A 144,179-nucleotide genomic window follows, 5' to 3' on the forward strand; every position below is an offset into this window, starting at 1 on the left:
GTATCGGTTATGAACATCCGACCAGGTCACGGCCGGGTACTCGATTAGGTTCTGTTTTAGCTGTTTCGAAGCCACCGAGCTTCGTTCGTTCAGACCTTGAGTGAAGGCCTGTACCGCCCAGTCATCGGAGACCGGTGGTAGTTCCATTTGTTCCATTTGAAAGCAAGATACGAACTCTCGCAGCATCTCATTATCCCTCTGCTTAATCTTGAAAATGTCGGATTTCCTTGTTGCTACCTTGATGGCACCAGCGTGTGCCTTTATGAAAGAATCCGCCAACATGGAAAATGAATCTATCGAGTTTGGGGCCAGGTTGTGATACCACACCATTGCCCCTTTAGAAAGTGTTTCCCCGAACTTCTTCAGCAGGACGGACTCGATCTCATCGTCCCTTAGGTCGTTGCCCTTTACTGCACAGGTGTAAGCGGTAACGTGCTCATTGGGATCCAAGGTACCGTTATATTTTGGAAGATCTGGTATTCTGAACTTCTTTGGAATGGGTTTCGGGGCCGCTTCCTATGGGAACGGCTTCTGTATGAACTTCTTTGAGTCCATACCTTTCAAGACCGGGGGCGCTCCTGGAATTTGGTCGACCCTGAAGTTGTAAGTCTCGGCCTTCTTATCATTGGCTTCTATCATTTTCTCGCCCGATTCGATCCTTCTGGTGAGGTCCTCGAGCATCTTTACGATGACGGGATCGGCTATCAACCTGTTATTGCTCGATCTCTCCGGTACCTGCTCGGCCAGGGGAGCTGTCCCCGGTGCTACTGTGCTAGGAGTTTTCTGGTGACTTTGCAGCTGAGCAATAGCCAGCTGTTGTGCCTGCAACATTTCAAAAATAACATGAAGGCTAACCTCCCATTCTTCCAGAGCTGGGGTTCTCTGGTCTTCTTGTTGGTCGCCTTGGTGTATGCTCCTGTTGGTGTGGGAGCTTATTTCGACGTGTTGAGCGCGCGTGAAGCCGTGTCCACGGGAATCAGTTTCGGTGCGTTCTCAGGGTTTCGTGGTGGTACACCAACACCTGGGACGTCAGCACCATTTTCTCCATGGTCTTCAAGGTTGATGTTTTCAAGTGCGTTTACTGAGTTAGACATTTGACCTGAAATCAAAGATCTTGGAAAAGAAAAAGTGTGAAAGATAACTTGCGGTCACGTGGTTAAACCAACAAGAAAATAATCACTATTATTTTTAGCCCTACAGTGGGCGCCAAACTGTTTATCGTGAAAATGATAATAATAATTAAATTTGATTATGGGACTCTAAAAATACGTGATATATTTTTATGTTGGTTGTTAAGCAGTTGATGCTATGTGAAAGATTTAGAAACGAGATAAGAGTTAGGAATAAGGTGATAACCAAACTGATAGGCTAACAATCGGGGCGTTGATCAACCTGAATCGCTGTCGATTGGGGTCTCGAGCCTGCCTATTCGAGGGCCTCGGGGTCGAGTCTGAAGCTCGAATGGGAGCTATAGAGGGTGGTCGATGGGGAATAACAGTTACAAAAAATCAATGGCGGCTCTTTATGACCAATAATAAGCAATAACTGATGAACAATGAATAGAACATAATAAATATTAGCAATAAATGAGATAACGAGACGAAGAGAAAGTGTTAGAGAGCAGAGAGAATGTTCTAGTATATTTAGTATGGAGTCACCAAACCTCTACAAAATGACAGGGATCCCCTTTATATAGTAGGGAAAAATCTCAACGTAGTACAAATATATTAATTATAAAGATATGGAGATGGGACAGCTAGTTACTGCCATGATGTGGGCTCAGAATAGCCTGACAGACTTTGTTGGCCCTAGATACACGCCTTGGGAACTCCTCACTTTCTCCCCGTAACCGTCGGTCCGTACTGCTCCGAGGTCGAGCGTTGATGGCCCTCGAGGGGTGAAACTCGACCGTGGTTTTGAGCTTTTGAGCTTTTGAGATGTCGTAACAATGGAAAATTGGACCCTCCGATTTTACCGTATACACTCACGGCCATAGGATTGAAGATTGTCGATGATAAGGGAAGAAGTAGCTCGATTATTCAAAAATGGGCACCTTCGAGAATTCATAACCAAAAGGGCCAAAAATCACTTCAGAAATAGGGACGTTAACAAACAGGTCAAACAAGAGGAGCCCCAGCACGTGACCAACATGACCATTGGGAGAGTGGATGCCCCCCAAGGTACAATGGTAAAACGTACCAAAATTTTTATCATGAGGGAAAAATGCACTCGGGCTTATGTCCCGGAAGGGGCCATCTCGTTCAGCGACGAAGACGTCGAGGGCATCATCCAGCCTCATAATGATGCACTAGTAATAGTCGTACTTGTCAAAAAGTTTTGGGTTAAACATATGTTAACTGATCTAGGTAGCTCAGCCAACATCATCCGATGGAGGGTCGTAGAACAACTCGGATTGTTGGATTAAATCGTACCGGCGGCCCCGGTATTGAACGGATTTAACATGGCGTGTGAGGAAACGAAGGGTGAGATAACTTTACCGGTAAACATTACTGGGACCACCCAGTAAACAAAGTTCTACGTGATCGAGAGGGATATGAGGTATAACGACTTATTCGGAAGGCCACGGGTTCATAGTATGCGAGTGGTGCCTTCAACCTTACATCAGGCGCTAAAATTTCCCACTCTAGGAGGAGTCAAAAAAATCTACGGGGAACAGCCGGAAATAAAGAAAATGTTCGTTGTCGATGAAGTAATCCTGGTGCCTGCGGTTTCGATATAAAAAATTAGGAAACTGGCCGAAGAAAAAGGAAACCAAATAGCAATCAATGATCCCGACCTCAATCGGGGCGGAAAAACAAGAGGAGCGTGTAGCGGACGAAGAAGATGATTACGACGTCCCGAGATCTTTTATAGCGACCGATGACATCAATGCCACTAAGTCGACAATCGAGGAATTGGAGCAGGTTATAATGATCGAGCACCTACCTAATCAAAAGGTATACCTGGACACGGGACTAACTCCCAAGATCAGGGAAAAACTTATTGATTTTCTTAAAGCTAATGACGATTGTTTCGCCTGGTCCCATCTGGACATGACAGGGATCCCACCGAAGATAACAACTCACAAATTGAACCTGGATCCAAAGTTCCATCCGGTCAAACAGAAGAGAAGGCCACAGTCCGAGATAAAACACGCGTTCATGAAGGACGAGGTATTTAAACTTTTGAAAATAGGTTCCATCCGGGAAGTTAAATACCTGATTGGTTAGCTAACATAGTAGTCATACCTAAAAAAGGAAACAATCTTAGGATGTGTGTAGATTATAAGGATCTAAACAAGGCGTGTCCGAAGGATTCTTTCCCTTTGCCTAACATCGATTGAATGATCGACGCGATGGTTGGACATGAGATACTGAGTTTTCTCGACGCTTATTCCAGGTACAACCAAAATCGGCACCTACTGTTATAACATGATGCCGTTTGGGCTAAAGAACGCTGGTGCCATGTAGCAATGCCTAGTTAACAGGATGTTCGAAGAACAAATAGGGAAATCAATGGAGGTTTATATTGACGACATGTTGGTTAAGTCCCTTTGAGTAAAAGACCATTGAAATATTTGGAGGAAACCTTTGACATATTGAGGAAATACAACATGAAGCTAAACCCAGAGAAGTGTGCATTTGGGGTAAGCTCGGGTAAGTTCCTCAGGTTCATGGTATCTAACCGGGGAATAGAGATCAACCCATACAAAATGAAAGCTATAGAAGATATCACTATAGTTGACAACGTTAAGGCAGTACAAAAACTGACCCGACGGATAGCTGCGTTAGGCCGGTTTATTTCGAGGTTGTCGGATAAGAGCCGTCTATTTTTCTCATTATTGAAAAAGAAGAACGACTTCTCTTGGACCCCAGAGCTCCAACAAGCTTTAGAAGAACTCAAATGATATCCGTTGATCCCTCCCTTGCTGCACACTCCGAAGGTGGACGAACAACTATACCTCTACTTGGTGGTTTTCGAGGTGGCGGTAAGTGGTTTCCCGATCTGAGAAGAAGAGGGTATGTAATTTCCTATTTATTATGTTAGTGGGACCCTAGGTGATGCCAAAACAAGGTATCCACACTCTAGAAAAATTATCGCTCGCCTTATTAAGCGCTTCTAGGAAATTAAAATTGTACTTTCAATGCTACCCCATATGTGTCGTGACCTCGTACCCGCCGAGAAATGTCATGCATAAGCCCTAGCTCTCGGTCTTGTTGGCCAAATGGGCCGTAGAAATTAGCGGGTACGATATTGAGTACAAACCCTGGACCGCCATAAAATCTTAGATTTTGGCGGACTTCGTGGCCGATTTTACGCTGGCCTTGATCCCTAAGGTTGAGAAGGAATTACTGCTCACATCAAGGACTTGCTCGGGGATTTAGACCCTATTCATGGATGGTGCTTCCAATGCGAAGAGTCTGGGCCGAGCATCGTATTAAAACTCCCTACGGGTAATGTACTTAGGCAGTCTATTAGAACTGTAAAATTGACTAACAACGAAGCCGGAGCTATGATTGCAGATCTAGAACTGGCTAAGAGCTTGGGGGCCAAATGTGACTCCCTCCTTGTCATGAACCAAGTCAACGGGACGTTTGAAGGAAAATATGAGCGGATGCGGAGATACTTGGATAAGTTGCAGGTGACCTTACACCCATTCAAGGAATGGACTCTATATCACGTACCTTAGGATCAAAATAACGAGGCCGATGCATTGGCCAATTTGGGGTTGTCCGTCGACTCCGATGAATTCGACTCCGGAGCAATGGTACAATTAATGAACTCGATGGTAGAAGAAGGTCATACCGAGGTGAACCCAACAAGCTTGACTTGGGACTGGAGAAACAAATACATAGACTACCTGAAGAAAGGAAAATTGCCATTGGATCCCAAGGAGTCAAGAGCCCTATGTGCTAAAGCTGCCAGGTTCAGCTTGGTCGAGGGGAAATTGTTTAGACGATCATTTTTCGGGACACTAGCTAGGTGCTTCGGTCCGGGGAGACCGACCACGCCATGAGAGAAGTACACGAGGGCACTTGTGGAAAACACTTGGGAGTAGAATCCCTGGTTCAAAAATTGATCAGAGCAGGTTACTACTGGAACGAGATGGAGAAGGATGTGAAAGATTTCGTACGAAAATGTAACGAGTGCCAAAGACACTCCCTGATGATTTATTAACACACAGAAATGCTTCACCCGGTCTTATCGTCGTGGCCATTTATGAAATGGGGAATGGACATCATCGGTCCTCTGCCATGGGCGCCCCGTAAAGCTCAATATATACTACTCATGACCGATTATATCTCCAAGTGGGTCGAAGCTCAGGAGTTTGATAAGGTTCATGAGAAAGAGGTCATTGACTTCATCTGGGATCATATAATATGCCAATTCGGGATACCAGCCGAGATTATTTGCGACAACGGGAAGCATTTCGTCGGCAGCAAGGTAAGTAAGTTTCTCGAAGACCACAAAATTAAAAAGTTCTTATCAACACCTTACCTTTCTAGTGGGAACAGACAAGAGGAGTCAACAAACAAAACTATAATCCTAAACGTAAGGAAGATATTGACTGGTTTGAAGGGAAATTGGAAAGAAATATTTCCCGAAATCTTATGGTCATATCGAACGACTTCGAAATCAAGTATTTGTGCGACCCCGTTCTCTTTAGTCTATGGCGTGGAAGTTTTAATCCCTGTCGAGGTGGGGGAACCGGGCGTAAGGTTCCATTATTCTACTGAGACGTCAAACGGCAAGGCCATGGCCACGAAAGTTAGACTTAATGGACGAAAGGCGAGAAGCCGCCCTAGTCCGATTAGTTGCCCAAAAGCAGCGAATCGGGAGGTAATACTACTGAAGGGCTAACCTTCGATATTTCCAAGTCAGGGACTTGGTATTAAGGAAAGTTACGCTACACACCAAGAACACAAACGACGGAAAACTAGGCCCGAACTTGGAAGGTTCGTATAGAGTTGCCAAAATAATCGGGACAGGTTCATATAAGCTCGGGTCAGAGAACGGTGTGCAACTACCAAACAGCTGGAACGTGGCACATCTAAAGTGGTACTACTGCTAAGGTACGAACACAATTATCTTTGAAATTTGTTATGCTTTGGACTATCTTATGCTGGTACTCGGTCGAGGGTAAATTTGATAATTAGGTCTGAAAGCACGTGTTCTACTCTTTTTCCCTCTGACTGGTTTTTCTCGAAGTGGGGTTTATGGCAAGGTTTTTAACAATTGTAAAACGTGCTGCCCTAGTTTCGAAGACCGACCTGAGGCCGGAATTGCTGACCATCCGTACTGGACCGACAGTACTCGAGCCCTCATAAGTTCAGTCTCAAATACTGGGGGGGGGGGCATTATGCTCTAAGTTAGGATCCTTAGAAGGTTTTCTTATTTGATATTAAAAGCCATGGCTCGAACATTAGAATTCATTGTAAGGGGCAAATAGTCAAATGAACTGTACCCGTGTAGCTCATTCTTGCCACGGAAGGAAGTTTATGCGCCTCCGATTATGTACTCTGCATGCAAAGTAATGAAAGATATTTGCCCTCTATATTTTATCATGTCGCATTTGTGCCATAGATATATTCGTTGAGTTACTTAGAACAAATAACAGATCCTAAATCCTAGAGCCTACGGGCCTCCCCAAGTCAGGGACTATTGTCCGATAATAAGATGGAACAGCTCGGACTATCGAATCCCGGAAGCACCGAGCCTATTAGGCAGAGCCTGAACATGAAAGGCTACGTCCAACTCAAAACGGCTCGGAGACATCCAAGTTCGTACTTAGAAAGTAAGGTCCTTAAATATTATCAAAACCTATTAAAAGGTCGCCTTTGGCAAAACACCATCGTTTACGATTGAAACATTCAAGTATCTTAAAGTCTTTATTTTTTTATCAGGTATTTCGAAGCCTAAGCAACTCAGAGTTGTTATCGAAACTAGGCATCATTCGGGCTTCGGGGAAATGAGCACTCTAGATTATGTCCAATTTTAAGCTAAAAAATTAATGTCATTCTTCATATAAAGAGTTGCAAATGGATACTGAAAAGTAAAAGACACATTATGGCCGAAGGGAAATTTTTATATATATTCCAAAATATTTACAAAGGCATGATAAAACGGCCTTAAAATAAATAAATAAAAATATACAAAAGAAAACAGAAAATAAACTAAGGCATCTCCGCCGATTCTTCACCAGAGCCTGATTCATAACCGGAACAATTGGGCTCATATATCTCTTTAGCTTAGGCCTCGAACCTCTTGGCCTCTTCAATCTCGGTCGATAGATCAAACCCCTGGGCGTGAATCTCTTCGAGGGTCTTCCTCCGGGATAGCCACTTTATGTACTTGACCTTTGTTATCAAGCGGGCCTCGGCTATTTCCACGTTGTTTTTGTATTGGACCAGCATCTCCTCGACCTCGGAGGAATCGGTCGAAGTTGCCTCTAACTTGGACTTCAATGTGGTATATTCCCAGTCGAGGTCGTCCCGTTCTGAAACGGCCGAACCTAGTTGTGCTCGGAGCTCATCGTTTAGCCGAGACCACTTGTCGGCCTTATCCTTCATCACCCTGAGTTGGTCCTTGACCGATGCCACCTTGCTTTGGTATCTTGTTCATCTCGGCCCAGAGCCGATCAATCAGGTCTATCATCTCTTGGACTTGTGAGGTTTCATCATTAGCTACTACACTTAGCCTCTCGTTTTTAATCTCAAATATCCTTACCTTCTCGACCAATACGGCATGTTGTCTTTCACCGACAAAGCCTCCTTTTGAGCTTTTTCCAGCTCAACTTGAAGAATGGGAAGGTCCTTGAGGGCCTCAGAGTAGGAAACTACTTCACCAGCTTCGGGCTTGAGCTCAACCTGCTTGCTTCTGTCAGCACGTCTTTTTTTCAGGATCTCCAGTTGACCTAACCCAGAGTAATCCTCCAATGTGTCGATGTCAACGCCCTCCAAGAATAGGTTGAGGGCCTCGTCTGTGGCCCACGATGTCTCATTTCATTTTTTATGGCCTGAGCCTCGTCGAATAAATACTCTGTGTGGGATGGCGATCCCGTGATATCAATGACACCTGTGGCTTCCCTCAGAGCAGGAGTAGCTTCTCGGGAGGCCGTAGCCACTGGTTTTCCTTCGGGATCCCGAGCCAAAGTGGGGTCGACCTCTCGGTCACCTTCCCCGGTCGTTGCCCACTCCTCTTCATCAACGGCCAGCCCATGGGAAACGAACTCCAGCTTGTCATCTTCAGGATAGTCCCTGAGCCGGTAAAAGGATTCTGGGTTTGGTACCCTAGCCCAGGTACTCTTCTTGTTACTCTTTCAGGCCCGGACCGCTACCCACTTTTTCTTGGCCTCGGTGTTCGGGAAACCCTAAGACTTCCTCTTTCTTCTCTATTTCTCCTCCTTCTTCGCAGCAGCCTCAGGCTGTCCCAAAGCGAAGGGTTTATCGCGTGATTTGAATCATATAATATCGGTATCATAAGTCTTGAAGTCAAATGAGTTATGAAAAAAGGTCGACAAAAGTTGTCGCAACTTAGGTTCATAATTTTACTTAAACATTAAGTCAAATGTTATTAATCTTTTCTCCCAATTTACAAAGAATAACGGGGTGATCTACCCACCAAATTAAAGATCTATGAGTCTAGTTTCTAACACATTAAACCGTTTATCGGTACGACATCAGAACAGAGAGATATATGCATTTTTGTGAGACTGCACAAGCTGCTAGGTGACAAGTAGGTGTGTCACCTACTTGGTTAAATGATAGCCCAAAAATAAGAAATTTCGGGTCGGCCAAAGAGCCCATTTAAAGGGTTATCTCCTGCAATATAACCCTCATTATATATCACAAATAACCAGACCTAAATTCCTGCAAACTTCCTCCCAATAATTATCCACAAACCCTAATCGATTTTCCCTCTGTTTCAAGTTCTAATTGGGGGTAAAACCTAGAGTTTGAAGAACCAAGGAAAGGGATGAGTTATCCAACAAGTAAGGTGAGTTTACTGCTCTCTTTCATACATTTTTTCTGCTGTGAAGTCATGGTAATTCGTTCTATACATGTAAGAACTCACGGGACGGTGATCGGAAGCCGTGAGTTCGAGTTATTCACTTGTAGCGGACTGTTTTGTGGACTGTTTTTGTTGATGTTGGGATGCGTGTTTTGCTACTGTTTTGTGGAGTTTTGGAGGAGGAAGTGTGTGTAGAAACACCATATATATGTATGGTTGTGGGCTGGTAGTTCTTCGTAACATTTCCGGGTCGTTTGACACGACTACGGTGGCCGTCGTATGTATGAAGTGATTAGGTTGTGCGTGGACTGTTTTGGGAGGCTCAATATGATTATTATTGATGTTGTTTGGGCTGTTTGGTGATTTCTTGGAATTGTGTGAAGTCATATATATAGGGGAGGTGTTGTCCGTTTCATCGTAAAATAGGTTGTGGTCGATACATAATAGTTATGACGCTTGAATGATAACTATAGTATCGTTTCTCTTATTGTAGACTAAGGAGTCGTGAAAATTGCATAGCTTGAGATTGGGCCAGTATATACAAGGTATGTGAAGCTATCCCTTTCCTTCTTTTGCACGACTCCAATTGTACATAATGTAATGAATGATCTTCCAAAGATACTCTACTCTTAGAAGCTAGCAGTACTTACATTGTTTCCCCTCTTATGGAACGATTGATGTTGATGTTGCTTCTCTTATTCTTACGTTATCAATGTTATTGGGACTTCCTGATTCTTATAAGGTTCATGGTGAAGAGTTAGTCCTAATAACGTGTACATAGGATACCGAGCTTACGTCACTCTGAAAGGTTTAGAGCGTGAGTCCATGAGTTGAGCATGCATTATATATATATGTATCTATTTTAATCTACCGAGCCGCGCTATAGTCGGCCGGGTACGGAACCTATTGTGCAACCACTGATCAATTGGGTTTTACCGAGCTCCACGTGGCCGGGTACGATTCTACCGAGCCTTATGATGGCCGGGTACATTTTTACCGAGCCTATTACGGTTGGGTAAGATATGATGATGATGATGCCCACATAGGCGTATGTTTTAAAATTTTATGTATATATACATATGTATTACGCATTTCATGTCAGTAGTACCCAGATGTTATAGGTTGTATATTCCCTATCCCTGCTTACATTACTATTCGTACTTATGGTTCCCTGCCTTACATACTCAGTACTTTATTCGTACTGACGTTCTTTTATTTGTGGACGCTGCATGTCGTGCTACAGGCCCTGATAGACAGGCAGGCACAGCTCCCCCACCATAGTAGGTTGTCCAGTTCAGCGGTGATTGGCGAGATCCCTTCTTCGAACTTGCCGTGGTCTTGGTATGCATTTTTGTTATAGACATTATGGGTATGTCGGGGCCCTGTTCCGGCAATGTTGCAGCACTTATGTTTCTATATAGGTTCATAGACAGGTTTCGACTCATGTATAGTTTGGTATGCCTTGTCGACGGGTTTTTATTGTATAGTCTTTCATGGTAGCGTGGCAGCTCGTACCTTATATATAGTTTCTTGATTGTCTGGTCATCCCATGTTATGTATGTTCACGCCATCATCTTTTATTGTTGGTTGTCCATGATCCATGTCTACCATTTATATTGATCTTGTCGGCCCTAAAAGATAATAAAGAAGGTTAGATAAAATGTACGTTGGTGCTCGGCAAGTATGGACGGGTGCTAGTCATGGCCCTCCAGTTTGGGTCGTGACACCACTTGCCCTTTGAGAGTTTGCGCCATTCACGCTCAAAATACGACAGCTGTGTGCAGATCCCCTCGACCCACTCTTTGAAGCAGGGAACTGCGTTGGGGACTCGAGCAACCGCTGCATGATGGTAGAACTAGGTAATGAAAAAGAAGAACAAAAATCCAAAAGAAATTCTAAATACTCAAAAAGGAGAGGAACTTACGAGCTAGGTTCCACTTTTCAAGGAACGACAGGAACTCGAAGGGAATTAGATCCTGGGTTTTCACTCGAACGAATATCCCCTGTCAGCCTCGATCCCTATCTTCGCCAATGCTCAAGAATGGAGCTTTCTTTGGCCGACGAACGAGCTTGATTAATCCCCCTCGGAAGATTCGGGGACTGTAGAGATGAAGCAGATTGTCGATGGTGAATCGGGGAGCCTCAATGTTATTAACAAAGTGGCGGAGAAGGATCACGATCCTCCGAAAAGATGGGTGAATTTCGCAAAAGTCGAGGACTATGGGATCCACCGGGGCAAGTGTGAAAGGGTATGTGTAAATACTTAGATACTCCTCCACATGTGTGGTGATGTCCTCATCAAGACCGGGGACGACCACTTCTTTGCCCTTTCGTTTGCAGTCCTCCCGAACCGTAGGGACCGTGTCCTCGGTGATAGCTCATATGTACCTCCATACCTCCTCGCCTCAATCCCCTTGACTGGAAGCTTTTTCGACCTTGAAGTCATTTTCTATAGAGCAGCTTTCAGGGATGAAGTTCTTCAAAGGAGGTTCCAGGGCCACTTCAGGTACGATCACTTCAGCATCTGTGACCGGGTTAGAAGTTGAAGGGACGGTCTGTTGAGGCACAGATTTCGAAGTCTTCGCCATCGAGTTCTGGGGAATACGAATGTATAAAGGCGAGTATGAAGATTTGAAGATGATGATGAAGATTTGAAGGTCAAACTTAAAGGTTCAAAGATGAAGTATGAAGATTTGAAGATGGAAAGATGAAGATATGAAGAACAATGTATGAAGATTTGAAGAGATTAAGAGCAAGTGAAAAGTTCAAGGGTAAATTGAGGAGTTCTGTAATCGGAAAGTAAAAAAGTGAAAAAAGGACTAAAGCTTTTACAGAGAAGAGGTAATTAATGTGTGACGTTTCGCATTCGAGGACGGTCAATCGGAAGCTGACACGTGTCCGAAGTCAGAACGACGCAACTGATGGGATATTTCACTGACCCGTCGATCTAGTTATAGCGTACGGAAGAAGGAATCGGGGTCAATTAATCACTTCTCGCGCGCTTCATAAATCTGCTTTTCTAAAAGTGAGGGTCCCTCGTGGCATAGCTCGGGAGGGATGAAAGATGCATCTGGGATCGGGCACGGCTAAACAACGGATCCGGATCGAGTAAAGTTTTGAGACCCCAAGAAAAAGTTGAACGGTTGAGCATGACAAGTAGGGAGCCATAATATTCGCCCTCAATTGGATATTACGGCGCAAATCTCGTCCAATATTAACTACGGATCGACATTTACCGGAAAAAGAAGATTTTTACTTTATTTAAACTTGTACTAGGATTGAATTTCCCCTACTATATAAAGGGAAGAATTTTTTCATTTTAACACACTGTTGACACACATATCAACGCAATAAAAGTTCATTTCTGTCTTCTAGCTATTATTCAAAGTCTTCTTCAGTTACTCTCTTCTTTAATTGCAACCGAGCCCATATCAAGGGTTCGATTGAGGCCGGATTTCAGTGTTCAACTTAAGACCAGGCTTGATCTTTCCACTACGATTGGTTTGATTGTTCATTCTCTATTTAATTTAATTATTTGTTGTTCTTAGATCATTCGTATTGAATTAAACCACGTATCCTTTAAACTGCGTATAAATTTAATTGTTACTCATTTTTAAGGGTAAACAAAGAGCGTCTTTAGATATCTGAGTAGGGGCTTGCAAACAAACGGGTCGGGTCGGGTCGAATATAAGCGTGGCGAAAACGAGTAATACAAAAAGCGAATAAATTATCCGAATCTCATATTTAATACGAATAAAGAAAAAGGGTTAACCGGAAGATAATATGGATATCTATATTACCCATGACTACTTGAATATGATCACTTTTGGAAGAATTCCAAGTCTCTCAAACTTGAGGAACCCCCAATTTGAGACTTCACAAATATAAAAGTTAATCCATTAGTTATCCATTTCTAAGTGGGTGATATGGTTTTTATCCATATTTGACCCATTTTTTAAAAGTTCAGTATCCAACCCATTTTTAATATATGAGTGGATAAATATTTTCTTTTAACCATTTTGCCACCATATCTAAGTAATCCCTCTCTGGATTGCTATCGTTATGACATTATCCTAGATCAATCGCACGTAAAATGTTGATAAATAAATCGAATTATATTGATGACTGCTTATGGTCACAAGACCGTGTCACATTGTTTGAAGTTTGCTAGCATATTTTATCTTATCCTTACTAGACTATCCCGAGTATATTTTTCCAATGAGCCGAGTCATGAAATAACACATTATGAAATGTTAGTGTCGAGGAAACCTTGTCGAGAAAAGATGAACGTAAAATTATGATGTTATGGCTTGAGCGAGCAAAGTTGGCATATGCTAAAGGCCTAAGGCACAATCATGTTTTGAAATGAATTATTTTTAATGCATGAATGTACTCCTAAATCCTACTCCTAATGAATTTGTTAATGCGATTTCACATTGCAAACATGTGTACGTTATGAGGGATGTATGTTACTCTTTATATATAAATGAAATTGCAAGATAATTCAGTAATGAGTGATAATTCCAAATTAATATTCAGTAATTAAATATATTGCATCATACAGTCAAAATCGATGATGCCATATTTAGAATCTCTTATTATATATATATATATATATATATATATATATATATATATACACCTTAAGTAGTTGAAAATTCAAATAAATTTCTAATTTTCACTTCTTATTTTGATCTTTTGTATTTTATTTAGAAAAGTTTTTCCCCTTAAAGAAAAATAGTTTTGAAATTGATTCACAAATGAGAAAATTGATACAGTAGTACAATCGTTAGATGCCCACTTCCATAGTTATAGTCTGTTTGGCCAATATTTTTTTTTTGGGCAAAGTGTTTCCTTTTTTTTTTCCAAAAATTGAGGTGTTTGGGCAAGCTTTTAGAAGGAAAAAGGTGCTTTTGGGGAAAATCAAGAACAATTTTTGAAAAGCAGAAAAAAAATAGATTCTCTCCAAAAGAACTTTTCCGAGAAACACAAATACACTTAAAAGCTTGGCCAAACACTAATTACTGCTCAAAAGTGCTTTTCAAATTAATTAGCCAAACACAAACTGTTTATCACCAAAAATATTTTTTTAAAAAGTACTTTTGAAAAAAATATTTTTAAAAATAAGCTGATTTTAGTAACTGGCCAAACAAGCTATTAGTCTAAGATATGCCAATTGAAGGAGGCAATTTAACAACACTCCAAATTCATAGGTATGCAAATTGTTGGCCTGAAACACACGTCATTCATGACTATGCATAAATAAAATAAAAAACATATTAATATGCTTATATTGTCTAGCTCTTATTTTCCCTCTACTTTTCGACTCTAATATATAAGCAACAATAACTTTATGAAATATCATCTTAATTATGTCACCAAAACTAACTTATGGTATAGTACTAGTATCTTCACCATCTTCATTGCAAATCCGCTATTTCCTCTTCACCTGTAATAGAAATAGCTTCTATTTCACAACCCTTGAATTCATCAACCCTACGATTTGCAAAAATAAATATATAGAAGTACAAGTTAGTTCTTATATTCATCAACCCAAGGATTACTCATATTACATGATGCAAAAATTAAATAAAAAGGGTTAATAAACATGGATATTGGATTTTCCTCAAATAAAATTTTCCAGAATTTGCTTAAAAGTATTTTGATCAAAATCAAGATTGTCCACTATTATACAAATGAAAAGAACTGAACCCCTCTTTTGGCCATAGATTTTGCCAAGTTTTTTCCAAATTTTTTTTGGCAAAACATATTTGTTTATAGATTTTATCCATATTTTGGCAGATTTTGAAAATAAAATTTTCAAATCCCAAAACTAGGTCTAGACATGTTTTTGGCCCAAAATATTACTGTTGAATTTTTTAACAATTTCAAAAATTATCCCAAACTTTTAAATTTTATAAAAAAAACTCACTATCTATTATGACCCAACTAATTACTAACATTTTTTTGGATTGATGGATCTTATAATATTATTGCAATTTGGCGAATTATAGTGGCTAGTAATTATTTTATTAGCAGTTGATATTAAAATATCATGTTATAGTTTTAAGATAGTGTATTATGTAGTTCATCATAAAAATGATAATTTTTTGCCAAACTTATTTATGTTCAGGACTATGGTTTGTGATAATGATAATGAATGGCATCGATGAAGGTTCTGCATATATAGGATTAACAACTTTGTTTGTTTGGTATTGTTGGGTATTTTTGATAGTTTTTTGAACTTATGGTTATAAGTAGCTTTTTTTTCAAAAAAAAAAAAAAAAAAAAGCGAAACCTGTTTTGGAAAATTATGTCCAAACAGATTGTCATCTTCAAACCAAACTTCACCCAACTCACATTTTCTAAAATAAATTTGAGAATTTATGGTCAAACGCTAGCTTAGAAACTATGACTTCACCTGGCGCTTTCCGGTTCTACAAAAGCAGGATGATCAAAATCTGCATCTTGAATGGCAATACACTCAACATTTGCAACTTCATCCAAATTAGTCGAGTCATACTTGTATCCATAAAAGTTTTTAGTATCACTCATAAAAATTGCTTCATTTTTCTATTGATCTCAAACAAAAAATAATGAAACAAGTTAATTATCACTTATATCCAAAAAAAAAAAAAAATTAAATTGTTAGAAATGAAATATATACCTTGTCATGGTAAGGAACATCAAATGGAGAAACCAAAGCCAAGGAAGATTGATCAAGCTGCTCTTCTAATTGTTGTCTTTGCATTTGCAATGTGGCCATTTCTTTACAAAAAGAAATTTGTTTTCGTACCATTTCAAGCTCCTTTTCATATGCTTCAATTTCTACTCTCAGTTTTCTTTCAATGCCAAGACAACCATACACAGGATTTTCCTTCCAAACCTTAGCCTCTAAAATTAGGGTTTCAGCAGTTTTTTCCTTTTGATCATCAGCAACAGAATTAAGCAATTTTATGGTGTTATTTACTCCGAAAAGTCGATAAACATTTTGAAAATCTTCACTTCTATTAGAAGGAAAATAAGGAGCTAATTGGCAATTTTCGTCACATTTTTTCCTTTGGTGTTTACATGCTGCACATGCACCAACAAACATGAGCATATCTGCATTCATTGGCAAAGCTTTCTTTTTCTTCTGAACATGAAAATGGAGAAGAATTGCGAGTTAGACATAAGTCAATGTACAAAATATATAGGAATATATCGATTTATCACTTTTATTACAGAATCAGGTAACACTGGAGATAATAGGATTTGAGTATGTAAATTTAATAGGCCTAGATTTGATTCTTTAAAAATGATAGATATGTTTTAGTCTTTTATAGTAGGCAAATCCTTCATGCTACTAAATATGTTCATATTTGGTTACATGTGGTTCATGGCAACTTTATTACAGTTCAAGCTAAGTTTTTAAAAAACTCAATAAATTCCCTTCTGTGGTTGCATTAGAGTTAATAATTGAGTTATTGTACAATCAAACCTCTCTATAACAACTTCGTTTGTTCCGATATTTTTTGGCTGATATAGTGAAGTGATGTTATAGAGAACGTTACTGTAACATAATGTTAAAATCGGTTCCAAAAAAAAAAAATTTAACTTTTATAATGAATGGTTGTTATATAGGGATATTGTTATAGAGAGGCGTGACTTGTATACGAATACGGTTTTAGAGAGTCCTGACTCTAAATATATAGAGTGTGTATTTTAGAAAGAAGAATGACGTAATTAATATTTGGTAAAAGAAATTGGACGCTAGTTTTTTTATTTTATTTAGTTGGAAAAGAAAAGGTTCAATCCACATGTGTATTTAAGCTAACGGTAGAAGTATTAATGAAGCTACACGGTACAAGTAATTAAGCTACATTGCAAACAATAATATATTTATGTGATAACGAAAAATGTTGCATTCATACCATATTAATTAATTGGACATTTCAGAAACGCAATTTATAAGTTGCATTCAAAAATGAAATTTATAAGTTGGCATTAAAAAAGTACGTAGATTTGAGATATGTGAGGTGAGCATGGACATAACATCTATAGGACTTCGTATTTCCTTTTTTGTTGTAAAAATTGCACGGAACGTCCTATTTGGTCGCCCCATATATATTAACCTGTACCCACTTTTTAAAAAAGTTTTAACCTGTACATATTTTTTAAACAACTTCAGGCATCTTTCTCCTCCTCCTCCTCCTCCTCCTCCTTCTTCTTCTTCTTCGGGTTACAATAATTTTATATGATGATTGTGGATATTTTAATGTAGTTTATGATGTTTTACAATGGTAAACTGTTACGACATTTTATTTTTTACTATTGCTTAGGGTTTTTTCTTCTTGTTTTTCTTAATTGCAAAATGAGTTCATTAGATTTATTGTTGTTTTGACAAATTGATGATTGGAGTTTGTTCCTGATGATATTTGGAGGCTATGTTTCAAATTTGAGCTCATTTGGAGTAGATTTAGATATTAAATCATATATTGGATTGTTATAGTTCGAAGAACAAATTTTCGTTTCTGGGCAATTTTCACGTCAGACTTATTGGCCTTAAGTGAATGAAAACGACTTTTTGGCCTTAAGTTCATCTGAAGTGAAAATTTTCACTTCAAACTTATTGGCCTGAAGTGCAATTTTTCACTTCAGACTTATTGGCCTTAAGTGCATGAAACTATTGGTTACACTTCAGACCAATTTGGCCTTAAGTGCAGCTGAAGTGCAAATTTTTACTTCAGACTTATTGGCCTTAAGTGAATGAAAACGTTTGTTGCACTTCAGACTTTTTGGTCTTAAGTGCATCTGAAGTGCAATTTTTCACTTCAAACTTATTGGCCTTAAGTGCATCTGAAGTGCAATTTTTCACTTCAGACCTATTTGGCCTTAAGTGCATTTGAAGTGCAATTTTTTCAATTCAAGTAGTTTTTTATAACTTCAGACCCATAAGTCTAAAGTAGATCGTAAAGTGGGTACGCTTGCAAACTTTTTTGCAAAATGGGTATAGGTTCAATTGTGACCCCAAAATCGAGTATAGATGCAAAAGTCCCCTTTTTGTTCCCTTTTCCCCGACTTTGATGGGTCGTCATAGCTAGAGGCGGAACCATAATTTTAAATTTATGAATTGTAAATTTTAAATGATAACTTGCTAGATTCAAGATAGATTATTTATATATATTAATTAATTTTTTTAAACACAAATGCATAATCTCAATAAAAGTTACTTAGTTTTGCCAAAATTGTAATTTTTACTCTAGCTCCGCCCCATGTCCCTAACATTTCTTCCATCTCTATTTGAGACCTCAAGGTGATGCACAATGAACTCATAATGCACTGAGGAGTCGTTTGGTTGAAAACAAGTTATCTCAGAATTAGTTATTTCACTCTCCTATAGAAATAATTAGTTATATGTAATTTTATCCCAATTAATATAAATTTAAATTTAATTTCAGGATTAATTATCCCTTATCCCTCGTAAGTGGTACCTTGACAGGGAAAGGGGAGGGGCCGTTAGTTTCCTAACGATAGTTTACTCAAGGACGGAACTTGCTCACTTTTGGAAACGTGAAAGGATGTTTTCTGTTCATATAATAAATACTGTAAGGATGTAATTAAGCTATTTATAAACTTCAAGGATGTTTTTTGGCCAAAACGCTAATACGTACCTCGTATAAAAAATATACGAGGTGCGAGTTAACCAAATCCCTCTTTTCACTTCACAACTCAATTCTCAGAAACGCTACGCACTGAAGTTGAGCTCGATCTGTAATGGCGGAGAAGCCTCAACCTGTTCAAGTCTTATACTGTGGAGTCTGCGGGTTACCCGCTGAGTTCTGTGAGTTCGGACCCGACTTCGAGAAATGCAAACCCTGGTTGATTCAAAACGCACCCGATACCTACCCGGATCTCCTCAAAGGTGGTTATTACCCTAAAAAACTTCCTGTTTTATAATATAGAGTCTGTTTTCCTTAATTCTTATGCTTTTGTTTATTCATTTTTTTTTTTGCAGAATCAAATGGAAAAGAAGCTGATAAAGTCTCTGATAAGCTTCAGTCCACTTCAATCTCAGAAGGTGAAAGCCTTTTTGCTGTTTCGTTTGAACACACTTGCAATTTTTCAAAGTGTTTAATTGCTGATAGACTAGTCATATTCTTGTCAAACTCTGTTTTATGTGGATATATATCAATGAAATGAAATAATTTAGGTACCTTATGTGTATTGTTGTCTAGTTTAATTGGCTTCTCCAGAAATAATGATTCTAAGATGCTAACAAGGAAAGGGGTGAAAGAAGTAATATTTTTTGGTCGATGAAACTGGGAATGAGACCATGGTTGGAATCCCAGCAGAAATAGCAAAGCTAGGTGATATATTCTTATGAGCTGAAGCTTTGGCAGACAAAGTTATCAAGTACTTATACTGGTGGACTGGTGTGAGGACATGAGTAGCCGGTAAAATAGTGGAGGTGCGCACGAGCTTGCTGGATATCACTGTTATGAAAAAAAACTGTAATTATCTTGGGGTTAGTACAATATTCTGTTCGGTACTTTGTGGTGGCTTAATAAGCTGACACTGCAATTGTAGGTTGTAGAGGGGAATTCCGTCTGAAGTTTAATTCAATCTTTCTGATCAGTGATCCCTCACCTTATTCAAGATATCAAAGCCGATCATTGGTGTGATGCCTATAAATGCCAGGAAAATATCTGTGCTGTATAAAGTTGAGAAAGACCAAGGACATAAATTCTCATAAGGTTGCTACAGATATCCTGTAATCAACATGCCATGAGGAAGAAGAATTGTGTATACAGGCTTGAAAGATCTTTTGGAGCTGCTTACAAAAAAATTTCCTGATTTATGGTATCTAGTCTAAGTTTGACAATCAGTTAGGGTATGTCATTGAGTCATTATTGGTTGTATTCCCTTAGTTTCAGAAGTTCTTTTCGTATCTCTTTTCTGATTATCAACCTAAATGGTTTTCCCTCTTCCAAAGTTGAGCGACGCGTTTCTTTTTATAATGTCCTCTGTGCTGATCCATATACTTCTCCTCATGTTATTGGGTACTCCCAGATCACTTTGGCGGATGGCCTTTTGCTATTTCTTTCATTAGTCATTTTATTGCAAAAAGATGCCTAGTCTACAGGAGGCATACACAGAAATCATAGAAAATAGTTTCTTTCTACAAACTCTACCCAATCATCCTTACAGATAAGGGTATTTTGTGAACTCCATGAATAAAAAGCAGCATACTCCTATGCTATTATAGATTGATTCTCTTTGCCTTCACTCGAGGAGGGCTGCTCCATGTTGTCCACATAACTTCTTGTGGAGTGATAATCCAAGCTCTTTTAGTGGTGCAAGGCATTCTCTTATTTAGTTTGGTCACAAAGGTGTAAGTTTTTTGTGTATCTCTTAGTCTGGAAGGTCGCATTCAATGTCAAAACTTCTACTTGATTACATTTGTTAAGTCATAACATGAAGGCTCTCCATAGTTTCTCAATGTGTACCTAGCACAGTGACACCTGCTTCTACATTACCCTTCTGCACGGGGCATTTGGGTGTGTAGGGGAATTAGTTTGATTCTCTGCAATCTGCATAGGATTTGATTATAAGTTACTGCTTCAAATAATGTTATGACTTATGAGGGTTAGGCTAAAAAGGGAAGAGAATGTTACATTTGATTACTTGGCACAGATTTGTTATGTCTTCTTGAAATCCAAGAATTTTTCGTACTAGAAGCTGGGTTTATAGCACTGAAAAGTACTAGAGCTTATTGGTTGTTGACTTTTCTGTTGCCTCTTATAGAATATTTGATCACAATAAGTCGTTTTTTGTATATGTTATTGGCGTGTAGTTTCTGAGGCATGTTGCTGCTCTGAAGTCTCTAAGCTCTACGTAATTTGGAAAATGCTTTACTTATGAATCTTTGTGAATACTGAAGATCCTAGGTCTTAAGCTATGTAACTGAAAACAGACACATTTTGTTTGAAACAGGAAAAACTATCTAAAGTAAAAATCTAAAGTACCTCTCTACACATATTTGAAGAGCAAACTGGCAAAGTATAAATCTAGAGTACCTTTCTGTTACTTATGTTTCAGCTCATTACAAGCATGAACAATTATTACAGAAGGGATTATGTTCTAATGAATAATGCCCCTTTTCACCTTAGAAGAAAATATTTAGCGTAATGTATGTTAAATGTGCACAAAAGCTTATAATCGAAACTAGAGCCAAATGAACTGGAAGTAGTAGAAAGAAGGAGTTAGAAACTTGGAGGGGTCTAACTCGCCCACAACTATTCCAATTCTTTGATCGAAAAAATATTGCTACCAAGTTCTAGTGCTTTGCTGGAGAAACTTCAAAGGGGTCTAACCACCCATAACCATTCCAAATCTTTAATTGAAAATGAATTATGGTCATTTCTACCAAGTTGAAGTGTTTGCTTGAGAAGTCAGAACAGGAGCCAATGGAGTTGAGGTTGTGAGTTGTGGTTAGAAATAAGTGATGCCCCTGAATTAGGGTGCATGTATGTGAGAGAGAGAGAGAGGGCCAAGAAAAGAGTGATTGAAGATGAAGATGAAGGAGGAGGAGATTGATGATGAGATCAAAGGGTTTTGTTTGGTGATCCAAATATTGTTGGGTGGTGTTTGTTACGTCCTGAACTATGGTAAATCCTGTGTTCTATGTTACCTGCAAAATATGGAAAAACACGTTGGGGCCCTTTCTATGCTGATTCCATAATTTTAGAGTTTTTTCCCAGAAATTCTCCTCCTTTTAGTCACCAAACAAGTTTTCCCTCTTTGTTCCCTTCCTCCGAAAATTGAGACAAAAATAGAACAATCTTGTCAACCAAGCACTACCTAAGTATTAAGAGCTTCAGATATGAGTAGCTTTTTTTAAGCAGGCTGGAAATTTCTGTAAAGCACTGGAGCTTGTAGATAACTTTAAACATATTCCCTAGATCATAGGTGATAAAGGGGAAGGAAGAGGGATTGATGCAGAGGATCGTAAAGAGATGTTGGTTTCCTTTTTTCACATTAACATTATGTCTACTGTTTTGAGTTGAAAATTGTATGTTCTCGTTATTGAGCCGTGCCTGCTGGTTTATAAGTTACTATGTTCCATTTTCTTCTTGTTGTCTCTCCTGTTTCTTTACCCTTTATGATATCTACTTAGAAAGCCCTCTTGAACAGAGAACTCTACGTTTGACATTGGTATTTTGTTTAATCTGCCTTCTGAATTTGCATTTTCAAATTGTTCTTATCCTCTTTCTTCCCTTTGTTGGATCAGGTTCTTCAGAATCTAAACCAGAAGAAGTCAAACGCCTTCCTGGTGGAAAGATAAAAAAGAAAGTAAGAACTTTCAAGGACTTTCCTTTTTACCTGAAGCATGCAAATCTCTCTTTTAAAGTTTCTATTGCCCTCGTCCCAATGATAGTACAAGCCACGATACAAATTTTGTGTGTTTACTTTCTTGGAATTCCTCCTGTTAATTCCTTTTCGTGTAAAATTTTGTATTACATCCCTGTCAGCTTCCTTCCTAGGTTAGGCTAAATATCTTCCTTCTTATTTGTTATACTTTTACCGACATATTGTGAATGTGGACGATGTTAATTAAAAGGTTAAGCACTTTTTCATCATGAAAAATTAAGTAGTGATCAACTGTTTATTCTTCATTATGTCATTTTCCTTGGATACTATTTTGCCTGGTTGAACTTACTGGCTGGAGCTATTGTGTTTTGTGAAGGACTTTTTCCTTGTCAATGTGAAGAAAGAAAGCTTTGCCTGTGAGGTCCATGTCATGATCAACCTTTCTTGTCTGAAGGCTGTGTATAAGGACTAAATAAAGTGCTAAACTAACGGGAAGCAATAGAGCTTATAAAAATCACTTTTACCCACAAAAATCCCTGCGAACTAGTACTCAGAAGCTGCCAAAGACACTCTTTAGGCTAGCTCATTAAAATTCCTGTTAACTAGTTTCCCTGTGAGCGAACTCTTTAGGCTAGTGTTTCTCTTTGCATAAGCAATGTTTGCTGTTATAGGCATTAGGCTAGACTTTCATTTCATGGATGAAAATTATTAGTACCAGATAAGTGAGCTGAAATTGTTTGACTTAATGTCTCGATCTTTTTTGGTCCTCTAAATCGAGCATTTGCTTATTTCAGCATTAGTTGTAAAACCTGTCAGAGAACCCGGAATGGAAGTGGTTGTCAAGGGTCCTCTGTTCTGGGACCCTCGGTGTAAAGATAAAAAACATATGATCTTGAGGCTTTAGAGGAAATAAAGGTGTCACGTGGATAGAAGCAAATGGCTGCTCCTTTTGGGTTTCTTTTCTTTCTATGTTCCTTTTCTTTTTGTTAATTGAGAATTTGAAATAGATATGTGGATATCCTAATGGGATAGAGTAGGTTTACTAAGAGTTCTTATCTCAGATGCTTGAATTGATTTGGGCAGCTAACTTAAGCAATGCAAAAGTCAGCTAATAAATTCAGGTATGATTTCATGAGTGATAGTATGACTGAAAATCATTTGGCATGATGTAGTTTGCTATACAAAAAGGGTAGAAACAGCCAGTGACATATCTACAAGTGATACACAATGTTTCTAACTTCCTACAATCAGCTTTTAACTATGCCCAGGACCAGAGCTCCTAAACTAATCTACGATTGATGATAAGTTGTTGAATTATTTTGTAGGACAAGCAAGAAATTATTATTGAAAAGGTGACACGGAACAAGCGGAAAAGTATCACTACCATCAAAGGCCTCGAACTCTTTGGTGAGCAAATACCTATATTTTAATCTGTATTATGTTGCATAATGTGTGCTCTTCTTTCTTTAGGTCCTTTTCAACTTCCAAGTTGCTGCAGTTCTTAGCTTGGCTAATTTTTTTACATTTAAGGTGTTAAACTAAGCGATGCTTCCAAAAAGCTTGGTAAAAAGTTTGCTACTGGAGCTTCCGTGGTGAAGGTGTGTTGAGTTATGGGTTTTATTTTCTCTGGCACAATTTTGTTGTATGCCTGACCTGCATTCACCCTTCAGGGCCCAACTGAGAAGGAGCAGATTGACGTTCAAGGAGACATATTTTACGACATTGTGGACTTTATTACAGAAACCTGGCGCGATGTAATGTTAATTTCTCTCTTATACTCAATTTTTTGTCTTTAAATGTGTAGCTGGTTCTTTAATACTATTACAGAAAATTATGGCTGATTTTATAGCTGTATTTTTATAATTACCAGAGAGTCAAATTTCTCTCTTTACCTAAGAAAGGAACTGCAATTGACAGAGATCAGGTCCCCCTATATGTGGTCAAAATACAAAATTTTGATCTACTTGAGCCAAACCATGGACTTCTGAAGTTTAAATTATGCTTTAGAATTTGTCCTTTTATCTAAAACAGTTTGTAAACTTCTTTCTTGTTGCTACTATATGTTGTCAAAGACTAGTGAGTTATAAAAAAAGGGCAGCCTGGTGCACTAAGCTTCCGCTATGCTCGGGGTCCGGGGAAGGGCCGGACCATTTTGAAATTTATTTTCCATTTCTTGTGTCCCCTCTAGAGTCTAATAAGGGCTTGATCAGATCTGGAATTTATTCTATATTTGAGGTTTTGGTCCATGTCTGTGCCTTTTAATACTGGGTATGTTGTTGTTTGTTTTTCCATGTCTGTACCTACATTATAGTAGCCTCAGGACTTCACATGTTTTGTATTGCTCTCAGCGTCCCCTCAAATGTTCGATAAGAACTTCACCAGATTGAGATGAAATAACTAAGAGGCTAACCGGAACTTCCTCTTTCCTGCTATTTCTATTTTTGGAGCCAGTGGCTACTTTCTTTCAGAAGTATACTTTCTTTCATTGAACATCTACATTAAATGGATACCGAATTGTGCGTGGGAATATAGTGTTATTTAGGTAGTTTGACCCGGTCATTGTTGATCACTTTACTATCTTGTTGTTTTTATTCTGCTTTTATATGGCTTTTTGGTGTTGTCCGTTCTTGTCTATATTTTCTTTAATGTTGTGCTTATGCTTTCCTGATCCGAGGGTCTATTGGAAACAACCTGTCTATCTTCACAAGGTAGGGGTAAGGTCTTGCGTACACACTACCCTCATACTGGGTATGTTGAAAAGGTTAAAAATGTTATATTAGTAATTACCCTTGTCTTATCCAATTTGTTAAGATGTTTGCTGAAGCTATTTTTCTTTGCGGTTCGCAGGTTCCAGAATCTGCAATATTCTTCATAGAAGATGGGAAAAAGGTTCCCGCCGCATAAGCTTGAGAGACTGGTTAGTCTTGTTTTCAGCAAGGTGTTTTATTTATTCTATGCTCATAGCAAATCGACTAAATTTTGGGGTGAAATTTGTTTGGAGCTATTGAGGCTCCTAACCCGTCCAACCCTTTTCCCTACAGCAGCTAAGGAAACCCAAAAAGAATGGGATTTTGCAGTTGAGATATGGTTTGGTTTGCAGCATATCTGCTTGTACAGTTGCTGCAATACTATTTTGTTTCTGAATTTGGACAAAGTGAAATTTTGTATTACACTGTAATTAGTGGTAGTTTCTCTCTTATTATTGAATGGCGTTGGTATTTCTTTTTATATCAATATTTGTGGATTCAATTCTAAGTTGGTTATCAGTGAGAAAAATAAATCTATAGCAATTGGAATAGAGTAATGGATCTCCCAAATTTATAATATGAAGCAGCTTATTGCATCATCAATAAATTTCATACTTCTATATAAAAGAAGTTCCTATTTTTGGAAGACTCTTCTCCAAATTTTTGAAATTAGCCCAACCTCTCTCTGTCTTCTTCACTCTCCACCTCGTCGTGACCTCCTTTCTAGAATAGTACATGTAAAATTGTACCAGACTTGATCGATTGATACAAGTGAAATAGAGCTGGTCTTTACACATTCCAGTTGACAGTTGTTCCAAAAAGACACTTCATTAGAAGATAAGTGTCTTCGCATTGTAATGTTCTACGAACTTTAGCTAGTACATTTTATAGATGAATATTGTACAAGTGAATGCTTAAAATGACTTAACACTTTTTTCATGAGGCACACCTTTGCACTAGGCTAGCGTTAAAATAGCACGGGTTAGCCAGTTTTCGGATTGGTCATTCAAAAATAGCCAGCGTTTGCAAAGCCATTGAAAAATAGCCACTGTTTTGCTGCAACAGGGGCCGGGCATAACATATTGGGGATCGGTGCACCTGTGTATGAACTTCCAGCATATTATGCTGGAACTCCAACACGCGGAAAGTTCCAGCATAATATATTGGAGATTGGAGCACATGTGTATGAATTTCCAACATATTATACTGGATCGGTATATTATATTGGAACTCTAGTATATTATGCTGGAGTTCCAGTATATTATGCTGGAGTATTTTCCAGATTTTGAACAGTGTTTTCGTTTAGATTTATCTTTACATGAAAAGTGGCTAAATTTCTATTACTTTTAAAACTATGGCTATTTTTGTATGACCACTTGTAAATCTGGCTATTTCTTAATTTCTCCCATAGGTAGCCTGAGATAACATTTCTTCTGTAAACAATGGTTACTATTTTAATTTCCTTAATGGACGGGTGAGCTCTTGGTACTGTTATAGCTACAACTTTGGAATCGAACGACTGTTAAATGTGCTTTAACTACAAAACTGCGTTCAAATAATCGACTTCAGTACATAATGTGAAGATGGTGAAAGGCAGTAGAAACAAAACCCTAGCAGTATTATGGGTAGAAACTTCTTATAATATTTATAATTTGCCTTGATACTATATCCTAGGGGTGACAAAATGGTTAAAAAAACAGTTAACCACCCATATTATCCACTAAAAAATGGGTTGGATAATGAACTTTTTAAAAACGGGTCAAATATAGATAAGAACCATATTATCCATTTAGAAAATGGATAACCAATGGATAACTAATGAGTTTAACTTTTACATTTATAAAGCATCAAATTGGGGGTTCCTCAATTTGGGGGACTAAGAATTCTCCAAAAATTGATTATATTTAAAAAGTCATTACCCATATTATCTGTCGGTTAACCCTTTTTATGTATTAAATATGGGTCGGGTCGGATGATTTATCTGTTTTTTCATTACCTCTCGTGACACGTACCATATTCGACCCGACCTGTCCGTTTGCCACCCTACTATATCCTATTAGTGGCGGAGCTATATTGACAAAAGGGATCCCAATAAGAACCCCAAATAAGTCATGTCATTTGAGGTAAAATTAACATGCTAAGACTAAATAGTTTTCAAAAGATAGTTGTATCATATCGTTTCTCGTCATCTTCTCTCCAAGAAACGAGGGGACTATCTGTATACGGTCAAATTCGGGCTTGCCCTTTTTGTATGACTGATCGAGACTGGAGCGAGATAAGCCAAGGTTCAGTCTCGTATTATATCGAACTATAATGCAAAGTTAGGTTGCCGAGCTCGTGGCCCTGAGACCGATTGAGATCGAGATCGACCAAGATCGGGACCAAACAAGATAGAGATTGAGGGAATCTTACCGAGTCGAATAACAGAGAGACGAAATATCCGCAATCGGGCGAGGATCACAGCGCGAATCCCGGCACGTATCAAGAGGCTGATTAATTAGCCAATCATGAAATTTCTTACCTCGTATAGAATTGTACTTAGAGTAGGACTCCCCTACTATATAAAAGGGAGTCTGATCATTTGTAAAAATTATCATATTCACGCATACAAAGTAATATACTGTCATTTTCTAGTTTTCATTATCTTGTTATTCTGTTCATAAGCAAGTTGGAACATATTTGGTACAAGGGTGACCAAACTCGAGGGCCAAAGGCTGTTCAATTCGTGTGGTTTGCATTATTTCTTTCTTCGTTAATATCAACACTAGTTTATTCTTATTAATTTGTACCAAGTTATATCACATGTCCTTAAAACCACGTATAAACTCAATTGTTATCCAATTTTAGGATAAATAGTTTGGCGCCCACCGTGGGGCTAGGGACAATAGTGATTACCTCGTACAAACTTTCGTGACACACACTATTTTACACTTGTTCTATGAAGTATCTTTGATTACAGGATTAAAAATGTCAAACTCTCAGTCAACACCTTAACATATTGACAATGATCTCAGCCACCACGGCGAAAATGAGAACATTACACCAGGAAACGTTGTACCCCCTGTTCGCCTCGATGGAATTCCCGTTGTAGATCCAATCGACGTCAGTTCACATGTAGCGATCAATGGAAATCTGGCCGTCGATCCCGAAAGCAGCGACCGCGGGGATGCCCGATCAGCTACTCAGAGAGCACGTGGCAGTGAGAATGGCAGGATCAACCTGCGGGTGATCTTCAAAATGTTGCAGGCTCAGCAGGCAGCAATAGCCCAGCTCCAAAACTAGAACCACACACGGGGCAGGGTGGAACTCGAGCCATCCTAGGAAATCGTACACAGGGTCGAATCGGTTTCGAGGAAATCGAACGAGAAGGAATCAGAGACATATCCTGCTATCATAAAGATGCTCGAAGAACTGATGAAGTGAATCGAGACAGGGGAAAAGAAGATCGAGGAAAACGACAAGAAGGTGGAAACCTATAACTCCAGGGTCGACCAAATCTCGAGGGAACCACCAATATTGAAAGGACTGGATTCCAAAAAGTTCTACAAAACCTTTCCCCCGAGTGCGGCTCCGAAGACAATCCCCAAGAAGTTCAGCATGCCCGTTATTCCTAAGTATAATGGGACGACTGATCCAAACAAACACGTCACCTCCTACACGTGTGCTATCAAAGGAAATGACTTGTAAGATGCCGAGATCGAATCCGTCTTGCTGAAGAAATTCGGGGAGACTCTATATAAGGGAGCTATGATATGGTACCATAATTTACCACCTAATTCTATTGACTCATTTGCTATGCTTGCAGATTCTTTTGTAAAGGCACATGCCGGGGCCATCAAGGTGGAAACCAGAAAGTCGGACCTTTTCAAAGGCAGAAGGAGAACGAAATACTCATGGAGTTCGTGTCTCTATTCCAAATGGAATGGATGGACTTGCCGCTGGTCGCTGATGATTGGGATGTTCAAGCTTTCACTCAAGGGATCAACATTCGAAGCTCAGTGGCTTCACAATAATTGAAGCAGAACTTGATAGAATATCCGGCCGTTACTTGGGCTGATGTGCATAATCGGTATCAGTCAAAATTCAGGTTGAGGACAATCAACTTGGGGCTTCTTCAGGGTCCGTTTCAGACCGTCGATAGAATCAAGAAGGATATAGACCGAGAACTAAGGTCGAACAGGGATCGATATCAGCCTTATAATAGAGAGCGTTGAAGCAGCGGATCTGGGCGAAATTCTGCACGAAATGAGAGGAGAAATGATCGAGGTCAAAGTTCTCGGGGACTCATGAGTAAAAACAGCTTCGATAGATCTATCGGCCCCAAAGAACCACCACGATTGTCGGAGCAGAACTTTAACGTGGACGCAACTGCCATCGTATCGGCCATTGGACGCATCAAAGATACCAAGTGGCCTCGACCTTTGCAAACTAATCCAGCACAAAGGGATCCCAACCAAATATGCAAATATCATGGCACACATGGCCACATGATGGAGGATTGTCGACAATTGAGGCAAAAAGTAGCCCGTTTGTTCAACGACGGTCATCTTTGAGAATTTTTGAGTGACCGAGCTAAGAATCACTTTAGAAACAGGGATTCCAAAAAACAAAACGGATAAGACAAACCCCAGCACGTCATCCATATGATCATCGGAGGGGTCGATGTTCCTCAAGGTCCGATGATGAAACGCACCAAAGTGTCAATCACAAGAGAAAAACGAACTCGGGATTACTTACCAGAAGGGAATCTATCTTTCAACGACGAGGATGCAGAAGGAATCATGCAACCTCATAATGATGCACTGGTAATCTCTGTACTGATGAATAAAACTAGAACTAAACGTGTGCTAATTGATCCAGGTAGCTCGGCCAACATCATTCGATCGAGGGTCGTAGAACAACTCGGCCTGCAAGACGAGATCGTACCTGCGGCCCGAGTGCTAAATGGATTCAACATGGCTTGCGAAACTACTAAGGGAGAAATAATGTTACCGGTAAACATTGCCGGTACCACCCAGGAAACCAAGTTCTATGTAATCTAGGGGGACATGAGATAACACGCCCTATTCGGGAGACCATGGATCCACAACATGAGGTCTGTACCTTTGACCCTTCACCGGGTATTAAAATTCCCAACACCAGAGGGGATAAAGGCGGTTTACGGGGAATAACCCGCCGCGAAGGAGATGTTTGCCGTCGATGAATTAATTCCGATATCAACATACTCATCAACAAAGGACTCAGGTTCGAAAGCAAAACAGGAAGCTAAATAGCAATCATCGATGCCAGCTTCGACCCGATTGGACAAGCAAGGGATTGACGAAGATGATGACTTCGGGGTTCCTCGATATTTTATCGCCCCCAATGATTCCGACGCTACCAAGTCAACAATCGAAGAACAGGAGCGGGTCGTGCTGATCGAACAACTTCCCGATCGGAAGGTATACCTGGGCACGGGGTTAACTCCCGAGCTCAGGAAAAAAGTCATTCAATTTATTATAGCTAATATGGATTTTTTTGCTTGGTCCCATCTCGATATGACAGGGATACCACCGGATATCACTACTCACAAACTGAGCTTGGACCCGATGTTCCGCCCGGTATAATAAAAAAGGAGACCCCAGTCCGAGATCAAACATGCCTTCATCAAGGACGAGGTAACCGAGCTCCTTAAAATAGGATCCATCTGGGAGGTCAAATACCCGGAATGGTTAGCAAATGTACTCGTGGTTCCTTAGAAACGAAACAAATTTAGAATGTGTGTAGATTATAAAGACATAAATAAAGCACGCCCCAAATATTCTTTCCCTTTGCATAATATCGATCGCATGATCGACGCCACGGCCGACCACGAGACTCTATGTTTTCTCGATGCCTATTCTGGGTACAACCAAATACAGATGAACCCGAGAGACCAAGAAAAAACCTCTTTCATCACTAAATATGGCACATACTACTATAAAGTAATGCCATTCGGATTAAAAAATATCGGTGCCACTTACCAACGACTAGTAAACCGAATGTTTGAAGAACAAATAGGAAAAACCATGGAAGTTTATATTGACGATATGCTAGTTAAGTCCCTGCGAGCAGAGGACCATTTAAAGCATTTGCAGGAAACCTTCAGTATATTGAAGAAGTACAACATGAAGCTGAATCCAAAAAAATGTGCATTCAAGGTCGGGTCCGGCAAGTTTCTCGGATTCATGGTATCCAATCGAAGAATCGAGATCAACCCCGATAAGATGCTATCGAGGATATCACAGTAATGGATAATGTGAAGGCTGTACAAAGGCTAAATGGGTGCATTGCAGCCCTGGGGCGATTCATCTCGAGGTCGTCCGATAAAAGTCATCGATTTTTCTCGTTGCTGAAAAAGAAAAACAACTTCACATGGACCCCAGAATGTCAACGAGCTTTAGAGGAACTTAAGCGATACTTGTCGAGCCCACCATTTCTTCACACGCCGAGGGCAGACGAACGACTGTACTTGTACCTAGCGGTATCGAAAATAGCGGTAAGTGGAGTACTAGTCCGAGAAGAACAAGGTACGCAATTTCCAATTTATTATGTCGGTAGGACCTTAGGTGAGGCCGAAACAAGATACCCTCACCTAGAAAAATTGGCACTCGCCTTGCTAAGTGCCTATAGGAAACTGAAACCGTATTTTCAGTGCCATCCTATATGTGTTGTGACAACCTACCCTTTACGAAATATAATGCATAAACCCAAACTCTCGGGACGGCTGGCCAAATGGGCTATAGACATCAGCGGGTACGATATCGAATATCAACCCCGAACAACTATCAAATCTCAAATTTTGGCAGATTTTTTGGCCGACTTTACCCCGGCCCTAATACCCGAAGTCGAAAGAGAGTTGTTGATAAACTCGAGAACATCTTCGAGAATCTGGACCCTCTTTGCGGACGGTGCCTTGAATGTAAAATGGTCCGGACTTGGCATCGTACTGAAGCCACCCACAGGTAATATAGTTAGACAATCTATTAGAACTTTAAAATTGACTAACAACGAGGCCGAATATGAGGCCATGATTGCAGAGCTCGAACTGGCCAAAGGCTTAGGGGAGGGGGTGATTGAAGCTAAGTGTGACTCCCTCCTTGTAGTGAACCAAGTTAACGGAACGTTCGAAGCAAGATATGAGCGAGTGTAAAGATACCCAAGCAAGCTACAGGTAACATTACATCGGTTCAAAGAGTGGACTTTGTAGCATGTGCCTCGAGATCAAAACAGTGAGGCCGATGTCCTCGCGAACTTGGGATCATCGGTCGAGGTCGACGATCTCAACTCGGGGGAGGTCGTACAGCTTATGAGGTCAGTAGTAGAAGAAGATCACGCCGAAATAAACTCCACAAGCTTGACTTGGGATTGGTGAAATAAATACATAGAGTATTTGAAGATCGGAAAACTTCCCTCAGATCTAAAGGAATCGAGGGCCCTCTGCACAAAGGCAACCCGATTTAACTTGTCCGAAGATGGAACCTTACTGAGGAGAACGTTCGACGGCCATCTAGCAATATGTCTGGGACCGGAAGATACTGAGTACATTTTGAGGGAAGTCCACGAAAGCACATGCGGGAACCACTCAAGCGCGGAATCATTGGTTCGAAAGGTAATCAAAGCCGACTATTACTGAGTTGATATGGAAAAAGATGCGATGGAGTTTGTGCAAAAATATGATAAATGTCAAAGACATGCTCCGATGATTCATCAACCCGGTGAGCTTCTGCATTCGGTTTTATCGCCCCGGCTGTTCATGAAGTGGGGGATGGACATCGTCGGCCCTCTTCCATCAGCACCAGGTAAGGCTCAATTTTTTTTGTTTATGACTGACTATTTCTCTTAGTGGGTTGAAGCACAGGCATACCAGAAGATTAGGGAGAAGGAAGTCATCGACTTCTTTTGGGACCACATCGTATGTCGATTCGGAATACCATCCGAAATTGCATGTGACAAGGGAAAACAGTTTATCGGCAGCAAGGTGATCAAATTTCTCGAAGACCATAATATCAAAAGGATCTTATCAACACCTTATCACCCTAATGGGAATGGACAAGCCGAATTGACCAACAAAACCATATTCCAAAACCTCAAGAAAAGGTTGACTGACCCCAAGGGAAAATGGAGAGAGATATTGCCCGAAGTTCTCTAGGCGTATCGCACAACTTTGAAGTCCAGTACCCGGGCCACCCCGTTCTCATTGGTTTACGGCACCGAAGCTTTAATACCGGTCGAAGTCAGGGAGCCGAGCATCAGATTCCGACCTGCGACGAAGGAATCAAATGACGAGGCCATGAATACAAGCCTGGAGTTATTGGATGAACGACGTGAAGCCGCCCTTGTTCGATTGGCTGCCCAAAAGCAACGGATCGAAAGGTATTACAATCGAAGGGCCAACCTTCGATATTTTAATGTCGGAGACTTATGCTGAGGACTGTCACATTAAACATCCAAAATCTAAATGAAGGGAAATTGGGTCCGATTTAGGAAGAGCCATACCAGATTCTCGAGATCACAGGGAAAGGGTCCTATAAGCTAGGAATGATGGACGGAGAACAACTATCGAACACTTGGAACATAACTCATCTTAAACGATATTACTGCTAAGGTACGACCCCATTTCAATTCTTTCTATTTTTTGACTAACACTTGCAGGTTATCGACAAGGAGCGGCACGAAGCCTTTAGGTCTGAAAGCACGCGTTGCACTCTTTTTCCCTTGAACCCTTTTTGTCCCAATTGGGTTTTTCGGCAAGGTTTTTAACGAGGAAACAATGGATCGTACTAACTTAGAGTCGAAGGCCGATCACTAATCGGTTCAAAAATAGCACTAACAGTATCCGAGGTTCCTCTATAATCAACCTCGAATACTGGAGGCATTGCCCTTGGATGTCAACTTTTTTTGCGAGGAAATTACTTCATAATAACGGGGCCTCGATAGGTGAGATTTGTTGTAAGGTACAAACGGTCAAACGAACCATGCCCACATAGGTTTCTCAAGCCCTGGCACAAAACATGTACGCATGTGTAATCAATTTTCACAAGAATAAAGAGAAGTATTTTTCCTTGTAATTATCTCATGCCTTAGAATTTTTTTATTTCTACTTTACAATTCCGTACTTTCGATCTATTATGGAAACGATCTCAAGGGACGATTATAACTAGAGTTCGGGTGATCCCCCCCCCCCCCCACTCGGGGACTGCCATCCGAAAAATAAACTCGAACAGATCGAACTATTGAGCGTCGGGGGCATAAGACCTCTTAGGTGACCCCCAAATTTTTAAGGCCGCAACCATACCCACTCGGGGACTGTTATCTTAGGTAAGCCTGGGTAACTCGGGAAAGCAATCTCACCGGGCTACGGCCGAACAAAAAGGCTACCACCAATTTAACACGGTTCGAAGACATCCGAAATTCGTAACAAAAATAGGCATTCGAAAAAGAAAAAATAAAATTCTTCCAACACCGGTTCTAAAGGCTACCCTCGGCAGAATCTTAAACTTAAGATATTTTCGGGAGAAAACTTTGGGAACATCGAACCCCGATAATGCCTTAACCCAGAAAGGCAATAAAGACAAGGTTTGTTCGAACCCTCGAACACAACCTTATTGTTTCATGCTAAGGCATTCCAACCTTTGTGAATACAAATGATAAAGCAAAGGAAAAAAAATTAAGAGCCGAAAGGGAAAGAAAAGCCTTATGTTTATATACAATAGTTTTTAACAAAGGCCAAATCGGCCTAATACAAAATCTACAACGGCGAAATGGCCTCAAAAGGATGCAAAAGAAAAACAAAAAACCTAAAGGCCTAAGTGGCCTAGTCTTCATCAGAGGTAGTATCTCCATCCTCGAGATCTTCCCCGCCTTCAAACTCACTTAAACTATCTGAGTCTTCATCGGGAAGGGAGAGCTTTCGAGCCCTAGCTTCCTCTGCTTTGGCGTTCTCGAGTGCAGCCTGTATATCGAAGCCCTGAGCATGGACTTCCTCGAGGGCTTCCCTTTGAGCTTGACACTTTGCATGATCCACCATGCTTTTGGCCTGCGCCTGGATGGCCCCAACATCGACCTTATACTGGGTCGCAGCAGCATTGGCTTTAGTGTTGGCCGCGGCCACCTCATATTTGGCCGCCTCGAGCTCATTAGCCAAGTTAGCTAACTCGGACTAAAGCTCCTCGATTTTCTTTGCTTGCATCGTGATTCTCTCTCTTGTAACCCGGAGCTGGGACTCGGCCGACTCCAACTCTGCTTGGACGGCCTCCTTTTTCGAGGCTAAGATATCCATATTCTTCTTGAACTTTTCAGCCTCGGCTCGAATTGCATCTATTTATTTCTGAAGATCCCTGATCTGTTCGAGCCTCTGCCGGATCTACATTATTGAATCGTTAGTCGTTATCTCAAATTAGTCTTCACTATCGTGAAGCACTCGGAATACCTGTTCGGCTATCTTAGCATGCTCATCCCGAGCCGTCACTATATTTGCCTGAAGCTTCTCATTGAGAAACTTGTAAGTGTCATTTTTCTCAGTAAGGTCCCGAACCTCAGCCTCGCGCTCCTCCCGGATTTGAAGGAAAGTCTCGTGATGCAACACCGAAGCCTACAAGCAAGGAAAAAAAATGTTAGAATTACCTATGACTCCAAGTTTAAAAGAGATAATGGAATGACCCTCGAAGTTACCCAATTCAAAGCATGCTGGGCCTTGTTGAATAGGCAAGCAGCTCCCACCGCATTCATCACAGCTTGGTCTTCCTCGGTCACCTAGCACCTCAGATAGCTGGCAATCCCCACGGGGGGAGCGAAGACCCGGGCATCCTCCGATACAGAAAACACTATATTCCGCCTATGGTCGGGGTTAAAACTTAGGGCAAGGAATTGGTCCACCAGGTTTGGGCTCGACGAAAACCCAGTAGCGCTTTGGGACGATGTTTTCTTCGGCACTGGTAAGTCACCAAACCCGGTGACATCTCCCAAGGAATCAAACTCAACCCCATCCAAGAAGCCATGGATATCGACTGTTTCCCTGAGGACCCTCGCAAGGGCGACCTTCCAAAATATTAGCCTCACGGATCGTGGCGTCCGAAATCTTAGGGGACCCAGAAATATCGATCACACCAAGCTCGTCCCTTGGAACATCTTCCGCCACTCGGGAAGCCTCACCCCTGGTCTCTCTCTCGACCATCTCAGCCTGGGATGGAGTGGCCTCAACTCTTTCTGGTTCGGGAGCCTTAGCCGAAGCTCCCTCGTTAACCTGCTCCAGTACGGAGGGCTTTTGTATCGAAGCACCAACCCACACACAGGCTACCAGATTTGATTCCACTTCTTCTTCGTCTTCGGATTCGTCCCTTAGCCGACGGAATGACTCCAAAGATAGAGCGATGGTGCTCCCCTTGGGTTTACGGGCTTGCCTTTTCTTTTGCTTTTGCTTTTTCGAGTTCAGGGAACTCGCAGCCCTTTTTCTCTTCTTCTCTTTGGCCTGCTTCGGAGCAGGTGGTTGGGAAAGGATTTCTTCTTCATATGGGGGCCTCATTTCCACATCCCCAAGGCCTGCAAAGGAAAAAAGACGAGTAAGCTCGAGAAGTAGCCCGAATGATAACCGTTCTAAGAAAGAAGCTTACCATGATTGCGGGCCTCTCATCGACCCATTGACAGTTCCATCCAAGCACACTCGGAGTAAGGTCTCTGCGATACTAAGCTCTCGACCCATTGCTTGAGATCGGGGATTACCTCCGGCGCCTGGGTCACAACTGCAACACCAAAAAATACAGATGAGGAAAGAAGATAAGAGGTAAAATAGCAAAATTAGAGAGACAAAGTACTACTCACGATTCATGTTCCATTTCTCCAGAAACGGCATGTCTTCAGCAGGGATCAGGTCCGAAGTCCTTATTCGGACAAATCGGCCCATCCAACCTCGATCGCGAGACTCATCTATGCTCGAGAACGGGGCCTTGACGGCCCGACGAGCAAGCTTAATCAGCCCTCCTTGATAGAGTCGGGGACTGTAAAGGCGCATAAGGTGGTCGAGGGTGAAAGGACATCCCTCAATTTTGCTCACGAAGAATCGAAGGAGAATCACTATTCTCCAGAAGGTAGGATGGATCTAACCGAGGGTCACGTCATACCTCTTGCAGAAGGAGGCGATGATAGGGTCCAAGGGACTCAACGTGGAAGGATAAGTGTAAACACTTAGGGACCCTCCATATAGGTAGTGATCGACTCCTCGGGCGAAGGTACCACGACATGTTTATCGACCCAATGGAACTCCTCTTTAACTTTGTCAAGGAGATCATCGGTTATGGTACATATATACCTCGAGACTGGTTCACATCGACCAGGTACTGAGTAGGTTTTTTCGATTCTAAAATCGGCCAAAGTAGGGCACCCTCCCGGAACAAAATCCTCAAAAAGAGGTTCGGCCGTAGCTCCGTCACCGGCGGGCTGTGAAGAAGAGGCGGTCTTCTTTTGCGGTACAGTTTTAGAAGTTTTTGCCATTGTAAAGTAGAAGAGAAGGGAATTAGGATGATATGCGATTTGCTTAAGATTCAAGAGGTTTAGGAGCGAGAGCTGCAAAACAAAGAGATTTCTGAAGAGAAGCAACAATGAGGGAAATTTTGAGCGTAAAGTTTAGGTGGAAGAATGTGGCGGTACTTATAACTTGTTGGTGGCGATTCAGATCCGATGGTTTCCGACTAGCAACTGACAGGCATTTAATGCCTCGATAACCGAACCGATGGGACGTTTCAGTACCCACTTGTTGCTGATGTCATAATCGGGCTCGTCGGTTACGTCATGGCCTATCGAGGTGGGATTGGAAAAATTCATATCGTTTCTCGTCATCTTCTCTCCAAGAAACGAGGGGACTATCTGTATACGGTCAAATTCAGGCTTTCCCTTTTTGTATGAATGATCGAGACTGGAGCGCGATAAGCCAAGGTTCAGCATCGTATTATATCGAACTATGATGTAAAGTTAGGTTTCCGAGCTCGTGGCCCTGAGGCCGATTAAGACTGAGACCGATTGAGATCCAGATCGACCAAGATCAAGATTGAACAAGATAGAGATCGAGGGAAGCTTACCGAGTCGAATAACGGAAAGACGAAATATCTGCAATCGGACGAGGATCACGGCACGAATCCCGGCACGTATCAGAAGAGGCCGATTAATTAGCCAATCATGGGATTTCTTACCTCATATAGGATTGTACTTAGAGTAGGACTCCCCTACTATATAAAGGGGAGTCTGATCATTTGTAAAGATCATCATATTCACGCAATACAAAGCAATATACTACTATTTTCTAGTTTTTATTATCTTGTTATTCTGTTCATAAGCAAGTTGGAACATATTTGGTTCAAGGGTGACCGAACTCAAGGGCCAATGGCTGTTGAATTCGTGTGGTTTGCATTATTTCTTTCATCGTTAATATCAATACTAGTTTAGTCTTATTAATTTGTACCAAGTTATATCACGTATCCTTAAAACTACGTATAAATTCAATTGTTATCCAATTTTAGGGTAAACAGTCATTTTTTTTAATATAATTAAAAAGAGATGTGTGGCACGTAATCAATGAGTACTAATGACTAAGCGAGAAAGTTTAATTTAAGAGTGAAACTGAAACAATCCAAAAGAAAGCAAAAAAGAACCACATGTATATTTTGGGGTCAGTTTTCACAATGGGACAACTTAGTTATTGTGACGGAGAATGATTGTGTTGGTGGCCGCTCCGTACCTTACCCCCACGAAAAAAAAAAAAGAATCATAGGCAATCTTTCAAAACCAACTACGATAGTACTCTTGAGACGAAACAAGATTTAAAATTTGTGGGTTCTAAATTACCTCACCGCTCACATAATTATTGTGTTTCTAACTAAATATTTATACGTTCTAATGAATTTTTTAATATAAGTGTGTAGGGTTGAAGCAAAATTAAGCTATTAAATTAATTTAAACCCGTAACTAATACGCTACCTCCGCGATCCTCCGCATCTGCCGACAAGTTGTGTGAAATGAAAGCCTGTTTCTTAACACACATCCAAATTTGGCTTCTTTTTCAGCCATATTTCAGCCTTTTGGGATAGCCTACTTTTGTAATACACATTATTCAAGATCTCTTATGTTCTTCAAATTTTAGGGAAGTCGCTCGAAATTCTTCAATTTATTCAAAATAACTAATTAATATGTTCGATTATATTACTAATAATGTTACCAAATGCAAGAAGTCATAGTTTAAAATTGAAAGTGGAGATTGATTTTTCATATAAAGTTGGAGAAGAAGAATAATACATTCACTTTACCAAGTCTCCTTTACTTTTCCTTTTTCTTGAATTGCTATTATAAGCACGTGTCTTAAAGAGAATATCTAGGACATCGGCATGACATATGAATATGAATAATGATGGTACAACGATAATATTCTGGAGGTATCTGATTGTATTTGTTTGGTGCATTAAAGTTCTCACTCAGCATATGGAGTGCTTTTAGTTGGTCGACTACAATCAACGTTCAGTACAATAAATTAAGAAAAGATATCTTTCAATCATAGTAATGGAGTTTAATAAGGGAAGCATCGGCGTAACTGCTAAAGTTGTTGCCATGTGACCAGGAGGTCACGGGTTCGAGCTGTGAAAACAGCCTCTTTGTATACGGCCGAAATCGGAGAGCTCGATTTCGAGGTCTGAATGGAACCCCGGGCTCGAGTTTGGGGTAGCACGAAGTAAAAGACTAGATCTGACTGGAAAATGCATACCTCGGGGGAGCAAATCGAAGACCCGCCATGATTTGCCTCGGGGGAAACGGGAATTTCTCAAGGATATGTGGAACATGGTATAAATTAAGGGATAAGGTTTGTACGAAATGATACAAGTCTGTACTAGGTTGTTATACAGCTGTACCAATAGAATTCTTTGTCATAATTGGAAATGTACTATATTAGGGTTTTCCCCTTCTATATAGAGGGGAACTCAGTCTTTGTAAAGATCATATTATTCACTTTAATAGAATACTCTCTGCTTTTCTCGTTTACCATGCTCCACGATTTTCTTCAGCTTTATTGTCTTTACTTTATTGTTCATACTTTATTTGCTCTTAACTCACCTCGAGGCCCCCAAGAAAATCGAGCTCGAGGTCCCCGTTGCTCTAACAACACTGGTTTGGTTCATCAATTCTCCCTACTTTAACTCAATATAACTTGTATATTCACTAGTATTATTATATATCACATATCTTTAAAACCACAAATCATCTTTAATTGTTACTCACATTTTTCGAGGTAAACAGTTTGGCGCCCACCGTGGGGCTAAAGATAATAGTGGTTATTTTAGTGCTAGTTTTCTGATAACACACGTTATTCTTCACACTCTTTCTTGTCAAAGATTCTTTGATTTCAGGCTAAGATATGTCTAACTCAGCAAACGCACCCGTGCATGGAAACGACGGTCTCGGATCTCATGGAGAAAATAATGACACATCTGCAGGGACCGGTGTGCCACCATTAAACCCTGAGGTAGCACCAGCACCAAACCCCGTCGATGTTGGTTCACACATTGCCGTAAACGTCGATTTGGACGCCGATGTCGAAGGAAGTGTACGCGGAGGGATCAACCTGACGCTCAAAGGACACAGGCTCAAGGAGAAAGAGAAGTTAGTCTACAAGCGAGTTTTGAGATGTTGCAAGCGCAACAAGTTGCTATAGCTCAGTTGCAAAGTCAGCAAATGACTCCGAGCGTGGCTGGGCCAGAAACCGCTCATGCATGTTGAGCCAACCCCGGAAAGATCAAGCAACGACGACTCGGGAATTGACCCCACCGTCATGAAAATGCTCGAGGAACTCACGAAGAGGATCGAGTTAGGAGAAAAAAGGATTGAGGACAACGACAAAAAGGTGGAAACGTACAACTCGAGGGTCGACCAAATACCGGGAGCACCTCCGATTTTGAAAGGACTGGACTCAAAGAAGTTCGTGCAAAAACCATTCCCCCAAAGTGCGGCTCCGAAGCCCATCCTGAAGAAGTTTCAGATGCCAGACATCCCAAAATACAACGGGAACACAGATCCCAACGAGCACATCACCACGTATACTTGTGGCATCAAAGAAAATGATTTGGAAGACGATGAGATTGAGTCCGTTTTGCTAAAAAAGTTTGGGAAAACTCTATCTAAGGGTGCCATGATTTGGTACCATAACTTACCCCTAAACTCTATTGATTCGTTTGCCATGTTGGCAGACTCATTTGTAAAGGCACATGCTGGTGCCATAAAAGTCGCAACGAGAAAGTCCGATGTATTCAAAGTAAAGCAAAGGGAGAACGAAATGCTGAGGGAATTTGTTTCTCGCTTCCAGTCAGAGCAGATGGAATTACCGCCAGTCTCCGATGACTGGGCCGTACAAGCTTTCACTCAGGGACTAGATGAACGAAGTTCGATGGCTTTCGAAGCATCTAAAGCAGAACTTGATCGAGTATCCCGCCGTGACCTGGGCGGATGTGCATTACAGGTACCAATCAAAAATTAGGGTCGAGGATGACCAGTTGGGAGCCCCCTCGAGCTCAGTTTACCCAAGCAGGTTACTAGCAAAGGGGTCAGGAAACGCAGACAGGGGTTCAAGGCCGTATAAGGAAAGATATCAACCCTACGTCGAGGAAACATCTCAAGGCCTGACATACCTCGGAACGATCAAATGGAAGATCGAGGTCAGAGTTCCCGGGGACTCATGAGCAAATACGGGTTTGATAGGCACTCAGGACCGGCAGAAGTATTGGAGTACAACTTCAACGTCGATGCCTCGGGTATCGTCTCAGCCATTGGCAAAATTAGAGATACTAGATGGCCCAAGCCTATACAGACGGATCCTTCTCAGACGAACCCCAACTTGATGTGCAAGTATCATGGTACTCATGGGCATAAGACCGAGGATTGCAGGCAGCTCAGAGAAGAGGTAGCTCAGTTGTTCAATGAGGGGCATCTTCGTGAATTTCTCAGCGACCGGGCCAAGAATCATTTCTGAGAGAGAGATGCAAACAGGAGGAATGAACCTAAATAACCTCAGCATGTCATTCACATGATCATTGGTAGAGTCGACGTCCCACAGGGACCTATATTCAAACGTACCAAAGTATCCATCACAAGGGAGAAACGGACTCGGTATTACATGCCCGAAGATGCCCTCACATTCAGCGAAGAAGACATCGAGACCTTATCTTAGCCTCACAACAATGCTCTGGTAATTTCTATCCTTTTAAATAAATTTCAAGTTAAATGTGTTCTCGTGGATCCAGGTAGTTCGACAAATATAATCAGGTCAAAGGTCGTGGAGCAGCTCAGGTTTCTCGATCAAATCATACCAGCATCTCGAGTCTTGAATGACTTCAACATGGCAAGTGAAACGACGAAGGGGGAAATCATTCTCCCAGTCAACGTGGCCAGAACCATAATGTGAGGTATAATGCTCTGCTTGGAAGGCCGTGGATCCTTAGCATGAGGGCGGTGCCATCAACCCTTCATCAAATGATGAAAGTTCCCAACAAAGGATGGCGTGAAAACAGTATATGGAGAGCAGCATGCAGCTAAGGAGATGTTTGCAGTACACGACATGGCACCAATATCGATACCATCCACCTCAGAAAAGTTAAAGGACAAATAGGTGGCCAAATAGAAATCACAGCACATGCCCTCGGTTGAGCCCGAGGGACAGATGATCGACGAACAGGTGGTCGAGGACGAAGAAGAAGATTTTCTCAACCCTTGAGCCTTCGCTGCCCCCGAGGAATCGGATGCAACGAATTCCACAGTCAAAGAACTCGAGGAGGCCGTATTGATCGAGCATCTTCCAGAACAAAAGGTATACCTGGGGACGGGGTTAACCCCCAAACTCAAGAAAAAACTTATTCAATTTCTTATCAATAACATTGATTGCTTCGCCTGGTCCCACTTAGATATGACAGGGATCACACCGGAGATAACTACCCATCGACTAAGTGTCGACCCCAGGTTCAAATCGGTGAAGCAAAAGAGGAGACCATAGTCCGAGGTAAAGCATGCATTCATCAAAGAAGAGGTAACCAAACTTCTAAAGATAGGATCCATTAGGGAAGTACAATATCCTGAATGGCTAGCTAACGTAGTGGTACTCCCTAAAAAGGGAAATAAACTTAGAATGTGTGTAGACTACAAAGATTTGAACAAATCATGCCCTAAAGATTCTTTCCCATTGCCCAACATCGATCGTTTGATCGATGCTACGACCGGCCATAAGATCCTTACTTTTTTCGATACCTACTCCGGGTACAATCAAATTCAAATGAACCCGGAGGACCAGAAAAAAACTTTGTTCATCACGAAGTATGGTACATATTGTTATAATGTAATGCCCTTCGGGCTGAAAAATGCAGAAGCCACGTATCAACGCCTAGTTAATAAGATGTTCGAACATCAAATAGGCAAATCCATGGAAGTTTATATTGATGACATGCTAGTTAAGTCCCTGCGCGCAGAGGACCATTTAACCCATTTGCAGGTGACGTTCGATATCCTAAGAAAGTACAACATGAAGCTTAACCCCGAGAAATGCGCTTTTGGAGTTGGCTCGGGCAAGTTCTTAGGATTCGTGGTGTCGAACAGGGGTATCAATATCATCCCCGATAAAATAAAAGCCATCGAGGAAATCACCATAGTGAACAATGTGAAAGTCGTACAACGGCTGACCAGACGGATAGCTGCCCTAGGCCGATTTATCTCAAGGTCATCGGATCAGAGCCATCATTTCTTTTCCCTACTCAAGAAGAAGAACAATTTTTCATGGACTCCGGAGTGCCAACAAGCCTTGGAAGAATTAAAATAGTATCTCTCGAGCCCACCCCTGCTCCATACTCCGAAGGAGGATGAAACACTCTACTTGTATTTAGCCGTGTCCGAGGTGGCGGTAAGTGGCGTGTTGGTTCGAAAAGAACAAGGTATGCAATTTCTTGTCTATTATGTGAGTCGGACCCTAGGCGATGCTGAAACCTGGTACCCACATTTGGAAAAGTTAGCTCTTGCATAAATAAGTGCATCTAGGAAATTAAAACCATATTTTCAATGCCATACTATATATGTATTGACTACGTAGCCACTTCGAAGTGTCTTGCTTAAGCCCGAATTATCGGGAAGATTGGGCAAATGGGCCATCGAACTTAGAGGGTATGATATCGAATACCAGCCTCGAACGGATATCAAGTCTCAAATTTTGGCAGACTTCGTGGCCGATTTTGCACCTACCCTCGTACCTGAAGTAGAAAAAGAACTCTTGCTAAAAACGGGTACGTCTCGGTATGGAACCTTTTCACAGACGGTGCCTCGAATGTGAAAGGGTCCGGACTTGGTATCATTTTAGAACCGCCTACGGGCAGTGTCATTAGGAAATCTATCAAAACTTATAAATTGACTAACAATGAGGCCGAATATGAGGCCATGATTGCAGGGCTCGAACTAGCCAAGGGACTTGGAGCAGAAGTCATCGAGGCAAAGTGTGACTCCCTTTTGGTGGTAAATCAAGTAAACGAGAGCTTCGAGGTTCGAGACGATCGAATGCAGAGGTACTTAGACAAACTTCAAGTGACACTGGACCGCATCAAGAAATGGACATTGGACCATGTACCTCGAGAACAGAATTGCGAGGCCGATGCACTAGCAAACTTGGGGTCATCAGTTGAAGAGGATGATATCGTCCCGGGGATTGCGTCCAACTATCAAGGTCAGTGGTCGAAGAAGGCCATGCAAAAATTAATTCAAAAAGTTTAACGTGGGATTGAAGGAATAAGTACATCGACTATCTGAAGCATGGGAAGCTCCCCACGGACTCAAAAGAGTCAAGGGCACTTCGAGCCAAAGCAGCTCGATTCTCACTCGATGAAAATGGAACGTTGTATAGAAGAACCTTCGATGGACCACTGGCGGAGTGTTTGGGACCCGGGGACACCGATTATGTATTACAAGAAATCCATGAGGGCATTTGTGGGAACCATTCTGGTGCCGACTCTTTGGTTCGGAAGGTGATCAGAGTGGGGTATTATTGGGATAGCATGGAAAAGGACACCATAGAGTTTGTTCGAAGATGTGATAAATGCCAGAGATTTGCACCGATGATCCATCAACCCGGTGAACAACTCCACTTGGTCCTACCCTCGTGGCCATTCATGAAATGGGGGATGGATATCGTCGGCCCCCTACCAATGGCTCCAGGTAAAGCTAAATTTATTTCGTTTATGACTGACTACTTCTCAAAATGGGTAGAAGCGCAGGACTTCGAGATAATAAGAGAAAAGGAAGTCATCGACTTCATATGGGACCACATCATATGTCGGTTCGGGATTCCTGTCGAGATAGCATGTGACAATGGGAAACAATTCATCGGCAGCAAAGTAACAAAATTCCTCGAGGATCATAAAATCAAAAGGATCCTATCATCGCCTTACCACCCAAGTGCAAATGGTCAGGCCGAGTCCACGAACAAAACCACCATTCGAAACTTAAAGAAAAGGTTAGATGATGCAAAAGGGAAATGGAGAGAAGTATTTCCCAAGGTGCTATGGGCATATCAAACGATGTCAAAGTCGAGCACGGGGGAGACACCATTTTCTTTGGCGTACGAGTCCGAAGCATTGATCCAGTCGAAGTCGGGGAACCTAGTGTCAGGTTTCAGCATGACACCGAAGACTCAAATCACGAAGCTATGAACACTTTTCTTGAATTACTAGATGAAAAACGTGAAGCTGCATTAATTTGAATAGCCGCACAAAAACAAAGGATCGAAAGGTATTACAACAGAAGGACAAACCTTTGACATTTCGGAGTCGGGGACTTAGTCTTGAGAAAAGTCACTCTCAACACTCGAGATCCAAACAAAGGGAAACTAGGCCCCAATTAGGAAGGACCGTACCGTCTCCTCGGAGCCGTAGGGAAAGGATCCTACAAACTTAGCACAATGGAAGGCGAGCAACTACCAAACAATTGGAATGTATCGTCGCTCAAACGCTATTACTGCTGAGGCATTCAGTTGGAAACATCGAGGCACCTTTCAGCTCGAAGACCTTGGGTTTTAAAGCATGCGTTGCACTATTTTCCCTTAGATCGGGTTTTATCCCAAATGGGTTTTACCGGCAAGATTTTTAACGAGGCAACACCTATATGCTACCTAATGAATATTAAACAAGTATTCAAGGTTTCTTTTCAATCAACCTCGAACACTAGGGGAATCACCCTCGTAGGACGCATTCTCGAAGAAAGCAATTCAAATCACCCTCGGAGGACACATTTTCGAAGAAAGCAATTCATGCAAAGGGATGCCTCGATAGGGGAATGTTGTAATGGGCCAAACAATCAAATGAACCGTGTCCATATAGAATAGTCGAGACCCCAGTGGCAAAACATGTACGCATGTATCAAGTATTTAAAAATATATCAAAACACTATGTGCCTCAAAGAATTCTACTGTTTTCACATTTAACGGCTCAAGGGCCATAACCCCGAATGCACCCGAATACTCGGAGACTGTTATCGATAATAGACACATCGAGTCATCAAACACTCGAACATATAAGACCTCAAAGAGGCACACTCGAACTTATAAGACCTCAAAGAGTCACATTCGAGCTCACAAGAGCTCAAAGAGGCATCTCCTCGATATTAAGGCTAAGGCCATCACACTCGCGGACTCAAAGCTACGGCCACATAAAAGACTACGGTCATATAAAAGGCTACGGCCGAAATAATGCGGCCTCGGAGACGTTCGACTTCCGCCATAAAAAAGGCCTTCATATACTTCGAAAAAAATGGTTAAATCAGGCTACCCTCGGCAAAAGCAAATCATAAGGGGCTTCGATATATTCAGCCCTCGAATAACACGAAGGATTCGATAACATCAGCCTTTGAAAAAACCTCAAGAGGTATTCGATTAATGTTGCATATAAACATACAAACAAGGTTCCAATCAAATCAAACCTTCGAAAAATCCAAACGGGTACAAAAAACACATGCTAAGGCATACAAAATTTTCACTAAGTCTTTTAGCCGAAAAGAGGGAAAAATTTATAGCCATTTTAGAGGCCGAGTTGGACCCACCTAAATAGCCTAAGGGCCAACCTAAAAGAGCCTAAGGTTCAATATTTAAAGAGCCTAAGGGCCAACCTAAGGGAGCCTAAGGGCCAATATTTAAAGAGCTTTAAGGCCGAAGCACACCATGCTCAAAGACCTTACCCAGTTCGGACTCAAAAGTCCCAAGCTAAAACTTAACTCGGAGATCGAACTTTAAGTGGTAACTTATTATTGATTGTTGATAAAAATACAAAATTTGAGGGTCTACTCTACCCCGAATTTGATTCAATGCTTAGAGGATAGAACATCAAAAATTAAACAAACGCTGAAGAAAAATTGAAGGCAAACGATCAAAGAAACTCCTTTTTATATATGCAAAAATATATTATATGGGAGTCCTACAGAATAAAAAATTACAAAAAGATAGAAAAAATTCTACCTAGTCCAGAAGGGGCATTCCCCCTGGACCTGTCGCTTCCTGGGACTAGCCTCTTCTCCGGGGGTAACTTCTTCAGCATCCCCCTCCTCTTCATCATCTTCGACGTCATCATCATTATCGGAGGAAAGGACAAATTTGGCATCGACCTCATCTGACTTAGCTTGCTTTATCTCCTCGGAAAGATCAAAGCCCTTAGAGTGAAACTCTTCGAGGGTCTCCCTTCGGGATCGGTGCCATACATAGTCATTGCTTCTTCTCTCTCGATCAGAAGCCTCCCTCAACTCCATCTGAGCATCGGTAGCATCCTTCAAATAGATGGCCACCGTCCTATCGGCCTTGGCTTGTATTATGCTCGCCTCGTCCCTGACTTCCACGACTTCGGCCTTGGCCTTCGCAAAACCAGCCTCGAGCTCGGCTATTTTGCTAGCTTGAACCAAGTTTCTCCCTTGAGCATTTCGAAGTTGAACCGCGAGGGTTGATACATTCACCAGTGCATCATTTTTTGCCGCAACGAGGGCGTCCATCTTCGCCTTCCATTCATTGCACTCGGCTCGGACTTGATCGACCTCACCCCGGAGCTGCCCAATCATGTCTAGCTTTTGTTGCAACTGAGACATTGAAGTATTAGCCTCTGAAGACGGGAGAGGTAGCCCGTATTTTTTCAGAACAGAGGTTACCTGCTTTTCTAACTCGCTCTCATATTAGCGAGCTTTGGCCAACTCCGATCAAAGATGCTTCAGTTCTTCCTCCTTTTTGTCAAGGAGAAGCTTAAGGGTTTTCTCCTCATTTGAAGCCCTACGTAATTCAACTTCACAGTGATGCAATTCGGTCTTCAATTTGTCGAAGGCCTACACAAAGGAAAAGAATGATCAATTAGACAAAGTAAGAAAAGTATGGCATTGGAGAAATATCAATGCCACTAAAAACTTACAATTAAGCAAAGACGCTGAGTTTCCTCGAAGATTGAGCTCGCATCCACAGAGTCGGCCTCATCAACCTCGGCAAAGTAAGCTTGGAAGGGGTCGTTTTCACTCGGGACTCCGTCGAGCTCGGACGCCTTCACATTCTGAGCATCCCTGATGGTACCCTCGAAAAAGACCAGAAACGACAAAGGCAGACCTGCTGTCATGGCCTCGGGGAGATCACCCGAGGCGCTCTGTTCAGGCAGAGGAGCTTCGAAGCTCGCTCCCTTTGGAGCATTTCCAGAAGTTTGAGAAGCAGTTGCCACGTCAGATGATGCGGGGCCTTCATCCCCTTTTCTTTTAAAGTTCCTTCTTCGAGGCTAGGGGCCCCGATCTCAGCAGGCTTGACAGCCTCGGAAGATTTCCCGGTTCGAGTCACCAGTGTCGAGCCCTCCATCTCGTCACCGTCATCGTTCGTGAATTGGTAGGCCGAGTCAACATCCACATTGATAACAACGCTTTTCTTACGCCTCTGAGCGGGCTCTACTTGGATTTTAGTGTCCTCTCTCTTCGAGGACCTTTTTCTCTTGTTATCCTCCCGAAGGCCCTACTTCCTCCCCGAAAGGGGGCGGCCTCATTTGGAAGAACTCACAAATACCTGCGATAAAGGAATCAGGTCACATGAAGAAAGACATTCTTAATAAAGAAAGAAACATTATGACACGTACCGTGGTGTTTCGCTTCCCACTTGCCCTTCGACAAGTCCCGTTATTTGTGTTTGTTGTATGGCAGTAGCAACTGGTTTGCGAACCCAGTCCTCAAGGTCGAGGATCGCATTAGGCATCCACGGAACCGCTGCAAAGGAGGGAAAGGAGTAAGTACGCAAAGTTTAGCAAAAATATATGAAAAAGAACTAAAAAAATTCCACTCACATTCGAAATTCTATTCCTCGGGGAACGGCAGGAACTCCTCGGGAATACTATCGACGGTCCTCACCCAGATGAACCGGCTCATCCAACCTCGATCCTTGCCTTCGTCGTTACTGGTGAAGAAGGACTTGGTCTATCGGCGTTGAAGTTTGATTAAACCTTGGAAATGTTGAGGCCGATATAATCGAATGAGGTGGCTGATGGTGAACTCGAGCCCGACTTTTTCGGCGAAGAAACTCATCATTATTACGATGCGCCAAAAGGACGGATGAATCTGGCCCAGGGTCACTTGATATCTTTGCCAAAATTCAAGCACGAGCGGGTCGAGGGGACCCAACGTAAAGGGGTATGTATACACACTCAGGAACCCCTCTACGTAAGTCGTGATGTCCTCCCCACGAGAAGGTATTTGCAGAACGACCTTATCTTCCCAATTACACTCTCTCCTTACGGCATTGAGGTGTCCTTCCTCAATTGACCTTATGTAACTCGATGCATGCTCTCGACGGCCGGGGACGTCAGGAGGGTTCTCGATTATAACTAGGTTGTTATACAGCTGTACCAATAGAATTCTTTGTCATATTGGAAATGTACTATATTAGGGTTTTCCCCTTCTATATAAAGGGGACCCCATTCTTTGTAAAGATCATATTATTCACTGCAATAGAATATTTCACTCTGCTTTTCTCGTTTATCGTGCTCCACGATTGTTCTTCGGCTTTATTGTCTTTACTTTATTGTTCATACTTTATTTGCTCTTAACTCACCTCGAGGCCCCCGAGACAATCGAGCTCGAGGTCCCCGTTGCTCTAACAACGCTGGTTTGGTTCATCAATTCTCTCTACTTTAACTCAATATAACTTGTATATTCACTAGTATTAGAATAAATCACATATCTTTAAAATCACAAATCATCTTTAATTGTTACTCACGTTTTTCGAGGTAAACAATCTTGCAGAAATGCAGGGTAAGACTGCGTACGATAGCCCTTATGGTCCGTCCTTCCCCGGACCCCGCGCATAGCGAGAGGTTAGTGCACCGGGCTGCCCTTTATAGTAATGGAGTTTAAAAGACAAAAAAAATTAAGAAAATTATGGTTTAAAATAAGTTTTAAACATTTGTCTGGCTATATATATATCGTCTCGTTAAGGGTAAACGAAAAATTTTAAGTTAAATTATTTCTAAATATAAGAAAATTATTTTTTTGGGTAGAGTAAAAAGAAAAGTGTGCCTCCTATAATGGGACAGAGGATGTAATTCCTATAATATTTGTATATTCTATTCTTAAGAAGAGAAAACCCTTTTTCCCCTTCAACTTAGTTTTTAACAGTCAATTTTTTTTTTTTTTTTAACTTTGAACTATGGACATTTTCACAATTTCTGCCCTAGACATTGTCTATGTTGTCCTTATATATTACCAACCCCATATAAATTTTTTGTTGTTATAAATAGAGATATTGAGTTGATTCAATGTATAAATAGAAAATTCCTATTATAATAAATTTTGGTATAAAATCTTATACTACTATACTGCATATGAATTGTTATTTTTAACATTATAAATTAAGTATTTGAGTTGCAACCTCTCTTTTAGAATTCTCATGCAAAACCTACGGATGACCATTAATTATTTACCAGTAGAAGAATCAGGATTTGCGAAATATAGTTTGTAGTTCACTTGAGAAAAATGAAATGTGTGTTAATTTAACTCTTGGTAGTCTAGGTGGGGTAATTCGCAACAACTCGGGAGATTGGGTTGTTGTTTTCTATAATTACACACATGCAGCAACACCTTTCCGGGCAGAATTAATGGCTCTGAAACATGGCTTCCAACTCGCATGGAATCTCTAATTGAAACCCTTGGAAATCGAAACAGACTCAACTAATGTGCTACATTGCCTTGATCATGGTTATCCAACGTATAATACTATTGTTTGTGATTGCAGGTGGTTGATGCTCCAACTGAAGAAGGTAACAGTCAGGCATAATTTCAAGGAAGCAAACCAAGTGTCGCACCTTTTAGCAAAGGAAGCTTCCAAGCAGTCTCACCTAAACCAAGTCAAGAATTTTGCTCTTCTTCCTCCCTTTGTTGAAACTCAGTTTTTGGCGGATAGAGGTGGAACTTCCTTTGCCAGACTACTTTCGCATAATATATGTACTAAGTTGGCTGAACTTGACAATCATAATGCCGTAAGTGGCATCTCTATAGCATGTAATGTGACTAGTTCTTAGTATTAATAATAAGTATCCTAATTTCTCAAAAAAAAAAAAAAAAAAAGCTCTCTATTCTTTTTGGGGTGAATGACACAGTTACCCACAAAAATAAAACTATTTACCCTTACCTACCCATTTGTTTTTCTACCCATCAAGCTAATTACATTTCCTACCCATAGTAGTGTTTATGGGGAATTTTCTCTTTTTTCTCAAATTCTTTTTTATTTCTATGCTTCTTTTCTTTTTTCCTTTTTTTCTCCTTTCTTTTTCTCATTTTCTTCTTCTTTTTTTCGTTTTTCTCTTTTCCGATTCATTTATTTTTGCCCAAATTGTATTATTGTTATTTTTACCATAACTTATTTCACACTCAATTTTGACTCCTTTATTTTTTATTTTCTTTATTTCTTGTTCCTTTTCTAATTCCATTTAACTCCTTTTTTCTTTTATTTTCTTTATTTCTTGTTTCTTTTCTAATTTCATTTAACTTCTTTCTTTAATATTCTTTTTTTCTCTTCATAATCTAATTTCATTTTCTGTTTTCACTATTTTTTATTATTCTTTTTTTTTATACAATAAGAAAAAATAACTGATATAGTAAATATTTGTTCACCTTTTTTAATATAACTAGTATAATATACCTTCTTTTTTTTCCTCATATTTTAAATTCAATTATNCAATTATTAAACTCAAATAATATCAGTTGTCACTTGATCTAATTCACTGAATATCACACTGACTACTGCTAAGCACCATAAATTACATAATTAGATTCTAAGAATCAACATGTGATATCCATGCAAACCTTATCTCCTTCCCAAAAATATGAGTACACACTCTACCATTAGCAGTAATACAACTAGTTATGGAACAAGAAAACACAATCTACAACCACCAAATCTCCATATATACTAGTTAGAATAGAAATGATAATAAAATACAAAAAATGCAATTAAAGTATAAGTAACAAAAAAGACTTCTAGTACCATATGATACCAATATGGTATACATGTATACCAACAGAGTATATGATTGCTCTAGAATATTGTTACAACAATATGCGACTATATTAATGTACCAAAACATTAAAGGATGCAATAAAAGTATGAGAAAATTACATGCTCGCATTGCAAGCTAAAATTCGCAAAGCAACTTACTCTATATTAACAGGGTATGTAGTTGTATCGGGTCGCTCCATCGGTACAAAAAAATTCCAACACTGCAAATCATATTCATATAAATAACTCCAGAACAGAATTCACTTAAAAATACAGCTAAAACAACCAAAAAAATGTTTAAACTGTCATATGATACCAATATGGCATATTACTATACCAACATGGTATACAGTTTTACTGGTTAATTTTCGGCAACTATATGACTATACTTCTATTACATAACACACATGCATAAAGAGAAAAATAACAAAATAGTGTACCACATATCAATATAATAAAGTATTTCAAGATATTGTACTATATTACCATTATTAAAAGAAAATCAAATAGTGTACCAATTAAATGCAGCTAATAAAATCAAAAAAGGATTCAACTAACATATGATACCAATATAGTATATAGCTATACTAATAGGGTATATAGTTGTACGGGATCATTTCAACAACTGCATATAACTATAAAAATCATTACATAATACACAAAATCTATGTCCATAGGTGCAAGAAAATTCAACACAACAAAATATGATCATATAAATCATTTCAAAATAGTATTCACTTGAAAATGTAGCTAAACAACCAAAAAATATTCCAACTACTATATGATACCAATATGACATATAATTATACCAATAGGGTATACAGTTCTACTAATTAATTCCACACAACTATATATGACTATACTACTATTACATAATACACATGCATAAAGAGAAAAATAAAAAAATAGCGTACCACATATTAATATTAATATATTTCAAGATATTGTACTATAATACTATTATATAAAACAAACGCATAAAGAAAAAATCAAAATGACTACATAATACATATGCATAAATTAAAATTAGAAAAATCCAAAATATTGTACTATGCTACTATTACTAAAGAAAAATCAAACAGTGTACCAATTAAACGTAGCTAATACAATCAAAAAAGGTTCCAACTAACATATGATACTAGTATAATATATAAATATACCAACAGGGTATACAATTGTATGCAAAGAGTTTAATTTTTTTTAATTCAATTATTAAACTGAAATAATATCAGTTGTCACATAATCTAATTAACTCAATTTTGTACGTCATCGATTATACTAAATTTTAGACATGTTATAATAATATACTATATACCGATATTGAAATGGAGAATAAATTAATAAAAAATATTCAATGGACAAGTACATCCTATTATGAAATGAGAAAGATAGAAGAAAAATGTTTATTTATATTTGAGAAGACAATAAAAGAGAAAATAAGTTGGGGCAACTAATGGGATTTCACGTCATCCGGGATAAAAAAGGAAAGGATTTTGAAAAGAGATAGTTGGGTAAATACTTTAGATTGCATAGGTACACATTGTAAGAGAAATTAGAATGGATAGTAACGGATAATTAAAATTGCCTGAATAGGCATTTAGAGTAGATTTCCCTTCTTTTTGCGGCTGGCCCTCAACAGTTTGACGGTTCGGATAGGCAGATGGATATATGTCCATCCTCAAATCATATGGATTACTACGTTAATTAATTAATGAAAGCAATTTTTAATGGAATTTTTATTTGTTTATGCTATTTTTGAAACTTATTTATCTTCGATATTAAAATTTTAACTTAATTACAAATTGATATAAGCTTTATCAATTATATAAAAAAAAATAATGAATTTGAATCTAATTTTCTCAATTTTTCTCCCTCCTCTTCCTCCCTCATTCCACCCAACTCATTTCCACATACGTAGAGATATGCGAGAGTAAAAAATATTGTATTGAAAAGAAAAGAACACTTGAAAATTATACTACGTCGGTCCAGTGCACAGAACTACAAGTCCATTAGTCTGCGAAAATAGAAATCATAAATCCATACATGATTTTCACTGACTAATCAAGTTCATTTTAATATTTTGCAAATTAAGATTTTCTGATTTTCTTTAAATAGTCACTTTATTTTAAAAATGAAGAACATTGTTGAAGGTGAGAGTGAAAGCTTTGAATTCGAAAATCAAATTTTGCGAAATTATTATTTGTTTGGATTGGGTGTTATTGAAATGATTGGGAACATTGTTTTGAGAGGCGGGGATGTAAGGCGGGGCATTTACTTGATATAGGGCGAGATGTAAGCCTCAAGACGTGGGACGTAAGCCCAACGGATCTTTAAAAATTTAATTTATAAACTACTAATAATATAGCATAATAACAAAACAAAAAAAATATAAAACACATTAAAGTTCAAGAAAATTATTTTTTTTAAAGAAAATCATACAAAATAAAATATCGAGCATGTTTTTACAAGTATAAACAATGAAATTGTGTTAAAGTTACTATGAAATATAAATTAACTATAACGCCTAAATTTTCAAACAATTACAAATTATAATTTCTTAAAAAGTATTATCAAACAGAACTACACATTTTACCTTCCTAAAACTAGTTTCTTAATAAATTTTATTAATATTGTATTTAAAATATTACTCCCTAATGAGTAAATATAAAATTGCTTTTAAATAGCAGCATAATAAAAGTCTATTAATCTTGAGAGAATAGAACTAAGCAATGAAGATCTAGCAAGTAAAGATATAAATTTGACTATCTATTTTCAAAATAAATGTTCAAATGATATTCACCTACACGATGTTCTCTATTTAAATATGCAATATCATGGTTTTATTAGAGTTATTCACCATCTTCATATTCCTATAGATGAATAAAATTTTAATCGCTCATTCGTCAAAGAATTTTGAGAGTCAACAATACTAATTAGTGAATTCAACATATGATTTACATAGGAACTGTTGGGCGAGCCCCAAACATAGAGTGTTAGGCGTGTTTAGGGCTAACAGTCGGGCGCTTGGGGGCGTAAGCTTCACAAAACTAAGCCCCACACGTGAGCCTCAGGCATTTTGGTAGTGTCCCACCCTGGGGCGAGCCCCGAAGCGAGTCCTAGAGAAGCCTTTTAAAACACTGATTGGGAATATCCTTTAGAATTTATATCTCAATGTTGAGAGAATTTGGTGAAGATTCGAGGTGGTTTTGGTTAGAATTTCAGATTGAAACTCCAAAAAGAAGATCTAAACAAATTGTATAAATTTTGTATGTCAGGTGTAGAAGCGACCCCACATACAAAAATATATATAACTAACATAATTGTATACAATATAAATTGTACTCCATGTGAATTGAAGTTTTTGACCGGATTCTGTATACAAAATTTATATTTAAGTTATAGATAAATTGTAATTTTTACCGAATTTTGTATGTAGTTTGTAAAAAAAATTTAGTTACTTTCTATAAATAGAAAAGCTTAAATAAATCGGATAAACAAGTTTAAAATTTTGTATACACACAAAAAAATCCCATTTTCAATTATATACTTTTAATTTGCAGGGGTCCTGTTACCTCCCTAGACTATTTTAAAATAGAGAGAATATACCCATGGATGATGAGATGACACCGAGAGTTCAAATTTTGCAAAGTAAGACTTTGAAAACTAGCGAGGTTAGACATATCATAATATTTGTGAGTATAAAAACTTGTCATTAATAGCAAAATAAAATATTTTTAAATTTAGAAAGTTTGTCATTCTTTTAAAACAATACAACAATAACTAAACAATAACTATGCATGTCTTAGTCCCAACAATGTCGGGTTAGTGATATGAAAGTGTTAGGAGTCTTGAAAGATTACTCTGGCAGGCAAAAGGCTACTGGTGGTGGCATAAAGTAGTCCAAGGTAAAGTAGAAGCGAAGATGGCGGCGTACATGAAGTTAGTAGGGAGCACATGGGAGGAAAAGAGGAGAGCGAATAGAGAGAGATATAAGGCAACTAGGAAGGAAGCGAAGCTGGTGGTCACGGAGGCTAAGACTGACTTTTGGTCGTCTGTACAAGGAGCTAGGGGACAAAGGCGAAGAAAAGAAATTGTTTCGGCTGTCCAAGGCGAGTGAGAGAAAGGCCCAGGATCTGGACCAAATGAGGTGCATCAAAGATGAGGACCGTAGATTATTGATAGGAGAGGCCCAGATTAAGCGGAGATGTCAGACTTACTTTCATAAACTTTTGAATGAAGAAGGGGATCGGGATATTATGTTAGGCGAGTTGGGGTATTTCGAGAATCACCGTGACTTTGGGTACTATAGGTGTATGAAGGTTGAGGAGGTCGTGGGGGTTATGCGTAAGATGAGCAGGGGCAGAGCTACCAGGCCTCACGAGATTCCGGTGGAATTTTGGAGGCGTGTGTGTAGAGCAGATTTGGAGTGGATGATTGGGCTGTTTAATGTTATTTTTAGGACGAAGAGGATGACGGATGAATGGAGGTGGAGTACGGTGATTTCGTTGTACAAGAACAAAGGGGATATTCAGAGTTGTAACAGTTATAGGGGTACTATATTATTGAGTTATACCATGAAAGTTTGGGAGATGGTGGTAGAAGCAAGGGTGCGGAGGACGGTGTCTATATCTGACAACCAGTTCGGGTTCATGTCGGGTCGTTCTACAATAGAAGCTATCCAGCTTATTAGGAGGTTGATGGAACAATATAGGGATAGGAAGAAGGATCTGCACATGGTGTTTATTGATCTGGAGAAAGCATATGATAAGGTTCCTAGAGAGGTTCTTTGGAGATGACTAGTGGCTAAAGGTGTGCGGGTTGCTTACATTAGGCGATTAAGGACAAGTATGATGGAGTTAAGACTCGGGTTATGACAATGGGAGGCGACCCTGAGCATCGGTTGTTATGGGGTTACACCAAGGATATGCGCTCAGCCTATTCTTATTTGCCTTGGTGATGGACGCACTAACATAACATATTCAAGGGGGGGTGCCATGGTATATGTTATTCGCTGACAACATAGTTCTGATAGACGATACGCAAAGCGGCGTTAATGAGAGGCTGTATATTTGCAGACAGGTCCTTGAGTCTAAGGGTTTCAAGTTGAGCAGGACTTAAATGGAATATCTTGAGTGTAAGTTCAGTGCCGAGCCGAGGGAAGCAGGCATGGATGTGCATCTTGGATCGCAGGTCATTCCCAAGAAAGGTCGCTTCAAGTACCTTGGGTTGGTTATCCAGGGGGACGGGAAGATTGACGAGGATGTCACACACCGTATAGGGGTAGGGTGGATGAAATGGAGGTTAGCATCTGGAGTCCTGTGTGACAAGAAAGTGCCACCACTACTCAAAGGTAAGTTTTATAGAGCGGTGGTTAGACCGAATATGTTGTATGGGGCTGAGTGTTGACCAGTTAACAACTCACGTATCCAGAAAATGAAAGTAGCAGAAATGAGAATGTTGAGGTGATGTGCAGGCATACTAGGATGGATAAGATTAGAAATGGAGATATTCGAGAGAAGGTGGGCGTGGCTCCCATGGATGACAAGATGCGGGAAACGAGGCATGTACAGAGGAGAAGCCTAGATGCCCCGTTAAGGAAGTGCGAGCGGTTTGCGTTGGTGCGTACGGGGAGAGATAGATGGCGGCCTAAAAAGTATTGGGGAGAGGTGATCAGCCGCGATATGGTGAGGCTTCAGATCTCCGAGGACATGACCCTCGATAGGAAGCGGCCCTCGATAGGAAGCTGTGGAGGTCGAGCATTAAGGTTGTAGGTTAGGAGGTAGTTGAGCATATTTCTTACTCGTACCAGTATGAGGCTAGTCTGATAGGATTTTGTCTTTAACTACTAGTGATCAATGTTATGTTCACACTACTCTTCTGTTTGCATAGTGTCGGGCCTTATTTACTGGTTATTGTTTTCTTTCCATCTATTTACTAGTTTTTGTGTTGTTAGTATATCTATGGTTTTTGTTGATGGTCCTGATTTATTGTCTCTTTTCGTCTTCTTGAGCCGAAGGTCTATCGGAAACAACCTCGGGGTAGAGATAAGGTATGCGTACACACTACCTTCCCCACACTCCACCTGTGGAACTTTACTGGATCGTCATCATCGTTGTTGTTGTTGTATTTTTTCAAAAATGGACTAAAAATAAATATTGCCGTATTACTCTCAGTTAAGTAGCCAAATACAGATTCTTCTACTGTTCATCATCCAAAGATATTTACAGGGCAGTTAAGATTGTACCAAACAGAACAGTTATTTCCATATATGGTGTGTTATGTACTTAATTGTGATTGTGATATTATTCATTCCTTAAGTAGTATAACATACAAAAGTTTAACTTCAGACCAGTGGCGGAGCCATCTTATAGGAAGGGGTGTCAAATGACACCCCTTTACAGGAAAAAAAACACTGTCTAGGTAGGTAATAAAAATAAATTATATGTATATATGTTATGTATTGACTCCCCTTAATTTTGTGGTATATTTACTTTTATATATTTTGACCAGAGGCGGAGCCAGAATTTGAAGCTTGTGGGTTCGGAATTCTAGTTTGTTTATGTTACTGGGTTCTAAATTAGCAATTTATACATATTCAATGAATTTTTTAATACAAATACAGGTTTTGGACCAAAGTTACTGGGTTCGGTCGAACCCGCAAGTGATATGCTAGCTCCGCCCCTGATTTTGACACCCCTTAACGAAAATTCTGGCTCCGCCACTGCTTCAGACCTTTTCCATCTACTACTATTATGATCAAGATCCACTATTATTATAGCCGCCAAACTTCTAAAATCAGCTTACTTTGAGAATTGCTTTTTTCAAAAGTACTTTTGGTGATAAACAGTTGAATTTGACTACTTAATATGAAATACAGTTTTGAACAATAATTAGTATTTGGCCAAACTTATAAAAACTTCTTATTGGTGTATTTTTCTCAAAAATGTGCTTTTGGAGATAAGCAATTTTTTCTGCTTCTCAAAAGCTTCTAATTTTTTTTCCTTCTAAAAAACTTGGGCAAATATCTCAATCTTTCGGAAAAAATCACTTTTGCAAAACCTAACGTGCTTTTGTCTTGTCTGACTAACTATTATTACGCATACACACACACAGCCGAGAAGAAAAAATTTTTCAAAGAAAAAAGCAAACAAAAAAACTAAAACAGTGGGTGGCCTTTGAGAATAATCTTGTGGACGAGAAGGTGAAATTTTGATCTCATCTCCATCGATAGGGAAGTAATGATATTTTGTGAACATAAAGTTCAAAAATATCAGAAAATTGACGATTGAAAATTTCTCCCTCGTCAAAAATTCCCTGATTTGCCAATCGTGTACTGCTACTACATCCGTTCCAAATTAGTTGTCATGTTTCGCTTCTTAAGAGTCAATTTAATTGTTCTTCAGAGTTAAATTAGATTACATCAACTCAATTTTAAAGCTACAATTTAATATTCAAAAACTTATATAAAAAGTACTATATATGTAATTTTCCTCATATCAATTAATCAATATGATAAAAAATAGTATATTTTAAAAAGTTGATAAAATATCATAGAACTTGACTTTCAAGAAACAAAATATACTTTTTTTTTTGGTCAAAAAACAAACTATACTTAATTTGGGATGGAGGAGTACATTCCTCGTTTTCCTAAAAAATATTTCCTACTCAATCCGGTTCATAATAAGTAATTTTTTGGCTCTTTTTTGGTGGTCTAAAATATCTAATTTTTTCAAATTTTAAGATTGAATTAATTATATTTTTCTTACATTGCCTTTGGAGTAAATAGTGTTGGAGTAGTGTTATGAGTGTTTATGTGAAGAGATAGTAAAAGGTAATATGGTCAATTTAATTGCTAATTAATATTAAAAGGTAAATTTTTTAATCTGTATGAAAACAACTAAAATTAGCACACACACACACACACACACACACACACACACACACACACACATATATATATATATATATATATATATATATATCCTAGCTAGCTTCACAACCACCAACTTATTATTGTTCTCTTTCTTCCTCTTTAATTCTCCTTTTTTTTCTCCTTCTCTTATAGTCTAATCTATTTATATATAATAGGAGAGGCAAATGAAGGTTATGATGACAAGTGACATTATATTAAACTGGCACATGTAAATTTTTTGGACAATTCTCCAACTTTGTTGGAATTTGAATTTTTTTTATAAAAAAAGTTAAAACTTTTAATGATGGCAGTTATGTCGATTTTTTTTAAAAGAAGTTAAAAACTTCAAACTGGCAGTTAATATTTATGGTAAAAATCTTTAAACCACGTTTCCTTCCGCTGATTACAAAAGTTTTATTTTGAACTTTACTTATATACTTGTACTTATTTTTACACATATACATGAAAAAAAAAGAAAAGAATAATAGAACACCCCAAAATTAAACCACACGATCTCCTACACAAACGTGGCTTGAAGTTACAATCCTAATCTACCTCCACGTTCTCCATTTCTCCTCCGTTCTCCTACGCAGTTATTGTTTATGTCGATTGCTTTTCCAAGTTAGTTTTTCATTCTCTTTACTTGCTCTGAATTATCTCCTTACTATAATAACTTTTGAAGGATGTCTTTACCAGTTCATTAAATCAGAGAAATTCCAAGCAATTCGATGCAATTGAATTTGAAAATGAGAGTTGTTCGAATTTGGGAAATCGACTATTTTCCTTGGAGTTGATTTTACAATATGCAAGGGTAACATATTCAAATTTCTCAATACTTAAAACTAAATTAAAGCATAGTTTACGGTACCTGTAAAATCGTATGTCAATATTGGAATACAAAATTTCAAAACGCATAGTGTCTCACTTTCTCATTCATTAAACTTCCTCTTTTCCAATTTTTTTGATTGTTACTCATCCATTTGGTTCTACATATTGTAAATATTTGAATTTGTACTAAGCATATAAGTAAAATAAAAGTATTTGTAGCATATACATATTGTATTCAATTAATTGAATGTACAAAAACAAATATGTTGTTCTATATGCAATTGTGTCCTTTCTGGTATATTGGAAGATAACTTTCAAAAATCACACTTCCTCATATATTAAACTTCCCCTTTTCCAAGTTTGTAGATTGTTACTTGCATTTTTGGTTCTACGGATTGAAAATATTTGAATTTGTAATGAGGATATAAGTAAAAGGAAAGTATTTGTAGAATGTACATATTGTCTATTATTCTGGATTAACAGTCCTAAATGCAAGCAAAGTCAATTGTTTTGTCAGTCTTGAGCTAAAATTAGTTCATGTTGTCCTCACTCAAAGCTTTTGGTTCTCTAACATCCAGTAACTCTCTTTAAAAAATTAATGTTTCTTCGATGACACTTACTCTGATATGTAGTCTGTGATCATGGTTGGTTTGATATGGTGGTGCGTGTGTCCAATTACAATAACAAGACACTAAAGTGAGCGTGGATCTTTCATTTAAAGTATTTTTATTTAATATTTTATCAATTGTTCTCCGCAATTTTGTAATTTCTCACATCGTTTTTATATACAATTAGAGAAGTATGGAGGTTAAGTTACTTTGGCTTCTCGTGCTGCAGAAACTAATAGAGTGTTGTTTATATATTATATTCATATTATTTTCAACAGTTTAGGAATAATTGATATTTTTATATTTACTCTTACATTTCATGCACTTACATAATGTACGGGCAGACCACTAATGTATCAAGGTGCCTAAACTTAAGTTCATATAATTACCTTGGTTTTGCTGCATCAAATGAATATATTGTATACCTCGCGTCATTGAGTCTTTTATAAAGTTTTTTGCGAGCACTTACACTACCTGTGTTGATGGAGGTAAGCATGATTTTGTAAAAAAAATATTGTTGTGTCTCCTTGAGTAGTGAACTTTGGTTCTAAAATTTTATCTTCTCAGGTACTACAATTATCCATACAAAATTGGAAGAATGTGCAGCTAATTTTGTTGGCAAGCCAGCTGCATCATTACAGGCATGGTTGTGTAACAAATTCAGCCATACTTCCAATTTTAATTGGAAAGGTACAAAGAATTTCTAAAAGTTATTCTTCTATTTTATTTATGATTATATTTTTCTTTTAATTTGGTCATTTTTAAGGAGGTTCGATTATAAGTAATTCTCTCAACCAAAACTCTATTGTAAATGTAGCTCGAGGGTCTGAAGCTATTATTCGAATTTTTCAACATAATAGTATGTTTCTGCAACTTGGGCTTTGTCCTTTTAGTCATAACATGTTTATACAGCAAGTTCATCTTATTTAGTATTTATGCTTTGTTTTGCCCTTACTTCTTTATGAATTTCTCAGTTAGAGAAGGTTTTGAAAGAATATATTTCTGAGGGACAACCCAGATCACACACGCCATGAAAGAACATAATTGTTAATTTGGAGGGCATGTACAGATTGGAAGGGGAGCTATGCCAGCATCCGAAGAGTGTTTTCATGTGCAAGAAATACAAGGTACTGCACGATATTAATATGATTTTAGTCATTGATAAATGCTCTAAAAGCTAGCTTCTGCTTCTTCATTGGCATGATAATAATTGCCTCAATAATACCAATCACTCTTTTATTTGAGACACTAATTTTCTTTTCCTAGGCTTTATGAGACTCCATTTGGTTTAACTTTCTCATGTCTTTGTATCTGATATATTTTCTTATTGTAGGCTCAGGTGAGGCTCACAACATAGGAGTTATTTGGGGTGTCTCTGAAATTTGGGAATTGACACAGTTGATGTGGACATAATAATAAGAACTTTCACAAAGTCATTTGGTTCATGTGGGGTTATGTTGCTGGATCCAAAGTATGTTTCTTTAATGTCATTCTTATAAAGGTGTTTGCTGATTTGCTTTCTCATTGTCTATAGTTATATTATTTGTTTATGTAAAATTTAAGTGTGTGAAAGTATGACAAAAAAGGTGAATCATGAAACCAAAGTGATACTCATACTACTCCCTCAGTTTTAATTTGGATGATACACTTTCCTTATTAGTCTGTTCCAAAAAGAATGACATATTTCTATCTCTGCCCTTTTGGAATTCATGTTTGCCTTTTCCGACTCAATTTTATGTTAGATTTTAAAATATTATACTATCATAATAGCGTCATTGGAGACAACATTGTATATTCTTCCTTTCTTCTCTGCGCTCTATATAGGAGATCAAGTTCAACACTCAGTAAAAATAAAACAGTAGGCGATTTCATTCAATTTATTTCTTTTTTATTTTTGTGCTCCAAGTTGCCTTCAATTTCTTTCTTTCTTTCTCTTAGGTGACGCAATCCCACATGATTAAAAATATTTCAATATCGAGAACTTTGAGAGTTTGGGGTACTTATCATAGAAATTGTTGGACTTTTATCATTTATCGTGGAGGAAAAAACAATGCACTTCATGTGCTAAAAAAATTCATGGCATTTGGTAGAGCAGCATATTAAAAGGTGGACGAAGGTATTTGAAGGCAACACCCTCTACAACTTATATTATCTGTTTGTTTCTTATATTTAATTTTTTTCTTATTTCCTATATATGTTTTGACATGCAGCCTGGATATGAGCATCTCTGCTGCTTGCACTGCATATAGCCTCGGAATCACAACTTTGCAACATGTCATGTCCCCAAGAACCTCAGGGAAGTTATTGTAATAGAGTGTGTACATTGTGGATGTCAAGATTGTGCAAGTGGGGAGTAATTATTTTCCCGTAACTATATGTTATGAGGTCTGATTTTTCTATCTTGAAATACTATGGTTGTCGTATTTTTGAATTTTCAAGCCATTAGAAACCTTTTTATGTGGCACTCTAGCCGGTATACATGACTTGCTTTATTGAGGTTATAAAGAACATTATGGACTCTCCTCATTGTGTTTCTTATTACTTCATTATGCGAATATTCATTACATTTACATATTCCAAAAATTAATAGCATTTTCATACTCCTTTGTATATACAGCCTTTTTCAGAATATATTTTCTTATAAAAGATTATATTTATTATTTTTCGCGCAACGCGCGGGTACGAATACTAGTTAATATAAATGGCTAAACTTTATTCCCTAGGTTACATAATTATTTTCTTCACCATAGTGTCCATCATAGGCAAACCTTCAATTCCATATGAAGTTCTTTCCCGCCTTGATATTGCAACAAGACTTAGTGTAAATATTTCAGATGCCACTATAGCAACTTCCACTGATTTTGGAAAACTTGTTCAAGAAATCCCAGCTGCAGTTCTTTACCCTTCCTCCATTCATGACATTATTAAGCTCATTAACTACTCCAACAATGGCGCCATTTCTGTCCCTTTTGGCGTCGCGGCAAGAGGACATGGCCATTCAGTGAGGGGACAAGCCATGTCACCAAATGGGGTTGTGGTGGTCATGAGTTCTTTGAAGAATAATAACAATGGAAAAATTAGGGTTTTTTCGGAGAGTTGTTTAGGGTTTTATTATGCAGATGTGGGAGGTGAGCAGCTTTGGATTGATGTTTTGCATGCCACTTTAGAGCATGGACTTGCACCTGTCTCTTGGACTGATTATTTATATCTCTCTGTTGGAGGAACTCTCTCTAATGCTGGAATTAGTGGCCAAACTTTCTAATATGGTCCTCAGATTAGTAATGTTCTTGAAAATGGATGTTATCACAGGTAAATATAGGCAGTAATTACATCTAAATAATTAAATAGTTAAGGGCTCTTGATAGGAATTAGGTGTGAAGGCCGAGTATTAGGGTTGTAGGTTAGGAGGGAGTCGAGTGTTTTTCTGCGTTGTGCCGGGGGCGGAGTTAGGCTGGTAATGTTTCGCCTTGGGTCGTTAGTGGTTCATGTAGTTTCCACACTGCTTATGTAGTTTCCACACTATTTTCTATGGCATTATTACTGGTTATTGCTTTTCCGTCTATTTTCTGTTTCTTATTATGCTAATATTATTTTTCTGGCTTTTGTTGCTGTCACTGACCCATTGTTTATTTTCTTCTTCTTGAGCCGAGGGTCTTTCGGAAACGGCGTCTCTACCCCTCTGGGGTAGGAGTAAGGATTGCGTACACTCTACCATCCCCAGACCACACTTGTGAGATTTTACTGGATTGTTTTTGTTCAAGCATGAGAGTCAAAACACCTAGTAATTATTTGTGTGAATTTAGGAATTGATATTTCAAGTTTTTTATTTACATATTTATAAATTATGTGAAAAGTATCATTCTCTTCAATATTTCCTTTTAGTTGTTCAGTATACATTATGTAATGCTCTTAAGAAAAATATTCAAGTATTTATTTTTACTAAAGTACCCTTATTAGTGGTAATTAAACTATACTTTGAAAATCTAAATTTGACTACTAGTACTCCAATAAGTCTCCAAAATAGTTACTTAATGATAATGATATATAAATTTGGAAAAATAATTAATTCTCTCTTGATTTTCTGCAATGCACAAGTAAATCGAAAATCTACCTTCAAATCGAATAAACAACAATCCAATAAAATTTCACAAGTGGGGTCTGGAGAAGGTAGAGTGTACGCAAACCTTACCCCTCCCTCAAGGAGAGGTTGTTTTCGATATACCCTTGGCTCAAGGAGATGAAACAAACAATATGTAATTAGTACCATCAACATAAAACATAGAGGTATATTACTTAAACATGCATCATGTTCAATATCTTGTTTCTTGTTTTATTTCAGGTAATGGGGAACTTGTCACTTGTTCCAAGCAGACAAATTCAGAGCTGTTTTTTGCAGTTTTAGGAGGTCTAGGCCAGTTTGGAATCATAACCAGAGCAAGAATTATCTTAGAGAAAGCACCAACAAGAGTACTCATCTTCTTCAAACATTTTCATGTCCTTTTACTTGGGGGAGAATTTCTAATTTTTATTTAATTTCTTGCAGGTGAAATGGGTTAGAGTGTTTTATAGTGATTTTTCAAAATTCACAAAAGACCAAGAAAAATTGATCTCCATTTATAATGGCATGGACTATGTGGAAGGCTCTCTAATGATGAATAAAAGTCCTCCAAATAATTGGAGATCTTCCTTTTTCTCAACTTCCAACCAATCTAAGGCCCCGTTTGGCCATGAGTTTTCCCAAAATAAATTTGGGATTTATTTTCCAAAACTCATGTTTGGCCATAAATTTTGCTCATATTTTGGCCAAATCCCAAATCCCAAATTTCAAATCCCAAAATCAACTATTGAGATAATTTTGGGCCAAAATTCAGCAACTTGGGAATTATATACATGTTTTTCCAAAATAAAGTTGGAAAATATGTTTTGAAAACGTATGTCCAAACACATTTTCATCTTCAAACCAAACTTCACCCAAAATCAGATTTTTCAAAATAAATTTGGGATTTATGGCCAAACGCTAGCTAAAATACTTTCCTTGATATCCAAATATGGAATTATCTACTGTTTGGAAATGGTCAAGTACTATGATGATCAGAGTGCTAATACAGTTGATAAGGTACCATTTATTACTCCACTAGATTGTGTAACCTTATAAAGAAATTTAAAAAGAAAAATTTGAAAATTGCTAATATGATAAATGAATTTTGTTGTGTTTTGCTAGAGCTATCAAAATGGGCCAACCCAGCCCAAGCCTCGTGAACTTTTAAATTTGGTGGGCTATAATGGGCCAGCCCACCTTCTGAATGAGCCTTAAAATGGACAGCTCAACCCAGCCCTAAGAGGAAAAAAAAATTCTTCGAATCTTTAAATATTTCTTCGTGACATAGTTGCTTAATCATGTGAACAAATATTTGATATATAAGGAATCTCACAATTAAAATGCAAATTATCCATATCTCTAGCTCTTCTTTTTAACGTTACATGAATATTTTTTAAATACTTTGCTTTCAACTTGCTCATAATCAAGTATTACTTCAATAAGTTTCTATGCTGAGGTTTTTTAATTTAGGATTAACATCATTTGCTGATTTCATCATTAGAGTCCATAAAATTTTTAAAATTCATGAAATTTGCTAGTGTTATAAATTTTTTTGGCTATTAAAAATTAATATTTTTCTGTACTGAAAAATAGTTTTGTTATTAGTAATATATTTAAGTAGATCATTGGTCACATAAAGTAATTTTTTTGTTGATTTTTTTTTATTGTTGACCACTTAAAACTTTCCTAATTTGTTATTAATTGAGTAAAAAAAAAAGTTTGGGGAATGGGGCTTATAGTCAATAGTTTTTTTTAGTTTTTATTTTTTAAATATTAAATATTCAAATTTAAATTTAATTAAGTTTTGACCCACAGGCCGGCCGAGACCCAACCTTTGGTCAAGCTTCAAGAGCCAACGGGCTGATTTGGGTCGGACTTATAAACTTCAATTTTAAATGGGCTAAAAAAGTCCCAACCTAATCTTATCCAAATAGTGAGTTGGGTTGGACTGGCCTCACGGGCCAAGCCCATTTTGACTGCAGTTTTGCATTTTAATATAGTCTAAGAACCTCCTCGTCTTGCATCTTTATTTATTGTAAGGTGAAATTATTGTATTGTACTCTATATAGTACTAAAACTAATTAGACACAACGGGGGAAGATTACACTATGCTCTTGTCACAAGATATAGCGTTTAGTACTCCCTCTACCTCATTTTATGTGATAGTAATATTTTATTTATTAGTCTATTTTGCGAAAATATGACACATTTTATATTTGAAACCTTAATTTTAAACTTCATACATTTATATAGAAGGTCTTGTCACAAGTTTTTATAATACTACACAAATGTTATGATACATTTAGGATCACAAATTTTTGATATACTCTTGTAGCCAAAAAATTGGTGTGGCACACGGCCATAACTATCGTGGTGAGTGGTGTTTTATTGATTAATCCTTTTCAAAACATTATACTGTGCAAAAAGGACAAAAATAAATATTTATATATATAAACTGTTCAATCTCCATGACATATGCAAATCTTTGGTGTGACTTTTTTTTTTTGAATCACCTTAGTTAAATTTCTGGCTTTGCCACTAGTATGACATGTATAAGACCACAAGTTTGAAAAGTCTTTTTTAAGTTCCATGCCAAAGCTAAGTACGCCTCATAATTTGGAACGGGGATAGTACTTAAAAATCATGATAGATTTTATTTTACAAAGTAAAAACCTACTTGCACTAAAATTTGTATTGTTGAGAAATCATATACAGTCAAATCTCTCTATAACAAAATCTCTATATAACAACACTTCACTATAAAAGCTAAGCTTTTTCGGAACCAAATTTTATGTTATGTTATAATATATGTTCTCTCTATAACAGCACTTCGCTATAACATTCAAAAATATTTGGAACAAACGAGGCTATTATAGAAAAGTTTGATTGTACTGATATTTATGTATTTATTCAGGAATTGCAGAAGATGATGAGAGGTTTGAACTTTGTGTCTGGACACATATTCAAGAAAGATACAACATTTGTACATTTTCTGAATAGAGTGAGAAGTGGTGAGCTAAGGCTGCAATCAAAGGGAATGTGGGATGTTCCTCACCCTTGGCTCAATCTCTTTGTACCAAAATCCAGTATTATGGACTTTAATGTTGGTGTCCTTTTGGACATTATTCTCAGACAAAACAAGACCACAGGACCTATTCTTGTGTACCCAATAACCAGAAAAAAGTACTCACTTCTGATACTTTAATTTCTTTTCAATTTCTCCTCACTATATTACATTAATCAGTTTCAGCGACGGGTTAGCGACAGATTAGGTACCTTCTTTCACGTGATCTTTTTTGTGCGTCAAGCATGTGAAAATTACATAAATAAGTCAAGATCTCTGTCTGCTTTGATACCATATATATTGAACTGTGTGACCATCTTATATAATATCTGTTAGAGAGACCGTACTTTTATTTATTTAATTATATCGTCAATGGTCTCTATTTGAAACTGATTAGTACTTTATGAAAACTTTCAGATGGGATGATGGGATGTCTGTTGTGATACCAGAAGAGGACACATTCTACTGCGTAGGGCTATTGCATTCTAGTGGAAAAATGGAAAATATTTCAACAAAGGAAAAGTCAGTTTGATCCAAAGATGATTCTGTCACCAGGACAAAAGATTTTCATATAGGGATAGGGGATAATTAATGCCTGCATAGGATATATATTGAGTATAGTTTATCGATTCGGTCGAATCCACTGTTTTTTGTCCAAATCTTGTATGTCTTAAAAAACTTATTGAATATATACGAATTATTAATTTAGAACCCAGTAACTTAAAATGATTAAAATTTTGAATCCATAAGCTTCAAATACTAACTAAGCCTATGTACAGGGACATCAAGTTCTTCATCTTTTATATTAAACGACTTTTTTATGTCATCCAAAAATAGAAATTAAGTCCATTATATGACAATACTGTCTCATCTCTTCATTACACAAACATCTGGTCGGATTCATTTTTAACTTTTCTTAGCCGATATATATAGCTTATAGACTAATTATTTATAATTATACATATATTATGCATTCGCATGCTATTTTTAATTTAAGTTGTTAATTGACGACTATTTAAGTTAATTCTTCTTAATTTTTTTTGAATTTTTGACCCATCTAGTCGGGCTGCATTTTGGGCTTCACGTGATAATTCAGAATAGAGAAAACTACAAGCTCAATTAACACTACTACGTGAGTAACATGTATGGGCCAGATGCTGGCCCATTATCCAAAGCCCTATCTGTGAAAATGACACGAGGTAGCCACTTTTAAGTATGCTGTATAAAATATATGTATAGTTTACGATTTATTTAAAAATTAATTAATTTTGCTCAAATTTCAGGACACAACATCCTAGAGTTTAAACCTCAAAATTCAAATTTCAGAATATGGTGTCCTAAAATTCGAATTATATGTCCTGAATTTTAAATTAGTAATTAAAAAATTTAGGATACTTAGTTCTGAATTTTAAATTAGCAGCTTAAAAATTCAGGATAGTAAGTTCTCAATGGCTAATGTTTAAATGTATTGTAAATTATGAATATATTTTAAATAGTGGGCTTAAATATCTGTCTGTGTTCAAGCTATGGCGATTTGGCGATAAGAATTCAGGAAGATACTGTTGTTCATGGCCGCTATGGCCTCTACACAATTATCGTTTGATCATATTTCTCCTCCTTTCACTTATCCTTCTTCAAACCCACTTCAATTTCCCATTCCATTACCCAAAATTCAATCTTTGCACAACCTTAGAGCTAAAAATATCAGAATTTACTGTTCTTCCCAAACAATTCATTCAGATAAAGAAAATCAAACCAATCAGACAAAAAAGAAGCAAAAACCCAGACCAAGTTTTCTTGAACAAGTTCAAAATAAATGGTCTGTTAAAACCACTTCATTAAGGGAAAAATTCCCTTGGCAAGAATTAAATTCAGTATCAATAGAAGAAGTTGCAGAACAAGACCTCCAGTTTTCTGTGGCAAAAACTGAAGAAAATCCAGTAGTAAATGATTCAGTAAGTTCTGGTTCAAGAATTAAGGTAAGTTTAGCTCCTTGGGTTCATGGAAATCAACCCAAAAAATCTCAGCTTGTTTCTTTTGAGGCTAGAAATTTTGAAAATAATGCTGATGAAAGCAATATTATTGGTAAATCTCTTGAGCATTGTGAAAATAATGTTTCTGAAGAATTGGATGTTAAATCAGGAAAAGATGAAAAAGATATCAAATTGGAATCAAGGGAAACAATGGTTTTACATAGATATGAGAGTTCCTCTAAAAGTTCAGTTAGATTGCCATGGCAAGGTGAGAGAGATGTGGGACCCATGGGGGGAGACAAGCTGAGAAAAAGTAATGCAGAAATGGCAGAGAAAATGATACCTGAGCCTCAACTGAAGAAGCTAAGAAATGCAGCATTGAGGATGGTGGAGAGAATAAAGGTTGGATCAGCTGGTGTAACACAGGAACTAGTTGACTCAATTCATGAGAAGTGGAAAGTGGATGAGATTGTTAAATTGAGATTTGAAGGTCCTCCTTCACATAATATGAAGAGGACTCATGAGATTCTAGAGGTTGGTTCTTGTTTATATTAGATAGATGTCTAGTGCATACATTTATGTTTCATTTCTTGTATTGATAAATGGCACCTAGATTGTTGTCAGCTGATTTAACTCTGTATACAAATCTTTTTTGTTCTTGAAATTTCTTCAGATAATATCTTGAATCATTTATAATTTTGGCTTTGAAGTTTTCTACTCGAGATATGCATCGAATATGTTCAACTTTGAAGTTTTTGGTTCTAATATCTTGTCAATCCACACAGTTAGTCCCTCTGTCCCAATTTATGTGGCACTCTTTCCTTTTCGAAAAAGAATGTCATCTTTCCTTATTTAGAAACAATTTATCTTTAGAATTTCTACTTTGCCCTTAATGAATTGTTTTACAGCCGCACAATAATCTAAGGTTTTCTTTAGACACAGGTTTCAAAAGTCTTCCTTTCTTTCTTAAACACCGTGCCCCACATAAAATGGGACGGAGGGAGTACATTTTTCCAGTTTTCTGTGTAGATTGTAATATTGTGAATTCTTATGTGTGTCATACTTTGACCATTGTTAGCATAGAACTGGAGGATTAGTGATCTGGAGATCAGGCAGTTCCATAGTGTTATACAGAGGAATATCATACAAGCTTCCTTGTGTACAATCTTTTACGGCAAGAAACGATGATATTGACGAATCAGAGTCTTCAAAGAGTGATAACGGTCAAAGCTTTGGAGTCAAATCCTTAAATGAAGCTACTGAAAGACCGAGAAATGGTTTCAGTAATCTGTCTGGTGCAGAAATAATGGATTTAAGCGAGCTCAACATGCTGCTAGATGAAGTTGGTCCACGATTCAAAGATTGGTCAGGTCGTGAACCACTGCCTGTTGATGCTGATCTGTTGCCTGCTGTTGTTCCTGGCTATAGACCTCCTTTTCGGCGTCTTCCTTATGGAGCTAAACTTAACCTTAAAAACAAAGAAATGACGTACCTACGTAGAACTGCGAGAATTATGCCCCCTCATTTTGCTTTAGGTATGTGGAAAGGGTTTCTAATGTTTTTGTTGTCCTCTTTTGAAAATCGGTAAGTTTGAACTTTATTGACCTCTAAACTGTTGTCTGCATTGTTCAGGAAGGAACAGAGAACTGCAAGGTTTAGCCGCGGCCATGGCGAAGCTATGGAGAAGAAGTGCCATTGCAAAGATAGCCATAAAACGTGGTGTGCAAAATACAAGCAATGAAAGAATGGCAGAAGAACTTAAGGTAAACAGATAAAGCTCGCCACAAACACTCTTAGAAAGTTAAGACTGCATGATAGGTACACGCAGCATTAGTAAGTGTTAGCCTGAACGAAAAGAAGATAGAAGTATACTAAGAACTAAGATTATGACAAAAGGTTAGATTTTCATCGGCTTTTTCTTTTAACTTCCACCTCATTCTGGCACTTAGATATCCCAGCCTTTACATTGTTGGCTGCTTTTGCAAGTTATCAGTTTCTGGATTTTGTTTTTGGAATCTGTACTGGTGTAGAGTATACTCCATAACCGTTCCGTCAAATTTGCAGTTGAGTTTGCGAGTTCGCTTCCTGATTCGCAGGCATTCTTTCTTCTTCAGAAAAAATATTAGTGAAAGTTTAATGAATCTGACAATAGATCCTTGTTATTCAATAGGTATTGACCGGAGGAACGCTACTCTCCAGGAATAAGGACTATATTGTCTTTTACAGGGGTAATGATTTCTTGCCACCTCGTGTCACGGAAGCCCTAGTAGAAGCAGAGAGCAAAAGTGCTTTCTTACAGGATCAAGAAGAACAAGCACGGCAAAGAGCAGCAGCCCTTATTCATTCTGATACTAAAGCTCCTAAAAGGCCATTGATTGCTGGAACTCTTTCTGAAACTATAGCAGCCACTTCACGCTGGGGAAACCAACCCAGTATTGAAGAGAGGGAGAAAATGATGAGAGATGCTGCTGTAGCAAGGCACGCTTCTCTTGTCAAGCATCTTGAACAGAAGCTAGCCCATGTAAGTTCTTGTAAATAAAGGTGAAAATACTGCCGCAAATGTGCAAATGAATCATTGTTGGATTGGTGTCTGCAGGCAAAAGGCAAGATCAAAAAGGCAGAAAATTTGTTAAGGAAATTGCAGGAAAATCGGGAACCATCTGAGCTGCCAACTGATTTGGAAATATTATCTGCTGAGGAAAGGTTTCTGTTTCGTAAGATGGGTCTTAGTATGAAACCTTTTCTGCTTCTAGGTAAGGTTTGCTACTTGCTCAATCCGATAGTTCCTCTTGGGATAGAGCTCATACTTAACACATTTCGGTTCAGGGAGGCGAGACGTTTTTGATGGAACTATAGAGAACATACATTTACATTGGAAATACCGGGAGCTAGTAAAGATCATTGCAGAGAGGAGAAATGCAGCACAAATAAAACACATTGCTGTTACCCTTGAGGCTGAAAGTGGTGGCCTTTTGGTATCTATAGACAAGACTATCCAAGGTTACGCAATTATACTCTATCGTGGGAAAAATTACCAGCGTCCTAGTGAATTCAGGCCCAAAAATCTTTTGACTAAGAGGCAGGCATTGGCCCGTTCAATTGAACTTCAGAGACGTGAGGTAACATGTTCATTATTGTCATTTTCTTTCGCAGATAGATGTAACTCAATGTCTCAGATATCTGGAGATTAATCACCTTACGCCTACGGATGTCTACTGAAAATTTTTGCAGGCACTAAAGCATCATATAACAGAATTGCAGGATAAGCTTCAGAATTTGAAGTCTGATCTAGTATGAAATTCCTGCTTCTTTTTTTTGAAATATATTTTCCATATCGTTCAACTTGCAAATCACCTCTTGCTTTCGTTTTTATTTACTTTTGCTGGAAATTCTACAGGAAGATATGAACATGGTTGAGGAGATTGATGAGGAGACCTTATACTCGAGATTAGATCCATCTGATGATGAGGATGACGTGGAAGAGGTAAGAGGAGACTCTAGAAACTTCTTTATAAAAGTAGAGTAGGAAATATTTCTTGATTCAATACCCTGGAACCAGAATGGAACGGCAGGAGGTTGAGAAGGAGGATCAAAACCACTAATTGGCGGTCTTCCCCACCCCTCAGCCCTCTTTTTTCTTTTTCGTGAAACTGGAAAAAACACAATATAACAGCATAAGAAGCTGTCCAGTTATGAGCCAAACTGCCGGTTTGCTGGAATTTATGCTGTACTCAGTTGGGAGTTGAGGACATCAAACTGAATGAAATTAGCCTAGTGATGAATGTTCCCTATTCAATTACTTGGTCTACTTCAGTGGTATCAATACACATATCAATCCCAGACTAGCTGGTGTCTGCTATGTGAATTGTCTGAATTCATCATTTTTACCTTTGTTGAATTTTGATTCGTTTGCAGAATTTCGAGAAAGATCAGAACTAGTAATAGCCAAATGCTTTTGAGGATGGTGTTGTGTCGCTCAACTGAGGCTACCTTTTGTCACTGGAATTGTTGGGTTATCGGCATAGGCGGATCTAGGATTTCTAGAGCATGGGTGCACTACTAAAGAAAGGATTTAGTGGGAATTGGTCCCTCTTCCTTTGGGTAAATAACTCAACATTCAATCAAGGGCACCGTTCAACCTTTTCGGAGCATGGAGGCCAGCAAATAATATTAGATCAATTCTAGGAAATATATACATAAAACACATAATTTAGCGGAAAGACCATGGGTTCACGCGCACCATAATGCAGACCATCCTTCTATGAACTATTTATTTGTGAAATCCTTATCACGCAAAAAAGAAAAGGATTTTTTGGTGAAATGTGAACTTGTCTAGTAAGTTCTATGACAATAAACCGAGACTGACCAGTTTCATTTCTGTGTTTCAAGTGAGAACTGTAACAACTACATTGTCGGACTCTTTACTTTTTCTAACAACTTTTATGTTATAACATTCTTAGCCTGAAAGTAAAATACATTGTTATTGTTGTTCTTATGTTTAAATTGGGTGAAATTTAAAAATAGCCAGATTTACGACTGGTCGTTCAAAAATAGCCCAGTTTCAAAATCGAAATTTAGCCACTTTTAATGTAAAGATAAATCTGAGCGAAAACATTGTTCAAAACCCCGGAAAATATGCAGTATATTATGCTGGAATTCCAGCAAAAGTATACTTGAACTCCAGCATATTATATTCGAGTTCCAGGATAAGTATGCTGGAACTCCAGCATAATATGATGGAGTTCCAGCATAAGTACACTAGAACTCTAGCATAATATACTGGAGTTCCAGCAAGTATACCGGTCCAGCATAATATACTGGAGTTTGGAGCACCGGGGCTCCAGTCTTCAGTATATTATACTGGAGCCAGCAAAGTATACCGGTGCAGCATAATATGCTGGAGTTCATACACAGGTGCACCGAACTCCAATATATTATGCTGGACCGGTCTCTGTTGCAGCAAAATAGTGGCTATTTTTCATTGACTTAGTAAACGCTGGCTATTTTTTAATGACCAGTCCGAAAACTGGCTATACCGTGCTATTTTGACGTTTAAATTTATACGGCATTTTCTCGTTTTGAAACGTTTCACAATATTCGGTACTATCTTATATTAACTTTCCAATAAAATTCCAAAAATTAAAATTCATTAATCCATTTAAATTTTGAACTTCGGCTGATGTTTTGTGTATCAAAATAACTTTTCAACCACAACTTAAATATCTTCACTAACAACATGTGAAGTCAAATTAACAACTTAACCTATATGTTCGATCAAATGTTGTCATAAAAAACAAATCGAGTATTATTATTGTTCTCAATTTGAATTCAGAAACCCTGTCAACACAGAAAAGCTAAAACGTGGGCTTCTGCAATTTTACAATCCTTTATTTTGCAAGCTCGAGATACAAATCCAAATGCATTAAGAACGCAACAGATGTTCGTCTTGTTATGTGTCTATCTCATACTGAATATGCAGAATTTTCACTCTAGTATGAAGTGCATGAAGAATTCCCCATGTAGCAAAGCCCGATACGATGCCAACCAAGCTCCGAGAAGTACAGCTAAGACCCTGCCAATAGTTTCTTTCATTTGTGCAAGTTAGATTGTAACAGCCAGCTCCCACATTTACTCTAAAACCAAGAATTTCGACGATAGTGGTGTCCACAGTACCTGCCTAGTATCCTAGTTCTTCTGCAGACCTTCCTTTATGAATGGCAAGATTACAGGCGTTAACTCAGCTTGATGTGAGGTATAACAATGATTGGCTCCTTCAATGATATGTAACTTGTGGTTTGGTATGACCTTATCGAACTCCAAAGCATCTTCCACAGGAATAATTTCATCCGCAGACCCATGAACTGTTAATACCCTGTACAAGTGAAATTTCAGCAGTTAGTACCTTAGATCACATCGAGTCAATGGTGTATTAAAGGTGAAAAGAATTAGACTAGAGATATAATGCCAACAGTCAGAGATGACAGTGAGGTTAGAATGCCATCATACAACAATCTCAATTGTGAGGTAGAACCTTCACCATCAGTTTTCAACTCAATTCAATAAAATTGCAATTCAAATATATTTATTAATTTTTTTACTATGTTCAATCTCCGAGTTTCTATAACTTACAGAAATTATCTTTATCATAGTTTCTTAACGTCCATTGACCATACGATCTACAATAGTTTATTTACTGCATTCCGTTTAATGTAGTGAACGTCAAAATTGTCTCCATTCTGCAAACTAAAGTACTTCACCTATTTGGTAACATGGTCTAACATCTCGACTCTAAAGCTTAAGCAGACCTTTTCTTTTCCCAGAATTTGCTCCCCATACTGTAAGAAAATGACTGGAAGGGGATGCGAGAAAAAGCGTAAAATTGCATGAACAAAAAAATGTGAACTTCTGCAGTAAATTTTGGTCATACAAAGAAATAATAAGTTTAACATAAAGGACAGCTTCAGGCTTCTCAAGTTCAACATTTTAACAGATCTCATTCTTCTGTGTTTCCAAATTTCCGTCTACATCTCCGTCTTCCCCAAAAGATCATGCGTCTCATTATTTTGTTTAGTTGAGAACTAGAAAAATAGGTGTAGATGAGCAACTAGAATTTTGATATAACATCTTAAAATGGATTAATTGTTCATGAGTGTAACAACTCTGTTGAAAGGAAGACAGGTATTCTACTAGTATCTTTTCTTTGAAGAGGTTATATTGCTGTTGAGAGCAAAATTTTCTGACTATTTCCTTTCTAAAGTTGCATTAAATAGAAGTTAACTGTAAGAAAAACCATTTGCATGAGTGCTAATGAAACTGCACAAAGTTCTTCAGTGGCTTTATTTTCCTTTTCTTTTTTCTTTTGACTTTTAATTTTGCTGATGAGTCCGTTTTACCTTTTCCTGGATAGATGGCAACGAAAACAAAGAGAAGGTGTTGACATAATGGAAGTAACATCAATCGAACCTGCATCCTTTGTCAATTTGAAGGCATGCATCATGCATGTTTGTATGAAGTCGATCCATTAAACTTTCCTCGGTAACACGGTAATCAACGTCTCCTACAAACAGAGAAGCATATTTTCAGTTCTCCAAAGAAAAAGAAAACCCTGTCCATTTTCATTGTCCAAAAACCTACTACATAGATGGGGAAGGAAATGGTTATCGAAGCCTAAACATCCATATAACATATTGAGCAAGAGGTAATACTTCTCATTGGAGCCTTACCCTGTTTAAGCTAATATTGTAGTTCATCTGCATCTTGGTCTCAAGAACTAAAGAGAGACCAAGGTAATACTAGATACAAGGTCTCATGGCTCTTTTGATCAGGTAACGTGGATCTCACTGCACGTGCATCTAGTAGATGCATTCAAGATACAAAAATTGAGAATAGCGCTTGTACAATTGACTCATACCTCCTATAAAAAACTTAACGAGCTTACAAAATCCCATAACGAAATAGAGCTATTTACAAAGCCTCATGGCTAAGGGGGTAGATATCTACATTATTAGTTTCCTCAACTATTAGTCAAAAAAGTAAAGAAAACAATTGCATAAAGTGGGATAAGAAACTATAGATATTGTGCCTTTTGACTCCGATAGATATTCTCGGTAATCTGAATTAAAGCTAACTATATAAATAAGGAAAACAACAAATTCCACTCTACTGGCAAAAGGGGAAAAAGTTTGTATGCGTAAGCTGAATACAGATTTACTTTCATTGCCTGCTTTTTTTTTTCTTTTGAGAAGTCATTACCTGCTTTATTTTTAACATCAATGAAGCCGTCTTTCTTGATAATTTCTAGGAAGTCCTCCCCCAAGCGCTCCGCAATGCCTTTCTCTAGATTATAACGGCCAGACAAATTGACGACTGTGTGAACATCATGATACTTAGAAGCATATAGAAGCACAACATCCCCTCCTGCAACAGTTCATTTCTGATAATTATTCAACAAACAAGAACATGACAAATGCAAATATTTATTTTAATGTCATTTACAGAGGAAGACGAGAGCACAAAGTAAAGTATATCATTGTTGACCTACCTTAATTGGTCTGCAGGGATAATTTTCATTCTTCGCATTGAGTTGACAAACTCTTAGTATTATATTTTATTTACTAGACGAAGAAAGGCCCGTATACGGGCCCAACATTATAATCTTAAAATTGTTGTTTGTTGTTACTCTGTTAATTTTTTGATAAATAAATCGATCATTGTTATATCCAATTCATAACTGATAGAGAATGATATTGGGATCACAATTTATAATTAATTTATTTTAATAATTTACAAAAAATTAAACTATAAATTATAACCAGCTTAAGTTGCTCCAATTAACATAGGCAGAATAGCCTAAATGACACTTATACTTGTGCCACTTTGTCATCCTGGTTCTTGTATTCAATAAAGTTTCATCCAGATACCTGAACTCAGTTAAAACATGTATTTTAAACCCCTCTGGCGTTACGTGTTGGTCACTCGCCTGACGTGGAGAAAATATCATGTCCACATTAGATAAATCAATGCCACATCATGGATTTAATACACCTAAGGGAAAAAGTAATTGGGAAATTCAGGAAAAAACCCTCTTCTTTTTAGAATATAAAGTTCAGAAAAGTGCACCTTTTAGATTGAAAAGGAGACCAAACTAAGCATGAAAAAAAGAAAAAAAAAATAGAAATATTTGCACATCGTTCCCTTCTTTCTCGTTGATGTCTCCACCCCAAAATCTCTCGCCGGAAATCTCACCGGAAAAGCTCACCTTGCCAAATCTAACACCACACCAGTAACCTTTTACTTGCTCTCTTCTATCTATTGACTCAGAAACAACAAAAGAAAACTTTCATCACCTGAGACAGCTGCTACACCACTAGCGTAGTATATCGGAAAGGGTCACCGACGACACATCGCCTCCAACTCCTCTCCACTGTTCTTACTTCTCTCATCTTTCATTTCTTTCTCGTCGACTGAAACAAATCCCAAGTAGAAAGCATCTATTTTCGTACCCCAAAATTTCACTGAATCAAGAAACACTTGTTGGGAATCACTGGTGGTCACCAATCAAAGGGACAGAAGAGAGAAACCTCTACTTCAGATTTCATCTCATACAAACCATCCGCACAAAATTTTAAGTCTTCTTCTCCAAAATTTTCATTTCGATTCAATTGTTTTTTTCCAAATTTATGTTCAAAATTATCTATAAAGATTGTATTTTTTTTTTATGTATTGGTTACAGTAAGTTGAAAAAGATTTAGAATTTTGGTTGCTGAAAAGGGAGAAGAAGACATAAATTTTTATTGTTTTTACCCATTGAACAATCCCCCAAAATTTCAAGTGTGAAGATGAAGTGTGGCTAAGAATTCCCCTTTTGGATTTACTAAGCGCAAAAGCAAATAAATAGATANAGTTGACTTCACTTCATGTAATTCACGGATGATCAGTTTGTTACGAGTGGTATTCAAGAAAGTTGCCANATTACGATATTTGAGTTGGCAAGCGCTTACATTGTTCAGTGATATGCATCAAGAACCCATTAACGTGGCTAAATTTGCACATCACTCTCCAAACCTGCTTGCTACTTCATCATTTGATCGTGATGTCAAATTGTGGGATTTGAGGCAGACGCCAAATCACCCCTGTTATACAGCCTCGAGCTCAAGGGGAAACGTGATGGTTTGCTTCTCCCCAGACGACCTTTATCTACTGGTATCGGCTGTAGACAACGAGGTACCTTGATCAATGCAACATATTAAACATCTCATTTGATGATTTACCAAATTTCCTTACTATTGAAATAACAAGTTAAATGTCTGCTTTGTGGCTTCTGATTAGTTTTTAGACATTCAAAAGCAATAATTTTGGTATACAAAATCCCAACTATATGAATTCGGTATCTTTATGTGTGGCTATAACTACTAGTATGTTGTAGATGACTTCATGATTGAGGTTTATACTATCTTTATGGTACAGGTGAAACAACTTTTGTCTGTAGATGGGAGGCTGCAGACAGATTTCGGTATAGCTTCCACAGGGAGCGCTCATAATTATACACGATCATATTACATGAATGGGAGGGACTATGTTATTAGTGGAAGCAGTGATGAATCAATTGTTCGCATTTGTTGTGCTCAAACAGGGAGGCGATTGAGGGACTATTATTTGGAGGTAAAAAAAGCCCAAGAACTATTTTATCAGTTTTCTCTTTTCCAAACTCGGGGACCAAATATTTGTTGTTTTGTATAACTAAAGATGTTTCAGAATATTTGATATCTTTAATACATGAGATGTTGGCTGCCGTAGTGAGGCTTTTGCTTCGTTTCTTTATATCCAGGACAGGGCATTGGAGAGTCCAATATTGGTGCAGTCCTTGAGAAGTGATCCTTTCAGAGTAAGCTCCAATTCATGGCAGTAAATTAGCTGATCTTCATTTGCTGCCTTAGCCTCTATTTATTTCGTCACATTGTCTATGAATTGAAACTAGATTTTATTATGCAAATTCCAAGTGCCGCTCCTTGCATTTGTATGAAAGTCTGTGTCATAGGTGCATTATTCATAAACAAACATAAGGAGAAAAGAGAAGAGAAACAAAAACGGACCTCCACCCCCGATAAAAAGAAAAGTAAAGGAAAGAAAAAGAAAAAAACTAAGAAATATGATGACTATATATGTATTCTTCATTATGAAACTAAGCTTTTTCTATTTTTATTTTTATAATTTTTTGCATAAAAACAGCATTTTCACATGGCTGTCTTGGCATCCTATGTGCGGCCCAGTTCAAGACGAGACATCATTAAGGTAAGTTTCATTTTCCTTACTTTTTGTCTAATTCATATGATCATTTCTTGTCCTTTTTATTTTTTTGGGAAAAATCACCATCAGTTCTAACGCAATAACTTGGGTGTTTTGGTAGGTCAATTTGCTAGAATCAGGACAATATGGTGATAAAGATTCCATGAGCGAAGATTGTTGCAATTCTTATGGTTATGGCGGTTGAATTTTGCATCTCGCAAATTTGTGTGTACATATGTGTACGAAAGCCCAGATTTTCTGCATATGAATCTCAGTGGAAGTTTTGCTCAAGGAAAAATATGATGGTTGCTAGAACTTGTCTTCATTGGCTTTGGATCAGCTGGGTAGTTTTCTCAATTTAAACAGTCAAGATTATAATATGAAGGCAGAATAGCCTAAATGGCACTTATACTTGTACCACTTTGTCATTCCGGTCCTTGTATTCAATAAAGTTTCATCCAGATACCTGAACTCAGTTAAAACATGTATTTTAAACCCCTTTGGCGTTACGTGTTGGTCACTCGCCTGATGTGGAGAAAATATCATGTCCACATTAGATAAATCAATGCCACATCATGGATTTAATACACCTAAGGGAAAAAGTAATTGGGAAAATCAGGAAAAAACCCTCTTCTTTTTGGAGTATAAAGTTCAGAAAAGTGCACCTTTTAGATTGAAAGGAGACCAAAATAAGCATGAAAAAAAGAAAAAAAATAGAAATATTTGCACATCGTTCCCTTCTTTCTCGTTGATGTCTCCACCCCAAAATCTCTCACCGGAAATCTCAGCGGAAGAGCTCACCTTGCCAAATCTAACACCACACCAGTAACCTTTTACTTGCTCTCTTCTATCTATTGACTCAGAAACGACAAAAGAAAACTTTCATCGCCTGAGACAGCTGCTACACCACTAGCGGAGTATATCGGAAAGGGTCACCGACGACACATCGCCTCCAACTCCTCTCCACTGTTCTTACTTCTCTCATCTTTCATTTCTTTCTCGTCGACTGAAACAAATCCCAAGTAGAAAGCATCTATTTCCGTACCCCAAAATTTCACTGAATCAAGAAACACTTGTTGGGAATCACTGGTGGTCACCAATCAAAGGGACAGAAGAGAGAAACCTCCAATTCAGATTTCATCTCATACAAACCATCCGCACAAAATTTTAAGTCTTCTTCTCCAAAATTTTCATTTCGATTCAATTGTTTTTTTCCAAATTTATGTTCAAAATTATCTATAAAGATTGTATTTTTTTTATGTATTGGTTACAGTAAGTTGAAAAAGATTTAGAATTTTGGTTGCTGAAAAGGGAGAAGAAGACATATATTGTTTTTACCCATTGAACAATCCCCCAAAACTTTCAAGTGTGAAGATGAAGTGTGGCTAAGAATTCCCCTTTTGGATTTACTAAGCGCAAAAGCAAATAAATAGATATTCATAAGGCCAGGGAAAACGGGGTTATGATAGGAAATAGGGGGGAGAAGAAGACGGGGAGAAACGGGGTGAAATAAGGCCGAAGGTTGGGAAACGGGTAGAGATACTTGGATTGGAAAATTAATTTACTCTTTTTCTTTTTAATAGTTATTCTTTATTATTTTTAATATTTTTATATCAAAATAAGTATATCCACTCTCCTTTTTAGAGCGTGTAACCACGCATTTTTCTGACTCAGCCAAATGAATGACATAAGCTCAGTCAACGGTCAGAGGGGTTTAAAATACATGCTTTAACTGAGTTCAGGTGTCTGGATGAAACATTATTGAATACAAGGACCGGGATGACAAAGCGGCACAAGTATAGGTGCTATAATACTCATTTTAACATCCGTGTCAAATAAACATCAAATTGAAAATTAATTTGAATGGTATTATTTTTCCATTGTATTTGAATATTTAACGAGAGAATGCATTAAAGCTACAAGTGTAATTTATATTAACAAATTTTCTAGAATAAAAAGCTTACCAATCTATTTGTAAACTAATTTTGAATACATCCAAACTGGTCTTGCAAGTGTTTCAACAGTGGAAACAATCAACTACTTCATGAAAGTTAAAACGAACAACATTATTCTTTACAATACGATAAAAGTTGAAAAAAAACTTATGATTTTACTTTATGTCTTGTATATAACAAAATCAAGAGAATTTTTAGTACAATATACAAAGAGAACTTCCAAGGGGACTTGCATACATAAGATGCAATTTACTACTTCCAACAAAGAGAACCAACTACATTAAACAAATACTAACATGATATTAATGGTAGTAATTCAATATAGTAGTTCAAATTATATTTTATTATAACTCTTTAAAATGATAAGATAATAAATATCTGATAGAAGTCTATATAAGTTATAGGGGTTTTATTTTTTTTCTTAATTAAGGAGATAAGAGAAATGTTTTTATTTTTTCTATAGATTTATCATATGTTAATTTTTATAATGAAATAGTACAAAATTATAACAAATAAGATTTTAAGACAATTTATAGATAGTTGAAAACTTGTCATGAAGAATGGAGTTCAAACCATATAAATTAAATTTTCACATCAATTAAGCATATAAGAGATAGCCTCCTAGATCAGGTGAACAAATTTCATCACTTAAATCAACTTTTAAGATTTAGCAAACTATACTTTCTAAAATTACTTTTGAATATAAAAATTTATAGTTTGAAAGTGTGGATACATGAAAACCTTTTAATTTTATTTTTTAAATTGTGTTAAAATAGTATGGATAAATATGAAAATCTTGTAAATATTTATCGATACTTCTTTTTGTTACTTTATTAATTAAAACGTAAATGACTTTTTCTGTGAAAACTTTTAGTTGAATAAAACAAAAATGAATAATTTTATCAAATGAGAAAAAAACGTTCGAGAGTATTTGCATAGAGTAACTCCCTGCAAAAGTAGTCTTTTAACAATGCATTTAAACTTTTAAAGGAATGTTGTGGTTAAGGGAATGTAGGGTCCACGTGTATCAAGGAGGATACAATTTGCATTTAATGAATGAAAACAATGTAAGAATTTTTTTGAAATGACATATATGCCCTTGGTCGACCATCTTTCCTTTTCTATATAATAGAAAAGTAGAAACTTTTTAGTCAAACCTTAAGTATATAAGTCCTTGCTTGACCTTTTACCCTTGTGGCATGTGGGTTAGGAGCAGGGAATTCATCCAAAGGAGTTCTCACAGCTGATATTTCTGGAAAATGTATGGCCCTAGCAATGAATATATAACCTAGTTCTTTGTCTGCTCTCTTCTTCTCATCTGCCCAAACCTTGGTGGGTAGAGTTACCCAGTAGCAGGTACCCGGTGGAATAGTCAAGGTGCACGCACGCTGACCTAGACACCATCGTTATTAAAAAGTTTTCGTTCTGTTCTCGGGACAGCTAATTTGAAAATTAATACTTTAGCACCTTGAGAATGCTTCTTCCCTTTTCTTTCTTCTTGAACTTTGATTTTGCAGTTACACCTTAATGGATTTCATGAAGGAAGAGCCATAATGTGATTATGTGGGAGAAGAAAGATGCATGTCTGATATCAAAAGGTAATATTATCACACCCAGAGAACACACAAAGAAAAGAAAAGAACCTAAATCACAATAGTTTCTCGTGCAAAACCTTTTTCTTCACCATAGTGCGCAAAATTACTCTCAATATTATACAACTCTTGGCAAAATTTGACACACCTTTACTATGTCCAAGGACTGCTGTTACTTTGCGGTTTGCTCCATTGAAATATTCAACCACAGAATGCAAGTCATCCGCCTCTCTACGGTAGTTACCATACTGAAATGAACCTTCGCTTTCACTAGAAAATAGTTGATAATGTAGAACCAAGAATTGTGAAAGAACTAATGTTAGCCATTGCAAACAGAAATTTCGGACTACATATTTCTGAAAGCTAAGATGATGAGAGAGAAAGTTAATCAATGAGAATTATGGAAGAGTAATGATGTAAAATCTTGCTCTTTGACCCATTGCATTGACCTCTAGTTAGGTCTGTATTGCACAGTACTTTACTATCTCCACAAGCACCAATAACAATAGTCTGCCTACAGAGCATTCAGAATAATAAATAAAAAAGCTACCCCTTTATCTAGACATTGCCCGAACAATATAGATTGTCCTTTTAATACCAAGGGCTTACCCATTTCCAGGAAAATCAAAGCGAAATACACTGATTCCTTCTTTCTCCATAGCAACAGCAAGGTTCAATATAGTGTAGAAGTCCTATCAACAGAAACACAATGAAAAAGTTAGATGCTTCATCTGCAACTCTCCCACAATCAATCAGACTACATATATACTAATAAATAAGAATGGAGAAAACAATCATCTGATGTCAACCAAAAATTTTATCTAGTCAAATCATGCGAGATAGCCAATGAGCCAGTAATTGCTTCAATCATGAACTTAAGGATACTTTCCTCCATACTGTCCATCAATAGATCTATACTGACCATATATAACATTTGACTTCAATTTTATTCAGTCCCGAAAAGTCAAATAAGAAATTTGCTAATAGTTCAGAGTTCCATTCTAGATATAGCCAAATCAAAGTTGTTAATTTTTTTATTTTTTTTTTGGTTGAGAAAGAAATCAAAGTTGTAACTTTTCTATAGTTATCTAGAGCATCACTTAAAAATATAGTCATAACTATTTGCTTGACAGAGTGGTAGGTGAATCTGCACAGTTGCATCATATTGACACAAGTGATTCTCAAACTACCACTCATATTCCTTTGCATGACTAGATGTTGCGCAATCTACATAAGGTTGAGCAGTAGCCAAATTCTGATGCTCGACTGGTATAACCCAATGTGCCTTTCCAAGGGCATAGCTCAAACTAGATCTACTTTCCTCAAAAAGAGCCTAAACATTGATATCAAGAAACCCTATTCAGGGTCAAGTCAACATGGAATACCACCAATACAGATAGTAGAAAATTCAAGGGCACAATATAACAGCTAATGTAGCACAAGAAACATAGTAGAACGGGAATGGTTCAAACCTTTGAGGATCTGAATCCATGACACAAAACCACGATCTCCACCGATCCAGTATCATGCAACACACCAACTAGTTTCTCATTGTGTTGGTTAAGCACTGTAATTTTCTTCTGCACAGCTGCTGAACATCAGGACACGTGCATCAGTAAATAGACAGAAGAACGTCACAACATATATTATTAGTTGTCAAGGAATCAACATTCAGGGGCGGATCTAGTGTGTAGTTTACGGGTTCCCGGGAACCCAGTAACTTTTGCGTACACTCTATATTTTTGTTTAAAAAATTATAAAATATCTATAAATATCTATTTGGGAACCCAGTTATTATTATATATTAATTTGAAATTGCGACAGGAACCCATAACTTAAAATCCTGGATCCGCCTCTGTCAACATTGCCTCTTTCACCGATATAAGCGAATTGATGAATATATTTTAGCACTTTTAGCTGGCATCAGAGCTTTCATATTGAAAACAAAGAGGAGTATTTAAGCTTTCACCAAAAATTGTCAAAAAAAAAACTCGGTTTATGTTTGCTGCAGATAATTCTGCACTAGCTACAACACAACAGTCAGAGGCACAGCGTGGTCAAGGGAGGTAAACTGAACACCCTTCGCCGTTCGCCGAAAAATTATACTTATTAAATAAAATATTAGTAGTACTTGTTATTGATAAACAAAAATACACTTTGAACTCCCTTGCATAACCCACTGGCAAAGTGTGTTCAAATTTTGAACACTTAGCTACTGACAACAGCATAGAGCTGTTTGCAAACAAAGGGCCACTTTTTCCGTAGTAATTATAGATCATATGTAATGGAACTCGAAAACTATCATAAATATGCATTTTTCTTCATATTGTAATTCTGTTTTTTTTTTTTTCCAATAAAAGCAAGCTAAAAATTGTCACCTGGGTTTTGTGCCATATTAAAAGCAACTCTGAATGTGATGTTGCGCCTGCGTGAAAGATTGACGCGCACCTGTGGAAGAGGAAATTCTGAAAAAAGAGGTCTTTTTTTAAGGACAAAATTCGGGGATACAACATTGAAATTGTACGCTAAAATTGCCATATTGATTTTATTGAATCTGATTGGATTATACACAGAATAAAAGTCAAAAGAGGACGAAAGCAAATTTTTGGTTCATACCTGGGTCTGGACAATATTGGTTGCTACTACTAGTGACTGCAGTCACTGAATCAGACAAAAGAGATGGAGCTTGAGATGAAGGTCAAAATTACGTAAAGGTCCTCATTCCTTATACTTTTTTCTGTTTTGGTCCTCGTTGTTTTCTATTTGGAAATTTCAACTAATTTTGTCCCCGAAGTGAAATTTGGAAATTTTAATCACTTAAAGAAAAATGACACTCCTATATTAGGTTTTATTTAGGTAGGAGGAGTTGGAATTGCTGGTGCAATGCAATTGGTTCTATACAAAGTTTAAATGTATTCAACTAGTTATATTTTTGACAACATTGCTTAATTTGAAAACCTCCAAATACATTGAGGTTTTGAAATAGAAGAAATAACAGGAATTAATAACTATTTGAGTGATGTGATAAATCAACTTGAAGTTAATCTTTTTCACTTGTTTTGAGAATTGCCTCTTTTCATTAAACTAAGAGCCCGTTTGGACATACAATTTTTTTTACTTTTTCCAAAAAAAAATTACTTCTTTTCTTTTTAAATCAGCGTTTGTTCGTACAATTTCAATTTTTCATTTGAAGATGTATTTTAGAAATTTGAAAAAATTCAAAAAGCTGTTTTTCAAAATTTTCACTTAAATCACTCACAAAACTTCAAAAATAACCCAAACTAAAATTTATGTCCAAACACAATTCTAAATTTCAAATACCATATTCGCTTAAAATTTTTTTAACCATTTTTAGAAATTTTACAATTCTTATGTCCAAACGCCTACTAATTGGCGACGGCACTTATTTCAATCCAGTATTGGTTGCACTGAAAGAGAAAAGAAAAGTTTGATTAAATAAGTTTTATATCAATTTATTGATCATTCCATGTCATAAGAGTAAAATAAAAGTTGGTACTACCAGTACTACACTTAAAGTTAGAAAAAATTTAGAAAAATGGCATTGTATAGCCGAAAAAATATATATAAAATTCGAAATATAAAATTTATATATTTTTTTGTATATATATATATTCTGTACATAAATTATACAAGTTATATATACTTTTTCTGCTACCAAATATAAATAGTTTCTGGCGCGGGCTAAAAATGATAATACCCAAAAGATAGGGGTGTTCACGGGTCGGTTTGGATCGATTTTTTCCTAAAAAGAAACCAAACCAAGTAAGTCGATTTTTCAAATATAAGAATCAAACCAAACCAATTAAGTCGGTTTTTCTCAACTCGGATTTTGTCGGTTTTCGTTTTTTTCAGTTATTTGCATGTTTTTTCTTAAATATAAGACATACACTGCCAAACACATATTCCGGCGACCACATTTTCAACGTAACACTGTCAAATCAATTGCCCTTTGAGAAATCTATTATTTACCAAGATATATTAATGATAACTGAATCAAATAGTGATGAATAATTTAAGGACTCAAATATAAATATATTATTTTTAACACGAAATGGATTCATACACTTAACAAAAGAAAACTACCAATCAAACTAGAATGTAAAGGTAAAGAACTATACTAAAAGTGCAAACTATCAACATTTACCATTAAGTTTTTGAAACTTTGTATAAAAATATACATATATATAGGCGTAATAATAAATTTGAAATAGCTACTCCTATAGTCGGTTTGGTTCGGATTTTTTTTTAATTTTTTTCTGATTAAAACTAAAACCATACCAAATTTGATCGATTTTTAAAATTCAAAACCAAAACCAAACCAAACAAAAAAAGTATTGATTTTTTGGTCGGTTTGGTTTAGTTTTCGGGTTGGGTTCGGATTTTCGGGTTTTTATAAACACCCTACCAAAAGATTTATACATTTTACTTTTTAACATATCATTTCTTACTCTAGAGTATAGAGTCATATTTTCTTCCCAATAATAATAGTATCAGTTAGCAATTAGCACACCCAAAAAAAAAAAAAAAAAATATTATCCACTTTTGATTAGATTGAAACATTGTGTAGAGGTCTGCTGCGTATCTCCAGTCCAAATCTGGATTTTTTTTCAACTCCAACATCTTCCACTCAGACATGAATCTTCTTCATCTTCATCCAATTCCACAGTGCTCACTCAATGTCTCTTCCCCTACAATTTCACGTTTTCAGATAGGTTCCTATTCTTCTTTCCCCCCTTCTTCACAGTCTTTGACCTTGAGGAGGAGCTTTAGTTCAAGAGCAACAGGTCCCATACAAATTCCAGCACGAGACAGAGTCATAGATTTTGGAAAATACAAAGGTAAAATGCTGGGAACACTCCCATCTAAATACCTCAAATGGGTTTCCAAAAATCTCCGAGCTCGTGATTTTGAAGAGTGGGCCAAGCTCGCAGATGAAGTCCTTTCTGACTCTGTGTATAAAGACCGAATTGAGTGGGAGTTTGCTCAGAATCTCCTGAACGGCGACGTTTCAGCAAGCACGCAGAGTGCAGTTTCTGAGTTGCTGGAAATCAGCACTAGATTTGGTTGGGACAATGAAGACAAGCTTGGTTGGAGCAAAATTGATTATGAATTACTTGGTACATCCAAAGGCGGTCGAATACCAAGACTTTCTGATTACACCAATTTAAAAGGGACTGCTGAAGTTGATAGTAGTGAAACTGGAGAAGGTGAAAAAGACACTAGGGAGAGAAGACGGGAACGGATAAGGTTACAGAGGAGAAAGAACGATTCTGGCTCGCGGTTGCAATCTTCAACTATGACAGAAAGAACAAGAAATTTACAGAATCCTGAGAATCATACTGATTATAATACAATCAACAAAGACCATTCTGTATCAAATAATGGAAGTCCTTTTCCTGGGCGCGAAGCACTGTTGAAGAAGGCCTTGTCTCTTGGTAGCAGGAAACAGTTCTAGCAACTGTGCAATCATCTGTTTTGAGATTTTGTTAGTGTATACAAAAACTGGTAAAGTTGCTGCCATGTGGTCAGGAGGAGGTCATGGGTTCGAACCGTGGAAACAGTCTCTTGCGGAAATGCAGGGTAAGTCTGCATACAATAGATCCTTTATGGTCCGGCCCTTCCCCAGACCCTGCGCATAGCGGGAGCTTAGTGCACCATAGCGGGAGCTTAGTGCACCAGGCTACCCTTTTTTTGTGTATACAAAAAATTGAATTCATTCTTGCTCAAAGCATACTGCTAAGCTGGTGCATTTGTCATAAACAAGGATAGTGCAAGTCCCAAAAAGAGAATGCAAGATTGGATTTTAAATAAATTTTGGCTACTCTTAGGCCCCGTTTGGCCATGAGTTTTGTCAAAATAAATTTGAAACTTATTTCCAAAACTCATGTTTCGCCATAAATTTTGCCCATATTTTGGCCAAATTACAAATCTCAAATTCAGCTATTGAGCTGATTTTGGGCCAAAATCCCAAAACTTGGGAATTATATACATGTTTTTCCAAAATAAAGTTGGAAAATATGTTTTGAAAACGTATGTCCAAATACATTTTCATCTTCAAACCAAACTTCACCCAAATCAGATTTTTCAAAATAAATTTGGGATCTATGGCCAAACGCTAGCTTAGAATTGTAGCAGCAAAACAGTGCAACTAGCTTATGTCTATTGTTGTAAACTCAATTGTACTTGAAGTTTTGGCAGCAAGGGAAGCATATTGAATGGTTTTGCAACAAAGTATATTTGTATCTGGATTACAACTTCTTGTCGTACCAAAATAGTCACAAGGCATTGTTCTAGGAACAGAGTTGTCTTAAGATAAACTTGAAGTCAGGGTAAGTGAACAATTCTCTGTTGGTGCAGACGAATTCGACAGCATAGTTGTGCAATCTCTGCCCACATAAGACCGCGTTACATTTGAAATTTCAATCAGGCTAACATTACTATGAGTATAAGAAATTAAGAACTACTCACGACATAATAGTGAATGGAAAGAGTGAACAAAAACAAAGAGGAAAAGGCATTACTCGAACACCCAGGAGATCAAGCGCATACAACCAAAAAAACAAAAATTCACCTAAACATAAGAGGGTCTTTTTTCTTTTTTGATTTCCAACCGTTGTTTTGTACCCGCATTAGAGCTTCAACTAATCCGGATTCGTATTGCTCAAGGCCCATCATAGAGGGAAGTGCTCCCTATCAGGATTTTTCCCACCTAAAAATAGAGGATGAGAACCACTTAACAATAACAACAGCAAAACATATATATATATATATATATATATATATATATTTTGTGTGTGTGTATATATAGAGAGAGATCTACAGCTACAACTAAGAGGAAATAACAATTAATAATCCTCATTATCTAGTATAACCTGTTAACATAAATGTCAATGTCAAAGTAAATATATTGAAAGGGAAAAAACAATTTCAAATTTTCTTTTCTTTTCAAAGGAGTTATTGGTTCTAGTGTAGCTACTCCAGTCTAAACAAACAAAGCCTAAGATGTACTTACAATAACTTCACAATAGATCAGATTGTAACAGAGTCAAAGGGTCCAATCTTGACCAACTTGCATCATAATCAATTAGGATCTAAAAGATAAGGCAACCTTCCAAATTTGAGATTTGTGTAATAAAATAGATGATATAGCAAAGAACTACATTTATGCTTGAAAATCTTAACTTATCCATTTTCTTAGTCTGGCATGCATTTATACATGAATGAAGTTGATAAGGATACAATGGCGAGGGGCAACAGCCACAGTTAACTTCATGAACCAGGATAGTGAAAGGCAGTAAACCACATAGCTAGTTATAAACAAGAACAAATTTAAAACAGTTTTTACCTTGAAAAGGAAATTAAGCTCAGAAAATAACTTATGACCACAAAAACCACCAGCAGGGTCACATTTAAAGCGTTCTGGTCCTTTTTCCTCACCAATTCCCAAAATGATAGCAAGTTCACATTTCAAAGGATATACTCAGATATTTGGACTCGATTTCAGTGATACTTTCTCTCCCGTGGCTAAAATTGCATCAGTCCGCCATTTTCTATCCATGGCTGCTGTTCGCCATTGACCTCTCTATCAGTTGGACATTAAGAATGTTTTTCTTCACGGTGACCTTGAGGATGAGGTTTATATGGAGCAACCACCTGGTTTTGTTGCTCAGGGGGAGTCTAGTGGCCTTGTATGTCGGTTGGCCGGTCCCTCTATGGTCTAAAGCAGTCTCCTCGAGCCTGGTTTGGTAAGTTCAGCACAGTTATTCAGGAGTTTGGCATGACTCGTAGTGAAGCTGATCACTCTGTATTTTATCGACATTCTGCTTCAAATCTCTGTATTTATCTGGTCGTTTATGTTGACGATATTGTTATTACCGGCAATGATCAAGATGGTATTAGTAAGTTGAAGCAACATCTCTTTCAGCACTTTCAGACTAAGGATCTGGGCAAATTAAAATATTTTCTGGGTATTGAGGTCGCTCAGTCTAGCTCAGGTATTGTGATCTCACAACGGAATTATGCATTAGATATTCTTGAGGAGACAGGAATGACAGGTTGTAGACCAGTTGACACTCCGATGGATCCGAATTCTAAACTTCTGTCAGGACAGGGGGAGCCTCTTAGTGATCCTGCAAGATATAGGCGGTTGGTTGGTAAATTAAATTACCTCACAGTGACTAGAGCTGACATTTCCTTTCCTGTGAGTGTTGTGAGTCAGTTTATGGATTCTCCCTGTGATAGTCATTGGGATGCAGTTGTCCGCATTCTTCAGTATATAAAATCACCTCCAGGCAAAGGCTTATTGTTTGAGGATCGAGGCCATGAGCAGATCCTTGGATACTCAAATGCTGATTGGGCAGGATCACCTTCTGATAGACGTTCTACGTCTGGATATTGTGTCTTAGTAGGAGGAAATTTGGTGTCTTGGAAGAGCAAGAAACAGAATGTGGTCACTCGGTCTAGTGCAGAAGCAGAATATAGAGCAATGACTATGGCCACATGCGAGCTAATTTGGATCAAACAGTTGCTCAAGGAGTTGAAATTTGGTGAGATTAGTCAGATTGGACTTGTATGTGATAATCAAGCTGCTCTTCATATTGCGTCAAATCCAGTGTTCCATGAGAGAACTAAATACATCGAGATTGACTGTCACTTTGTTAGAGAAAAGATACTCTCGGAAGATATTGCTACAAAATTTGTGAAGTCGAATGATCAGCTTGCTGATATTTTCACCAAGTCTCTCACTGGTCCTTGTATTAGTTATATATGTAACAAGCTCGGTACATATGATTTATATGCACCAGCTTGAGGGGGAGTGTTAGTTTGATAGTTAAATAGTAGTAAATAACCCTAATCCCATATGTATTAGGAGTAGGACATGTATTATATATATAGGGCTCATTGTATCATTGTCAAAATTAATCAATAATAGTTTCTCCCGTGCATTCTCACACATTCTAGCTGATGTATTATACCATTGTCAAAGAAAGAGCATCCATAAAATTCTTGAATATTTATTGGATTCCTCCAACAACTCAAACAGAAGATTTATGGCTTGTGAAACTAAAGTTTATCAAGGAAATCTATAGAAAAGAAATGACATGTCAAAAGCTACTCCACACAAAATTTGCTCTTACTTTTGACTTAAAAAAAATTCGCGAACAATGGTACTTTATATAATTAACTGGTCAAGTAGAAAGCGAAGATCTTTTTTTTGAAAAAACAACAGACAATTAACGCTCACCATAGAGATTTAGTACCATTGTCTAAAGAAAATAGATCCCCAAAAGTAGAGGTAAACTAAAGAAAGAAACTCAAGCATAACCAATAGAATGCTCACCATTTTCACATCATCTGCTCAGTCTCATCCCTTAACTCGGGATCTTATGGATCCCTAACCAAACCCTCAAGACAACCTCTAGATCAAAATTGTAGTACTATCTTACAAAAGAAATGCCAAATTATTTAACGGAAAACGGAAGAATACCACCAAGAAGACAAAGTTATCAATTCCCAGGAACTTTAGGATCGTTTAGGACACATTAAACATTAGCTTAATATCCCCACCCCCACCCCCCACCCCTTTTCTCTTTTGCTATAACAATAAAAAGTAGATGAATCAACCAAATCTTAGTAAATTCTCAATGCAGAGCAAAATTCTTTCTTAAATAGATGACCTCATAGCATTCTTCAAGCTAGATGAGAGAGGTCCGAAACATTGCATTCACATGCTTACCTCTGTGAAGCACAAACAGATATGAATTTGACAATATGTGCTTTCTGATCTCCTTTGGTGATTTCACTGATGCGATTACACTGTCCTCCCAGGGAATGAGAGAGGCAGAGAGAGAAAACAAAGAGAATGGATGAGTAGAGAAAAGGCCCAATACATGCATTACCAAAAAGCGCTTCAAAAATAGCTTGATCTACATAAACATAAGAGAGAAATGAACCTAAAGGTCTAGACATAAGCGAAAGAAAGACCTTCAGATCAAAATGTCAAAACTGCCATGTGAGGACAATAAAAATCTCTTTTTTCTATTTCTATATGGTAATAATATTCCCCCTACTGTCAAAAAGTAGTTCAAGGGTCATTCCAACAATCCATCCTTAGAACACGAAAAAATTGAAGTTCAATTCAAGAGTTATTTCCCTTGCAAAAGCACATAACTGAGAGGTTTTAACCACTTTTGAGAGACTTTTATCGAGCCCACTTGAGTGAAAACTATAACAGGTCAAATCGGGAAAAAGCTTACATGAAAGAAGTGCTCCAATTGACAAATTGCTTTAGATTGACCAAATATATGTCGCTTTACAATAACAAACAGCGGGCATTTCATTGATGATTGAACTAACACAGAACAAAAAAAAAAGAGAAAAAAAAAAAAGAAGCACGCTCTCCTCTTACTCAATCGCCATGAGTTTGGCTCATGACATCTATCATAAAGAGGCTCAATACGTTCCTGTCTCTTGCGCTTGCTTAATTTCGTTGAATCAGCCACTTTGAAGAATCTTGGTGCCAACTCGACAAGCCATTTAGGATCAACCACAGTCACTTCACGCATGTACTCCTTTGTTGTCATAACAAGCTCATGATAAATAACCCAGTCTGGCTGTCTCTGGAAAAGAGCACTGCTAGGATGAATGTAAACTGGCTGGTTCTCAACTAGAGTTCTGTAACCCTCTTGAGGATCCTTTCTAGCAGCATGAAAAAAGAAACCTGCAGCAATAGCCTTCCGGATCTTTGTGAAATTCTTTCCAGCACTCACAACATCCAATTTATACCTGTCCATGATGGAGAGCAGCTGTTTTCTAACATCCTGCGCCCTCCTAAGAGATCGAGACTGGACAAAATTTTCAAAACACCATGGACCTGAAAAGTTTTTGGCTTTCCAAGCCTCATAAACAGCAAGCAAGGTAAGATGATCACCCTCAGGCTGAAAAAATTTGGCCCTTTTCTGATCGGCCTGTGCTTGTTTTTCCCTTGGTCGGTAAAAGATGTTTCCGGTTTGAATCATAGCAATTATGGTCAAGATCTCATCACTACAGCCAAGGTCCACACTAGCAAGAAGCATCTTGGGCAAAGGAGGATCTAATGGAAATTCCGCCATTTTTCTTCCCAGCTTCGTCAGGAGCCCCTCCTCATCGAGTGCTCCAAGAGTGTAAAGTTGCTCCATGGCAGATACGAGAGCCTGAGGGGAAGGTGGGTCCATGAAATCAAACGACAGAAGATCATTAATACCCATTGCTTTCATCATAAGAACCGTGTTCCCAAGATTTATCCTTTGGATTTCGGGAATGGCAGTAGGGGACATTTCACTGTGGAATGCACTCTCAGTAAACAGACGGTAACACTTCCCAGGTCCGGTTCGTCCAGCAAGCCCTGCTCGTTGCTTTGCTGATGCTTGTGAAATTGGGGTAATAACCAGTGAATCAAGTCCTTGTTTTGGATTGTAGACATTTTGCTTTGCAAATCCAGGATCAATAACATAATATATACCATCAATTGTCAAAGAAGCTTCAGCAATATTAGTAGCAACAACAACTTTTCTCTTCCCAGGAGGGGCAGGGTCAAAAATTCTGGACTGCATTTCACTGGGCAAGGCACTATAGACAGGTAGTATGATCAGTTCAGGAACATTTTTACCTAGTCCTTTCATCCTCTCGAAAAGGCACTGGCAAGCATAATCAATCTCCTCTTGACCAGTCAAGAAGAGGAGGATATCACCTTCAGGTTCTGTCAAGTGGATCTGCATAACAGTAATTAAAGCTGCATCAAGGTAATCACTTTCTGGCTGCTTTGTGTAGAGTATCTCTACTGGGAAAGTTCTTCCTGGGATTGTAAAGATGTTGCAGTCGAAGAAATAACCAGAAAACTTCTCTGCATCCAAAGTTGCAGATGTGACAATTAGACGAAGGTCAGGTCTCCTCTTCACGAGCTGCTTAAGCAAACCGAAAAGAACATCAGTGTGAATTGTTCTTTCGTGTGCTTCATCAAGCATTATGACTGAATACTGGGACAAATTTTCATCGATCAAAATCTCCCTCAGAAGCATGCCATCAGTCATATATTTGATCACAGTATCTGGCCCAGTACAATCTTCAAACCGAATAGCATAACCGACCTCTTCACCTAATCGGCAACCAAACTCCTCAGCAACTCTCTTAGCCACTGACGTTGCAGCCACTCGACGAGGCTGAGTACAGCCAATTTTCCCCTTTGTTGTGTACCCTGCCTCAGCTAGATACTGTGTCACCTGTGTTGTCTTGCCATTCGTATCTATAATTTTATTAATAATTAAAACTTAAAAATCTATTTCACAATTGAAAATAAAGTGTGAGAATTTTCTAAACATATACTGAATGTAGGGCCTTAATTTAATACCATGCATTGTTTACTTATTTTCAAGGACATAGATTTCTTCCTTGTTCGTCAAGTGGTATGCTAGTACATAAATCTCAGTTTCCTTGTATGGTTACTTTGTTAATGGATAGATCTCAGTTTCTAAATTTCCGTTTCAAGTTCTTATTTTCATTTCAAGTGGCATATATCCACCAACAAGGGTTGTGGTGAAATGGTAAGTACTCCTTCATCCTTAACCAGAACTCTCAAGTTCGAGTCCCAATATAGCTACCGGATACCGTATGAAAAATCAAAAAACACAAGTGGCATATATCCTTTTCATTCCCTTTTAATTAATATATTGATTAATTATTCTTTTGTATAGTGACATAGGAATAAATAAAATCTTCTTCTTTTTTGATTTCCAGATTACAATTAATTTTATTTCTTCGGCATAAAATTTTTTGACCACTAGAAAACCATCTAGTTTTTAAAAAGTTATAATTAGTGCTAAAAAACTTCATTATTTCCTTGTATTCATTATTTGACAGTTTAAGTTAAAAGAAAACCTTCATTATTTTACTTTATAGTGACAATAGAAATGTGAATTAACACTAATTGCACTGATACCAACTTTGTCATGACCCGACGAGAGTCATGACCGGCGCTAAGTGAGTCTAACACCACTAAGCAAGCCTAACTCTTTCTGTTTCATGTATGAAATGATAAATCAAGAGAGTGAAAATATGATCATAATTTCATATTTTTCTATAATCTCTTTAAAATGAGAGATACTTAAGCCAGAGTCGATATACTTTCTGACACCATGGGTCTACTATGGTCGTCTGACAATCCCAACAGCTAAGTTCCTTTTTAGAGGGTATAAGTGTGATATACGCCGGTCTATCATATACAAGGTGCACCAAATCTAACGATCCTGGCATTAGATAACGGTGATCAGGCCAAGTTGATTCTCAAAGTCATTTCCTTTATAGCACAATATTTTTTTACACTTCTTCTATCAATAATTAAATCCAAAATATAGGAGAAGAAATCATAAATAAACTAACTCCAAAGCATATTAACTGTAGTAGAACTCTGTGTCCTTCCTTTCGGTACCATTCTTGTCAAGTTTTCAAATTCTTATTAATTTATTAAGTATTAACCGTAGAGTTTTGCCTAATGTTTTAGGACTTTAAATTAAACTATTTAAATCTTTGCCTAATATTTCAGGACTTTAAATTAAACTACTCAAATTTTTGTATCTATCAACAAGATTTTTGAGAACAAGAATCAAGGCAGTGTACTGCAACTTATGGCTAATATTTTATCAATTTGAGATGACTCTTAAGAATATAAATACTATTTCCTTTGTCCTATTTTATTCACACTCTGTCTCAAAAAGAAAGACATGTTTTAATATTTTAAAATAATTTTATTATAATTTTCTATTTTATTCTTAATGAACTATATACATCTATATTTCACATATTTGGTCCTCGATATGTGACACTGGGCTAAAACGAGTGAAATAGGTATATATAAAAGATAACAATTACTCCGATTCCCATCAAGAAAAGGAATTATTTTTCTTTCTAAGATACGCGCTTTGTAACTAAAGTCGGTGAATAGAGGACTTTTTAGAGCCTGTTTGGAAAGCATTGGATTTTGGCGCAATTGGCACTAATTATTTATATGTTTGTCTCGCCAAGTAATTACTCCGTCAATATAGAATTTGGTGTAATTGGAGAGGTGTAATTACACTCTCCAATTCTCAAGGGAGGGGTGAGAGTTGGAGGTAATTACACTGTGTAATTATAAGGTTACTTTTTAATTTTTTCCTTTTTGTTTTTATTTCCATTATTTTAATTTCTTTTTTATTTTTATTTTTGATTTTACTTTTACTTTTTGATTTATTTTTAAATTTTAAAATATTTTTTTGTACATTATTTATCTTTTATTTCTCTACCTTTATGTTTACCGTGAAAATGGTGAGAGCAATTAAATTTGTTGATCGGACTCTAAAAATACGTGATCTATTTTTATGCTAGTTGTTAAGCAGTTGATGCTAGGTATGTGAAGTTTAAAGACGAAATGCGAACTAAAGTAGAATTATAACAAAGCGAGGGGTTAGCTATTCGGGCCTCGGACTGACCGATGGGGGGCCTCGAGGTCGATGCCTGGGCTCGGGCTCGAGCTATCGGGGATAATCGGGAAAGGGCTAACAGTTAGGATATAATCAAGGGAGGCTCTTTATGGCCAATGACCAGTAATAAATGAAGAATAAGTATGAAAGTAATAAATAAGAGGGATAGTGTCGGGAGAATATGTTAGAGAGAAAAGAGAGAGAAAGAGTTATTATTTATCTCGTGTAGAATAGTTGGAGCAACAACAGTCCCCCTACAAAATGGTAAGGATCCCCTTTATATAGGAGGAAATCCCAACATAGTACAAAATGCATTAATTGTAAAGGTATGGAGATGGGACGGCTAGACGTGACACCTTGATACAGGTTCCGGACAGGCCGGCTTTGTCAGACTTAGCCGCGTGCCTTGGGAATTCCCTATTTTTACTCTATCCTCGATCGATATTCCCTTTAGGTCGGGCCTCGACGAGCTTCGAGGAAGGGAACTCGGTCACAGCTTCACATCCTCGAGGTCTCGAGGTGTTCTTCTGAAATGAACTAATAGCAAGAAATTGGGCCCTCTGATTTCGCCGCATACACTTTACTTCTTGTGATTCCATGTAATTGCTTGTATATTTTATTTCTTATTCATTTTATTTTTTTTTATTTAGCATAATTGCGTTATTATTTTAGTTTTTGAAATTACAGCTCCTAATATTAAAAATAATGAGTCATTAACAAACTTGGCATATAATGAGTGATGTCATTAAAGTAAAATTTTATTGTTGAATGAGGTTATAAATTTATTATGTTTCCTAGTCTTAAGTGGTATTGCATTTTTTTTGGTATGAACTTATTTTTATTATGTTGTTAAAGTATAATTATTTTTGTTTTTTTGAAATTTTGGAGATGTGTTATATTTATGGTTCCAATTTACTTGTTTTAGTAGTATTGACTTGTTATTTCACATTGCATGTTATTTATTTTTTAGTTAGAATTATTAGATTAGTTTTGTCAAAATATTTGCATAATGTTATGGTATTATGTTTAATATTAATTTATTTTATCAAACATGTATTCCATGATCTTCTTACAAAATATATATCACACCTCCTTTTTACCCGAGGGGTATATAAGGGAGTTTTTCCAATTAAAGTGACATAAATCGAAATGGGATTATTTTATTTATTTTTCAGAGTCGCCACTTGGGATATTTATTATGGTGTCACAAGTCACCGGTTTATTTAAAACCCAAATCGAGGAAAATCGACTTTATTTAAAAGTTTGCGAAACCAGAAAACTAGGTAAGGAATTCTATTAACCCGGGAGAAGGTGTTAGGCATTTCCGGTTCCGTGGTTCGAACACGGTCGCTTAACTATTGATAATTGACCTAATTATCTGATTTATTACATGTTTTAAACCTAGTGTGTATTTTTAACTTTATAACCGCTTTTTAGGATTTATGAAATTATTTCTTGAACAAGTTACGATTGTCGTACACTTGCCGTTTTGGAACACATCGCAAATTACGCTACATGAAATGCACCCGGATTTGCGACATATTTATTTTATTATTGTTCAAGGTTGTTATGGTCGGGTCACATGAAATGCACACCCGAATTTGGAAATTAAGCATCGTAACTATGTCACGAGAACCGTACTCATAATCACGATGGTTTATGAATCGCGCCTAAAGCAACACTACGATGTTCAGATTTTTCTAAGCTAATTTGATTGTTATATAAATCAACATCAGCGTTTAATGATAAAAGGTATCAACTACTTAATGAAAGCACGTCTTTAAAGGTTATAAGCCTAAGATAAAATGAAGCAGCCCAATTGGGCTATTTGAAAAAGGCTGGCCCAGTCGCTACTCTTAAATGACTGGGCCTATTACGAGTTTGTGCTTAATACCAATAAAATCCATCTGAAATACACATTTATCCAAAGTTGGAATCTAGTTCATTTCATTGTAAAAATCGGAATATAATTCGAGTTTTTGGAATTAATTACACTACACATGATTTACAATACATAAAAGAAATGAGTTTATGTCATAGTTCAAAAGGTAAGCCCGCAGTTGGGGGTTCAAGCTATTGAGCTTAGTACCCATGCCCAAGCTATTGGGTCCAGACTTGTTTAGGTCATCTCCCCAATTGGGCCAATTTTAAGTCTGGCCCATTTCTTATGATCCTCATTTGAACAATTCTGGACTAACAAACTATATTTATAACACTCGCTATTGACATGATACTAACAATGCGATTGTTAATCACAACAATCAACTTAAAAATTATTACAATATACTCCAAAAGTTAGTTTACTAGTGAACAGTCCATAGATTACAACACAATCTTAGATACAACTATATGTCTAGATAATATTCAACATGATTTTGAGCTTTTCATTTGTTGCCAGACCTTTCAGTAAGCTTCAGCTTGCAAAAATCAGCTATAAAAGTTGTTTTTACAAGTCAACTTTTGGTTTCAGCTCTGAGATTTTCCTCTCTTGTTACCACTCGCATACAACCAGAAAATCGAAGTAAAAGCTTCATTACAATGGAAAAACCATTTAACATTGTATAATAACAAAATAACAGGCAATGGCTAGTGCCAGTCGAATGACCATATCAGCTCAATTTATATAGGCATGATTCATACATAAGCATCGCAAGAAATCATATTAACAATAAAAGAAAGTCTGGAATTTTAGGGAAGCAACATTTATTGGATAGAAACCAAAATGAGTTTGAGACAAGTATAGGGACTACAGGCAGAAACATCATACATATTTGAATCCAAACCATATCTCATTCAAGGCTAATTTTGGACCAAGAGTTACATACCTACTATAGTAATGATCAAAATGGAGCAAAATGAAGCTCTAAATGGAAGCTATGAACCAGCAGAAACCCATAACAGCAGCAGAAAGTGAACCAGAAGTACCAAAGCACCAACACATAGATATTCCAAAATCAGAACACTAAAGAAAAACCAGCCCAGAAATCTAACCAGAAACTAATGTTTTTAGCAAGAAAGCTGCAGGGATTTTCTCTTTTGTGTATTCAGAAACTTTTAGGTGATCAGAGGCAAATGAATTCTGTCCAGAATGAGGGAGTAACTTTTCTTTTACAGGGTATGCCAAAAACAACATCAAAATGGCATATTCTACCCTAAATCCACTAAGTGTCAGATAGTACAACATATTTGGACAGTTGTCTGTCCTTTTTTATCCCAATTCTAACATTTTTCATGTTGGAAATTGGGATAGTTGTACAAATGCTAGAACCTTCTGATTTTTACTCAATGCAAAATCCAACTTTACCCCTTCAATTACTGAGTATTTCAATTATATCCTAAGTCCTAATCCTAATTTTATTTCAAAGACCTTTTTTGGACCTTCTAGAACCAACTAGGTGATCCTACATTAGGGTTCCTAGACTTGTTTCAATTGTCCTTTTAAATCTGAAATGAGTTTTAGGCTTAAGGGTATTTAAAGCTTAATTCAAACAATTTAAACCTAACTAGTAAATTAACAAGTTAAACTTAAACAAGAACACTGAATTTTAAAACCTTTATTTAAAACAGTAATCAAACAAAACAGAGTGGTGAGGCCAAGAAAACCTAGAAATTAAACTAATCAATTTGCAAATCAAACGAATTAATCAACTGAGCTAATGTTTCTAATAGCTAATCAGAAACATGTCCAATAGATTGTTAATTAACTTTTGGGACTTGAGTAAAACCATTCTAATCAACTAAAAATAAACATTAAACATAAGCAAATGAGCATAAAAGAGAAATAACCAGAAACATGGAGAAGAAAAGAACAGTCATGCAATTTATCAAAAATCTAAACGTTAACCCAAATTAACCTAAATCTTATGCAATCTAAATTAAGCTTCAAATAGTTATAACATTCAGCATGCTTCAATTAACACAAACGAACGGATACAAATAGACAAAAAACCGAACAGACAAGAAAAGACCTAACATATACCTAAATCATGCAGGCTAAATAAAAAAATAAACATGAAAGAAAATGGAAGATAAAATAAATAGAAAAGGAAAGTAGATCACCTAAAGCTCGTTTTGGAATGGACCAGTCAAGACATCGGCCAATTTATAGGGAGAACATGAACTTAGATGACCATTAATCAACTGTTCTTAACAAGAATAGTCAATTAATGAAAGTCTTAGGTTCAAACGACTCGAAACTGACCAAGAATCAGAAAGGAAAAAAATTAGGGTTTTGGGGATTTTAGATCTAAGATTCGAGCAATTCCAAGCTTATTTGAAAGAAATTGTGGTGATATATGGAAAGAGGAAGAGGAGACGATTATGGGGTGTTAATTTGGTAGGTTTGGAGGTGGTCCACCGCCGTGAGGCAATTTCCGGTCGGCGGACCACAACGGAGACGACGGAGTATATTAGGGCGGCTAGGGTTTCTCTATGTGGGAATGAGAGATGGAAGTGAGAGAGGGGGGGAGGGGTTCTATGGGGGTTGTGTCCCGTTCAGACAGTTATATAGGGAAAGATTGGTTAGTTCCCAGCCGTTGGATCTGTGATGATCAACGACTGGGATTAGGGAGGGGCGAAACATGGTCGTTTTGGTAAGTGTGGGATTGGACCGGGTGAATTTGGTATTTGGGCTTGGGGCTTGAATGGGGTAAAAGGGGAAATTGGCTACCAGATTTGGTCTCTGGGTCGCCCAAATTCGAACAAACAGTCTTTTTTTCTTTTTATTGCTTTTCCTTTCTTTTTTCTTTAATTAAAAAATCTAGCCTAATTAATTAAATTCTAATTTTCATCCTAAATTATCCTAAATTATAAATTAAGCTAATCATCTATTTTTTACTATTTAATACTTAATTAATTCTAAGTTAATAAATAGGGAATTATTAATCTAGAACTAAAACTAAAAATGTAGAAAAACGAACGACATTTTTATTGTGATTTTATTTTAATAATGCAATTAATTAACCAATTAATCCTAAAATATGAACATAAAATCTAATATGCAATGCATGGTATTTTGATATTTTTGGGGTATTTTTCATGATTTTAACAAAATTAAACGTGCACAAAATGCAAACAATTAATAAAAATCCTACAAAAATCCTATAAAATTGAAACCAATTTCGAAATAAATTAATTCTAATAGGGAAAAAATCACATGCTCACAACTGCCCCTCTTTGCTCGAAAACATGAAGATTTTTCGAGCAAAGATAAAATGAGCAATTATGAGCGATTTTTGCCCGTCTGGATACTCCCTGGGAAGCAATTTTTGGGAAAAATCTGATCGAACCTTGCTTCGGAGATTGCCTACATATCCTTGGCTATAAAGCAATTATGTCAGTGTAGTTCTGAAAGTTTTGGTAGCTGGGACTACCGAGAAACTGTGATTTCACTGTTGTTGCTGCTGTTTCTGCTTGCTGAGCTCCTTATTACACCAAAATGAAAAATAAAAAACTAGCTAACTAAGCCTATCAACTACGAGTTATAAGATTCCTATCTATAAACCTTCTGAAGCTTGATCTTGAGTCTTGGTTGGTTCTTCCTGCAGATTCTGATCTGAATCTTGATGCTCGTTAGCTGCGAACGTTGGTTCATTTTTCTTCAGGTTTTTGGATCAAGGAGGGGCATGCAAAACTTGTGACTTCAATCATATCTTGAGCAGTCCACATCTTTTCTCCGCTTCTACACTTAGAGTTCACTTCTTTTCTTGTTCATCTTTTCTTTTATTTGAATTGAGACCTCTTCTTTCGGTCATCTCAAACCTCGTGCCTTACGGTAAAAACATGTTCAGGCACCAAAACAAACAACGAACGAAATTTTTCTGCCCCAATTTTCACTAGGAAAATTTCATGAGTTATTGTAAAAATCTAAACTACTCTTTATTGAAAGCAATAAAAATCAGGATTGTGTATCCTTGAGAAAAAAGAAATTAGGGAGTGGAGACCCTATATCTAAAATGAAATCAACTGGGGATTGGAGGCCCTAAGTTGAAAAGATTACCAGGTTATGCTGGCATCAACTAAGGAGTGGGACCCTATATTGGAAAAGATTACCAGGTTATGCTGGCATCAGCTAGGGAGTGGGACCCTATGTTGGAAAGGTTATCAGGTTATTCCGGAAAAGCCATCGGGTTATACCGAAAAAGTCATCGGGTTATGCCGAAAAAGTCATCTGGTTATGCCGGAAGAGCCATCGGGTTATGCCGGAAAAGTAATCGGGTTATGCCGGAAGAGTCATCGGGTTATGCCGAAAGAGTCATCGAGTTATGCCGGAAAAGTCATAGGGTTATGCCGAAAAAATCATCGGGTTATGCCGGAAGAGTCATCGGGTTATGCCAGAAAAGTCATCGGGTTATGCTGGAATCAACTAGGGAATGAGACCCTATGTTGGAAAAGACGTAGCTAGAGATTGGAGACCCTATGCTACCATGATTTTGAATTTTTCTTCTTCTTTCTTTTCATTTAATTTTTTTTTATTTAAGAAAATGAGTAAAAAATGCAGGAAAGAATTTGGAGGAGACTTCCCTTTTGGATTGATTATTGATGCAAAACTGTTTCTAGCCCTTGCGTAGTTTCTTTTTGGTTGCACCTGCTTCTTGCAAGGTTGCTTTGGATTTGAAATGGTGGTTGGTTTTGTGGTCTTGATGGTTTCAATCATTTGATCTTGTCCCAGCTCTGTCAATAAAAATCCCCATTGCTTGCTGGCTTTGGAAATTGGTTTCATTTCTAAACCCGAGGATCCTGACTTCTCCCAAATTCCAACATGATGATTAACCCATGTGGGGCTTGGAATTTTTCCATCTTATTTTTCCTTTATGGGAACTTGAATTTGAATTCTTTTCTTTTCAAGAGTTTTTGACTCTAGAGCATCGACCATCATGGCCAGTCGAGGTCGACTTGATACACCTGCTGAGGCTGGGTGCTTCCTTGAATATTAGCTTTTTGTCAAACAAAACCCTGTAAAACCAATCTTGCCATCTTTTCTTTGTATTAGTTTTGGAGGAGAATTAGACCGAAAGGGATTCAAAGAAAAGTAAACAGCGGACAGGATAATGAATTTAAATGAGAAGTGTCCCTTTCAGGGAAAATAAAGAAGGACTTATCTGGAGTGGATGCAGACTTCAATAAACATGACATGCTTCTTGGACTGGATACCTGATATGTGCAAACCATCCAACTCTCATAAACCCATCATAACCCATACCTCAAAACTGAGAAACCTTGCCAGGAGTCTATCAGTACCGATGGTTGTAAGGGATCCCTTTTTCGATCAGTGTCGCCCTTTGCAGGTTTTCACCAACTGACCTCTCTCATTTCTCTTCTCACCATCGTTTTATAGTGCTCTTTGCGAGTTTTCACTAATAAGACTCTCTCATTTCAATTTCTCTGCTTACCATCGCCCTATGGTGCCTGTGTGGGTTTTCACCAATAAGGCTCTCTCATTTTATTTCTCTCATTTGATTGTATCAGATCCAAGTAACCACATCCTCCAATTTTGAACATCTTTACCGATTGATCGGGAAGACCTGAACATGATTTGGGGTAAAAAGAGTTTGAATTGAATTACAACTTTGGAACCTTTCAGGCGAAACATCGTCGAACCATTATAACTTCTGCCCCAGTTTCAACTTTTGGGGAAATGTGAATTTTTATTTTGGTATGACTGAACCCTTGAGAGAGGCTACCTACGTATCCTTTCAGAATCAAGTCGAACGTAGTTTAGGGAACTTTGTTTTTGATTTTTTTTGTTTTTGTTGTTTTGTTTTGTTCTTTTTTTTTTTCACAACATTTTCGGGCTCCAAAGAGGGTAATCAAAGAAAGATAACCGGCTCAAAGGGTTTGCAAAGGGTTAACAGTGTTTGGGTAGCGAGAATGAAAGTCTTGTCATCTCAATCGGAGAATATTAGCATCGCATAAGGGTCAAACGTAATACCTTTTGACCGCGTCCGCATTGACAACCATTTTGGGTCATTTCCTTCAATGTCTCCCCAAGTACAATGCCCCTTTCGGCAATAATTTCCTTATAATGTACGGACCTTTCCAATTTGGAGCGAATTTCCCTTTTGCTTCCTTATGATGCGGGAGAATGCGTCTCAAGACGAGTTTCCACACTTCAAAGTTCCTAGGCCGCACTTTCTTGTTGTAGGCACGGGCCATTCTTTGTTGATACAACTGCCCGTGGCAAACTGCAGCCATCCGCTTTTCGTCAATCATGGTTAACTGTTCTAGATGCGTCTTGACCCATTCATTGTCCTCAATCTCAGCTTCAACGATTATTCGAAGAGTTGGAATTTCAACTTCTATAGGTATTACGGCTTCAGTGCCATAAACCAATAGATAGGGTGTTGCCCCAACTGATGTGCGCACGGTTGTGCGATATCCCAACAATGCAAAAGGCAACTTTTCATGCCATTTTCTAGAACTTTGAATCATTTTCCTGAGGATCTTCTTGATATTTTTGTTTGCTGCTTCAACGACACCATTAGCTTTGGGCCGAAAAGGGGTAGAATTCCGATGCGTGATCTTAAATTGTTCGCATACCTCCCTCATCAAATGACTGTTCAAATTTACAGCATTGTCCGTAATGATAGTCTTAGGAATACCAAAACGACATGTAATGTTGGAATGCATGAAGTCCACCACTGCTTTCTTGGTGACGTCTTTGAGAGTGACTGCTTCAACCCATTTTGTGAAATATTCAATGGCAACTATGATGAATCTGTGCCCATTTGAAGCTTTTGGGTTGATTGGTCCAATGACATCCATACCCCAAGCAACGAACGTCCATGGTGCCAACATAGGATGCAATTCTGAAGGTGGTGCATGAATCAGGTCACCGTGTACCTGACACTGATGACACTTTCGGACAAAACTGAAGCAATCCTTTTCCATGGTCATCCAGTAATAACCTGCCCGATTGGATTTTCTTTGCAAGGACGTATCCGTTCATATGGGGTCCACATACTCCCGCATGCACCTCATTCATGATTTTTCTAGCCTCTTGGGCATCCACGCATCTTAAAAGGTTCAAATCTGGAGTTCTTTTGTACAAGACCTCTCCGCTCAAGAATAAATTGTTGGCAAGCCTTCTAATGATTCTCTTTTGATCTTCGCTGGCTTGTTCAGGATATTCCTTTGTTTTTAAAAATCTTTTGATATCATGCTACTATGGCTGAACATCTAGTTCTATCTCAACTGTATTGCAATAACAATGTCTTTCTCGAATTTGGATTTCCACTGGGTCAATGTGGACATTGCCTGGATACGGCAGCATCGAGGCCAAAGTAGCTAGTGCATCGACTAACTCATTGTGAAACCGAGGAATGTACCTGAACTCGACGGATTTGAACCGCTTGCTAAGATCTTCTACATGTTGCCTGTATGGGGTAAGCTTGATATCTCGGGTTTCCCATTCTCCTAGAGCTTGTCGAATAATCAAGTCAGAATCTCCCATGATTAACAATTCTTCCACATCCTGATGCACGCCTCGTACTCGGCAGTGTTTTTCGTACAGAAAATTGAAGACGGGCTATGGCCGGATAGTGCTGACCAGTGGATGAAATCAAAATTGCCCCAATCCCGACACCTTTTGCATTCACAGTTCCGTCGAAGAACATTTTCCAAGCATTGGTGTCTTCTGGAATTACCTCAACTGAATTTACTTCCTCTTCCGGAAAGTAAGTACTCAAAGGCTGATATTCATCATCTACAGGATTTTTAGCTAGGTGATCCGCCAAAGCTTGAGCTTTCATTGCCGTGCGGGTGACATAGACTCTGTCAAACTCGGTGAGCAGGATTTGCCATTTTGCTAACCTTCCTGTGGGTATCGATTTTTGGAATATGTACTTCAAAGGATCCAATCTGGTTATGAGATAGGTGGTATAAGCCAGCAAGTAATGTCTAAGCTTCTGAGCGACCCAAGTTAGGGCGCATTAAGTTCTTTCCAACAAAGTGTACTTGGCTTCATAACTAGTGAACTTCTTGCTCAAATAGTATATGGCTTGTTCTTTCTTCCCGGTCACATCATGTTGCTCGAGAACACATCCAAAAGAGTTCTCCAACACTGTCAAGTACAAGAACAAAGGTCTTCCAGGTTCGGGTGGGACCAATACTGGCGGATTCGATGTATATTCTTTGATTTTGTTGAAAGCTTCTTAACACTCCTGCGTCCATCCAATTGCCACATCTTTCTTCAACAACTTAAATATGGGCTGACACGTATAGGTCAACTGAACAATGAATCTGCTAATGTAATTCAACCTGCCCAGTAGAGTCATAACCTTTTTCTTGGTTCTCGGAGTTGGATCTAGCTCGATGCCCCTCCGACTAACTATATACCCCAAAAGTTTCCCAGATGCAACTCCGAATGCACATTTAGCTGGATTTAACTTCAAGTCATACTTACGCAGACGCTCAAAGAACTTTCTCAGATCCCGCACATGGTCGTCCTGCGTTCTGGATTTAATGATCACATCATCCACATACACCTCAATTTCCTAGTGCATCATGTCGTGAAAGATGGCAGTCATAACTCTCATGTAAATTACCTCGACGTTCTTCAAACCAAACGGCATGACCCTGTAACAGTAAGTACCCCAAGGTATGGTGAAAGCCGTCTTTTCTGTGTCTTTTTCATCCATCAGAACCTGATGATACCCAGCGTAACAATCCACGAAAGAACGTATCTCATGTTTGGCACAGTTTTCAACAAGGATGTGGATGTTTGGTAATGGAAAGTTTTCCTTGGGGCTTGCTTTGTTAAAATCTCGATAATCAACACACACTCAGGTTTTCCCATCTTTCTTTGGCACTAGGACCACATTAGCCAACCATGTGGTGTATCGAACCACTCGGATCACACCCGCTTTCAACTGTTTGGTGACTTCTTCTTTGATCTTGTCACTGATGTCTGTTTTAAACTTTCTCTATTTTTGTTGGACAGGGGGATAACCGGGGTAAGTTGGCAATTTGTGCACCACTAAATCAACACTCAGTCTTGGCATATTATCATAGGACCAGGCAAACACGTCTTTGAATTCGAACAAAAGTTGGATCAATGTATCCCTAGTTCTTTCATCAGTGTGAATGCTTATCATAGTTCCTGGACCTCTTCTGAACTGCCCAAATTAACTGGCTCAGTTTCATTTAAGTTTGGCTTAGGCTTATTCTCAAATTGTTCCAGTTCTCGGTTTATTTCCCTAAAAGCCTCATCTTCATCATATTCTGGTTCTTGATTTATTATTTCATAGTTAGACAGCGTGTTAGGATCTGACATGAAGTCTGCAAGCCTGTCATGTTATTTAAGTCCGCATTATTAGAACTGAAAAGAGAGATAAGAAAAAATAACAAAAATCAAAAAGAATAAAGAGAGAGATTCATAGACGATGAAATATTGGTTTCATTTCATTGAATTTGAAGATAGAAGGGTTTACATCGGAATTTAAAAGACAATAAACTAAAACAATTCGTGTTACAACCTGAAATAACTCAGAATGTAGAAAAGATGGCAATACTGAACTACCGAATTCCCGCCTGACTGGGAACGGAGGTGCCTTCCAATTTTGAAGTTTGGCATTTAGACCCATATATTGCACCTGAGCAGTGGTTGAGCCTTCACCCGGCTGGACCGTGTGAGCCTCGTATAACATTTGCCTCATTGCCCCACAGATGTCCTCAATTTCTTCGGCACTGAAGGCCTCTTCTTCTTCTTTTTCTATGTACCTTGGCTTAACAAACATTCTGGCGAGATACGGGACCGGCTGAGGTAGAACCCACCCATTGTTCTTACGTTCATTAGCCCATTTTACATCAGCTTCTGTAGCTTGGAAACCGATGCCAAAGAATTTCTCACTGGCAATCAAAGTGATGGGCTCTGTAATGCCTTACAAAGATGCCTCGAGCCCTTTCCCGGGCTTGTAGCCATGTTTGATCATTTCAGTGGCGACCATGATTGACGCATTTGACAAGAAGGGTTGAGGACACGTGGTTCCTTCCTCACACTGGTCCGCGACCACGATCTCAAAATCTTGGTAGACTATGTGCTCACTACCTTCCCTAGCATCCAAACATGGGACTGACGGGTCCTTGTAGATTGACTGCTCGTCCTCTCCGTGGACCACGATTTCTTGTTCTTCATGTTCAAACTTAACCATTTGGTGAAGAGTAGAGGGTACGACTCCTGCAGCATGGATCCAAGGCCTTCCTAGGAGAAAATTGTAGGAGGTGTCCATGTCCAAAACCTGAAATGTTACTTCAAAATCCACAGAGCCGATAGTTAGGATCAAATCAATCTCCCCTATCGTATCCCTCTTGACACCATCAAAAGCACATACGCAAACATTTTTGGGTCTAATACTTTCCGTCCCAATTTCCATTCTCTGTAAGGTCGAGAGAGGGCAGATGTCAACCCCAGATCCGCCATCTAACATAACTCTTTTCACATAATATCTTTCACTTTTAACGGTCAAATGAAGAGCTTTATTGTGGGCAGCCCCTTCCGGAGGCAAGTCATTTTAGCTGAATAAGATCCGGTTGACTTCAAAAAATCGTTCTGCCATTCTTTCCAATTGCTCAACTGTGGTCTCGACCGGAACATATGCCTCATTAAGCGTCTTTAACAACACTTTCAGATGCTCATTCGAGCTTATCAATAGGGACAAACCTGAGACCTGAGAGGGGGGACTTTCTGAGTTGATCAATCATGACGTAGTCCGAGGTTTTCATCTTTTGGAAGAATCCCTCTGCCTCCTCAGCACTGACTGGATTTTTAAGTGGAACACGCTTCTGTTTGGTCTTGTTCAATTCTTCTAAGTTGAGGTACTTCCCAGACGGGTTCGTTTCATTCACCTCCCCCATGATTTCCTTTTCCTTGTACGTCACCACTGCTTTATTGTAGTTCTAGGGGACGGAAGTAGGGTCCTTCATGGGATTCTGTGATGTGCAGCTGATAACCAGGGGCTGCGTCAGCCTGGGTGAAATTATCAGCCCCCGAGCCACATAAGTCCCCTTTGGTACGTACATCTTTGGTACCTTCAGCGTAACCTTGTTTTGCTCAAACCTTTTGGGGAGACTCAACACGAACTGTTCCTTTTTGGGGGCCCTGTGAACATAAAGAATGGCCTCTTTAGGAAGTGCTGCCCCTGTCTTGGTTTCCACAACCTTTTCTATGCTTTGAGGAGTGGAGTTGCTTTTCTTTTCATCCTTAGCTTGCTTTGCTGCTATTTTGGGTTTCTTTTCTACATCAGCAATAACAATGATAGTTTTCAAAGCTGGGTAGAACTCTTTGTCCTCACAATCATCCCAATAACTGGCGCGTTGTTGTAAGCTGGTAATTGGTTATTGGTTACATTGGGGGCCTCCTTAACCCTCAACACTACACGCTTTTGTTCTATCAGGTTCTTAACCGCTCTCTTAAGGGTCCAACAATCTTCAGTGTCGTGCCCTTCTGCCCCTGAATGATAAGTGCATCGGGTACCTGGTTGGTTGGAGGGTGACTCTGGGTTTTGCCTATTTGGAGGTACGGGTTGTAACAAACCCATTTGGACCAATTTTGGGAAGAGGCTAAGATATGATTCACCGATAGGTGTGATGTTGGTTTTTCTGGGTGGTTCACGGGTACAGGCATTATATGGAAAATTATTCTGTGGTGGATGGGGATTATACGGAGCTTGGTGAGGAGGGTTATTTCGGGGGTGGAGCTCGGTTATGGTTATAATGTTGTTGTGGCCAAGCATATGGCTGGGCATTCATTACTGCATAAGGTTGAGGAGTCATGGCATATGCCGTATCTTGGTGAGGGTAGTAATGTTGCGGGGTGCTTGAAGAGGAACCAAAGTAACCTCGGGCTTGACGGGGGTTTCTCAGACTTGAGGCCACCATTGCTACTTCTTCCTTCTTTTTCCGATTTGCTGCAGCCCCTGACCCGCTCTGAATTGCTTGAGAGGTGGCTCTTATAGCCGACTGCTCAGGATGCGACCCGTTTTCAAACCATTCTCCACCATTTCCCCAATCTTTATGGCTTCTGCAAACGGCTTCCCATAGGGGACATCATGTTCTGGAAATAATCAGCCTCTTGGGCTTGCAAGAAGACACTGACCATCTCGGTATCATCCATTGGGGGTTTTACCCTAGTAGCTTGTTCACGTCACTTGATAGCATACTCTCGAAAGTTGGGACCCAAAGCGGACAATATATGCACAGTGTGGTCCCGGATTGTTACAGTTGGTATCGGAGCCGACTCTCGACCAGTACGATGGGTGGGTACCAACAACGAGGACGTTGTGTTCTCTGTTGGTGGGGTGAGTGCAGTGGGACTATAGCTCACAGGAATCCCACATCAGAAAATAGAGGGGGAGTCCTGGGCTATATTAGTAAGACTTGGACTTACATGTGTATATGCCTTTTCCCCAGTGGGACTGGGGGAGAACAAAACCGTGCGGGTAGGACCCAAAGCGGACAATATATGCACAGTGTGGTCCCGGGTCATTACATTAATATTATGAAATAAACTTTACCAACTTACATATTTTTGAGACCCATGAACAGATGATAGAATAATATGACGCATGAGGAATCAAGAACATAAATATCTCTAGTATTTCTATGAATAGTCATTTATGGAAGTTGTGCATTCGCTCGCTTCATTTGTATTTTATGGATCATGCCAAAAGAAAGAAGCGAAAGCCTTAATATACCTGAGTCGATTCTCTTGAAAATTTCTCTAACACATGTTAATTGCGATAAAATACGGAACACGTTGTATGAAAAGCTCGAGCAATCACGTTGCTTACGCAAAGAAAATTTTGGCCAAAACCTTTCCTTAAGAATTTTGCAACAACGTTGCTATTTGGAAATGGAATTAATGTTGCTATGTTTTGGATTAGAAAGTTATTTGGATAGGTAACGTTTCTGTGTTTGACTGAAGCTTTCATGTTACATGTAGAGATTTACAATATGACTTTAGAAAGGATTTCTTAACCTTTATGAGTGGACCCCACTTGAGGCTTAGTTGGCCACTAATTTCTTCAAATTTTTGTCACATGTCATGTGACATTAAGAGTCATTAGTTTGCATATATTTGGCTGCCACGCTTTTTTTATAAGGCTTATCCAAAAAAGTATCCACTTATTCCTTAATTACATGGTTAATTTTTCACAAAAAATCCACAATTAACCAAATATCCACATAATTAAGAATTATATCAAATTACTTAAAATACTACTCACTTTTAACATACTTTATTGTCATGGCCATGGGGTACCTTGTATGGTCTAGTCCATAAATACTGGGTATTTTAGCTCGGGCCGTATTTTATCTCAAAATGTCAAACTTCGACAAAATTCATTTTCTTCGATTTGCTTACCCTCTTACCTTCACGAATTTACTCATCATTTGTTTGAAATAGCATAATGCTTATAATGTCAAAATAATCCATTCTCGAACTTACGTCGATTAATTTACGACGAAAATGCGGGATGTAAATTTCATTTCCGAGCTTCCATCAATTTACTCATGGCGTACTTTCACGTACGAAAACGTGGGGTGTAACACCTCATTTGCTTATCCTCAAGGACAGAGTTCGGCACTGCGATGCCAGAGATGTGACTATTGGTGATGATGGGGTATTGAGGATGCAGGGCCGGATATGTGTGCCCAATGTAGATGGACTTCGGGAGTTGATTCTAGAGGAGGCCCACAGATCGTGGTATTCCATCCATCCTGGTGCGGAAAAGATGTACCAGGATTTGAGACATCATTATTGGTGGAGGAGAATGAATAAAGATATAGTGGGGTTTGTGGCTCGGTGCATCAATTGTCAGCAGGTGAAATATGAGCACTAGAGACTGGGTGGCTTGCTTCTGCAGATGGATATTCCAGAGTGGAAATGGGAGCGGATCACCATGGATTTTGTAGTTGGACTCCCACGGGCTTTGAGGAAGTTTGATGCTATTTGGGTGATTGTGGATCGGCTGACCAAGTCCACGCTCTTCATTCCTGTGTGTACTACCTATTCTTCAGAGCGGTTAGCTGAGATTTATATCCGAGAGATTGTTTGCCTACATGGTATCCCGGTATCCATCATTTCAAATAGAGCTACTCAGTTTACATTGCTGTTTTGGAGGGTCGTGCAGTGAGAGTTGGGTACTTAGGTTGAGTTAAGCACAGATTTTCACCGTCAGACGGATGGACAGTCCGAGCGCACTATTCAGATATTGGAGGACATGTTACGCGCTTGTGTCATTGATTTTGGGGGTTCATGGGACCAGTTTTTACCACTCATGGAGTTTTCATATAACAATAATTATCAGTCGCATATTCGGATGGCTCCATATGAGGCTTTATATGGGAGACGGTGTAGATCTCCAGTAGGTTGGTTTGAGTCGGGCGAGGCTAGACTTTTGGGTACAGGCTTGGTGTAGGATACTTTAGGCAAGGTGAAGGTGATTCAGGAGCGACTCTGTACAACTCAGTCAAGGCAAAAGAGTAATGCTGACAGAAAGGTTCGTGATGTGTCTTATATGGTTGGGGAGAAGGTTCTACTGAAGGTTTCACCCATGAAGGGTGTTATGAGATTTGGGAAGAAGGGCAAGTTGAGCCCTTGGTTCATTGGGCCTTTTGAGGTGCTTTGGAGGATTGGGGAGGTGGCTTATGAGCTTGCCTTGCCACCTAGCTTGTCGGGTACGCATCCGATTTTTCATGCTTCTATGCTCTGGAAGTATGTCAGTGATGCGTCTCATGTTTTGGACTTCAGCACGATTCAGTTAGATGGTGATTTGACTTATGATGTGGAGCCAGTTGCTATTTTGGAGCGGCAAGTCCGAAAGTTGAGATCAAAGGATATAACTTCAGTGAAAGTGCAGTGGAGAGGTCGACCCGTGGAGGAGGCTACTTGGGAGACCGAGCGAGAGATGCGAAGAAGATATCCACACCTATTTTAGACTTCAGGTATGTTTCTAGACTCGTTCAAGGATGAATATTTGTTTAAGAGGGGGAGGATGTAACGACCCAGCCGGTCGTTTCATGAGTTATAGCTCTGTTTTCCCTGTTTTTGCTTTCTTCTGTGTTCTTCAGCTATGTTTCATCGTATCGTGTTGGTTGATTCGGGGACGGAGTGATTTTGGATGGAATGAGGCACTTAGCCTCCTATTTAGAAGCTTAAGTTGGAAAAGTCAACCGGATGTTGACTTATATGTAAACGATGTTGGATGGGATTTCTGATGGTTCCATCAGATTCGTTAGGTGATTTTGGACTTAGGAGCGCGTCCGGAATGTGATTTGGAGGTCTATGGTAGAATTAGGCGTATATTGGCGAAAGTTGAAAATTCGGCGATTTTGGGCCGGTAGTGGAAAATTTGATATCGGGGTCGGAATGGAATTTCGGAAGTTGGAGTAGGTTTGTAGTGTCATTTGTGACTTGCAGGAAAAATTTGAAGTCATTCAGACGTGATTTGATAAGTTTCGACATCATTTGTGGAATTTGGAGACTTAGAAGTTCTTAGGCTTGCATCCGAGTGTGATTTGGTGTTTTGACGTTGTTTTGAGTGATTCGTAGGTTCGACTAAGTTTGGATGATGTTATGGGATGTGTTGGTATGTTCAGTTGAGGTTCCAAGGGCCTCAGGTGAGTTTCGGGTGGTTATCGGATCACTATTTGGTCTTGGAAGGTTGAAATACATGGTATCTGGTATTGGAAAGTTGCAGGTCTCGGATCAGTGGAAGTGCAGCCGCGGTATGAATTACACGGACAGCGGTAGGAGAATGTGGCCGCGATGGGAACTTCGTGGTCCACGGAAGGAGTTGATTCAAGATTCGCGGTCGCGGTGGGAATCTCGCGGACCGCGGTAGAGGTTGGCTCAGGACTCGTGGCCTTGATGGAATTACGCAGACCGCGGAAGTGATTGTGTGGCCATGGTGAGAAATATGCGGACCGTGGACTGGAAGTTTAGGGAGCACTATATAATCAAGGTTTAGGGTTTTATTTTATATTTTTGACTTTAAGAGCTCGGGTTTAGGCGAATTTTCGGGATTTTTTCATGGAAATTATTGGGGTAAGTAATTTTAACTCGGTTTTGGCTAATAATCATGAATCTGTCATTGATTTCATCAGTTGATTTGTAAATTGGGATGAAATTTGGGGAAAATTTGTGGAGTCATAAAATAAACTTTTGGGATTTGAAAGCTGATTCAAAGTCTGAATTGAGTGAACTAGTATGGTTAGTTTCGTATTCGAATGGGTTGTCGGATTTTGTGACTTTGTCGGATTTGAGACGTGGGCCCGAGACCTGGCTTTTGAGTTGACTTTTTGACTTTGACCTTAAGCTTAGCATTTTTTATGGGATTGATCCCTTTAGCTCGTGTTTATTGTATCGAATTATTTGTGGCTAGATTCGAGGCATTTGGAGGCCAGTTTGAGAGGCACGGACATCGCAGAGTAGAGGATTTGATCGTCTTAAGGTAAGTAATGGTTATAAATCTTGTCCTGAGGGTATGAAACCACGGACACCGTGTTGTATGACTATTCGGGAGGTGACGCACATGCTAGGTTACGGGCGTGTGGGTGTGCACCATAGGGATTGTGACTTGGTCCGTCCCGTGAGACTGTGGAATCAATTGGCCTACTGTTTAATTTATGTTCCCTTTGTTTTCATGGAAATTGCCTGTACTTCATATTAGAAATCATGTTTAGGCCTTATGTGTTCACTGTTGAGACCTGCGAGGTCATGTACTTGCTAAATTAACTGCTAATTGCTGTTTTGCACTCAGTCATAGCTTTTCCTCCTTATCATGCCTCCGTCTCTTACTGTTCATCGTTGATACATGATGATATTTCTCTTGGGCTGTTTATATGATTTCTTAGAGCTCGTGAAATTGGAGATATTGGTGACTGAGGGAGGCCGAAGGCCTAATTGTGAGGATATTGAGACTATAGAACGTGAGTTGTCTGTGCAACACGTGAGTTGTCCGTCCAATACGTGAGTTATCCGTGCGAATTCTGATATTGAGACTATAGCACGTGAGTTGTCCGTGCAACACATGAGTTGTCCGTGCAACACGTGAGTTGTCTGTGCGAATTCTGATATTGATACTATAGCACATGAGATGTCCGTGCAGCACGTGAGTTGTCCGTGCGGATTATAGCGCTTAGACTGAAGAAGCCCCTCCGGAGTCTACATACCCCCAGTGAGTGCAAGTACCTATTGAGTGTGATCATTGAGGGCTGAGAGCCGAGTGATTGAGCTGCTGAGATGAGCTGAGTGATTGTGTCTTGAGAGACTGTACTCACTTTCCATTGTTGTTGTTATTAGCTGTTTCCTGTACCTGTTAGGTAACTCTCTGAAAGACTTGTTATCTGGTGCTTGAGCACGAACTGATTTGGTTTAAACTGCTGAGTTTGAAAGCATGCATATTTCTTGATGAAGTTTACTGAGACAAACTGTATTTGCATAGCTCGTCACTGCTTCTCATTCCTTATTTATTTCTGTTACTTACTGAGTTGGAAGTACTCACGTTACTCCCTGCACCTTGTGTCCAGATCCAGGTACTTTCGGTCTCAGTGGAAGTCATTGACTGAGGTTGCAGGCTTTGGAGATTGTTGAGGTATCTGCATGGCGTTTGTATACCTTGACCCTCCTTTGTTCTAGTTGTGTTTCAGTTGCATTCAGTGAACATTGTAGTAAACTATGTTATTTCTCTAGACGCTCATGTGCTCTGTGATACCCTGGTTTTGGGCTGGTGTATCGTATTATGAATTTCGCCTTATGTTTTCAACAGTTTATTTAAACAATAAAGTTTTTCTGCAAATGTTTCAAATTTTAATATTATGGTTTTGGATTACGTTGGGTTGAGGCCGGCCTAATTCTACGATAGGCGTCATCACGACGGATTGAGTTTTGGGTCGTGATAGAAATCCCCGTTGGAAAAGTCCCAAACATATACTTAACCTTATGTTTTTATATCTACTACATGTATTTTATGAGGATTTAATGACCTTAATTAACAATGTTTCATAATAATAAACAAGAAACTATGTAAATATCATTTAAGAATGTATTAAATCTTTTTAAGTTTCTATTTTAATTTTCAGATTGCAAAATTATTTCTTCGCCATAAACTTTTCTTAACCATTAGAAAACCACCATATCTATTAAAAAGTTATAATTAATAATCTTTTAAAACTTCATCATTTGACCTTTTCAATTAAAAAAAATCATTATTTTCTTTTATGGTAAATGATAGTAGCCTATATTATGCGATGTAGATGCTATTTATGCCCTAAATTAACCATACCTTATTGATATTTTAAGTGCTAAATGATAATAAAATGCTCTAATTGAGGTTTTTATGCTTTGCAGGAGTTACTCCGAATTAGGAGAATGATATAGAGTGTTTTGGAGCCAAATATGAAGATACAAGGCCAATCGAGAAGAACCCGGATGAAAACGAGCAAGAAAAGGTGAAGAAAAATCGGGCAACGTTCCACCGCGACCACGGTCGGGCCACGGCTGGAACGCGGTGAAAGAAAAGCGGAAAATAGAATAGTCGTAAATCACCGCGGGCGTGCCGCGGTTGTCCCGCGACCGCGGTCGATCTGGAGAAGGCCAAGAAGTCTGAGGGCTAAAGTGTAAAACGTGGGAAACTTATCCTAACCCTATATAAACTTAATAAACTCGCCCAAGTCAAGGTTAAGCTTGTTTTTAGACCTAAAGAGGCTGATGTTGGACACACTTTTGACAAAGATTCGACCTAAGGAGGCAAGAACACACTAGGATCAAGGTGGAGAATTCTTCTACGAGTTTTTCACTTCCTTCTTCCTATTTTCATTATTGGTTATGAATTTTAGTATTGTAGTTTTACATACTATTATGAATAGCTAATTTGTTATCTAGAGTTCTGATAGAACCTTTTGTAGGATGAATTCTTGTTAGGTTTTAATATAATTTAGCCTTTGAAATTTATCTATTTGTTCAACTACGTGTTTATTTCAGTTGATTGAATGGCCATCGATTGACTGTGCCTATTTATTATGTGTTGCTTGAGAAAGGATACATATTTAGGTGGTTGTTGAACAACGTCACTCCTAACGTATGTGAGAAATCAATACAGCGGGTTTAAAGGCAGGTTTAGAAATAACAAAGCCTTGACGTGTTCATAATGAGCAGTTAGATAAAGCTAACTAGCATAGTTCGAGAGAATATGTTTAGTAAATTATTGTAGTTGCTCGATAGAGAATTACAGCACCACAAGTGCTCACGATCAGTAGAGAATACATTGGCAAAATTGTAGGGAACATAGCTAGAAGGATTCCGACAATTGGGGAAATCATAACTCTAGACCTCCTTAATTTAGTCTCCAACCCTTTGTTTCATTAGTTGATATTTTACCGCTTTCTAGTATGCTAGTTAATTAGTTAGAAATATAGATCTCAATCTTTACAATTTAGAAAATTGTTCAAACTTGTCTTTTTAGTGATATTAAACAGATATAGCTAAGCCTTAGTTCTCTGTGGGATTCGACTCCGGACTTTTAGACCGGATTATATTTGCAGCGACTGCTTATTCTTTTTAGGACTAGAGTTGGGCGTGATCAAATTTTGGCGCCGTTGCCGGGGAACTAACGGTGTAGCTGTAGGTGTACATATTGCTAGGTTACAAGTTTGAACTTTTATTTTTATTTTGTTGTATTTGATTTTTTTTTGTTTAACTTGTTAATTTGAGAAACATGGCATCCTGGAATTATGAGAATTGTGATGTTGGTAGTTCTATTGTTGATCTTCCTTGTGGCTGAAACCACCTGGGTCAAAATAGTCAAGATATTCCCGAGAGCGAGTTATGTGCACCAACTCAATCTTATGTGTGAAATGTATGTGAGATGTGTGGTGGTCGAGATGGTCACTTTCATGGTTGTGCTTATATTTCTTTTCTTTCCCCAACCCCTTACTTTGATGGTTCTACTTTTTCTTGTGAAGTTAATAGGAACAAAGAACCCGGGGCTGATAACCTGAAAGACATCAAGGATATGCTAAAGTACCTTGTGGAACAAAATGATGAAAGGCAGATGTAGATAGAAAGGCAAGATGCTACTATTCGCAACCTGGAGGCGCAAATGAGTCAACTAGTTGAAGCATTTAATGCTAAACAAGCCTACATTAGGGATAGTAGTAGAGAAGAGCATGAATTAGATACTGAAAATGAGGTGCTAAGGGAGGAGGTTAGAGTAGAACACCAACAATCTATCCAACTAAAATTTGAGGATGCCGATGTTCAAGAAGTAACACTAGAGTCAGCCAAGGACATTGAAGATACCAATTTAGTTGACTCTAGTGTGATTGGTGTTGAGGAGGTCAAAAATCATGAAGTTCATGTATTTGAGCGCGTTGGACCTCATTCTAAACACTTCTCTACATTATGTTCGTATGGTGAAAAGGGAATGGATCTTTACGAGCATAAAAAGGAGTCCAAGGAAGAGGTGGATGAGCCTTATATTTTGAAATTCTCAAGGCCGTCTAGGCAAGGTGACACTCCTCGATAGAGAGTCAAAAAGTGCATAAGACTTCATCTAATTTTTGGCTCGCAAGAATTTGTGCCTCCCTAAGAGCATAATCATAGGCTTGAATCAAAACTTGGGGTTCAATTCATAAGCTCGAGGTGGAGGCAAAAAGTGATTCACGTCGTACCGCGACGTTAAATCAAGCGCTTGCTGGGAGGCAACCCAGGTTTATTTTTTTTTAATTTTTTTATTTTATTTATTTATTATTGTATTATTCTTGTATTGTCGATTTTTGATTTTTAGGATCATGGAATGCAAAGCCATTGGAAGGATGCAACAACAAACCAGATGGTTGGAACTAAGTGTGAGGTACCCACACGAAAGACCAGGCCTGGGAGAAGTCTGAGTACCCCATGAGATGCTAGTGCTTTGGCCTTTGGCCTATCATGGAGTTTCTTTTACCCTCTTGTATGTATGGATGTACATTGGGGACAATGCACAATTTAAAGTGTGGGGTAAAGAAATTGTCTAGGTGACTTTCTATGCTATTTTAGCTGTGTTAGTTTAGTTGAATAATTTTTTTTAAAAATAGAAAAGATTGGACTTTTCCCGACGATGGATATATTAGACAATTTTCTTGAGAGATTTAAGTCTAAAGAAAAAAAATAAAAAGATTTTCTTTTGTTAGGTAGTGTAGCAATTCCCCCTTGGTTTTTCTTTGTGTCGCGGTTCTTTTCCAAGGGTTTTGTTTGAACCGGATGTAGTTAGTCTTTTTTTGGAATAGGAGCCATTGTGTTGTATTTTGAAATGAAGCAATATCTCTTGACTTTGTTATGCCTTGAGAATACTGATGTGACGACCCGGCCGGTCGTCTTAAGAATTAACTCTCTGATCCCCTATTAACTGCTTTCCCCGTGTTTGTTTCTACTATTGTGAGTTGCCGGGAGGAATTATTTGGAGTTTCGGAGAGTTTTGGGATACTTAGTCCATAAATGAGAGCTTAAGTTTTGGAAATTTGACCGTAGCCGGAACAGTGTGAAGACGGCCTCGGAATGGAATTTCGATGGTTTCTTTAGCTCCATTGGGTGACTTCAGGTTTAGGAGCATGTACGGATTGTGTTTTGTAGGCACGTAGCTAATTTAGGCTTGAAATGCCGAAAGTTGAATTTTTGAAGTTTCCGGTTTGATAGTGAGATTTTGATCCTAGGGTCGGAATGGAATTCCGGAAGTTGGAGTAGATCCGTAGTGTTGAATGTGACGTGTGTGCAAAATTTCAGATCATTCGGACGAGGTTTGATAGACTTTTTGATCGAAAGTGTATTTTAAGAGTTTTTGAAGTTCTTAGGCTTCAATCCGATCCTAATTGGTTGATTCGATGTTATTTGAGGTGTTTTGGAGATTTGTATAAGTTTGGATAGTGGTATATGACTTCTCCGCACTTTTGGTTGAGGTCCCGGGGGCCTCGGGATGATTTCGGGTGGTTAACGGGAAGTTGGAAGTTGGAGTTTGCAGCTGAAGTTCTTTAGGCTGCTGTCATAACCGCATCTGCAGTTGAGAGGGTGCAGATGCGACTCCCGCAAATGCGAAATTAAGCCACAGAAGCGGCCAGCTGAGGAAAAGCAGGAAACCGCAGAAGCGGGTGATGTACCGCACCTGCGTGACCGCAGATGCGGATTCTGGGTCGCAGGTGCGTCGAAGGGGTTTTAAGTGGAAATCGCAGGAGTGGTCCCCTTGACCGCAGAAGCGGTACTGCAGATGCGGAAGGTGGACCGCAGATGCGGATTTTCTGGGCAGAAAAATTAGAGTTTCGAGGGTTTAGTTTCAAAAGTTAGAAATTGATTTGGGAGCTCGGGATTGGAGATTTTGATAGGGATTTTCACCTGGGTGTATTGGGTAAGCAATTCTTACTCGGTTTTGATTGTTTTCCACGAATCTTTGCTTAAATTCATCCTTTAAATTTGAATTTGGGGTGGAAAAATTGAAGTAAAATTGGAAAACTTCTTAGACCTAACATTTGAATTTGGATCACGATTTTGATGTCGGATTGGGATAATTTTGATATAAATGAACTCGTGAGAGTATGAGGATTCTTCTACTGTAGATTTTACCCGATTTCGAGATGTGGGCCCAGAGGGAGTTTTGGTCATTTTACCTAATTTTGCGTATTAACTTAGAATTTATTTATAAAATCAGTTACTTGAAGTGTTATTTACATTATGCAATTAAATTGAATAGATTCGGGCCATTTGGAGTCGAGTACTCCTAGAAAGAGCGTGGTTTCGGAATGATTTGAGCTGGTTCGAGGTAAGTGGCTTGTCTAACCTTGTGTGGGGGACATCCCCCTTAGGATTTGGTATTTGTGGTAATTGAAATGCCTTGTACGTGAGGCGACGAGTGCGTACTTGTGCTAATTGTTGAAAATCCTGTTTTCGCTAAAGTAGCTTGAATTGTTTTCTCCTTTCCTGTTTATTCTTCTTGAAATTTAAGCCTGATGTTAGCTTAGAGAAGCATGGTTAATTGACTTAATTTCCTTATTGCTTGAACTGCCTTATTTGTATTATGTGAAGCATGTTACGTTAGAATTTCCTGTTTACGAAATTGAGTTTAATTGAGTATTCTTTGTGTTACTGCTGTGTGTTTTACTTTGGGACGGCATCCGGGGAGATCCCCCATATGTTTTTTTATGATATGAGCTGAGGTGCGGGATACCAAGAGATCCCCAGCACGTATATTGGGGATGCCAAGAGATCCTCGGGATACCGAGAGATCCCTTGCATATATTGAAGATACCAAGAGATCCTCGGGATACCAAGATATCCCTGGCATATATTGAGGGTACTAAGAGATCCTCGGGATACTGATAGATCCCCGGTTATTATCCTTGTGAAGAGTGGTATTCCTGGTGATTGTTTTTGCCTCTGTTTCAGTTGTAGTTATCCTTATTATCATGTATTAATTCTTATTGTTACTTTTCAACTGTACTGCTTTATCTTATACTGTCGCACCTTATATTTCATTTAATCTCAGTAGGGCCCTGACCTTCCTCGTTACTACCCGACCGAGGTTAGGCTTGACACTTACTGAGTACTGCTGTGGTGTACTCATGCCCTTTCTGTGCATGTTTTTCATGTGCAGGTCCAGGTACTTCCACTCAGACTTATCATGCTTGAGATGAGGCATTTGTAGAAACTCCAAGGTATATTTGCCGCGTTCGCAGACCGAAGAGACCCTTTCTACTCCCCCTTTAAGTATTAGCCTTTCTGTATTTTCTTTCCTTTGTTAGATATTCTGGAGTTAGATACTTGTAGACATTCAAGGGCTTGTGATCATGAGATTCCGAGTTTCGGGAAAAGTATTTAGTGTTTGAGAGTTGACATTCTGTATGCCGAGCGGCACTTTTAAACACTGTTTTATTCACAATTTCGGTTTTTATTATTTCTTCCGCAAATTGGTTTATTTTTCGCATTGTTAGGCTTACCTAGTCGTAGAGACTAGGTGCCGTCACGATGGTTCACGGATGGCGAACCGAGGTCGTGACAAGTTGGTATTAGAGCTCTAGGTTCATTGGAGTCGTGAATCACAAGCCGGTTTATTAGAGTCTCGCTGATAGGTATCGAGACGTCTATACTTATCTACAAGAGGCTATGTAACTGTTAGGAAAATTCCACTTCATTTGATTTCCTTTTCATGCGAGATTTTGATATCACAATTCTAAACTTCTGTCTTCTATTCTCTCACAGATGGTGAGGACACGTGCTACCTGAGATGATCAGGCACCCACGCCCCATATTGCAGTTTTCAGAGGCCGGGGTCGGGGTAGAGGTCGACGATGCGCACGTGGTACAGCCAGAGCACCTGCGCGAGCTGCCGCCAAGGTACCACCAGCAGTTCCAGCCGGAGTCCAGGCACCTGATATGCCTACTGCTACTACTACTCCAGCACTTCAGGAGACTCTGGCACAATTCATGAGCATGTACACCACTTTAACTCAGGCAGGGTTGAGTCCCTTTGCTGCAGCTACATCTCAGGCCGGGGGAGGAGCACAGACTCCCACCGCTCGCACTCCTGAGTAGCGAGTGCATGTTGAGCAGGTTCCCGAGATTATTCCTGTATAGCCCGCAGTCCGAGATCAGCTCGAGGACAGGGCAGCGGTTTTCGAGGATGAGATGCTGAGGCTTGAGAGGTTCAAGAAGTACAAGCCTCATGTATTCAGTGGTCTAGCATCGGATGATGCTCTGGGTTTTCTAGATGAGTGTTACCGTATTCTCCGTACCATGGGTATATCAGGATCGAGTGGGGTTTCCTTCACTACTTTCCAGCTTCGAGGAGCCGCCTATGAGTGGTGGCGCACCTATGAGTTAGACAGTCCGGATGAGGCTGCTTCACTGACTTGGACTTAGTTTTCAGATCTGTTCCTGAGAGAGTATGTTCCTCAGAGCCTCACGGATGCATGGCATGCAAAGTTTGAGCATTTGCGCCAAGGTGCTATGACTGTCTTAGAGTATGCTGTCAGTTACACTAGTTTGTCTAGACATGCACCAGCCGTGGTTTCTATTGTTCGCGAGAGGGTTCGTCGGTTTATTGAGGGGCTTATTCCCAACATCAGATCTAGCATGGCTCGTGAGTTGGAGATGGATATTTCTTATCAGCAGGTGGTGAGCATTTCTAGGAGGATTGAGGGTATGCATGCTAGGGAGAGAGAGGAGAGGAAGGCCAAGAGGTCTAGAGAGTCGGGCCATTATTCTGGTGCCCGTGCCCCAGCTGCAGGTCGTCATGGTAGGAGTTATATGATTCGCCCTGTTCATTCATCTCTTCCAGCAGCTAGTGGTATTCCAGCTCCTCCTAGGCCTCAGGAGCCTTATTATGCACCTCTAGTATCTAGTGCGCCTCCTGCGCGGGGTGCATTCAGAGGTCAGTCTAGCAGACCTGGCCCGAGCCAGTCACAGCCGCCACATCCTCCCAGAGCTTGTTTCGAGTGTGGTGACACCCGCCATGTGGTGAGGGATTACCCTAGACTTGGGAGGAGTGCGCCTCCACAGACTTCTCAGCCACAACGCGCCCCACAGAGTTCTCAGGCTATGGTTACAGCTCCAGTTGCTACCCCACCTACTCAGCCAGCTAGAGGTGGAGGTTGGGGAGGTAGAGGTTGCCCTAGATGGGGAGGCCAGGCCCGATACCCTTCCTGCCCGTACCAAGGTTGTTGCCTATGATTCTGTCATCACAGGTATTATCTTGGTTTGTCACCGAGATGCATCGGTTCTATTCGATCCAGGCTCCACTTATTCTTAGGTGTCTTCTTATTTTGCCCTGCATTTGGGTGTATCTCGGGATTCCTTGAGTTCCCCTGTTTATGTTTCTACTCCTGTAGGAGATTCTCTTGTTGTGGATCGCGTTTATCGGTCGTGTTTGGTTGCTCTTAGTGGTTTTGAGACCAGAGCCAATTTATTATTGCTCAGCATGGTTGATTTTGATATTATCTTGGGCATGGACTAGTTGTCTCCCCATTATGCTATCACGCCAAAAACCGTAACGCTGGCTATGCCAGGTGTACCGCATGTTGAGTGGAGGGGTGCTTTAGATCACACTCCCAGTAGAGTTATTTCTTTCCTTAAGGCTCAGCATATGGTTGAGAAGGGGTGTGACACGTATCTAGCTTATGTAAGAGATGTCAGTGTTGATACCCCTTCCGTTGATTCAGTCCCAATAGTACAGGATTTTTCTGATGTGTTTCCAGCTAACCTTCCGAGCATGCCGCCCAATAGAGATATTGATTTTGGCATTGATTTGTTGCCGGGCACTCAGCCCATTTCTATTCCTCCGTACTGTATGGCTCCTCCTGAGTTGAAGGAGTTGAAGGATCAGTTATAAGAGTTGCTTGATAAGGGTTTCATTCGGCCCAGCGTATCACTGTGGGTGCTCCTATCTTGTTTGTGAAGAAGAAGGATGGTTCTATGCGTATGTGTATTGATTATCGCCAGTTGAACAAAGTTACAGTGAAGAACCATTATCCTTTGCCTCGTATTGATGATTTGTTTGACCAGCTACAGGGTGCACGGGTGTTTTCTAAGATTGACTTGTGTTCAGGGTACCATCAGTTGAAGATTCGGGAGCCAGATATCCCGAAGACTGCTTTTAGGACCCGTTATGGTCATTACGAGTTCCTTGTTATGACATTTGGGCTGACCAATGCCCCAACAACCTTTATGCATTTGATGCACAGTGTGTTCCGGCCATATCTTGACTCATTCTTCATTGTTTTATTGATGATATTCTGGTGCATTCCCGAAGTCGGGTAGACCATGATCAGCACCTGAGGACAGTGCTCCAGACTCTGAGGGAAAAGAAGTTATATGCTAAGTTCTCGAAATGTGAGTTTTGGTTGGATTCTGTGGCATTCTTAGGCCACGTGGTATCGATTGAGGTATTCAGGTGGATCCAGAGAAAGTAGAGGCAATGCAGAGTTGGCCCAGACCATTCTCAACTACAGAGATCCGCAGTTTTCTTGGCTAAGTGGGTTACTACCGTCGTTTTGTGGAGAGGTTTCATCGATTGCGGCCCCTATGACCAGGCTGACCCAGAAGGGTGCTCCGTTCCAGTGGACGGAAGAGTGTGAAGCGAGCTTTCAGAAGCTCAAGACAACTTTGACTACAACCCCAGTTTTGATATCGCCTACATGTTCGGGGTCTTATACCATCTATTGTGATGCCTCGAGAATTGTCCTTAGAGCGGTTTTGAGGATGGTAGGGTGATTGCCTACGCGTCCAGACAGTTGAAGGTACATGAGAAAAATTATCCTGTCCATGATCTCGAGCTAGCTGCCATTGTTCACGCCTTGAAGATCTAGCGTCATTATTTGTATGGTGTCCCTTGTGAGATTTATACTGATCATCGGAGCTTGCAGCACCTGTTCAAGCAAAAGGATCTAAATTTGCGCCAGAGGAGGTGGTTAGAGTTGCTGAAAGACTATGATATCACTATTTTATATCACTCGGGCAAGGCCAATATGGTGTCCGATGCCTTGAGTCACCGGGCAGAGAGTTTGGGGAGTTTGGCTTATTTACCAACATCGGAGAGGCCTATGGCGATTGATGTTCAGGCCTTAGCCAGCCAATTTGTGAGATTGGATCTTTCGAAGCCCAGTCGGGTTCTAGCTTGCGTGGTTTCTCGGTCTTCCTTATTTGATCGTATTAGGGAGCGTCAGTATGATGACCCTTATTTGCTTGTCCTCAAGGACAAGGTTCACATGGTGATGCCAGAGATGTGACTATTGGTGATGACGGGGTATTGAGGATGCAGGGTCGGATTTGTGTACTTAATGTTGATGGGCTTCGAGAGTTGATTCTAGAGGAGGCCCACAGTTCGCGGTATTCCATCCATCCGGGTGCCGCGAAGATGTACCAGGATTTGAGGCAGCACTATTGGTGGAGGCGGATGAAGAAAGATATAGTTGGGTTTGTAGCTTGGTGCCTAAATTGTCAGCAGGTGAAGTATGAGCACCAGAGACCGAGTGGGTTGCTTCAGTAGATAGAGATTCCGGAGTGGAAGTGGGAGCGGATCACCATGGACTTCGTAGTTGGGCTCCCATGGACTTTGAGGAAGTTCGATGCCATTTGGGTGATTGTGGATCAGCTGACCAAGTCCGCACAATTCATTCCTGTGAGTACTACCTATTCTTCGGAGCGATTGGCGGAGATTTATATCCGGGAGATTGTTCGTCTGCATGGTATTCCAGTTTCCATCATTTCAGATAGAGGTACTCAGTTCACATCACGGTGCTGGAGGGCCGTTCAGCATGAGTTGGGTACTCGGGTGGAGTTGAGTACAACATTTCACCCCCAGACGGACAGACAGTCCGAGCGCAGTATTCAGATTCTTGAGGATATGCTCCGTGCATGTGTGATTGAGTTTGCAGGGTCTTGGGATCAGTTCTTGCCATTGGCGGAGTTTGCCTACAACAACAGCTATCAGTCCAGCATTCAGATGGCACCGTATGAGGTTTTATATGGTAGGAGGTGTAGATCCCCGGTGGGTTGGTTCGAGCCGGGCGTGGCTAGATTATTGGGCACAGACTTGGCTCAGGATGCTTTGGAGAAGGTTAAGGTGATTCAGGATAGACTCCGTACAGCCCAGTCCAGACAGAAGAGTTACGCAAATCGGAAGGTTCGTGATGTTTCCTATATGGTTGGAGAGCGGGTTCTACTTTGGGTTTCGCCTATGAAAGGCATCATGAGATTTGGGAAGAAAGGAAAGTTAAGTCTGAGGTTTATTGGTCCTTTTGAGATATTGCAGCGTGTTGGGAAGGTTGTTTATGAGCTTTCCCTACCTCTCAGCTTGGCAAGAGTTCATTCGGTATTTCATGTTTCGATGCACAGGAGGTATCACGATGACCCATCGCACATGTTGGATTTCAGTTCAGTCTAGTTGGACAATGATCTATCCTATGTTGAGGAGCCAGTGGCAATATTGGACATGCAGGTTAGAAAGCTGAGGTCAAAGAATATTGCATCAGTGAAGGTTCAGTGGCGGGGTTACCGGCCGAGGAGGCGACCTGGGAGACCGAGCAGGATATGCGCGGCCGTTACCCTCATCTTTTCACTACTTTAGGTATGTCTCTATGCTCATTTGAGGATGAACGAATGTTTAAGTGTAGGAGGATTTGATGACCCAGCCGGTCGTCATAAGAATTAACGCCTCGATCCCCTATTAACTGCTTTCCCCGTGTTTGTTTCTGCTATTGTGAGTTGCCGGGAGGAATTATTTGGAGTTTCGGAGAGTTTTGGGACACTTAGTCCCTAAATGAGAGCATAAGTTTTAGAAATTTGACCTTAGTCGGGACAGTATGAAGACGTCCTCGGAATGGAATTCCGATGATTACGTTAGCTCCGTTGGGTGATTTCGGATTTAGGAGCATGTTCGGATTGTGTTTTGGAGGTTCGTAGCTAATTTAGGCTTGAAATGTCGAAAGTTGAATTTTTGAAGTTTCCGGTTCGATTGTGAGATTTTGATCCGAGGGTCGGAATGGAATTCTGGAAGTTGGAGTAGCTCCGTAGTGTTGAATGTGACGTGTGTGCAAAATTTCAGGTCATTCGGACGAGGTTTGATAGACTTTTTGATCGAAAGCGTATTTTGAGAGTATTGAAGTTCTTAGGCTTGAATCCGATGCTAATTGGTTGATTCGATGTTGTTTGAGGTGTTTTGGAGATTTGTATAAGTTTGGATAGTGGTATATGACTTCTTCGCGCTTTTGGTTGAGGTCCCGGGGGCCTCGGGATGATTTCGGGTGGTTAATGGGAAGTTGGAAACTTGGATTTTGCAGCTGAAGTTCTTTGGGCTGCTTTCATAACCGCATTTGTGGTTGAGAGGCCGCAGATGCGACTCCCGCAGATGCAGAATTAAGCCGCAGAAGCGGCCAGCTGAGGAAAAGCAGGAAACCACAGAAGCGGGTGATGTACCGCACCTGCGTGACCGTAGATGCGGATTTTGGGTCGCAGGTGCGGTGAAGGGGTTTTAAGTGGAAATCGCAGGAGTGGTCCCCTTGACCGCAGAAGCGGTACCACAGATGCGGAAGGTGGACCACAGATGCAGATTTTCTGGGCAGAAAAATCAGAGTTTCGAGGGTTTAGTTTCAAAAAGTTAGAAATTGATTTAGGAGCTCGGGATTGGCGATTTTGATAGGGATTTTCACATGGGTGTTTTGGGTAAGCAATTCTTACTCGGTTTTGATTGTTTTCCACGAATCTATGCTTAAATTCATCCTTTAAATTTGAATTTGGGGTGGAAAAATTGAAGAAAAATTGGAAAAGTTCTTAGACCTAACATTTGAATTTGGATCACGATTTTGATGTCGGATTGGGATAATTTTGATATAATGAACTCGTGAGAGTATGAGGATTCTGAAAATATAGATTTTACCCGATTTCGAGACGTGGGCCCAGAGGGCATTTTGGTCATTTTACCTAATTTTGCATATTTGCTTAGAATTTATTTATAAAATCAGTTACTTGAAGTGTTATTTACATTATGCAATTAAATTGAATAGATTCGGGCCATTTGGAGTCGAGTACTCGTGGCAAGAGCGTGGTTTCGTATTAATTTGAGCTGGTTCGAGGTAAGTGGCTTGTCTAACCTTGTGTGGGGGACATCCCCCTTAGGATTTGGTATTTGTGGTAATTGAAATGCCTTGTACGTGAGGTGACGAGTGCGTACTTGTGCTAATTATTGAAAATCCTGTTTTCACTAAAGTAGCTTGAATTGTGTTCTCCTTTCTTGTTTATTCTACCTGAAATTTAAGCCTGCTGTTAGCTTAGAGAAGCATGTTTAATTGACTTAATTTCCTTATTGCTTGAACTGCCTTATTTGTACTATGTAAAGCATGTTAGGTTAAATTTCCTGTTTTACTTTGGTACAAAATTGAGTTTAATTGAGTATTCTTTGTGATATTGCTGTGTGTTTTACTTTGGGACGGCATCCGGGGAGATCCCCCATATGTTTTTTTATGATATGAGCTGAGGTGCGGGATACCAAGAGATCCCCAGCACGTATATTGAGGATACCAAGAGATCCTCGGGATACCGAGAGATCCCTTGCATATATTGAGGATATCAAGAGATCCTCGGGATACCAAGAGATCCCTGGCATATATTGATGGTACTAAGAGATCCTCGGGATACTGAGAGATCCCCGGTTATTATCCTTGTGAAGAGTGGTATTCCTGGTGATTGTTTTTGCCTGTGTTTCAGTTGTAGTTATCCTTATTATAATGTATTAATTCTTATTGTTACTTTTCAACTGTACTGCTTTATCTTATACTGTCGCACCTTATATTTTATTTAATCTCAGTAGGGCCTTGACCTTCCTCGTTACTACCGGACCGAGGTTAGGCTTGACACTTACTGAGTACCGCTGTGGTGTACTCATGCCCTTTCTGTGCATGTTTTTCATGGGCAGATCCAGGTACCTCCACTCAGACTTATTACGCTTGAGATGAGGCGTTTGTAGAAACTCCGAGGTATATCTGCCGCATCCGCAGACCGAAGAGTCCCTTTCTACTCCCCCCTTTAAGTATTAGCCCTTCTGTATTTTCTTACCTTTGTTAGATATTCTGGAGTTAGATACTTGTTGACATTCAAGGGCTTGTGATCATGAGATTTCGAGTTTTGAGAAAAGTATTTAGTTTTCGAGAGTAGATATTGTGTATGAGGAGCGACACTTTTAAACACTATTAAATGAGAGCATAAGTTTTGGAAATTTGACCTTAGTCGGAACAGTATGAAGATGACCTCGGAATGGAATTCTGATGGTTCCGTTAGCTCTGTTGGGTGATTCCGGGTTTAGGAGCGTGTTCGGATTGTGTTTTGGAGGTTCGTAGCTAATTTAGGCTTAAAATGCCGAAAGTTGAATTTTTAAAGTTTCCGGTTCGATAGTGAGATTTTGATTCGAGGATATTAATGGAATTCTCGAAGTTGGAGTAGCTCCGTAGTGTTGAATGTGACGTGTGTGCAAAATTTCAGGTCATTCGGACGAGGTTTGATAGACTTTTTGATCGAAAGCATTTGAGAGTTTTTGAAGTTCTTAGGCTTGAATCCGATGCTAATTGGTTGATTCGATGTTGTTTGAGGTGTTTTGGAGATTTGTATAAGTTTGGATAGTGGTATATGACTTCTCTGCACTTTTGGTTGAGGTCCCGGGGCCCTTGGGATGATTTCGGGTGGTTAACGGAAAGTTGGAAACTTGGACTTTGCAGCTGAAGTTCTTTGGGCTGCTGTCATAACCGCATCTGCGGTTGAGAGGCTGCAGATGCAACTCCCGCAGATGCGGAATTAAGCTGCAGAAGCGGCCAGCTGAGGAAAAGCAGGAAACCATAGAAGCGGGTGATGTATCGCACCTGCGTGACCGCAGATGCAGATTCTGGGTCGCAGGAGCAGTGAAGGGGTTTTAAGTGAAAATTGCAAGAGCGGTCCCCTTGACCGCAAAAGCGGTACCACAGATGCGGTACCGCAGATGCGGGTTTGCTGGGCAGAAAAATTAGAGTTTCAAGGGTGATGTACCGCACCTGCGTGACCGCAGATGCGGATTCTGGGTCGCAGCTGCGGTGAAGGGGTTTTAAGTGGAAATCGCAGGAGCGGTCCCCTTGACCGCAGAAGCGGTACCGCAAATGTGGAAGGTGGACCGCAGATGCGAATTTGCTGGACAGAAAAATCAGAGTTTCGAGAGTTTAGTTTCAAAAAGTTAGAAATAGATTTGGGAGCTCGGGATTGGCGATTTTGAGAGGGATTTTCACCTGGGTGTTTTAGGTAAGCATGTCATACTCGGTTTGATTGTTTTCCACGAATATATGCTTACATTAATCCTTTAAATCTCGGGATTGGCGATTTTGAGAGGGATTTTCACCTGGGTGTTTTAGGTAAGCATGTCATACTCGATTTTGATTGTTTTCCACGAATATATGCTTACATTAATCCTTTAAATTCGAATTTGGGGTGGAAAAATTGAAGAAAAGTTGGAAAAGTTCTTAGACCTAATATTTGAATTTGGATCACGATTTTGATGTCGGATTGGGATAATTTTGATATAAATGAACTCGTGAGAGTATGAGGATTCTGAAAATGTAGATTTTACCCGATTTCGAGACGTGGGCTTGGAGGGCATTTTGATCATTTTACCTAATTTCGCGTATTAGCTTAGAATTTATTTATAGAATCAGTTACTTGAAGTGTTATTTACATTATGCAATTAAATTAAATAGATTTTGGCCATTTAGAGTCGAGTACTTGTGGCAAGAGCGCGGTTTCGGATTGATTTGAGCTGGTTCGAGGTAAGTGTCTTGCCTAACCTTGTGTGGAGGACATCCCCCTTAGGATTTGGTATTTGTGGTAATTGAAATGCCTTGTACGTGAGGTGACGAGTGCGTACTTATGCTAATTGTTGAAAATCCTGTTTTCACTAAAGTAGATTTAATTGTGTTTTCCTTTCCTGTTTATTCTACTTGAAATTTAAGCCTGCTGTTAGCTTAGAGAAATATGTTTAATTGACTTAATTGCCTTATTGCTTGAACTGCCTTATTTGTATTATGTGAAGCATGTTAGATTAGAATTTCCTGCTTTACTTTGGTACGAAATTGAGTTTAATTGAGTATTCTTTGTGTTATTGCTGTGTGTTTTACTTTGGGACTACGGGACGGCATCCCGGGAGATCCCCCGTACATTTTTTTATGACATGAGCTGAGGTGTGGGATACCAAGAGATCCCCAGCACGTATATTGAGGATACCAAGAGATCCTCGGGATATCGAGAGATCCCTGGCATATATTGAGGATACCAAGAGATCCTCGGGATACCAAGAGATCCCTAGCATATATTGATGGTACTAAGAGATCCTCGGGATACTGAGAGATCCCCAGTTATTATCCTTGTGAAGAGTGGTATTCCTGGTGATTGTTTTTGCCTTTGTTTCAGTTGTAGTTATCCTTATTATCATGTATTAATTCTTACTGTTACCTTTCAACTGTACTGCTTTATCTTATACTGTCGTACCTTATATTTCATTTAATCTTAGTAGGGCCCTGACCTTCCTCGTCAGTACCCGACCGAGGTTAGGCTTGGCACTTACTGAGTATCACTGTGGTGTACTCATGCCCTTTCTGTGCATGTTTTTCATGTGCAGATCCAGGTACCTCCACTCAGACTTATCATGCTTGAGACGAGGCGTTTGTAGAGACTCCGAGGTATATCTGCCGCGTCCGCAGACCGAAGAGTCCCTTTCTACTCCCCCCTTTAAGTATTAGCCCTTGTGTATTTTCTTACCTTTGTTAGATATTCTGGAGTTAGATACTTGTTGACATTCAAGGGCTTGTGATCATGAGATTTTGAGTTTTGAGAAAAGTATTTAGTTTTCGAGAGTTGATATTGTGTATGCCAAGCGGCACTTTTAAACACTATTTTATTCACTATTTCGGTTTTTATTGTTTTTTCCGCAAATTGGTTTATTTTTTGCATTGTTAGGCTTACCTAGTCATAGAGACTAGGTGCCTTCACGATGGTTCACGGAGGGCGAACCGGGGTCGTGACAAGTGAGTACTTTGGTTGTGATGCTTAGGCTCAGTTTTTGACTCTTCTATAAGTACCTTAAATCGTATGATCTTAAATTTGCTTAACTGCTTTGACTAGAGTGTCTTGATAAAAACCAATCCTGAATGAGTCATGTGCCATGTGTGTGTAAGGTTTTGTGTTATTCTGTGCGTGCATTTGATATCTAGAACTTGCCCCGTGTATTTGCAAAGCGAAATAGTAGTTTTGTTTAGTCTTGAAAGTGATATAGGCGTTTCTTTGTTGAACCAGATGTTTGATACCCAATTTTCCCCTATGTATTTTTATATGCAAAATACTTTCAAAAATAGCATGCATATGTATATATAAGTATGCCCAAGTGTTTTAGTATTTTTCCTGATTTTTAAAGGATTTCAAAACAATTTATTGCCCTATTTTGACAGTACAAAAACCAATAATTGTCCATCAAATTATCATTTTTGGTGAAAACTTATTTTATTCTCGTATTTATACCAAAATATAGCTAAGGTAGTTTTTGCACATTTTTTATAAATTTATTTAGTATTTTAAAGCTAAATTGCATATAATTATAATTTTAGCCTATTTTAAGAATCAATAGCATTTTTAATTATGAAATTGGTTCCAGTAATTTTAAATTAATATTTGCATATTATTAATTATTTCAACACCTTTAATTTTTTTTCAAAAATTATTTTACTATTTTTTATAAAATAAAAAGGAAAAAAGTGGCTATTTAAAATTTGGCCCTATCTATTTCAATTATAGCCCAAATCAACCCCCCCCCCCCCCAAATTAACCCAATTTCAACCCCAAACGCACCAGCCCAATTCAATTCTAACCCGCCCCTGACCCAACTAAAATCTACCCGACCCATACCCCCTCTTATCCTGGCCGTTGATCTCTGAGATCAACGGCCCCTATTCATCCTTGCCTTTTTTAATCCTAACGACTACCCTAATCCCCTCATTTCTCTTCTATCAGCCGCCTCTAAACACTCCCCTCTCTCAAACTCTCTCAAATATTCTCGAAACCCTAATCATCCCCTACTGTCTTCAACCTCGAAAACACTAGAATCCATGGCTTCTCAGGCCATGGAAGTCTTCGACTTACCTCCCTTTGTCCTTTTACACATGGTACTTGAAGGTTCGAGGTCTGACCTCGAAGGTTTCCGCCTAGATCTTCGCCGATTCAAGGTTCTACGACCATCTCCGGCCTTGCTCCGGCATACAATGATGTTTTGAGCTTGGTTCTGACTTCTCCGACTCAGATCAGACCTTTTCCAAGCGTTTCTCATTCTAGGATTCTTTTGAAACCCTAATTATTTGAGGTTTTTCTCTGATTTTTCTTAGATCTGTTGTGTATCCGTGCTCTATTTGAGTTTTCAAATGATTTCCCCAACTGTCTTTCAAAAAATTACTTTTAAAATCACTTCTTTTTGATTTAGGGTTTTCTGAAAGGTTTAAAATGTTTCTCCGACTTTTCTTTCCTCTTTCTTTGTGTGTATTTGTCTCTACTGCTTTCTTATGCTTTCCTTTCTACCACACATGTTCTTCTGTGCTTTCTATATTTTGTTTCCCTACTGTGTTCTATACCATGCTCTCACATGTTTATCCCGCTGCGTTTTCCTATATGTTCTTTTGCTATACTTTTCTGGTATTCTTGTGTTCTTCTACTGTATTTTCTACTAAGTGCTTAAGTTTCTTTGTCTGCCTTCTGCTGAACCTTGTTTGAGTTCTTCTAAAAAAGACTTCCTTAAACATGTTTCTTCTATTGTATCCTTAAGTGTTTTACTATTTTCTGAACTTTGGTTAAGTTCCTTCTAAAAAATATGTTGTTTTACTATATCTTCTATTGTGTTTACTGTTCTCTCTTCTAAGGAACCCTGTTTGAGTCCCTTCTGAAAGGTTTTTCTTAAACATGTTTCTTATACTATCATGTTGTTCTCTCATTGTGCTTTGAGTTAGTTCCTTCACTCTGTTTGCTTTGAATTTTCTATTGTATTTGCTTGTCTTCTCATGAGATTCTGAAAAGAAATCTCTAAGCATGTTGCCTCCTCATCTCTGTATTTGACTCGAGGTGTAAACCCTAGAATTTGGGGGTTCCGCCGAATTTGGTCATGTGATTGAACTAGGGTTCTGTTTGAGAACTCTTGACTCTTTCAGACTAATCTCTGAGCCTATGAACTGAGTTTGGACTCCCTTGTTTTAATGTAATTCTAACTTCTCTGGAGTTTTTACTAGCCTTACAATGGCATGACAAATCTCTTCATGTTTTAACGTGTCTGTATGCCTTTATATGTGATGAATCTTTCTTCAGAAGGGTTTTCCAACTTGTGATTGATTCAGAATTCCTTTTAATAGGTCTAATTGATTGTTACTAATTTTCCTTAAGTTAAAATCTTTCCATCTTTCTGACTTGGTTCATTCACACAAAATTTTCGACTTATGATTTCTTGGCTGTCAATTGATTTCCTTTCCTTAAATTGTACAACCGTGTACTGTCAAGACCTTGCCCTTAAATAGACCTCTATGTATTTACCCCTGTTATACTACTTTGCAAAGTGTTTGATTAACTTCTTTCCTTAAATAGTTTTACCCGTTTGAAATCAGAATCCCTTAATTAAAGGGAAACCTTGTGTAATTGATTTTCAAACTATTTTCTTACCTATTTCTGCTTGCTTTCTACACTATAAAAGGGCACGACCCTTTTACACTTTCAACACACACATTACAGACTTCACACTTACAATCTCATAATTCTCTTCTAAAACTCATAGAATTTTGACTGCCTGTTTGCACTTTGGCTTTACAAGACCACTGCTTTCTTTTGTTTGTTTCCTTGAAACTGGTATATTGTAGTTTTGGTTTCAGCATCCTCCCAATGTGTTTATTTACAGCCTTTACATCCATGTCTACTTTACTGTCTATATAGAGTTGAATGTTAACTAGCATGTTAATTTCCTTTCATCTGTTTCTGCTGTGAATCCCTGTACCCCTGTTTACCTCTATGTGCTCTGAGTGGTAGTTTAGGACATGGCAATATGCAAGTTGTTTTTCATGTTTGGACTTGATCCCTTAGGGGATCCTAACTCCCAAAACAATGTGTTCTAACAGGCTGGTGGGGTGTGCCAGCACTTCCTATTGCTAGGTATGCCCACTAGCCTGTCCTTGCCTCTTTCCCTCTCCCCTTCTCAGAATCCCCTCTCTGCACTTACACTCTTTCCTATTTTCTAAGTTCTGCCCCCCTCCTGTGAGCCTTGCCTTGGGACCTTGAGTTCCCTCTAAACTTGGACACTTGAGGGCTGGCCCTTCCACATTGCACTATGACTCAATTCTGCAATATATTTGGGTGTGAGCACTGCCCGGAGTCCATTTGAGACTCTTAGAGAACTCTGACACATCCCAAATGAGAGAAAGGCTTTGGAATTTGATCTTCAGAGTTGGTTTACTTCATGCTTCAGACAGGAAGTCTGAATCAGGCTCTCCTTGGTTGTAATTTTATTTTTCTGATGTATTTTCTTTATTTTTGGACTGTAATAACCTTGTAGTGAACTTCTGGGGTGATTAGTGAAAAGGGGAGGGTCAACCATGCATGCAAGGGATAGATATCATGCTCATAGGGAACTGCTACACTTCTGCATTCACATATCCTGCCTACAGCTTTGCATTTCTGCATTTATGTAGATCCCATGTCTATAGGTTTCTGCATCCACGTAGATACCATGTCTATAGGCTTCTGCACTTTTGTATTATATAAATACCATATCTATAGGTTTTTGCACTTCTGCATTATATAGATACCATGTCTATAGGTCATTTCTGAAATTCTGTATCATATAGATAATATGCCTATAGGACTTCCTGAATTTTGCATATGCATCTGTCACTAGGAAAATGTGTTTATAGGTCTTAAATAACTAACAACATTTAGATACCATGCCTATAGGACTTCTGCACTCTTGCTCCGACTGTAAAAATATTTAAAATCAATAACGCCTAGAAAGCATGCCTATAGGAACTATCAACCAAACCCGAGTCGTTCATTCACTTATAGGTCTAAAATCAGTAACAATAATGCTTAACGTCTGCAGAACTTACGCTATTTTACCAAAACTCATCTTTCCTGGTTAACAGACATTTTTTTTTCCTAAAATCAGCATACTTCTTTTCTGGAAACTAATAGATATCATGCCTATAGGTTTCGACTAACACCTTAGGCAAGCCATAAGGTAAACTAGTTAACTGAATCAGATTTCGTTAAATTACAACCAGCAGGCAGGCCTGATTCGGATTTCTTATCTGAAATATGTAATAAATCAGTCTGCCTCAACCTTTTTAGTTTAATCAGACCCTAACCAGTACGTGCAAGACATGCTAAACTATTTTCTTGTAGTTGAGGAGGCTTGTTTGAGCCTTTAACTGTTTATGTGCTTTCCCCAAATTTGCTATACGTGTTTTTGATTATCGCCTTAGAATTTTGTCCTTTTAAACCATAAAAGCCCAACATCCCTTCCCTTTAGGATTAGTAGTCCTAAATGCCTCCGGGACTGATAGGATTGGGGCGGGTAATAGCATGCAATAAGTAAACGAGACCATTCTGTGCTTTAATACCTTAACGGGTGGGAAATGGTAGATATGGATATGATGACCGGTGCGCTAATATCACGTGTAACCTCTCTTTTGAGGAGTGATTACCGGGTATTGTATTGATGTGATCCATATTATCTATAAACCTAGGACTCCCTTTCCTTTACTTGTTTATTTTATTACTTTCAGAATTTCAACACCGTTTTTTTCTCAAATATCAGCCTTTCTTTAATTACTTGCAGCCACTATGTGCAAATCCCCTCATATTTGAAACTCTTACATGTCTACTTGTTATTCGCATTTAAAGTCACAACTATAGTATGGCCGGGAACCACACTAATGGATCTCGAGGGGTGCCTAACACCTTCCCCTCGAGATAATTTCTAGCCCTTACTCAATCTCTGGTTCTCTAAATCAAAAACTCTTCTTAGTGTCCTAATGCACTTTAATGATTAGGTGGCGAATCTTCAATTCAAACCCAATTCCCAAAAGGCAACGAGTTGTCCTCCCAAATGTCATGAACCCGATTTTGCGAGAAAAAGGGGGCGCGACACCAGATATGTATATTTTACCCTCCTAATTATTATGTATCGTAGTTAACCCCTTTGAGCCTGTAATCCTGTTTCTTTGTCAACCACATTACAAGTCTTACCCATTTGTTTGAATTAACTATCTATTTGAACCTTTTAACCTCTCATGAGCACTTGAATTGTTTATGAACTATGTAAAAGTTAAAGTATGGGGTGGCTGGTTTGGCTTTTGAGTGGAACTAATGAAATCAGGAGAAAGGTGCACTGTTTTGAACAAGTAAGAGCCACTTGAATTGAAAAAAAAATAGTTGTATTACTGTGGACAAAAAGTATTCCTTGATAAGTGGTGACTCTTGATGTAATTGTGCTTAAAGAAGTATGGGATAATATACATTGATGTGAAGGTGGAGTTTGGTTTGACATAAGTATGGGGTTTGAATGTTAAAGTATATGTATTAATGTTCTTAGGGAGGTGTAGTCACTCTTATATCTAAATGTATCCTACCCGTCCCGCAGCCTACATTACAACCAAATAAAGTCCTACTTGATTCGAGACTGAATGAGCTCGATTAGTAGAGTAGTACACTACGGGCAAGCCTATGGTGCATCTTTTGTGGCATATGAATGTTGTTTCTGAGAGTGAGAGAATTTTTTCTATTTGAAGTTCCTAAGTGTTCTTAAATTTTTTTTTGTGTGGAACTACTCTCTTTGTTGTGTGAGGGCACTTTATTCGTGAAGGAAAGGTAATCCTTGACCTCTATGTTAGAGTAAGTAGGTGATTTACGAATAATACGTGGTACTTGTGAGTCAAATCTTGAGGTGAAGATGTTACGCTTTTGCGCTTAGTCTATTTTAAGTATTCTTGGTGTGACGAGTTAGGAGAATTATTTAGAAATGTCGTGTCTATATAAAGTGCAGTTTGATTACTCAAGGACGAGCAATGGTTTAAGTGTGGGGTATTGATAGTAGCCTATATTATGCGTTGTAGATGCTATTTATGCTCTAAATTAACCAACCTTATTGATGTTTTAAGTGCTAAATGATAACAAAATGCTCTAATTGAGGTTTTTATGCTTTGCAGGAGTAACGAGTTAGGAGGAAGATATAGAGTGTTTTGGAGTCAAATATGTAGATACAAGGCCAATCGAGAAGAGCCCGGTTGAAAACGAGCAAGAAAAGGTGAAGAAAAACAGGGCAACGTTCCACCGCGACTGCGGTCGGGCCACGGCTGGAACACGGTGAAAGAAAAGCGGAAAACAGAATAGTCGTAAATCACCGCGGTCATGCCGCGGTTGTCCCGCGACTGCGGTCGATCTGGAGAAGATCAAGAAGTCTGAGGGCTAAAGTGTAAAATGTGGGAAACTTATCCAATCCCTATATAAACTTAATAAACTCGCCCAAGTCAAGGTTAAGCTTGTTTTTAGACCTAAAGAGGCTGAGGTTGGACACACTTTTGACACAGATTCGACCTAAGGAGGCAAGAACACAATAGGATCAAGGTGGAGAATTCTTCTACGAGTTTTTCACTTCTTTCTTCCTATTTTCGTTATTGGTTATGACATTTAGTATTGTAGTTTTACATACTATTATGAATAGCTAATTTGTTATCTAAAGTTTTGATAGAACCTTTTGTAGGATAAATTCTTGTTAGGTTTTAATATAATTTAGCCTTTGAAATTTATCTATTTGTTCAACTACGTGTTTATTTCAGTTGATTGAATGGTCATCGATTGATTGTGCCTATTTATTATGTGTTGCTTGAGAAAGGATACATATTTAGGTGGTTGTTGAACAACATCACTCCTAACGTATGTGAGAAATCAATACAGTGGGTTTAAAGGCATGTTTAGAAATAACAAAGCCTTGACATGGTGATAATGAGCGGTTAGTTAAAGCTAACTAGCGTAGTTCGAGAGAATATGTCTAGTAAATTATTGTAGTTGCTCGAGAGAGAATTGCGACACCTAAAGTGCTCACGATCAGTAGAGAATACATTGGCAAAATTGTATGGAACATAGCTAGAAGGATTCCGACAATTGGGAAAATCATAACTCTAGACCTCCTTAATTTAGTCTCTAACCCTTTGTCTCGTTAGTTGATAATTTTACCACTTTCTAGTATTTGCTAGTTAATTAGTTAGAAATATAAATCTCAATCTTTACAATTTAGAAAATTGTTCAAACTTGTCTTTTTAGTGATATTAAACAGATATAGCTAAGCCTTAGTTCTCTGTGGGATTCGACTCCGGACTTTTAGACCGGATTATATTTGCAGCGACCGCTTATCCTTTTTAGGACTAGTGTTGGGCTTGATCAGTAACATTAGGAATGCGGTAAATCTTCTTCTCAAGTTTTAAAATTTTATTTTAATTTATCAAGTTTTTAACATTGCCTAATATTGTAGATTCCTAGCTTTATTTAAACCACATTTCGTAAACAAAATGGTGCAAGTACACATGTCTACTTAGCTATTCGATCTTTATATTTCGTAAATATTAGTAATCCTTTCTCATAAGG

The 144,179-nt window shown here is 38.7% G+C and overlaps 7 protein-coding genes and 2 pseudogenes across 14 annotated transcripts; 6 read left to right on the forward strand and 3 right to left on the reverse strand.

Annotated features, from left to right (window-relative positions):
- LOC109229766 (LOB domain-containing protein 22-like) lies at positions 14,433 to 16,126 on the reverse strand. The gene is made up of 3 exons (XM_019395321.1): positions 15,680 to 16,126; positions 15,434 to 15,585; positions 14,433 to 14,508 (listed from the first exon to the last, which is right to left on the reverse strand). The coding sequence occupies exons 1-3, from the start codon at positions 16,124 to 16,126 to the stop codon at positions 14,433 to 14,435; spliced, it is 675 nt and encodes a 224-aa protein (XP_019250866.1).
- Positions 18,686 to 25,617, forward strand: LOC109228484 (translation machinery-associated protein 22-like). Of its 2 annotated transcripts, XM_019393584.1 has the most exons (8): positions 18,689 to 18,916; positions 19,010 to 19,072; positions 22,286 to 22,347; positions 23,691 to 23,772; positions 23,896 to 23,963; positions 24,036 to 24,119; positions 25,213 to 25,282; positions 25,407 to 25,617. In XM_019393584.1, exons 1-7 carry the CDS (start codon positions 18,769 to 18,771, stop codon positions 25,267 to 25,269), a joined length of 564 nt encoding a protein of 187 aa, XP_019249129.1. In that variant the 5' UTR covers positions 18,689 to 18,768; the 3' UTR covers positions 25,270 to 25,282; positions 25,407 to 25,617. The 2 variants fall into 2 exon arrangements, with proteins under 2 accessions (XP_019249128.1, XP_019249129.1); XM_019393583.1 differs by having other exon boundaries at positions 18,686 to 18,916; positions 25,213 to 25,617.
- LOC109229767 lies at positions 57,793 to 64,538 on the forward strand (annotated as a pseudogene).
- LOC109229768 lies at positions 64,724 to 69,760 on the forward strand (annotated as a pseudogene).
- Positions 70,679 to 75,617, forward strand: LOC109228485 (CRM-domain containing factor CFM3, chloroplastic/mitochondrial). The gene is made up of 9 exons (XM_019393585.1): positions 70,679 to 71,692; positions 72,237 to 72,693; positions 72,791 to 72,921; positions 73,329 to 73,679; positions 73,755 to 73,911; positions 73,985 to 74,277; positions 74,390 to 74,449; positions 74,556 to 74,642; positions 75,074 to 75,617. Exons 1-9 carry the CDS (start codon positions 70,754 to 70,756, stop codon positions 75,095 to 75,097), a joined length of 2,499 nt encoding a protein of 832 aa, XP_019249130.1. The 5' UTR covers positions 70,679 to 70,753; the 3' UTR covers positions 75,098 to 75,617.
- LOC109228487 lies at positions 76,398 to 88,211 on the reverse strand. 7 transcript variants are annotated; one of them, XM_019393591.1, is made up of 8 exons: positions 88,107 to 88,211; positions 87,869 to 87,955; positions 86,963 to 87,081; positions 86,100 to 86,182; positions 85,639 to 85,760; positions 78,911 to 79,075; positions 78,122 to 78,215; positions 76,398 to 77,030 (listed from the first exon to the last, which is right to left on the reverse strand). In XM_019393591.1, exons 2-8 carry the CDS (start codon positions 87,882 to 87,884, stop codon positions 76,844 to 76,846), a joined length of 786 nt encoding a protein of 261 aa, XP_019249136.1. In that variant the 5' UTR covers positions 87,885 to 87,955; positions 88,107 to 88,211; the 3' UTR covers positions 76,398 to 76,843. The 7 variants fall into 7 exon arrangements, with proteins under 7 accessions (XP_019249136.1, XP_019249138.1, XP_019249137.1 ...); XM_019393593.1 differs by having other exon boundaries at positions 86,963 to 87,078; positions 87,869 to 87,938; positions 88,107 to 88,202; XM_019393592.1 differs by having other exon boundaries at positions 87,869 to 87,938; positions 88,107 to 88,202.
- Positions 80,668 to 82,440, forward strand: LOC109228488. Its single transcript, XM_019393594.1, has 5 exons — positions 80,668 to 80,881; positions 81,125 to 81,319; positions 81,486 to 81,542; positions 81,887 to 81,949; positions 82,065 to 82,440. Exons 1-5 carry the CDS (start codon positions 80,672 to 80,674, stop codon positions 82,146 to 82,148), a joined length of 609 nt encoding a protein of 202 aa, XP_019249139.1. The 5' UTR covers positions 80,668 to 80,671; the 3' UTR covers positions 82,149 to 82,440.
- LOC109228489 lies at positions 90,038 to 91,470 on the forward strand. Its single transcript, XM_019393595.1, has one exon. The coding sequence runs from the start codon at positions 90,145 to 90,147 to the stop codon at positions 90,964 to 90,966; it is 822 nt and encodes a 273-aa protein (XP_019249140.1). The 5' UTR covers positions 90,038 to 90,144; the 3' UTR covers positions 90,967 to 91,470.
- Positions 92,183 to 111,735, reverse strand: LOC109229769 (probable pre-mRNA-splicing factor ATP-dependent RNA helicase DEAH5). Its single transcript, XM_019395323.1, has 7 exons — positions 111,475 to 111,735; positions 110,545 to 110,643; positions 102,893 to 102,962; positions 95,907 to 97,791; positions 95,838 to 95,862; positions 95,248 to 95,437; positions 92,183 to 92,220 (listed from the first exon to the last, which is right to left on the reverse strand). The coding sequence occupies exons 1-7, from the start codon at positions 111,733 to 111,735 to the stop codon at positions 92,183 to 92,185; spliced, it is 2,568 nt and encodes an 855-aa protein (XP_019250868.1).

Source organism: Nicotiana attenuata, chromosome 7, assembly GCF_001879085.1.
Source record: "Nicotiana attenuata strain UT chromosome 7, NIATTr2, whole genome shotgun sequence".
Taxonomy (NCBI): Eukaryota; Viridiplantae; Streptophyta; class Magnoliopsida; order Solanales; family Solanaceae; genus Nicotiana; species Nicotiana attenuata.

Bases quoted from the DNA above. Each gene is read 5' to 3' on its own strand.
- LOC109229766 (XM_019395321.1), bottom strand. From the start codon at position 16,126: ATGAATGCAGATATGCTCATGTTTGTTGGTGCATGTGCAGCATGTAAA. The intron at 15,586-15,679 runs GTATATATTTCA...TGAGATCAATAG, and splicing joins ATGTTCCTTACCATGACAAG to AAAAATGAAGCAATTTTTAT. The intron at 14,509-15,433 runs GTGAAGTCATAG...TGCAAATCGTAG, and splicing joins GTAGAACCGGAAAGCGCCAG to GGTTGATGAATTCAAGGGTT.
- LOC109228484 (XM_019393583.1), top strand. From the start codon at position 18,769: ATGGCGGAGAAGCCTCAACCTGTTCAAGTCTTATACTGTGGAGTCTGC. The intron at 22,348-23,690 runs GTAAGAACTTTC...ATTATTTTGTAG, and splicing joins GTGGAAAGATAAAAAAGAAA to GACAAGCAAGAAATTATTAT. The intron at 23,964-24,035 runs GTGTGTTGAGTT...TTCACCCTTCAG, and splicing joins CTGGAGCTTCCGTGGTGAAG to GGCCCAACTGAGAAGGAGCA.
- LOC109228485 (XM_019393585.1), top strand. From the start codon at position 70,754: ATGGCCGCTATGGCCTCTACACAATTATCGTTTGATCATATTTCTCCT. The intron at 72,922-73,328 runs GTAAACAGATAA...GTTATTCAATAG, and splicing joins GAATGGCAGAAGAACTTAAG to GTATTGACCGGAGGAACGCT. The intron at 73,912-73,984 runs GTAAGGTTTGCT...ATTTCGGTTCAG, and splicing joins GAAACCTTTTCTGCTTCTAG to GGAGGCGAGACGTTTTTGAT.
- LOC109228488 (XM_019393594.1), top strand. From the start codon at position 80,672: ATGCATCAAGAACCCATTAACGTGGCTAAATTTGCACATCACTCTCCA. The intron at 81,320-81,485 runs GTAAAAAAAGCC...CTTTATATCCAG, and splicing joins TGAGGGACTATTATTTGGAG to GACAGGGCATTGGAGAGTCC. The intron at 81,950-82,064 runs GTAAGTTTCATT...GTGTTTTGGTAG, and splicing joins CAAGACGAGACATCATTAAG to GTCAATTTGCTAGAATCAGG.
- LOC109228487 (XM_019393588.1), bottom strand. From the start codon at position 88,028: ATGGCAATTTTAGCGTACAATTTCAATGTTGTATCCCCGAATTTTGTC. The intron at 87,082-87,868 runs GTGACAATTTTT...CCTGATGTTCAG, and splicing joins TAATATGGCACAAAACCCAG to CAGCTGTGCAGAAGAAAATT. The intron at 77,031-78,121 runs GTTCGATTGATG...TCACTTGTACAG, and splicing joins CAAATTGACAAAGGATGCAG to GGTATTAACAGTTCATGGGT.
- LOC109228489 (XM_019393595.1), top strand. From the start codon at position 90,145: ATGAATCTTCTTCATCTTCATCCAATTCCACAGTGCTCACTCAATGTC.
- LOC109229769 (XM_019395323.1), bottom strand. From the start codon at position 111,735: ATGTTTGTTAAGCCAAGGTACATAGAAAAAGAAGAAGAAGAGGCCTTC. The intron at 102,963-110,544 runs GTAATTTACATG...GTTTTTCTTTAG, and splicing joins TTGGTTTGAAGAACGTCGAG to TGTTCTGATTTTGGAATATC. The intron at 95,863-95,906 runs GTGCTTCTTTTT...GTTCTGTGTTAG, and splicing joins CGATTGAGTAAGAGGAGAGC to TTCAATCATCAATGAAATGC.